The 144179-nt window shown below is 35.5% G+C and overlaps 1 protein-coding gene across 1 annotated transcript; it reads left to right on the forward strand.

The window, feature by feature from the left end:
* Positions 1–19724: 19724 nt before the first annotated feature.
* CSNK2A2IP (casein kinase 2 subunit alpha' interacting protein) lies at positions 19725–86324 on the forward strand. The gene is given in 4 exon segments (XM_030861087.2): positions 19725–19769; positions 84174–84501; positions 84504–84930; positions 84932–86324. Coding segments are annotated over 4 exon segments (2193 nt in total).
* The last annotated feature ends 57855 nt before the right edge of the window (positions 86325–144179 follow it).

Raw genomic sequence — 144179 nt, forward strand, 5'->3', positions numbered from 1 at the left:
TCATCATAAAGATATTTCATACTTTAAGGTCATGTTGGCAGAAAGTATAAGATAAAAGATGATTCCAGATAGTTTCCTGATGCCAGCCAATAATTTCATGTGGTCACAGGAAGAAGAGCCAGCCAAAAAGACTGAAAAAGCAGGACTGGTGAGGCAGGAGGAAACCTTGGAGTGTGTAGTGATATAGAAGCCAAGAGAAGAGAGGTACTCAAGAAGGAGGGGTGAGATCTTTAATGCCACTGAGCCATTATGTAAGAATAGAATGGAGAGATTCAAGTGAATTTTGGGAATGTATAGCTCTCTGGTGACCTTGCAAGGCAAAATCCCCATCATTTTGGGTAGCTAGAAACCACAGTGAAGGAAGTTGAATTGGAATTGGAATATGAGGATCTGGAGATGGCAGCTGTAAACAACTCATTAAATAAGTTAAAAAAATTTTACTTACTATTTATTTAAATGAGCTGAAAAATAGATGGTACCTGGAAGAGAATGTGGGGTCAAGAAAGTTTGCTTTTTTTTTTTTAAATTAATTAATTAATTTACTTTTTTTTATTTTTACAAGAGATAAATAAACTGACACCAAGCATTGTAAATAGATGACCACAACAAAAGCAACAATGATTACTATTACCAAACATGAAACACACTCATACTATGTCATAATATTGACATTCAGTCCAGTAATCCTCCACTGTAACAGCTCCTTTACTTTGCAGTGAAAATTGATTTGTGTATTTTTTGCCTCTGAGTCTTTGTGGGATATTTTTTTTTTATTCAAACAGAAAGTCACAAAAATTATAATCATCCTCATCAGTTCACTCAGTCCCATGTATTTAATTTTTTTTTATCTTGATCTTTTGTTAGCACTTTTATGAATTCATCAGTTTTCCATTAGAGTTCTGAAAATGCTTATTCATTCAGTTGAGCAGTATAGTCAATTACCAGAAACCTGTACTTGTCAGAGTCTTTTCCATGAATTCCTTGAAGATGAAACCCTTTTATAGGAACATTTTTGCAAAAGCATCAGAGTACACCCAGAGCTGTCTGTAAATGACAAAAGACTTAAAAATGACCACGGTTAAAGATTTGATGAAAATTCATAATAATGCAATTGACAAGGAAATTTAGTTATTTCTGAGATATACATTTTAAAGTAATAACTAGAATTATGACATAACATTATACCAGAAAATATAAGATTTTTAGAAATTTCATGTGATGTCTGAAACATTTATATTAACATATTTCCATACAAATAACCCAAAGAAAGTTTAGTATTAGTTGTTTTGTTTGTTTGTTTGTTTGTTTATACTGCAGGTTCTTATTAGTCATCAATTTTATACACAACAGTGTATACATGTCAATCCCAATCGCCAATTCAGCACACCACCAAGAAAGTTTGCTTTTTAAATATGAGTGCTACTGGAACATATTTTTAGGCTAATTAGGAATAATTAAAAAGAAAGAGAGAAATTGGTACAGCAGGCAAAGGGAAACCCCTTGAGAAGATGAGAGCAGTTGGAATCTGTAGCACAAGCTGACAGATGAGGTCATGCCACCTATTCCATTCTAACAGGAAGAATAAAAGATACAGAAGATGGTCATGTAAGGAGGTGATTTTTGTAGATTTGAAGGTGGGAGAATGAAGGAGTTATCTTTCATGGCTTCTATTTTCTCAATAAAGTATGCAATCATTTACAAAAAATGTAAGAGGGGTAGGTATGGGTTTGTTCAAGGACATTGGAAAAGATGTGGAATATGAGCTGGAGCATAGGAAGGTGGATTTACTTGGGAAATGTAGTAAGACTGAGAGTAATATGGAGAATTCAATTCAAGTTGAAATTTATGAATGGAAAATAAAATATGCTGTCCATTTGTGAAATAGTTTTATAGCAATATTCAATTTCTTATACGGAAAGTAGAGAGAAAGCAAATAATTTGATTAAACCTGGTCTGAGGTTTGGCAAGGCATGGATGACAGAGAGAGGAAAAAAGATTTGAGGCTATTTTCAGGGAGTGATTATAATGACCAAACATGTATTCTAAACTGGATTAAGAAGGTGTAAGATGTAAAGTGGGGGAGAATAGAATACCAGAATCAAGAAAAATTGGTGGGGTTATTAATCATATAGTGTGGGTAAAGTTGTAAGTGAAATGGAAGAAAAGCATATGGTGGTTAGCAAATGGAATGCTAAAATGGAGATTTCTAATGTAGAGTAGTTACTGATGTTGAAAAGTCCAGAGTGTGACAATATGAGTGGGTGGCTGAGGTTGGGGAAAAGAAAATGATAGTTAAAGATGAGGAAGTCAAGGAACTGAGACTAGAGTTGTTAGGTGGGTCATTCACATATATAATGATGTCACTCAGGATAAAACCAGGTGAGACTGAAGGAAGATGTGGGATGGAAATGCAATGAAACAAAAGCTAAAATCTTCAACCAGTAAATAGAAGGTTAGAAGGTACCTGGAGATAAAAGTGAGCAAGAAACCCTATTCTCTATCTAGTCATTTTATAATTCTGTTTTTGATTTCAACATTACAATAGCCAAAATCCTTGAAATATAATTGGCTGCAAACACAGGCTTTTACTAAACTATACCATTATATTTATGTATCCGACTGTAGAGACTAGATATAGCCACCATAATTCCCATTATATACATATATATATATATATATAAACATCTTTATTGGAATATAATTGCTTTACATTGGTATGTTAGTTTCTGCTTTGTAGCCAAGTGAGTCAGCTATACATATACATATATCCTCATATCCCCTCCCTCTTGCCTCTCCCTCCCACACTCCATATCCTACCCCTCTAGGTGGTCAAAAAGCACCAAGCTGATCTCCCTGTGCTATGCAGCTGCTTCCCACTAGCTATCTATTTTACATTTGATAGTGTATATATGTCCATGCCACTCTCTCACTTCGTCCCAGCTTACCCTTCCCCCTACCCATGTCCTCAAGTCCATTCTGTATGTCTGCGTCTTTATTCCTGTCCTGCCACTAGACTCTTCATAACACTTTTTTTCTTTAGATTCCATATATATGTGTTAGCATACAGTATTTGTTTTTCTCTTTCTGAATTACTTCAGTCTGTATGACAGACTCTAGGTCCAACCACCTCACTACAAATAACTCAATTTCATTTCTTTTCATGGCTGAGTAATACTCCATTGTTTATATGTGCCACATCTTCTTTATCCACTCATCTGTCGATGGACACTTGGGTTGCTTCCATGTCCTGCCTACTGTAAATAGAGCTGCAGTGAACATTGTGGTACATGCCTCTTTTTGAATTATGGTTTTCTCACGGTATATGCCCAGTAGTGGGATTGCTGGGTCGAATGATAGCTCTTTCTTAGTTTTTTAAGGAACCTCTACACAGTTCTCCATAGTGGCTGTATCAATTTACATTCCCAGAAACAGCACAAGAGGGTTCCCTTTTCTCCACACCCTCACCAGCATTTATTGTTGGTACATTTTGTGATGATGGTCATTCTGACTGGTGTGAGGTGATACCTCATTGTAGTTTTGGTTTGCACTTCTCTAATGATTAGTGATGTTGAGCATCCTTTCATGTGTTTGATGGTAATCTGAATATCTTCTTTGGAGAAATGTCTAAGTCTTCTGACCATTTTGGATTGGGTTGTTTCTTTTTTAGATATTGAGCTGCATGAGCTGCTTGTAAATTTTGGAGAATCTTTTGTCAGTTGCTTCCATTGCAAATATTTTCTCCCATTCTGAGGATTGTCTTTTTGTCTTGTTTATGGTTTCCTTTGCTGTGCAAAAGCTTTTAAGTTTCATTAGGTCCCATTTGTTTATTTTTGTTTTTATTTCCATTTCTCTAGGAGGTGGGTCAAAAAGGATCTTGCTGTGATTTATATTTTTGTTTTTATTTCCACTTCTCTAGGAGGGTCAAAAAGGATCTTGCTGTGATTTATGTCATAGAGTGTTCTGCCTGTTTTCCTCTAAGAGTTTTATAGTATCTGGCCTTACATTTAGGTCTTTAATCCATTTTGAGTTTATTTTTGTGTATGGTGTTGGGAAGTGTTCTAATTTCATTCTTTTACATGTAGCTGTCCAGTTTTCCCAGCACCATTTATTGAAGAGGCTGTCTTTTCTCCATTGTATATCCTTGCCTCCTTTATCAAAAATAAGGTGACCAGGGCTTCCCTGGTGGCGCAGTGTTTGAGAGTCCTCCTGCCGATGCAGGGGACACGGGTTCGTGCCCCAGTCCAGGAAGATCCCACATGCTGCGGAGTGGCTGGGCCCGTGAGCCATGGCCGCTGGGCCTGCGCGTCCGGAGCCTGTGCTCCACAACGGGAGAGGCCACAGCAGTGAGAGGCCCACGTACCGCAAAAACAAAAACAAAAATACGGTGACCATATGTGTGTGGGTTTATCTCTGGGCTTTCTATCCTTTTCCATTGATCTATTTTTCTGTTTTTGTGCCAGTACCATACTGTCTTGATTATTGTAGCTTTGTAGTATAGTCTGAAGTCAGGGAGCCTGATTCCTCCACCTCGTTTTTCTTTCTCAAAATTGCTTTGGCTATTCGGGGTGTTTTGTGTTTCCACACAAATTGTGAAATTTTTTGTTCTAGTTCTGTGAAAAATGCCATTGGTAGATTGATAGGGATTGCACTGAATCAGTAGATTGCTTTGGGTAGTATAGTCATTTTCACAGTGTTGATTCTTCTAATCCAAGAACATGGTATACCTCTCCATCTGTTTGCATCATCTTTAATTTTTTCATCAGTGTCTTATAGTTTTCTACATACAGGTCTTTTGTCTCCTTAGGTAGGTATCAGTTAGGTTTATGCCAGGAATGCAAGGATTCTTCAATATATGCAAATCAATTAATGGATAAACCATATTAACAAACTGAAGGAGAAAAACCATCTGATCATTTCAATAGATACAGAAAAAGCTTTCAACAAAATTCAACACCCATTTATGATAAAAACCCTCATTTTCAGCAGATTTTTAACCAACCAAAAATTAGTGATGAAGATAACTTGGCTAATGAGAAAATGTTTATGTGTATGCAGGAACAAGAAGGTTTTCCAGAACAACAAAGGAAAATAAATAAGATGCCAATGAACTGGACAGCCAGTCTTATATCTGATTACTATTAAAAAAACAACTTTTTCCACTTCCTGATTTGGGCGCCTTTATATTCTGTATCCTAATACTCAATTACAGACTTGCATTTAATTAGATAATAAATTCTATACATTTACAGTTCCTGTAAAATAAGGGACCATTATCTTGACGTGTTTGACTTAATCTGCCAAGATTCTGACCAAAGCCTGTAACATTTTGACATTACATTTTGCAAAAAGCTTTTATATATCGAACCTTCATCAAATTGAATAATATATGTGCAGAGACTGGAAATACGTACTTTGCTCAGTATACTGTTATTAACATAACTGGCCTAGCACCAAAAATGATGAGAAGAGTTACATTTTAAAACACATAGGTATTTAACAGACCACTCTTTCATCTGTCACTAATAGTTTATATGTTTTTCTGTGTATGTGATTCAATCAGGAATTTATATGGGAAAAACTAATCAGTAAAGAAGTAAATGGGAATTGTCGCTGCCTAAAATAGGATTGGTAAAAGAGGAAGTCTAATAATATAACTGCTTTCAGAAAAAAAAAAAAAAGGATAAGTACTATGCTAAAATAAGTAGGAAAGAGTTAATTAAGAAGCCAAACTTGGAAGAACACTATGGGAAAGGAGGATTATGATAAGGCTTATCTCAAGGCAGTACTACAAGTGGGAGAAAATAAAAAGAAATAAAATTCACATACCAATATCATCCTATAGACTAAGTGACAGCCTACACACAAAATTACAATGCACTCCCATGAAAAAATTTAAAATATAATGCGTATTTTATTCTTTTTGTTGCAATGGTAAATGGGAGTGCTTCCTTAATTTCTCTTTCAGATTTTTCATCATTAGTGTATAGGAATGCAAGAGATATCTGTGCATTAATTTTGTATCCTGCTACTTCACCACATTCATTGATTAGCTCTAGTAGTTTTCTGGTAGCATCTTTAGGATACTCTATATACAGTATCATTTCATCTGCAAACAGTGACAGCTTTACTTCTTCTTTTCCAATTTGGATTCTTTTTATTTCTTTTTCTTCTCTGATTGTTGTGTCTAAAACTTCCAAAACTATGTTGAATAATAGTGATGAGAGTGGACAACCTTGTCTTGTTGCTGATCTTACTGGAAATGGTTTCAGTTTTTCACCATTGAGAACAATGTTAGCTGTGAGTTTGTCATATACGCCCTTTATTATGTTGAGGTAAGTTCCCTCTCATGGACAGTGAGGGGCCCGTGTACCGAAAAAAAAAAAAAATCTGCTGAATTTACTATCATGTTTAGCTATGGAAGGAGTCTTCCATGGAGGAGATATATATATATATATATATATATATATATATACACACACACACACACACACACACACACACATACTCTCTTTATAGGATTATTTCTCCCCTCTGCTCAGTTTAAGACCAAATAGTAACGTTTGTTGTTTCATCCGTGTAACAAATGTATAGTCTCTTTTGCACTGTTCTAGGAAATGAGCAGATATCAGTGAACCAAATAAACAGAAACAAAGTAAAAAACCCTGCGCTCATCAGCTTACATTCTAGTTGGGGGAGATAGATAATAAAATAAATAAGTTATATGGGTATATTAGATGGCAATTAGTGTTCCACAGAAAGAAAACACCAAATAGGATTGGGAATATTAGGGTAAGGTAAAATTTAAAATAGGGTGCTCAGGAAGGCCTCACTGAGAAAAGAACATTTGATTAAAAACTATTAATACATGGACATGAGAAAATGAGGACTGTGTATATCGGGAGGAAGATTGTTCCAGGAAGTGGGAATAGCAAGTGCAAAGGTCTTGAGTTGGAACTCATCTGGCTGTGGAACAGCTCAAAAGCCAGTGTGGCTAGAGGGGTGTAGGGGAGGATGAGAGTGGAAGGAAATGTTAGATCATGGAGGGCCTCCCAAAGCAGTGTAAGAACTTTGACTTTTCCTCTGATTGAGATTGGAAATTAGTGAGCAGAGAAATGAAATCATCTGACATAAGTTTTAAAACAGTCACTCTGTGTTGAGAATAGACAGTACGGAGAGCATGGGTAAAAGCAGGTAGAATAGTTACCATATATTGAAATAATCTAGGTGGGAGATTATAGTGGTTTATAACAGGTTGCTGGGGGCAAAGATGGTGAGGAGTAGTTGCATTTTAGATGCACTTTAAAGACAGAATGGGGACTTCCCTGGTGGTCCAGTGGTTAAGACTCTGAGCTTCCACTGCAGGGGGCACGGGTTCAATCCATGTTCTGGGAGCTAAGATCCTGCACGCTGTGAGGTCAAAAAAAAAAAAAAGACAAAACCAACAGTAGAAACCTACTACAAAAGTATGCACTGGGGTGCATGACAGTGAAAGGAGACAGAAAAACCTGTATTTTTTCCTTTATTAAGCTGAAGAAGCGCTGGTTTTTCTAAACTGGGGAAGTGTTCTATAACAGTGCTAACGGGTTTCTCTCCATTGGAAAGAATCTATGCTTGTATAATTCCTTTCTTCTGAGAAAATCACCAGAATAGCTTGTGTCAATATGCAAATATAAAATAAGTACCCCCTCAGTGTTCTGGAGAAAGAGTAAAAACAATCTGTCTGAATCAGAGAACAGGCTCATCTCTGAATATAGATGGGATTTTAAAGTCTTTCCCTCTCCTGCATGAATATAAGAAGAATAAATAGCTTAAATTTGGGGGGGAGGAAATTTATGTGCATGTGGAGGATGGAGTTGTACATTTGGATAAGTATAAGTTCAAAATTATTACAGCACATCTGATGTATTTGGCTGAAGCCAAATGAGGCTGGCAAACAGGAATGAGGAAAAAAAGGCTCTCTTAGAGCAAGCTTACTTTTACATGTAGCATATTTGGACCAGTGATGAGGAGTAAACATCAGGACATGAGATTTTGAAGGTAAAAGTTTTACCCAAGCCCAGGAAGTGAGTAGTGCTAGAACATTCCATGGTGCAGTAGCACTAACCTGGCACTGTGGCATGTACTGGAAGAAAATGATTACCCCCTCCCCCCTGAATAAGGAATAAAAGAGCTGGTCATGAAGCACTGCAACACTTCATTAGGCTGTGGACCAAGTGTCACACCCATTGAGTGGTCTTCTCAGAGGGACATACCATCTACGAATATTTGTTGAAATAAAAATATAACTAAAGAATAAACAACTAAATTAAGCAGACATTTCTTAATGTCACTTCACTTCTCTGGTTAAAAGTTGCATATTTTAAAGGTACATTAATTCTATTAAGATGTGGAAGTACTGCTTATTTCATGAAGTATTAATTAAGGAGTTCTTGAAAAACCTAAAATAATTAGTACAGCAATATATGTGTCTTTTTTTTAAACCACGGATTATTTTAAGGTCTAGGAAAATCTAGGTTTCTGCATCTGTATTTTAATAGATTTACATAAGATAGTATACTGAGAAAATCTATTAATGCTCTAACAACAGCATTAATAACATTATTTTGTTATTTTATAGCCTCTTCCTAAAATGTAAGACTTAAAGAAAACTTCATCAGTGCTTATTTAAGAGAAAGTCTTGCATGATGATTAAGAATTTGGGTTCTGGAATCAGACTGCTCTGTGTTCATTTCCAGCTATCATTTTCCAGCTTTGTGATTGGGCCATATTATTTAAACTTTGTATGCCTAGTTGTCTCATAAGCAAAATGAGGATAATAGTACTCAGTAGGCATCTGTAAGGACCAATCTATATTTCTATCTATGTATCTAGATCTATCTATAGATATAGAGATAAGGTAAAAATATATAACTATCCTAATATTAGTGCCTACTGCATAATAAGAACTAAAAAACTTAGTTATTATTATCTTGGGAATAATTTTTCCAATTATGATTTTTAGATTTTAGCACTGTTGAATTATACTGTTCACTCACTTATGTATACAACAAATATTGAGAACCTACTATGTGTCATACAATGTGCTAGGCACTGGGGATATATCTGTGATCCAAAAGGATATAATACTTACACTCATAGATGTTACAGTTGTAGGGGAGCAGAATAGGCCACACCGAAATGTGCCACTTTGGCATGTGAATTATTTGGAGCTGAAGACAATCAAGGTCCAGAAAACCCAGGAAGAAATTTTTTACTTCCCCCTTAACTGCCATAAAGAATTTAGAAAAAGCGTCTGGTTGAGGAAGAGAGCTATCACCAGAGATAACTACAAAGAGTGTAGGCTAGGTGTGGTAAGCTGTGGGGAGCTCAGCAGGGTTTGTTTATTCAAATTACTCTCTGTGTCCCATTGTCTCTGCATGGCATGACAAACATTTGCTTAGCAAACATTTGTTCTTCCCATCTTCCTGCGAATTGTCTTCTTTCCCTTTGAAGCCACAGAGCTCTACCCCTTCTTCTCAGCTCAGGGTGGCATTTAAGCCTCAATGTTCTGACTCACTTGAAGTGTTTCACGTATATGTAAGGCTCCTGTATGTATGAAATTAAATTTTTCTACTGTTAATCTGTCTTATGTCAATTAAATTATTAGGCCAGCCAAAAGAACCTAGAAAGGTAGAGGAAAAAAATTCCTCCCTTAAAGTGTACAGGGCATAACATATTTAAAATACTGAAAAAGCAAATGCAATCTTGAAAAGTAAAATAAACAGGTTTTAAACGTTCAAATAACAGGTCAAATCTAAGCTAGAATAATTTTTTTGTTCTTAAAATTATATTTAAGATAAAAAAGATAAGGCAATCCATAGATTCAATGCACTCCTTATCAAAATACCCATGTTATTTTTCACAGAACTAGAACAAATAATTCTAAAATTTATATAGAAACACAAAAGACCCTGAATAGCCAAAGCAACCTTGAGAAAAAAGGAGAAAGCTGGAGATATCACACTCCCTGATTTCAAACTATAATACAAAGCTAATGTAATCAAAACAGTATGGTACTGGCACAAAAACAGACACATAGATCACTGGAATAGAATAGACAGCCCGGGAATGAACCCACACTTACATGAGCAATTAATCTACAACAATCAAGGCAAGAATATGCAATGGGGAAAAGACAGCCTCTTCAATAAGTGGTGTTGGAAAAACTGGACAGCTACATGTAAAAGAATAAAACTGAACTACTTTCTCACACCATACATGAAAATAAATTCAAAACAGATTAAAGCCTTAAATGTAAGACCTGAAACCATAAAAGTTCTAGAAGAAAACAAACAGTACACTCTTTGACATCAGTCTTAGTAATATTTTTAGGGGGATATGTCTCTTCAGGCAAGAGAAACAAAAGCAAAAATAAACAAATGGGACTACATCAAACTAAAAAGCTTTTGCACAGTGAAGGAAGCCATCAACAAAACAAAAAGGCTGTCTACTGAATGGGAGAAGATATTTACAAACTATGTATCCAATAAGGGGTTAATATCCCAAATACACAAAGAAGTCATACAACTCAGCATCAAAAAAAACAAACAGCCTGATTTAAAAATGGACAGAGGGGGCTTCCCTGGTGGCGCAGTGGTTGACAATCTGCCTGCTAATGCAGGGGACATGGGTTTGAGCCCTGGTCTGGGAAGATCCCACATGCCATGGAGCAACTAGGCCCATGAGCCACAGCTACTGAGCCTGTGCGTCTGGAGCCTGTGCTCCGCAACAAGAGAGGTCACGATAGTGAGAGGCCCATACACCGCCATGAAGAGTGACCCCTGCCTGCCGCAACTAGAGAAAGCCCTCACACAGAAACGAAGACCCAACACTGCCAAAAATAAATAAATAAATAAATAAATTTAAAAAAATGGGCAGAGGATCTGAATAGGCATTTTTTCAAAGAAGACATACAGATGACCCACAGACACATGAAAAGATGCTCAACATTACTAATAATCAGGGAAATGCAAACCAAAACCACAGAAATGTCACCTCACACATGTCAGAATGGTTATCATAAAAAAAAAACCCAAAACAAAAACAACAACGAAAACAAATAAGAAGCGTTGGCAAGGGAGTGGAGAAAAGGGAACACTTGTGCACTGTTGGCAGGAATGTAAATTAGTGCAGCCGCTATGGAAAATAGTATGGAGATTCCTCAAACAATTAAAAATAGAACTATCATACAATCCAGCAATTCTACTCCTGGGTATTTATCCAAAGAAAGCACTAATTCAAAAAGATGTATGCAACCCTTTATTCATTGCAGCATTATTTACAATAGCCAAAATATTGAAGTAACCTAAGTGCCCATCAATAAATGAATGGATAAAGAAGATGTTTTATATATATATATATATATGTATACACACACACACACACACACAATGGAATATGTCTCAGTCATAAAAAAAGAATGAAATCTTGCCATTTTGTGACCACATGGATGGACCTATAGGGTATTATGCTAAGTAAGGGAAATTTTACTTACTTACTTACTTATGAAGTAAGCAGGTAGAAAAAGACAAGTAATGTATGATTTCACTTATATGTGGAATCTAAAAAACAAGACAAATGAACAAACATAACAAAACAGGAGCAGAGTCATAGCAGAGAACAAACAGGTGGTTGCCAGAGGGGAGGAATGTGGTGGGGGGAGGAGAGAAATAGGTGAGGATATTAAAAGGTGCAAACTTCCAGTTGCAAAATAAGTGAGTCAAAGGTACAAAGTGTACAGTGTGGGGAATATAGTAATTATGTAATATCCTTGTATGGTAACAGATTGTAACTAGACTTATCATGGTGATCATTTTGAAATATATAGAAATATCAAGTCACTATGTTGTGTAAAAGGAACTAACATAGTGTTGTAGATCAATTATACTTAAAAAAAAAAAAAAACAAGCAAAGAAAATCATAGAAAAAGAGATCAGATTTGTGGTTACCAGAGTCAGGGGTTGGCGGGAGGGGAAATTAGATGAAGACAGTCAAAAAGTACAAACTTCCACTTATAAGATGAATAAGTACTGGGGATGTAATGTACAACATCATAAGTATAATTAACATTGCAGTATGTTATATATGAAAGTTGTCAAGACAATAAATCCTAAGAATTCTCATCACAGGAAAAAAATTTCTTTTTCTATTTCTTTAATTTTGTATCTATGTGGATGATAAATTTTCACTAAACTCATCGTGGCAATTATTTCATGACATTGGTGAGTCAAATCATTATGCTGTATATCTTAAACTTAAACAGTGTTGTACATCAATTATATCTCAATAAAACTGAAAGAAAAAGAAAGATAAGATTGTGTAGTTTTGTGGAAATATCCAGGTGAAGAATAAGGAAAGAGTATTCTAGGCTGAGGGAATAGCAGGGGCCAAGAACCAGAGCCAAGATTTGTTCAAGAAACTAATAAATCCATCATCACTGGAAGTAAAGGGAGAATTCTATTGATGAGGTTGTAGTAAAAAAGAATGAGATTGTGTAAAGTCTGGTAAGCCATGCTAGAGAGCTACAGCTTCACCCTAGGAGCTGTGGGAAGTCATTTTATATGATTAATGGCAAGAGTAATATGATCATATATGCATTTTAAAAAAAATTACTCTGAAATTAAATAATGAGACTAACGGAAGCAACTGAGAGTGGTTGCATTGGGAACAGTGAGGAGACTTGAAGCCATTCATTCAAGAGTGATGGTGGCTTGATGATAGTTTGAATGAGGAAAATGGATGGAAGAAAAAAATATTTTAGGATATAAAACCAAAAAATATTGTAATTATTTGGATATTAGAAAGAGTAACAGAGAGAGAATAGCCAAGAACAACCCCCAGATTGCTGGGTGGATCACCTGAAAAGATTGGGGTGCCATTTATAGAAATAGGAAATATAGAAATGGTTGGGGGGAGCAGGGCAGGCCAGAGCAATAGAAGATAATACTTACTGCTTCAAACTGTGAATTGTGAATGTATTAATGCCAAGTAGGTAGTTGGATAAGTGGTTACGAATTCAGGAGAAAATTTGAGACTGAAGATAGCTGTTTTTGTTATACTTCAAAATAGTAACTAAAGCCCAGTGGGAGGAATGAGATATCTCCAGGGCTAGACTGGGAAAGAGAAGGAGGCTTAGGATAGATCTTGAGGAATTCATTGGAAGAAAAGAAAGAAGAAACAAAAATAAGGAGGAATAGTCAGAGAAATAGTGAAAAAAATAGCAGAACGTGGGGACATGAAATGTTAGGAAAAAGAGAGTTCTACAACGGAGGAAGCAACCAGCAGTTCAAATTCTTCCAAAGTTAGGCAAGGTTAGAACAAACACATATCAGTTGAATTTTGGAGAAGGTAAGATATTATGACTTTTCTAAAAGTAGTATTAGTGGATCTGTGGAAATTGAAACGAGATTGGGATGGGCTGGAAACCGAAAATGGTGTGAAGAAATGGAGAAAAGTGCTGTCAAAAAATTGCATCTGTTTGGATGGAGAGATAAGAGATAAAATACTAGCTGGATTAGTGGGTCAAAGAAATATGCTTTTGTTTTAGTTTTATTTATTTTTTAAAGATAGGGCACTATAAGCATTCTTTTTTTTTTTTTTGCCGTGCCTCAGGGCATGTGGGATTTTAGTTCCCCTTCCAGGGATTGAATCTGCATGCCTCCAGCAGTGGAAGTGCGGAATCTCAACCCCTGGATCACCAGGCAAGTCCTTATAAGCATTCTTAAAAGCAGATAAGATTGAGGTTAAAAACACAGTTGAGATACCGTTGAGAGGTAGATAATTAACAGTACAAGGTCAGAGATGAGAAAAAGACTGCAGTCTACAGAGTAATGAGAGGACTAGCCTTGGAAAGGATAAAGGGCATTCTTTCCTTTGTATTAGAGAAAAGGAGAAATGAATTTAGCTGTACATTGGATTATGTCTTTGGTGGTAAGAGTTGGAAGAAAACTCTCACATATCTGCAGAAGATATGAGGGAAGATGGAGGGTTTTAGTTTCAAGCAGACTGGAGAAGGTTCAAAGTAGTTATGGGAAATGGAGAAGAAAGCAGCTTAGGTAAACTTAATAAGTTAGAGAAAAATTTCAAAGCCCAGTTGAAGAATATTAATTTTTTATATTAATCTGTAAAAGATATTCCTCCACCTGGATTATAAGCATGGAGAATGTACATAGTAGATTCACCTGGCATTAGGGATTTGGCATTTATATGTGGACAAAGGACTTTTAGAAATGGAAAGAATGTAGTGCATAACATGGATCATAATCAAAAGAGATGGGAGGGATACAAGTAGAGATATTGATAGACAAATGGATATAGACAGGAGAGATAGATACAATGATAGAAAAGGAAATGGTTTGATGGACTCAGCAATATTTTTAAAAAGCATAATTGCAGTAGCAGATGATATGTCCAGAATTTTAGGAGATTGTGGTCAGACAGTGAGATTTCTGAAGTAGTTTAATGTGATTGTCTGATTTATTCTGTGGTTATAAAAATGTGTGGTTAAAATGGAATGGAGAAAAATACCATTGAAGATGCAGAATTTGAGATGCAATATATACAATGTAGACTTTAAAAATAATAGTACAGTTTGGCCAGAGAAGAGCAATGTGAGCTGGGTGCCAAGGTTACTAATGAATAAGGAAAAATGACCAAGAGATTGGTAGATGGTATGGAGGGTTAGAGAAATGAAATGACATAAGCCACAAATGAGCAAGGGTAATTGTCTGAAAGTAGTATTAGGGAACAAGGAAAACACTGAGACAACTCTATCATTTTACATGGTGTGTGGCGCAATATATGGCCCTGAAGTAGAGAAGAAAACCAGGGATATGGTGTTCTCAGAGAATAACAAGTTTCTCAAGAGAATAACGTATCAGGTCAGTAGATGTAGGGAGTGCTCAGTGAAAACTTTTAACAGTGTACAGGAGATTGTTAAGAAATATATGAGCTGAACTACTCTTGAAGTTTTGAATGGGGTAGTGGTCAAAATAGTTTTAGGTGGGGAAGAAGTATACAGGTGCAACAAGGAAAGAGAGATAATGGAACACCATGGGGGCTTAATTTTTGGCATTTCCCAAAGAAAATAGGGACATAAAATGATTACTGCAAATTCTCTCAGTTCCTTGAGTAAGGTGTGTCTATTATCCCCTCACTTTGAAATAAGGTATGGTCTCAGTTGTGTTGGCTGAGGGTTTTTATTGTCTTGTAGTCTTCACTTATTTTTCAACCCATAGTATTTAAAAATTAAATTAGTTTTTTCATTTACTTAATTTTGTTGAAGTATAATTTACATGCAATAAAATTCACCCACTTTTATGTATAGTTTGATGAGTTTGACAAATGTGTCCGTCCATGAAACCACCACTACAATTAAGTTATTGAACTTGTCCATCACCCAGAAAATTTCCCTGTGTCCATATGCCATCAATGTGACCACTCACTTCCCTAGTCCTAATCAACTACTAATCTGGTTTTGTTACTATAGATAACTTTTGCCTTTTCATATAAATGGAATCCTAGAATATGTGCTCTGTATCTGGATTCTTTTGCTCTGTATAACATTTTTGAAATTTATCCTTGTGTTTTCATGTCTTAGCTCATTCCTTTTTATGGATGAGTAGTATGGATATACCAAAATTTGTTTACCTATTCACCCATTGATGCAAATTTTGGTGGTGTTTGGTTTGAAACTATTATGAATAAAGGTGTTTTCTTATTGAGTTGTAATTGTCCTTCATATATTCTAGATACAAGTCCTTTGTTATATACACACATATATTCACACACATACATACACATACACACACACATAAAATCTTCAAGTTGTCTTTTCATTTTCTTAATCGTGTCTTCTGAAGAATAGAAATTTTACATTTTGTGAATTCCACTTTATCAATTATTAATGGTTTATCCTTTTGGTTTCTTTTCTACTCTGTCTCAGAAATTTTTTTCTAGTTTTAAGTGTAGAAGTCTTTTACTGATTTTGCTTTAAGTGTTTCATATTCTTATGTAATTTAAATTGCATTATTTAAAATATTTATTTCATAATTGTTTATTGCAGTTAATTACTTTTAACTGGTGTTCATATTAAACTAAAATTTTTGAGCGTCTACCATATGTACTCACTTGCTCTATCATGGAGTTACATGATGAGTAAAGTCATAAGCCCTCTCTGCTTTTTTAGAGTTTATAGTCTATTGGAGGAGACAGACATTGATAAACAGGTCACACAATAAGTGCAATAAAAGAGGAGGACCTTGTTCTGTAGTATAGAATCAGGCAATTTGACTTTGCCAAGAGGGTCTTTCCTGTGAAAGCACTAGGGAGTTGAAGTCTAAAGGATGAATAAGAATTGACTAGGCAAAGGAGGGAGAGGAGAACTGTTTACTTGAAAGAAAGAACATGAACAAAGACCCTGGGGTGGGATGAAGCACAGTGAGGAGGTGGCACTGAGAGATGATCATGGTAGTTAGGAGAGGGCAAGGAGAAGTTAGATTTGGCTCGAGAGATGTCTTAAGTGACCAGATCATGTTCTCGAAGCCACGGTTGTCTTTATCCTGAAAGGTTGTAGGCAGGAGTATAACATTATTGTGGTTACATTTTAAAAAGGTCAGTGTGGCAGCCATGTGGGTGATGGTTCGGAGGAAAGCAATAGTAGAATTAGAATAGTTAGGTGGATATTACAATAGTCCAAGATGGTAACTTGGAATAGGGTGGTGAATTGGAAATGGAGAGAAGTAAATACGTTCAGGAGATAATTCAGAGAAAACAACCAATATGAGTTAATGGTGTATTGTATTGAATATGGCAGGTAAGGAAGAGGGGAGGGTCAAGGGTGGTATCAATGTACCAGATATATGGCAGTAACATATTTAAGACAAACTAGAGGAGATGAGGCTGATAAGTGTATTCAGAGCTCAGAAAAGATGTCTAGGGAGTAATAGAGATTTATTGCCCAAAGGATTATAGCTGTCAATTGAAGTCTTAGGTGAAGATAAATTTACCTAGGTAAGGATTATAGAATGAAAAGAGAAGAGGTCCACGTTCAATTTCTGTTCTCCCTCTCTCTAATTCAAATACATTTTAGCTATGTGTGTCAAGATTATCCTATTATCTTGTTCTTTTTTCCCTTGAAATTTCCAAGTTGTCAGTTTTTCTCCTTTGATTTCTTATCTTTTGTCTTATATTTGTGATGGTTTACTTATGATGTTACACTTGTACTGTTATTAATCTTTTGTTAGTTTTATCAAATTCTATAGAATAATAAGACAAATGACAAAGGATAACTTGTCAAAACATAAATTCCTCATGTGACACTACAAAACTGACAAATAATGAGGGTTTGCTGAGCAAACCTTTGGGTGGGCATATTTACTTTGTAGGTGATCACTAGAAAGATAAAATGTGAATAGGCTGAGGAAGAAAAATTGAGAATGAAGTAGAAGAGATGTGTTATAGTATCTATATTCATAAAATATTAAAATTATCAGTGAATATGAGTATTGTGGAAAATCTGCTTTATTATTATTATTATTATTGGAATATCTAGTTATTTTTTTGCCTATTTCTTTCTTGCAAAATGCCAGCATAATATGAGGCATCTCAATTCCAAATAGTAACTATTTTACTACTAAATGTGAAATGTAAGAAGTAGACTGAAAATATATAAATTGTCCATTCCCCTTTTAGATACCATCTATTATTTTACTTATTCATAAAGCAATTCTTAATCTGGGAACTGAGCCAGTAAATTGATTTCATTTTCATGACTTATAACAGCTTTTGGATAAGAACCATTGTTATAATTTAGTAAAATTGGGTAACTGTTTCCTGATAACCTATAGAAAAAAATATGATTTCCTATAATAAAACACCGAACTACATCCAGTTCAGAGAAATATACAGAATTCATAAACAGAAAAATAAATCCTCTAATGCAAAATGAATATAGATATTATAGCCACTGGAATTGTTCTTAGATGTGAGCAGCTATTACTTATGCAAAGTGTCCAAGGAAGATGAATAGCCCATTGTTGAAGCCATTGAACAAAAAGCTTTGATTTCCAACAGTGATTTTAATCAGGACTCATTATATGACTTAGAATAAGATACTTAAAAATTTTATGCTCCTATTTCATCATCAGTGAACTAGGAAGAAAAATATACTTTCTCTGTCCTTGAACTCTTAAAGTTGTAAAATGTATAATGCTAGAGTATCCTACTAATATAAATGCAAAAACTTCATTACTTAAAAATTATTTAAATCCAAGCACCACTTAGATAACTTAATCCTAAAATAAATTAGGAGTATATAGGACTTAAATATTTTAAAATGCTATATATATACCAAAATATATGTTCCATCTTTCCCAATGCAACATTTTCCACCCAGGTTGTCTTTTAGAGGAGAACAGCATTTTGAATGTGAAGAGAAATCATAGACATCAGATCCAGACACCAGGAACCTTTATTTAATGATTACAAGTTGAAAGCTAATCTGGCCATGAAGTCTTGAGATACTAGAGAGGACATCTTGATTTATCTATAACTGGGAGCCTTGTATATGGAGACAGAAAATTTCTTTATTTGGAATAGTTTTTCATTCTTATTCCATGATGGCAGGTTATGTGTGCGGCTCTCACAGTCCCTTGTACATGTTAATGCTCAATAAATATCTGAGGAAGGCATGATACCAAGTGAGATATGCACTTACTCATTTAATTAATATTTTTAAAAAGAAATAGAAACTGTCTTAGGTTCTAAGGATACAAATACACACCAAGGAGTTTAAGATCTGTCAAAGAAGGATGTACAAAAAAGTATAATAAAATACTAACTTGATAGGACATTAATGTTGACATATGTAGTATTTTTGAATAAAGTCATTTTAGGGTGCTGCATAAGAGGGATCCAAAAATAGTGTAAGACTGAAAATATTTTGAAATACTTTTAGAATAATTTTGTTACTATGAATTCTGTTACAGAAGATTTTGCTTCACTCTTGGGTCAAAATAGCTGTCTTGGGCTTTTTCATTAATGTTTTTAGAAGACAATTTATTGACTTTCAACACTTGAAAACAATCACATTTACATCCAAAAAAATATATTATCACGAATGCAAGGGACTTTCAGGAATGAGTATCCAGGGTGGGTTGAGAAAAGTAAAGTAGACCTACCCACTCTGCTCCTGCATCCAAAGCTTGGACACACTAACATGGACCAATAGGAGTCTAATTTTTATGTCAATATTTCATTTATCCTTTCATTCATTCATTTGACAAATGTTTATTTAAAGTGCCTACTATGTGCAGGCAATGCACTGAACATTGAGCTTGGCTGTGATTAAAAAAAACTGATTCTTCCTGGTAGAGAGAATAATATGACAGGAGCATAGGCCTGAGACTGAAGTGGGACTTTCTACTTCCTAACTTAAACACAGCTGGGCCCAGGGTGCTGATTCAACCTGCGTTGCCACCCTAACTGCAGTCAGAAATGCTGGAAAAGAAGACAGAATGGAAAAATCTGCTCTGTGCAAGGTCTCCTGCTCCAATGTGCTTTTTGGTGAGGGGAATTTACAAAGGTGAGCTCAGAAAGAAAAATGAACTGGGAGAGCAGGTCTTGCCTTTAGGCTTAGAACCAACCCAGACCAATAAAATATAACAGGGGTCCCCTTCTCCCGGGCCATGGACCGCTACCGGCCTGTTAGGAAGCTGGCCGCACAGCAGGAGGTGAGTGGCAGGTGAGCGAGTGAAGCTTCATCTGCCACTCCCCTTCTCTCCCCATCACTTGCATTACCTCCTGAAACATCCCCCCCCACCAACCACCTGTCCGTTGAAAAATTGTCTTCCATGAAACTGGTCCCTGGTGCCAAAAAGTTGGGGACCGCTGTAATATAGCACATAAAATATGGAGAACGTACAATGAAATGAATGATTGAAAAGTGAAATAAAGGGAAAAGTATAAACTATTATGCACTAGACACATCATAAAATGAAACATATAATAAATATAATATCTGAGAGTAGAAAAGTAATATTTGTCCTCATATAAAATAAGTGATAGATTATAATTTAGTGGTCAGATGATAAACGTTAGAGAAATTTTGGGTGAGAAATCTACTTAAACTAGAATAATTGAGGCCTCAAGGAAATGTTATTATCTGAGCTGGGCCTAGAAAAACAAGTTATTTCATTCAGGATTTAACAAATATTTACTAAAAATCTACTATCTGGCAGCAATGAGACTCTTGGACTCACTTGTAGATGGGAGGTTGAATTGAATGACATTTGTGCATCTGAACCACTCACTACATGCTCCAATTCTATGAGTAAAGAGGTAAACCTTGTTAGGTGGCAGGAATAGAAGAAAGCTGTGGTGGGCAGAATAATGTGTCCCCCAAGAGGTCCACGTGCTAATCTCTGGAACCTGAGAATATATTATCATACGTGGCAAAATGGATTTTGCAGATGTGCTTAAGTTAAGGACCTTGTCATGAGGAGATGAGCTGGATTATTCAGGTGAACGCAATCTGATTACACGGTCCTTAAAATTGAAGAAGCTACCTTAATGTTGTAAGAGAGAGGGAGCTATGACTATAGAAGAATAATTAGAAAATTGTAACATGGTTGGCTTTGGAGATGGTAGAAGGCCACAAACCAAGGAATATGGGGACCTGTAGAAGCGGCAAGAGGAACGCAGCCCTGATGACACCTTGATTTTAGCCCAGTGAGACTACAGAACTGTAAGCTGAGAGATTTGTGTTTTCTAAGCCACTACATTTGTGATAATTTGTTGTATCAGAAATAGGAAACTAATGTAAAAGTGTTCATGTAAAGGTTACAGTAGGTCCGTGTTGCAGACGGAGAAAAATATGAAGTGTTGTTAATGAACAGAGGTAAGAAATTGGTAAGAAATTTGGCTGAAGTGTAGAGTACGTGTAGAGACATAATAGATGACTCAGTACACATGGCTCGGTTTAGGTTACTGAGGGCCTTGAAATTTAGGCAAAAAAGTTTTACTTATTTTATTATTTTTTGTATGATGAAAAATAATGTTATCAAAAGTTGTTGAGCAGTATATGAGTTGATTCAGGAGAAGAAAGCCAAAGTAGTTAATACTATTGCTCTTTGCTTTTCAAGAAATCAATAAAACATAAATCATAAAAGTCAAATATAAAGTCATAAAACTAGTAATATAGTATGCATATTTAAAGAACTATATTCTGATTGTTTCACAAGAGCTTAAATCCTCTTTATAGTTTTTAAAATATGATTGACACTAGCAAACTGTCATTATTTTTTTATTTTTTATTTTTTTTGCGGTACGCAGGCCTCTCACTGCTGTGGCCTCTCCTGTTGCGGAGCACAGGCTCCGACGCGCAGGCTCAGCGGCCATGGCTCATGGGTCCAGCCGCTCCGCGGCACGTGGGATCTTCCCGGACCGGGGCACGAACCCGTGTCCCCTGCATCAGCAGGCAGACTCTCAACCACTGTGCCACCAGGGAAGCCCGCCAGTTCTAGTTATTTAAATAAATATGACTGTATGCATACATAACCTACATGATACCTTGAATTTCAACAATACAATGAAACAGAAACCCATTAGTTAATAGTCCTTAGTTTATAGGACTTAGTTTATAAGTATGGCAACTTATAGATGTTTTCATTTAATTTAAAAAAAAATATCTTTTAGGGACTAACTTGAGAAACAACGATACTTTTTGCAGAACATTTTATTCAGAACAGGTTTTGACATTGCTATAATGGAAATACAAATGACTGGATAAAGTCAGCCTTTTAGGAGAAAGATGGGTTTCTTAGGATTGTCAAACTCTAAATGAAGAGTTAATGAAATGCTTAAATCCTGCTGCTGTATTAGTGAAAAGACTCAAATGCAAAGTCTCTGTGGAAAGTTGTAGTCTCTGTCACTTTCAAGAAGGGGCTAACCAGTCCAACTTCACAACTGAGTAGTATATTTAAATGGGTTTTATATGAAAAAAAAATAAGTCAAAGGGGGGAAAAGGAAAAGGAGGCACTGGGGGACAGGGAAGAGAGGAATGGGAAGAAAACAGAGGGTTTCTAAGGATGCTAATATTTACAAAAGTATAAATTAGCTAAAAAAGTTCTGATTCGTAGGTAAGTGATCTCTTGCTAAGGATCGAGCTAATTTTGGGCTTGAGAAAAATGGTTGAGAGCAGCTGTCTGCCTCTGTTTTGGAAAGAAAGGGAATCTGCTATGTTTCACTCATCATTCTTTGGGCAACTCACTGTAATATCACACAGAGTAACATTACAAATTGGTACAAAATGGGTTAAATGGAAATTTAGTAAACTGCTTCAAGTCCAAATCCAGTAATTTACTGCTTAAAAGACATGCATTTGAAAATTTGTTTTAATTTCACTTAAAAAAAATCTAACAATGTTATTCAATCTCATATTCACCAGAAAAATAAACATTAAAAGTATTCTGATACTATCATGTGCAGGTTAGGATATGGAATAAAGGGAACTCTTATATGTTGGTAGTGGTTGCATAAATTGATGCAGCAAGTTTTAAGAACAATTTGGCAATATCGTTAGGTTGATCAGGATCCAACATTCCACTCCTAAGTGCTGTATTTACTTCAGAAAAACTCTTGCATATGTGCACAAGAAAATATGCACAAGGGTATTCAATGTGACATTGCTGTTTATAGAAAATAAACACTAAAAACAACCTAAATATCCATTATTATAAGGGAATAAAATTATATACAGCAGGCACAATGAATAATAAAAATAATAGAAAAATGTTGAAAGAAAAAGCAAACTCTTGGGCTTCCCTGGTGGCGCAGTGGTTGAGAGTCCGCCTGCCGATGCAGGGGACACGGGTTTGTGCCCCAGTCCGGGAAGATCCCACATGCTGCGGAGCGGCTAGGCCCGTGAGCCATGGCCGCTGAGCCTGCGCGTCCGGAGCCTGTGCTCCACAATGGGAGAGGCCACAGCAGTGAGAGGCCCACGTACTGCAAAAAAAAAGCAGCAAACACTTAAGAATTCCTACAACATTATATGTGTTATTTAAAAATTTGAAACTTAAAAATAATATGTTATATGTAGACATACACGTATATATTATATATTTGTATGTAAAAATATGAAAACATGGATGGAAAGGATACATTTCAGTTTCAGAATGGTGATTATTTCCAGGATGCAAGGGGGATGGATGGCATGGAAGAGAATAAATTAGGCTGCACAAAAAGGACTTTGATCAAAATTTTACTATTTTATGTCTTTTCACAAGTATCCAAAGAAAATGTGATAATATGTTTTATTAAGTCTGAGAGGTGGGTACCATGTGTTTGCTAGATTACTGTTTTGTACTTTTCTGTATTTTCAAATATAACCCAATTAAAAAAAGACCACATTTAATTATTTTATCATATGTACTAATTATCTCATACATAATCTGGTATGGTTTTAATTTGGGTTGTTTTGTGTGGTTCTGTTAATCCTGTTGCAGCCTCAGACCATAGTTTTCACTTCAGTTAACTGGCCTATATTCCTCCCTAGATTGTGTGTTTATAGCACAGAGGTTTCTTCCAATACTATCATGCATTTGATGATCCATTTGCAAAGTTATTTGATGATCCATTTGCAAAGTTATTTCTTGAAGATATTCAGAATATCTATGGAGCTGTACTCTGCAATATTTCTATTAGTTTTTTTTTTTTTTTTTTTAAGATTCAGTTGAATGCCCCAAATATGTTTTATTAAGCACAACCTCTGGAAAAATAAGGTCACCATTAAAAAAGGTAACTTTACTCTGCGCTGGCTAATCTGATTGATGGAGATAAATATGTGTTATTTCTGAGAAAAAGACTAGCTTGTCATTAGCAATATCTTGCTCATTGATACCAAGGGATAATAATGGAGGTGTCATTGTTCTTTCATCTTCATCCTTTGGAGAACAGCCTTGACCCTTAGTTGCTTCGTTACCGTCTTTTGCAGTAAATCATCAGCCCATCCTGGACAGCCATTTAGAGAGCAATAATAATAGTAGTTAACATTTAAAAAGCTTTTATTATTTGCAGCGCTGTGATCAGCACTTTACATGGATTATCTCACATCATTTTAACAACCTGTGAGGAAGAAGCTATTATTATTTACCTTTTATAGTTGCAGGAACTGAGGCTTAGAGGGGCCAATGAAATCTCAAAGAAAACAAAAACTCTAGGCAAATGACAGCACAGTCCTAAATTAAATTGTAAACAAAAATATTTCATTCTGAGTTTGGTAAATGTCTTAGCAAAGGAAGTCTATATTTTGATCGGCCAAAAAAAAAAAAATCTGGAAAGAAGTTGGAAATGCTTTGCTGGTAGCAGAAAAAGGATATGTGGGAGAGGCAGAGAAACACATGGAGACTTCCAGCAAAAAGAAGCAGGTTCTATTTCTTTCCTGATAATATTGGGAGAGAAGCCCCACAGATATGATTTATTTCTCTTCTTTGTTTTCTATGTAGCTTGAGGGTTCCTGTGGAAGAAATCAAATTCTAAATAACCAGAAGCAAGACCGAGCAATAACAGAAGGCAAATGGTGAACCAGGGAGAGGTTTAGGAAGTGAATGACCTCCGTAAGGGGTAGTCTTGAGGAAGATGCACTTAGATGGCTGTTCAGGAAGCAGGTGGGGTTGGTAGTAGATGTAAGCAGCACAGGCGTACAGCGGAATCCTAGGAAAGTTAGGTAACTGACTTAAACAATATTCATCGTTTAATGTTGCAGAAGTATTAGAGCAGTGTGGCCCAGTAGAATTTTATCTCTACACAGGCCCAGTTGGAACAGGTTTACATGAAAAAGGGATTTTTTTTTCTGTAAACTTTGATCTGTTTATACCCATTGCACTCTCAACTTTCTCTTTCTTTGTCGCAACTTTCCCTCCTTTCCATTTCTTCTTCTTTTTCTCTCTTTCCAGAAATTTGACTTTGCAATCTATAATCTAACACAATTTCCTCATTCTACCTGGTCTGCCCCTTGTACTGAGTTAGTACTTTTATGCTCCTAATTTTAAAATTGATGTCTTTTCCTCATTTAGCTCTTTCCCTGTTTTTCCTTTGTTCACACTTCACCTGCATTTCATCTTTCATTTCATGCTTTCATCTACTCTTTTCTATCTGCACTTTGCCCTTCCCACTCTGCTCCGTGTCTTGTGAGACTGACCTATGTGGACAATATATCAAGAGGTCCCCTTTCCCTCTAGCGATCACCTCCTGTTGGCTCTGCCTCTTGACCACAGTTTAGAGCTCCTGTCGAAGTAGCTCTTCTTCCAGGATCCTCTCTTTTCTTCCAGGAGCCACATACTCTTTCTCAGGTTAGCCTTAGGAATATTAATAGCTCAAGCTTTTTCTAGCCTTGGACTCTGGTGATATCTCCTGTGATTTCTTTATTCTCTGCCCACACCTTGGTAAACGATTCATTAATTAGACCCTCTTCCAATCATCTGAATTTGAGTGTGTCATCTGTTCCTTGTTGGGATTTTTCTTTATTTTACACTATCCTGATTTAGTTGATCCTAGGCACTCCTTTATCTATCTTGTATTTATTAACCCTGTTTTAATCTATATTTCATGTGATCATAAGCAGATCATTTATTTCCTCTGAACCTCAGTTTTTCTTTTTCATCTAGAAAATGAGGAGGGTTATATTAGATGATTTCTAAGATTATCTTCTGGCTTCAAGATTCTGCAATTTCATGAAATAAGCAATATATAATATTTATAAAGTATATAGTATTTTAATCTCAGTGATTGCTCAGAATTAGTCTCTGCTTTATTCTGACTTTGTATGAGGACTATTTCTTTATGAAAAAATCAGTACCTTTTATATGTAAAAATTTTAAATATAAGAAAATAAACCTGAATGAGTTTAAGATACAAAAATGCTAATATACATATGAAAACACAAAATAAATGGCTATCATGATTAAGTAGCTTTGAATTTGAAAACTAAACAGTAAAATTCTATTCAAAACTAGAAGCAGAAGAAGAAAGTTAAGTGCATGTAGTTATTTAATGCACATTGCTTGTATGTACTTTGAACATTTAGATTCAATGAATACAATTTACTTATATTTTTAGTCATGGGATATGGAAAGAGCAGTTGCTTTAAATGTTATCTATAAAAGGTTTAGCTGTCAGTTGAACTTTTCCATTTCATTTTCCTCTTATCACTTTAGAAGTGAGGAGGTAATTTTTTGAAATATATAATGTTCTAAATGGGGGGAAAGAGACACTCTACATTGAATGGTCAAATCTCAGGGAATATTCTGTCTATATTTTAGCTGAAGGATATAAGATTGAATAATTTTAAGATGGGCTTTTTTGGCCATTGTTTCATTGGACTTGATATTAAAATACCAAACCATAATGTGATACTAATATTCCAAATAACATTGTGCATTTTTCTTTAGCTGGAAGGTGTTTTCTTTCAAAGAAGTCAAGCAGATACACCTGTGCTATTAAAATTCTTTATTTTTGAGAGCCCCTGAAAAGAAAAAAATGTACATAGCATTTAATATTTAAATTCTGTACTTGAGGCAGACCCATGCTGCCAGGCAACTGGCCACAGAATTCAGTTCTGTCACGGAATTCTCCCCATGGAGATCACCAGGCAGCTCCACTCTCAAGTGGCTGACAGAGAGGCGAGGGAGAGTATTGCATTTGCTTTGCTTTGGCTCTGACTTAGGAAAATTGCTCAAGCAATTGCTCTTTGTAGCATGTAATGCTGTTAGCTCCTATCCCACTGCTAACAGCCTTCTACCTCCAAATAGACCACAGAGCTGATGGAAGGAAGAAAAACTACCACTTCTACTAACCCTATTGGGCCATGTATAAATAGAGAGCAGTAGCTTTCCAATCCTACCGCCTCAGACTCTGTATGGGCTTGAGGACGCCAGCATGGAATCATTTACTCAATGTCGAGCCAGGTATTACCCAGCACTGTGCCAACATTCTTTTTCTAATTCAAATAGATTATATAAGTTTCAGAAAGAAAGTGAAAACGTCAGAAAAGGTAGAAGAAGAAGGGGAGATTCTGAATGCATATTTACACATTTCTTGTAACGTTTATTATGCTAAATGTGTGAATACACACATTTTACATTTTTAAGGATTGATACCAAACAAGATTTTGCTTCTAGATTCAAGCCAGCAATACAAGGAGCTGATGTTGAAATCTGATCAGCTGCTTGGTAGCATATATAGTGTTGACAATAATCTCTTTCTATTTTTGTTATCCTAGTCACTGCATCTGATAGAGGTCAGTGTGTCACGTCCACCCATAGTGCAGGTGGTGACACAGGTGGCCATGCAGGCTGAGAACTTACACTTTAGGCTTAGGGCTACTTTCATAAGCAAAGCTTTATTTACTGTAAAGGTGATATCCTTTGGGAGAGATTCAGGGAAATACCATGGAATGGATTTATTTTTATATGTAATGGATTAACTTTCACATATACATTAAAGCAGTACATTCAGTAGAGCAGAAAGAGAAAGCACGTCATTCCCAGTACTAAATTCACTCCTCAATGGGCAAATCGCTAACAGATAAATAGAAAAAAGAAAGGGAACACTCAGTCTTCAGACGTCATGCCTTCTTTTATAGTTTTCACATGGGCAATAGTATGAGAGAGGTATGAGTTTTTCCTTAAGGAAATGTAGACAATAAGTGGAGGTTTGCTTATTTCTATTGTTCACCACAAGTCTGACAACGTTCATTTAGCTTCTAATGGTTTGTTCTCTTGAACTCAATAATGAAGTTCAGTTTTCTTGTCTGTCAGACCAGACTTGACCTTATGGAAATACAAATCCCTCATGACTTTGTGAGGATGGAACAAAAAAGAAGAGTAAACACTTTCTCACTAAATCAGCTGAATAATCTTAGGGGAATAGTATAGCAAATAAAATTTAAATTTATCCTGATAATTTAGAACCAAGCCCTCAAAAGTGTTATTAACATAGAGAAAAGCACCCTGTTACTTTATTTTACATGGAATAAAGCATTCACAGGGGAGACCATTAAAATTCTCATCTTCCAAAATGTATATGTTCAAGGCTGGCCATTGTAAGAGGGGTTACTGTGATCTGAGAGCTGCTTCTCTCCTACACCAGATATCTGTATTCCATTTTGAAACTGTGCCAAACTATTTATCTCAAAGATCAGAGCACCTAACAAGTTAACTGGAGGGACTCCCTTTTGTTTTAATGTTTTGGTGGATTCATTATCAGAACCAGTTTTCTTTAGCAAACATATAAATTTATCATAACTTCAGACCCCTGAAAGTGATGCAAAATCAATCAGCCATGACCATTACTGCCAACTGAGACCATTGGAAGGGGGCCCTGGAATAGTGTAATTAGTTGCCATTACGTGGCTGCAAGCCTGCAATTTTCCTACTGACTCTGACCCACTGCCTTGCTTAAGTAAGTATTTGCACTCAAACTCATGATAATCGATCCCCTTCTGTGTCAAGTGTCTTCATAACTTTAAAAATTAAAGATGCAGAGTGTCTCAAGTGGTTTGGGTAGGCAATTTTATTCCAGTTTTATTATCACAATGGGTCCATAATATGCATGGAGTGTCCTTTCTGATTAGCCATGCCTCAGCAGTCATCCACTCTATTTCCATATTTGCCTGTCTTTCCCTCCTCTGTTCCTCCTTTGCTTCCAGTCTAGGCTTCCCTTCATTTTCTGAGAAAATGGAAGAGGCTGCTTGCAGCAATTAACTAGCTATTCCAATTAGCTGTCCAGAATCAAGATTGGCTAAGGCAAGATGATGTTCCCTGGTAAAGAGCTGCCTCTGATACACATGAAAATGATTTCTTTTTATCACTTCTGAGACTGAACAAGTGGGGCTGGGGGAGAAATGCCTCAGTGGCCAGGTCCAAATGAAAATTTTGCTCTAATCATTGGAATGTATTTTAAAATTCTCTCAGTACCAAATTATGGAAAGCGAGTGTTTTATGTTCATCTAGCCTATCGATGGTGCTGCTATCGCCTAGGAATGCCTGGGGCGCTCACCAGGGCTTGCACTCTTTGTGGTGAGTTCCCCCATAGACAGTTCTCTGTCCAAAGCCAGTGCTGTGGCTGGACTGCACCTTGTAATTCTTATTATGATTGTCAGACATGCCTCAGCAACAACCATCGAGGAACTTTGAAAAAACAAGCTTATTAATTCACACACGTGTCCTGGTGGGTACATGGCCACCCAGAGACAGAGCTTGCAGATCTGGGGCTCTGCCTTTATTGGAGCCAAGGGTAGGGTTCCTGAGATTTCTTCCGTTCACTCTTCTTTGATGAATTTAAAACAGAAGGAATTAAAGTGCTGGAAGAGAAAAGCAGGGTCCTCAAGTGGTCAGTTATCTGGGTCACCTGAGGTTTTGTAAAAGGGGAACTTCATGGGTGGGGCCGCCTGGCCCTTTATCTCCTTGTGTAGCTGGGAATATGTCTGAGGTGGAGTTCTTTGAGGTAGATGCATTGACAATCAAAAGCTTAATGTCAGGCACTTACATTACAATCAAAAAGGCTAATTGCCAGGCACTTACACTACAGTGAGGCAAAGAGAAAAAAAAATTAGCTTATTTAGCAGACTGTGAAGTGACAAAAATTATTTTAAAACAAATTGTAGCACGCATGAATAATATTATAAACAAGTTGAATGTAAGTAATTAGGGAGCAAGTTAGTTAATGACAAGATCAATTTGGTTTTTTTTCTTCAGATTCTTTTATCATATTTCTATTTTTGTTTCATTTCCTAGTAAAGTTGGCAATCGTGTCTTTAACTGTGTATGAGGAAGTATATTATTCATTTTATTGGTCACTTATAAGATGAAACAATAAAAACTCAAATCATCCTTTACTACAGGAGCAGTTATAAAAGCAATGATAATATCCAACTTCCGTAACAAATACATCAGGGCAAAGTATTTTTAGCTGCCCTAGGGCCATTGTCTGAACCTGAATTAGGACACTTGTGTGTCACAAGAGGCCTTTTATCCAACAGTAATTGAGAAATACTGGGCTAAGTCAATAAATCAAACTCCAAAGTCTTCAATAGAAAGACTCCAAATTTTGTCACAAAATGACTAAAAACATTTGGGCATTCATTTTATTTTGCAGGCAATGTGGTTCCCTGATATAAATAAAATCATGAAAACTGCACTGGGGCAGTAACTTTAATCAAATTCCAAAGTTTAGAATATCCTGAAGATGACCCACCCCTATGTATTTCCAAAATTGAGAGGGTTTTCTTTTAAATAGAGATTTATTCGTATAACTATAAATGGAAAGGGTCTGTTCCTTTGTAGCACATGCAGAAATCAATGGAGGCAGGTGAAAATCAGACCCATACTTGAGATCATTTGGAGTCCGACATTTACAAAGATCTCTAGTTACAGAAGCTCATGCTTTCCTTGATTTGTTGCAGTGTGAACCACTGGTCCATTCTGGAAGCTCTCTTGCCACTAAAGTCCTTTACAGGGACTTCTCTTTTGTGACTATCTGATTGACAACTGTTCAATAAATTTTCAAAATGAGTTGTTCATGGGATTACAGACATTGGTTATTACCTCTAAAACTTAATTTTCAAATCAAATATAAATTATTTCCAAGTTTAGTCATTATATTCTTATTTCTAGTTCCCCATACCCATTATTGTCAGATGTTAAATCTAAATATGAATTTAATTATTGTAAAATGCTGCCATTTGATCACTTCCTGGCTCTAAGGACAAGAAGTCAACTTCACAATGAGTTCTTAACATAGTGGTGACTTATTGTATGAATTTTGGTGATAAATACTTGACTTCAGTGCCCACAATTACTCATCTATAAAATACTTTTGTTATGCTCACAGAGATGGAGCAAAACAAATAGCAAGAGAATAAAATGCTCATGTTGTCTTCAAAAATAAATCTATTTCCCATTTTAACTGGTGATTAGGCAAGATATATTTAATGTTTAAAATTGCAAATGTTTGTGGTATAGTATTGGAAAATAAGTTTTTATTACCTTAAATTATTTACTGTAAATTTCCTTACACAGACAATTGAATCTTATATTTATTACTCATTTTTAAATAAATGAGAAAGATAACTTTTTATTATAATTAAGATGAAAGTTTTCTCTTTACAAACACTAATGAGGAAAACATCAAAGGATGAGGTACGATTAAAAATGTGTTTTAGGGGCTTCCCTGGTGGTCCAGTGGCTAAAATTCTGTGCTCCCAATGCAGAGGGCCTGGGTTTGATCCCTGGTCAGGGAACTAGATCCCACATCCCGCAGCTAAGAATTCGCGTGCTGCAATTAAAGATACCACGTGCCGCAACTGAGACCCGGCACGGCCAAATAAATAAATTTTAAAAATGCGTTTTAAAGGTATAGATTTTTGTGGGGCTCAGACAAATCTCAATTTTCTCCTAGTTTGGAAGCAAACTTAAGCCATGTTGCTTGTTTTTAAATTTCAGATATTCTATAAGGTCTACAAGTGACATGAAATTTACCACACATTTTAGTCTCTATCTATCTATCTATGTATCTATCTACCTATCGTCTATCATCATCATTTCTGCCTTGTCTTCTGGAAATGATTAGGTTCTTAAAAAGACTGGACTACGAGTTTCATTAAGTATATACTAAAGTACTATATAATGAGATTCCCTAAATTGAATCTCTGATTAGCCGTTAAGCAGATATGGATTCTCTAGACTGCCCTGTCTGATATTGTAGCAACTAATCCTATGTAACGATTGAGAACTTGAAATGTGGCTTGTGTGACTGAAAAACTGAATTTTAAATTTCATTTAATTTTAATTAACTTAATTTTAAAACTGATACTTTATTGGAAAGTTTTTAAGTTTGGAAAACTTGGGTATGTGAATGTATTCTTTCAATTATAGACTTATTAAATCTCAATACATACTAAGTATTGCTGATGAGTATTTAGTGTCTGAAATGAGATGTTTTGTAAATGTAACATACACTCCAGATTTCAAAGACTTAGAGCTGTTAAAAGAAAATTTCAGATCTAGTTGGCTTTTATTCAGCAATTTATGAATCGGGAATCATCCCAGAGAGGAGCTTCAAAACGTTGCACAAAGTGAGAGGGTTTTATAGACCAAGGTGAGCAGGAACCAGGAAGTTACAGGAATTTGCTGATTGGTTAAAGAAGGGTTACTTTCCTTGTATGGAGCGAAAGGAAGACTTGGAGCTGGTCGTGTAACTTGTGCTGAGCAGACAAGTGCTGGTTGGTTGACCTAGACCTTCTTTTTCTGGGAGAGCTGAGCATAGAAACAGTTAAGTTCTGGTTTGCTGAGGTGAGGCTAAGCATGAGGGACTCCACGTTGATCCTAGTCTGGACACTTTAACAGTATGAAAAACAAATGGAAAATATTTCATTAATAATTTATCTAATATTGGGTAAATGTTGGAATGACAATATTTGGAAAGATTACATTAAGTAAAATATATTATTAAAATCAGGGCTTCCCTGGTGGCGCAGTGGTTGAGAGTCTGCCTGCCGATGCAGGGGACATGGGTTCGTGCCCCAGTCCGGGAAGATCCCACATGCCACGGAGCGGCTGGGCCCGTGAGCCATGGCCGCTGAGCCTGCGCGTCCGGAGCCTGTGCTCTACAACGGGAGAGGCCACAACAGTGAGGGGCCCGCGTACCGCAAAAAAAAAAAAAAAAAAAATCAGTTTCACATGTTTTTCTTTAATTTATTTAATGTGGTGACTAGAAAAGTTGAACTTACATACTTGGTTTGCATATACTTTTATCAGACAGCACTGCTAGAAGAATACCCTAAGAGAAAGGCTACTATTAAATGCTCTGTATATAAAAATAAATTTCAAATGAATTAAAGAGTGCTGTGAAAATAAGTCATAAACAACTGGATGATATTCCTTTTATTTTTGTCTGAGTAATGGTTTTATCAGAATAAAGAAAAAGGAAGAAATCATAAATAATATATTGATTGCTTTGACTATATAAAATTAATGACCTGTGTGTTTCTGTGTGTGTGTATTTTAAGAATCCATCATGAAGAAAACTAAAAAGCAACAGTTTACTATCTTGTGGAGGCAGTTCTTCCTATCTTCTACAGTGGGAGAAGGTCTCCTGCTCATTCCCCAGAAGTGGATAGCACTGGATCATCCTTTTGGACCCTTCCCCTAGAGAAGGAGTGAATCACCTCATTCTTATAACTGTTTTAAAGATCATTGTTCTTCTTATGAATTGGCCTTTTTCTTTCCTCAGAAGAACACATTGTCTTTCTTCATTTCTGTTTTGTGAAAAGTTTCAGTTCTTAGAAAATATTTAAGTATGCTTGGAACAACTTGTGCACACAGATCTGCTCTTTCAACTGTAAATTTATGAAATTGTAAATTTCTATTGTAAATCTATATGGATGCGAGTGGGTATGGGGGTATATGGTTTGTCAATTTTTCAGCCACTGATGGCAGGATGGATGGATTAAATTGTTACATTTCAATGGGTAGAAGTAGGTGTCCCTGTTTTGGCTTTTGGGCCAAGTTATATTCTTTTTTAAAAATTAACTAATTAAGGTATAATTAACACATAACATTGTATAAGTTTAAAGTGTACAATATGTTGATTTGATGTACTTATATATTGCAGTATGATTATAATCATACTGTTAGATAACACCTCCATCACATCACATAATTATCGGTTCTTTTTTGTGATGAGAACATTTAAGATCTAGTCTCTTAGCAACTTTCAAGTATATATTCTTTAGTATTCCTGGGGAATGTTTTGGTTAATGAAGTTGATAGTGTTTTAACTCCAATTTGCCTTGTGTGACTCTAATTTACTTTAATTTAACGAGCACTAACTCATGATGTAAGGCATTGGGAAGTATGTCTAATATTCTATGTAGACTCTTGTCAGCTATGTTTGACGTAAATCTAATGATGAGAAAACAGTCAGATACATCTAGAAAGTGAGATGGTCTACTGGTTGATTGACCTGGATCCTTTGAGGAGTCAGTATCATGAATGACCAAGAAAGGGAGGTATAGCTTGTCTAGATTGAGAGAACTAAAGACATATAATATTCAAATGATATAAACCATGGATCCTGAAAAGATATTTTGAGGGTAATTGAGAAAATTTGTGTAAGGATATTGGATAATACTGTTGTTGATTTTCTTAGGTGTGGTAATGATGTTGAGGTTTCATAGGAAATAATGTTCCACTTCTTGGGAGATGCAGGCTGAAGTAGTTAGGGGTGAAATGCTATATCTGCAGCCTACTTTGGAAGGTGTGACAAAAGGCGTGTGTGTGTGTGTGTGTGTGTGTGTGTGTGTATGGATAGATAGCAGGTATGGATAGATAACAGGTGTGGAAGAATGTTAACAGTTGATGAATCATGATGGTTTCTCTGTGCTACTTTTTCAAACTTTCAGTGGATTTAACAATTTTCAAAATAAAGATGTGTACATAGGCATTTTTTTATATGTGGCATAGGGAATAAGAAATGTGATTAATAAATAATAATTAATAATTCCATAACCCCAACATAGAAGTGAGAAATATATGAGCATATATAATGAATGATTAATAAAACTAGTATGGAAGAAAATTTTAAGATCAATAAGAAAAAGAAAATTGGTCAAATAACATGAATAGGTTATGAACAGAGGAATAAAGACAAATGGCCAATAGACATACCAAAATGTTTATCATTGATAATCAAAGGCAGGAACTTAGATACAATACTGAGTTGTAAAAACTCAGTTTTCCACCTGTGTTTCTCTCTTATTCTCACGCAGAGCAGTTCACTTTTGTCACCCAATGTTGGAGACTTTCCCACACCAAGCAATTCTCTGTGACACGATCTGGATGTCCTACAATTGAACTCAATTCTAACAGTGAAGATAGTGTCGGATTCCACAGGCTAAGGGCTTTTTCCCACAAGACAGCTCTCACCTTATTTCACATGCCAATTGCAGGAAGTAGGTCCCCAGATTACCCACAACTTCTGTCTGATTTGGCTACAAATCAGAGGTTCCCATGAACCCCTCCTCATTTTCGACTAATTTGCTAGAGTGGCTCACAGAACTCAGGGAAACACTGACTAATGTTTGCCAGTTTATTAAAAGATATGATAAAGGATACAAACAAACAACCAGATGAAGAGATCCATAGTGCGAGAGTTGAGAGGATCCTGATTGCAGGAGCCTTCTGTCCCTGTGGAGTTGGGGTGCATCATCCTCTCAGCACATGGACGTGTTCCCAACCTGGAAGTTTTCTGAACCCTCTACTCTTGGGATTTTACTGAGGCTTCATCATGTAGGCATGACCAATTATTAACTCCATTTCCAATCCCTCTTCTCTGTCTGAAGGATGAGGGGTAGGGCTGAAAATTCCAAGCTTTTAATCATGGCTTGGTCTTTCTGGTGACCAGCCGCCATCCAGGAGCCATCCAGAAGGCCACTCAGAGTCACCTCAATAGAACAAAAGATCTAGCCCCGGGTGCGCTAGTGGCTAGGATTCCTGGTTTTCATCCAGGCTACCCAGGTTCAATTCCTAGGCAGGGAACTAAGATCTCTGTTCAGGGCTGCTCATTGCTGTCTCTCCGAGATCAGTACCAACTGTATTCATGTTGTTAACTCCACATCTTCTTCTCCAATAAAACTAGCCAGTCAGGCATGGTTATAAAAAAAAGAGAGAAAAGAAAAAAGAAACACCCCCAGTGATTCAGATATTGGAATCATCAGACACAGATTAAAAAATAACCATGCTGGGCTTCCCTGGTGGTGCAGTGGTTGAGAGTCTGCCTGCCGATGCAGGAGACGCGGGTTCGTTCCCCGGTCTGGGAAGATCCCACATGCCGTGGAGCGGCTGGGCCCGTGAGCCATGGCCGCTGAGCCTGCGCATCCGGAGCCTGTGCTCCGCAACGGGAGAGGCCACAACAGTGAGAGGCCCGCGTACCGCAAAAAACCCCCAAAAAACAAAAAACATGCTTACTATGTTCAAGGAGATAAAAGACTGAGAAAAATTAAAAAAAAAAAAAGAACAAAAGATGCTCCTAGTGTTTTCATCATTTAGGCAATTACAAAGGCTTTAGGAATGCTGTGTCAGGAACAAGGGACAGAGACCTGTACATGTATTTTCTATTATCTCACAAATACCAAGGTAGAAAATTTGCCTCTCATTTTGTGTGTGTGTGTGTGTGTGGTACGCGGGCCTCTCACTGTTGTGGCTTCTCCCGTTGCGGAGCACAGGCTCCGGACGACAGGCTCAGCGGCCATGGCTCACGGGCCCAGCCGGTCCGCGGCATGTGGGATCTTCCCGGACCGGGGCATGAACCCGTGTCCCCTGCATCGGTAGGCGGACTCTCAACCACTGCGCCACCAGGGAAGCCTTTGCCTCTCATTTAATAAAACATTTTAAAACTATAAACAATATGACAGTCCAAGGAAAAAGATCCTCTCAAACTGCTGGTAAAAGTATAATATCTTGAGAAAACTATTTGTAAATTTGTATTGCATAACATATCCTAAGAGAATCAGAAATATCAGCAAAAATGTACTTATGAAGTTTTTTTTAAAAGGAGATTTTTTTTAAAGGCAGAGTATTACGGATTCTGGCTTCTGTTTCCTCACATTCAGAATAGAAAACATTTAAAACGCCTGCCTCTTAGTGGAGTTGCAAAGTTCACCTGGCTTCAAGAGCCACGTTAATGTCCAGAGCCTGCTTTACAAGTCCTAAAGGCCGACCCGGGAGGTATATTTCCTTTGTCCCTACAGCATGAAGTGAAGCGCCTCAGCAGGTGTGACAAGCTGAGGATGTAACATTTTCCCATTAGACTTTAAGTTCCATTGAGATGTTCTCCCATGAATCTATGCCAGGATTCAGAAACACAGAAGCCAAGGTTAGCCTCACACTCTAGAAGGCTTAGATGAAATAGGGTGATAGAGGCTTCAGCCAGCCGCAGAGGAATGGAAGTCAGAGGGATTCAAGAAAATGGCATTTGCATTTGCACTGTGTTTATAGCTTCCACATCTTCCTGGTGAATCAAATTGCTCCCTAAAGAGGCACAGGCCTGAGTGCAGCACATAGCGGAGATAAGGAGACCCAGTAGCATTTTCAAACCTCAGATAAGCAGATCAAGATAGCATTAAAATTAAGAGACAGAGAGATCAGTGATACATTGTTATAGCTTTGAGATTGGGTGGAAATTATTATACTTCTACAGCGTCTTTGCTTCTGAGACACTTGCTATACCGTATCACTGAATCATAGACATCTGTCACCCTTAATACATTTACTCCTTGTCAGCAGCTCTGGGCATAGGGAAAACGGTGCTCAGTTTACGACAGCATAACTATAAATCCTAATCCATTAATTTACTTTTTCTCAAGATAAGTTCTTGCAATTCAAATTACGTGATTAAAAAGCTGCTATTTTATCAGTCAAAATAAAAGCAGCTTTTCTTGTTTGCTTAATTTCCAAATTGTAGTATTTCTCCTTTTTAATTGCCCATGCTAATAGATTTAAGTGTATGGGCACATATGCAATAGTACGGCATGAAAATAACTTAGATCACCATGTTGTTCTGAATTCTTCCCAGTTTACTGCATTATTAAACATTACATAAATTATTCAATGTCCTTTATATCAAACATATATTTTTTCCTGCAAAAAGGATCAAAACTAAGTGGCATTACTTAGGATTACTAGACACAGATTATATAGTATCTTTTCTTCTTTTCCAACTAAGAAAAAACGTGCCTTTAATTTATATATTTCACTGTTTGAAACACAGGGGAAATTGTAATGACAGAAAAATGGGGAGGCAATTTAGTCTATTTACACAATAAATAGCCACATTTGTTGGTATGTAACGTTTGCTGTTTTAACTGCCTCTGTGCCCTGAGATAAAGATTTGAGCGTGCACTTTCTTCTTGGTTATCTGGTCCCAACAGAATGTTGCCTGGGAGCTGGAAGGGTAGACATTTAAAAACCCAAGTATTTAATTATGTCTGCTGGCCTGGTTAAGAAGGCAGAGAATGTCCTTTAGAGAAACAAGAGTGCTTCTGCTTGGGCTGGTTCTTGGTTGTGTCTGAGAATGAATGTTTGGCACTCCTTCCATGGGATGGGGGTAGGCTGAGAGCGTATCAGCTTTATATTACTGCCTATTTGTAGCTCTAATATTTTCCAGGTTGGTGAATTCCCAAATTGGACATACTGAGAACCAACTACAAGTAATAGGCATGCTAAACAAGGTGGCCCCTTTTTTAAGTCAGATCTGATTGTTCATTTTATTTATATTGATCTCAAATTTGCTTCCATGTAACTGACACCCATTGGTCCTGATTCTTCTTCCTGAAGCAAAATAAAAGAACGCTTTTTCTTTTCTATGCCATAGCTCTGGTCTATTTGACATTTTCTATGATCCATGGAGGCCCATGTTAGACTATGCAATATTTTGAAGTGTTTTCCCTGAAATAATTATGTATCAGTATTTATACATCTATATTAGAATATATAAAATTATTTCTTAAAGATCAAAGACTAGCCCTTCTTGAGACCTAAAAGAAAACATGTAAACTATTTTCAAATTAATAATATTAAATCACAGCATCTTTGTGTCACCATAAAAAATTTGGGAATTAATGAATATGTGATTACATATTAAAGAAATATGAGAAATTGAGACTAATAGATTTTGTAGTTGTAGTTATAAAGAAATCGCTTGACCTAAATGAATAATAAAATATATCTTCAGGGCATTGTACTTCTTATGAAATCAGAATTTATTGATAATTCCTTTGGACTGTGTGAGAGGGTGCATGGCACTGGGGTGATGAGAGGTGTTTTGATGAAAGCCAGTGGAATATTTCCTAAGAATTTAATTTTAAAAGAAAAGAAAAAGACCATAGTGCAGTTAACATATTGCATGCCCATTGGTATCTTACTCTAAAAGTTCTCTCCACACAAGAGTAATTTTAATAATTAAGACTATCATTATGCTACTGCTGACAACTTTCTAATGTCTGTAGGGAACTAAAGATCAGTGTGTGTGTGTGTGTGTGTGTGTGTGTGTGTACATCCATTTGGGTACATTTATCCTCTATTCCTCAGCAGCATTTAGTCTGGCATAAAATCAGATTTCACTAGTTAAGAATAGCCTTAGTCAATGAGGGCAGGTGAGGGGAAAAGGAAGTAAAATTCTAAGATTAATGTTATTTGAAATTAGGCATTTAGTTCATTATTATTGTTTCTTTGTGCTTTAAATCTTTTTCTCTTGAATATGGAGAAAACAACAAAGATAACTTTTATAAATCCCTGTAATAAAATAAACACCAACAAAAAATCTCTTGCTTTAAGTGTCAATTCAGACCCTTTAAAGTCTTGTTTGAGATTCCTTTTAGAGGAGTTGGAAGGCCGTTCTGAGGTCCAGAAGCCTCTACAGTGGTTACGCACGATCAAGGCAGAGGGAAAAACCGAGACATTCTCATTCCCATTCCATCTGCATCAGAATCACCTGGAAGATATTTTTAAAATACTGATCATGCCCAAAGAAGCTCTGATGTTATTAGTCCGAGATGGGACTTGTGCATTGGTATTTTTTAATATCTTCTTAGGTGATGCTAACCTTGTAGCCAAGGACTGGAACAACTAGTCTGCTTTAGACGATCACAGACGTAAAACTTTTTCTTGGCAGACTCCCCACTTGTTTTAGGCACTTCATGGAGATACATGTCACTGTCTTTAACTAGCTGTGATGCTTTATTCAGTTCCAAAAATATGGTTGTTGGTTAATAAATGGTTAGCTTAATACTATAGCCATTTATCTTATGCCTGGTTACCACTTATCAATAAGGCTAAGTGGCTAATCTGCCTTGCCTCAACTGCCATTCTGCCCTTCCCACACCCAAGGCAGGCATTTCTAATAATCCCCTATCAATTAGCCTAAATAAAGCATCATGATCTTTCCAAATGCAGCATTTAAGGCAGCCATGACTAAAGGGTCAGAGTTTTCATGTGATATGTAATCTTTATAATCTGCACAAAAGTTAAAGCTCTGGGCATTTCCTCAGACATTTGAAATGAGATTTGTATAAGTTATGTGTTCACTGACTACAGTATATATAATAATAAGCTAGTTTTTTTTCATTATTTATTATAAAATGAATGGGAATACACACTCATAAAATTGTACAGCAAAAATGTTTAATCAGGACCCACTTATGCGGGTTACATAAGATAATTTAGAGGGAGAGTGAAATGCAGAATTGTGGAAAAGCAAGAGCAATATTTAAGTTATATTCAGTTATATTTAAGTTATATGCTATGCTCTTGGGAATATTTCTTTCTGTATTTGAGCACATGTCTTTGTATATATGTTTCTTTTCTCTGCATGGTTCTCTATGGGTTAATTTTTGAAATATTTATAAGGATCTTTATGTCCATCTATTTGTATCTGTATCTTTGGCCTTCTGGGTCCTGCAATGGGCAGAGCACTCATTTCTCTCTTTATCTTTCTATATATTCGTCTATTTGACATTCTTTCATTCCCCTTTTTTCATTATCATTTTTCTTTCTTCCTGTGTATCTTTTTTTGTCTAATTGAAAAATATTTTAATTTCTGTTCTTAAACCTGAGCAAGGAAGGATATTTTGGTTAGTTATCTTTCTCTTAAAAACAAACAAACAAGCAACAAATACCAGCCATTTTTCTACTCCTCTCCTACAAGACAATGTCAATTTAGTGACCCTTTTCTTTTGTGGCTTTAGTGAGATTTTTCTCACCGACAGAGAGAAAATAAAGATTCTCTCACATCTGTGACCTAGAAACAGTCCTACAAAAACAAAACCAAACAAACCAAAACAAAAACACGAATATAGCCTTGGAATTAACATTTAAAAATATTAGCTTAACTGCTATGTCAGAAAGAACAAAGTATATATCTTTCCAGAAAAAGCAATTGTTAATCTGATGTAGGTGAATTTTAGATTAAATTTTTATTTATATATCTAAGAAACAACGAATATTTGGTCCATTGTTCCTCCCTTATTTTCATCTTCTGTTACTGAATGAATGGAGGCACGAAAGTTACCCTATAGGCTAACAGCCCCTGGAGAGTCTTCCAGGTCACACGTCTGAAAAGTTAACATTTCCGACCTATGTTCCTTTCAAAGTACAGGCTTTGACAAACAACTTTTATTAGGCATATTTTCCACAAATAACATTTATAATGACTTGTATCCATTTGAAAGTAAATTTAAAAACAAAACAATAAATAAAAAACCAATACAACTGAAGTTCCATTTATCTTTGAACCTCTAGGACAGAAATGCAAATTTTGGGGTTTAGTTTTAAATAGTAGAAGTGGATGATTGTTTAGGCAGTAAACACCAGGAGAGCAGGGGATTGTGTCTGCCTGGTTTACTGCTTATTTTCTGATATGTAGCACTTATTGTCTTGAACTCAATTGAGCAGGTGATTAATAATTATTTGTTGAACAAATTCAAACATTTGAAAAGCAATTTTCTCGTTGATCTTCAAGATATCAACCATAGAAGAATCTTGAAATGGAGTAATTACCTCAAGTCTAATACTTGTGGTTCAAAATAATTGTGGGTAGTATTTAGTTTTCTATTTGGAGACCTTATATATTTTATTACAAAAATGATAATGGATAAGAGGAGGCACATGTAACTATCCATAACCTCACCTTTTCTCACAGAATAGTCTCATCGTTAATTTGAAAAATTCTCAAATATATTTATTTTCATTCTCCTAACAGGAAAACAAAGTGCTTTAACAAATTTCAAGATACCCTGGTGAGCAATGGTTCTTTAGCTCACCTCCATACGTTTCTCTTTTACAGAGACAAATTCTATTGCTTTTAAAAACATTTACTTTTTTCTTATAGTATTTTCATTTTATGATCATATTTTCTCTCTTGATTTCTTTTACACTAGAAATAAGAATGAGATTTCACACTAATGTTTATTATTTTACTTTTCTGAAAAAAAAGAATATTAAATGAGAGAATATTTAATTTGAGGTAATCCACTTAACTTCTCATCCTTCCAACATGTGAAGAGGTTTGATGAGTATCTGTGATATTCTCTAGCATTGGATACATGAGGTGTACAACTCACAGTGCTCCAGTTTTTAGGGTTTTCTTGTTGTGTATGTCTAGATTTCTGGATTCCTGTCCCAAGCTGAGCAATCCTAAGAAAACTGTTGATATATCGGTTGATAGATGAACACCTTTATTCATGTATTTTTTTCATTCTTTGTCCCTAGGTAGTAGATATTGTAATATTCACAGAAAGCATAAACATGATTTATGTTTTTACAGGCAAAATATAGAAAGCATTTCTCTACATTGAGGATCAAGAGGAACAGAGATTGATGGGTACCCTTTTGTCTCCTCCCTGTTGTTTTGGCCTCTTTCTTACAAGTTGTAGTAACATTACAAGACATCAGAAGTTTCCTTTGCCTCACTGCACAGACTTGGGAGGCTATGTGGCAGATCAGGGGACTGTGTTCAGCAGCAAGGAGGAGATGAAAAGGACGCCAGCAGCAGAACAGTTTCTTATAGCAGAGGAGAATCCCGTTTTATAGATAAGAACCTGAGGCACCTATGATATGAAGAAAATCTGACCAGGTCTCCATGTACTTTTTTTTGTGCCTGGCACTCTTTGTTTTCTCTCCCCCAAATATGGTATGCTTTTCATGCCACCCTTTGAAAGAGGAAAATGTTTACATTTTTTTCCCCCCAGAATGTAGAAGGATACTGTCACATTTAACTTCTCACTGGGATATTTCTCTCAAGTGAGTTTTAACCTTACCAGCATTTTGGTGAAGCTGTAATCGAGATTGTTTTTAATTTTTCTGTCCTTTTTTCCCCCCCTCCTTATTCCTGTCCCTTGCTCTTTCTCCTGGAAAACTTTAAACTGCTCTTATTATTGTCTGACTGGTCATGGTGCTATACTTGTGGATTTTGATGGATAACCAGTACTGGAAATACTGTCTTGTCTTGGGAAATCATAGTGTGTAAGGGATGTATGAGCTGGTATAGTAAAAATGTATTATTATTCTAGAGTATTTATGTTGTCTCAGTTTTGCATTCTTGAAGCTAGGACTAAAATAATTTTACATGTCCATCTGACCCCATATACTCTGGACGTGTCAAATGAGAAAAATTTTCGTTAGAATAATCCATCTTTGAGGTGACGGCACAGCTGTGTCAGCTGTAGCTGCTGAAAGAGGAGCCAGGAAGTTACCAGGCAGTGAGAGAGCCCTCTCACCAGAACTGAGAAGAAAAAAACATGGAGGCAAAAAGCTCTTTTTACAAATTTTGGCTTTAGTTTTTCAATAGGAAATAAAGAAGAGGTAACAGGAACTGCATTGGACTTGTAGATCAATTGGAGGGAATTGTCATCATGAAAATAAATATTGAGTCTTTCAATCTGTGAACATGAAATGTGTCTCTATTTATTTTGATCTTTAACTTTCCTATTAATGTTTTGTACTTCTCAGTGTACAATTCTTACCCATTTCCTGTCAAGTTGATTTCTACACATTTTATTCTTTTTGATACTATTGCTAATGAAATTGTTTCTTATTTTCATTTTCTGATTGTTCATTGCTGGAATATAGAAATAGAATTGATTTTATAATGATCTTGCATCCTATGTTCTTTCTAAACTTGTCTATTAGTTCTAATAGTTTATTGTGGATTTCTTGGGATTTTCTGTATAAAGAATCATGTGCCTGGTGAACAGAGACTGTTTTCCTTCTTCCCTTGCAATCTGGATTTCTTCGTTCATTTACAACGTTGGCTTGAGCCTCCAGATAATGTTGAAGATTTATTTTTGTCTATTCTTATTTCTCTGTCACAATAAAGAATCAAATTAATTCTGGAAGGTATTTCATATTCTCAAAATTTGAGGTTGGGTTCGGACTCAAAATTCAGTTGGGTAATCACACCACTTACGATCCATATATACATACCATAAATTCTCATTTCCCTGTGGAACATCCCGTGAACTTTTGAAGGGTTCTCTTTGTCATAGTCACCTCTGGCTTTTATTTCCCACCTCCACTAAATGCTTGTTCTTTGCTATTATCTTGGAAATTTTACTTTATGGCTTATATTCTACCTATCCACTGTTCCTTTGACCAAATCACTACAAAAATGAATCTTGGCATGTACTAGAACTTTATGCATTATATAGAACTTGTATTTCTTTTCAGGGAAAGGGATTATACACATAGTTCTCCAGCAAAAAACAAACAAACTTAAAATTACATGCTAGAATCTTTGTTGTTAACATCATTTTGGCTCCTTGATATAGGTGACTTCTCACTGGCTTTATTAATATATACAGGCCTGGCTACTCTTACCATCTTGATGGCCCTTCTCTCCCCATTTCAACTCTGCTATATTCGTCTAACTCTTCCTTCAAAGTCTTACTCCTGTTATGCAGAGAATTTCAGCCCTTACTTGTCCTTACTTCCAAACTTAGTTCCAGGCCTAACTTTTCCTATTGAATGAACTTAACATTGTTTAATTGAATGAATGTCTGTTTGCTGAGTTCATAATCCTTGAAAAAGATTATGCTCTGGAATATTTTTCTCTGTGTTAAATTGTCATCGCATTAATTGGACTACATGTTCATGTGGCGCATACCATAGAAATAACCCTGATGAGCTTTTTGTACACTGTTGATGAGCCTGAGTCACATCTGTTGTAAAATGGAGGTGACTTCACTGTCTAGTATAATAAGAATTGTACTAAATTAATATTTTACTTCTCCTCAAGGGATCTGAGGGCAACTCAAAAGGGAAGTTATACTTGGGGGAGGCAGTTTTTAAAAAGTGCTAAAAATTATAATGTTAACTGGTGACACGTGCTTTAGAGAATAAAAATATAACAGTGCATCACAACATCAGTGGGAGAACTTCCATCATTTCCTTAATGTCATTTTCCAAAAGTATGCAAAGTTCTGTCATTGGCTTCTTCGTGGACAGATCACTACAGATATTAAGTGTTGATATCTATATTTTAATGCTTATCAATGAAAGAAGGTAAATTCAGGAACATATAATTATTGGAACATAGCTTCTCTGATTTAATGTATGAAAAAGTAATATTTAGTGTTTATTAGTTATGCCTTTAATGAATTATTTACTTCCAACCACAACCTTTAACAAAACATTTTTCTGCATGTGAAAATCCTGTAACATAAACTTAGGGAAGAATAGTGATGTAATATTTTAAAGAAAAGATTATATAAGAAATTGAAAAATGTTTCCAGCTTAAGGAATGACCCTAAAGAGGTAGACAACGCAGATTTGGGAGTGTCAAATTTGTGTTGTATTTTTAATTTTCTCTTAGAATAAATCCAAAGATACAAAAAGAAACTTCTTATGAAAATTTATATACACAGAGGCACATCACTAATGTTTCATTTCAGAGAAGCTACTCTAGTTAGTTCCAAAATGATTCTCCTAAATAGTTTTACATATTATGTAATTAATTAAGAAAATTATATACCATACAATCATATTCAGAAAATTCACATTTTCTGGAGATTAAAACATACATGATAGAGTTGATTTACATTTGAGAATACTTATAAATGCTGTTTAAATCAGATGTAATTAGCTCTCCATGACATTTAGTATTCCGAATAATCCAGTCTTTCTCTTTTTTGCATCAAGATAGACTAAAGGCAAAGTAAGATACCATCTTCTTTCCTTCCAAATGTTAAGACTGCCAAACTGAAATAAGTAATAAAAATAAATAGTTGTAGTTAAAACGTTATACTTTAATTCTTTAAATTCTAATTTTAGATATTTATATCACCCATATTATATCCTAAATATAAATTGAGATTAATTTTATCCAGTCAACTGTTTTCTTATTCATTCTATAATAATATACAAACTTGACTGTAGAAAATATCTTTTCTCTACAATAATGTTACCTGTGTTAAGTGGTCTAAGTCAGGGGTCCCTAACCCCCGGGGACCCCTGACTTAGACCACTGACCCCCTGTTAGGAACTGGGCCGCACAGCAGGAGGTGAGCGGTGAGCAAACCGGCGAAGCTTCATCTTCCCCATCGCTCGCATTACTGCCTGAACCATCCCCCCGCCCCCATCCGTGGAAAAACTGTCTTCCACGAAACCGGTCCCTGGTGCCAAAAAGGTTGGGGACTGCTGTTCTAAGTGACCAAACATAATTAAAGTCGTTTTATTGCTACGAAATGTCACTAATACTAGTACCAGTAGTGGTACTACTAGTGGGAGTAGTGGTAGTAGTAATGTAATGAACATTTGTATAACACTTTTAGTTTTACAACATATTGACATATTCCTTATCTAATTTAATATTCAAAACATTATTATCTGTATTTTACAGATGCCTGTTTGGAGACAGAATTTGCTTTTCCACCAAGATTAATTGGTAGAACTCCAAGCTAAGCTCCTGTCCTCCAGATTTGCATTCCTTTTGTTATGCTACATGTTGTTATAGGGTGGTAGCAAGATTTAAGAACCTTGATTTTACCCAATGAAGAAGCTGAAATCTTGTGAAGTTAAGCAATGCATTCACTGAGCATTCATTTATTCTGTACACACGCTACGTGGGAAATTTGCTAGTTGTTGTAAAGGAACCAAGAATATATGAGCCAAAGTTTTGTAATAAATGTTCTAAATATTTTCGCATAACAGACACCTACTTTTAAGTGAAAATTGTCTTTTCCTCAAGAAAAAAGAATAAAAGAAAACAACACAAAGGAATTTCTAAAATGTTGTTTCTTGAAATTTATGCAAAACTTTAAAACCAGGAATATTTGAAAACTTTCTTATGCTGTTTTGAATTAAGATCACTGTATATTTGTTAGACATTATAAATGTAGTAAAAGTTACCCTAGTGGCCAGAGTTAAAAGAACTTTTTAAGTGTCTATATCAAGTGTCTAAGCATTGATCCTAGGAAGACTGAATACTCTATAGCTTTCCTACTTAACATGTGATCCAGGGACCAACAGCATCAACAGCAACTGAGAGCTAGAAAAACACGCAGATGCTGTGGTCCTGCTCCAGACTTACCGAATCAGAATCTGTGTTGGGACAAGATCACAAAGTCATTCCTATGCTTCATTTTTCAGTGAAGGATAGAGGGACTCCTAACTGCTCAGCGCTGCACCTTCTAACTAGTATTAACTATTCCCATGAGGAGTTTGAGAAGATATTATATCTACAGAGCAAGGAAAAGCTGCCATATATATGTATATACTCATATATATGTATTTGTCTCTCATATAACGAGACAATGCTCCCAAAAATTATAATGGCAATTCCTGAAATTATTGGAAGACTAAAACCCTGCTAAGGTTTTCTGTGTTGCCAAAGAAATCTCAAGTCCGACGGATGATAGCCTCAGAAGTTCAATCCCTAAGGCAAATTCTGTCACCAACTCCACTTACAAGGAAAAGCACTCTTGGAATTCTTGTGTCCCATCTCAGATGTAGTCTTAGAGGCATCAGGGCCCATGGAAGTTAATGAGTAGGGGGTTTCACATGAGAAATCAGAATTCCAAGCATGTTCTACTTTTTGCCTACAGTATCCATTCCATCCTACTTCCCACTTCCTAAATGAATACTGTTGAATATTCCCAATATCATTGAAATATCCATCCCTCCTCTGTCCAGCCGAGTGCTGCAATTGATTTTATCCTCAGCATCAGGGGCTGGCAGTTAAATAGATAATCCTGTTTTGGTAATCCCAGCTCTCCGGACAAAAATTTATATGTAGGAGTGGGCAAGCAATCTAACTCTGGCCAGTAGGATGTGAGTAAATTCATTGGTGGGCGTCTGGGAAGAATTTAATGATTTTTAAGAAAGAGACACAAGAGGAAAATAGTCTCTTAACTGTCTCTGAATGTTTCCAAGTGTGTCTGGATGAGATGCTAAAAATATATAACATAAAATCATCTGACTACCAAACTGAGGGTAAACCAATACTGGGAGGAAGGCAAAGCCAAATCAGAGGTTTACGTAGAAGTGGATTCAGAGGTTACACCTTCACTTGGAATCCACTACCCTCTGTATTTAATGCTATACGAAATATTTCCTCATTGTTAACCAGGCAAGTAGGGTTTTCCATTACTTGCAATCCTTAAAAATATCCTAACTGAACATTCTCAAGGCACATACAGTATTATATAGACAGTCGAAATTTCATCATCACATGGTAGGGATTTGTAGTAACTTAATGTGGATATTCTCTTCACCAAATGGCTAAATGAGAAAACCTGGTTCTTATACATTGTAGGTCTAAATCAGCAGAACATCTTGAAACTTATATACATAACTTATATACTTAGTGTGCAATTATGTATATATCAGGGAAAGTGTGAAAGAGAGAAAAAATAAATGGAGAAGTGAATATAAGACAAGAGAAAGGAAGGAAATACAAAAGAAAAGAAGGCAGTCATATTTACTGCAAAATATTCCTTAAAATCTTAATTACTTTATCCAAATTAGCAAGGTAGAACATATTATATTTAAACCTTGTAAACACTTTATTTAATATGCATTACCAGATGCCAGATAGTTTGTGAATTTTAAGCAGTAACATTTGTTGTTGTTTTCTTTTTTTTTGAATTTTATTTAATTTATTTTTTTATACAGCAGGTTCTTATTAGTCATCAATTTTAGCCACATCAGTGTATACATGTCAATCCCAATTACCCAATTCAGCACACCGCCACCACCACCCTGCTGCTTAAGTGGTAACATTTGAAAGAATTAAAGGGTAACCAGGTTTTCTGCACTGAAACACTGGATTAAATTTAAAACGTCAAGACCATTAAGGGAGATTCCCAAATAGAGAAGTCTAGTGATATACTACCCAGATAATTTTAGGATTTAGTGAAGCTGATATGAATTGAAAAAGGGTATAAATGAGCTTTTTTTCTTAAAAAACATCTTTGATCCTAAAAGGCATGTCTGGCCACAGTTCATAGTCAAACTGATGGTTGAGTTATATCATGCTAACAGGATGGCTTTCTCATTAAACATAATCCTTTCATGAAATTTAAACAAAATCTAAATTTAATTATAAAATACAAAAGTGTACAAACTTTTAAAAGAAAAGAAATACTACATAAGTTCATAATTAAACTAATTAAAACAACATTGGGTGTTTGAAGCTGATGAGCTAGTTCTCCTGAAAATGCTATCTGATTATTCAGGAAGAATGAAAATCCTCATATGGTCCTGATAGCACATGGAATTTTATTGGGTCAATTAGCTTTCTGGATAGTTACCAATTGCATTACAACAAGAAAAAGAAAAGCAACTAGAATTCGTGGTATACTATTGTTATACTGCAAAACTTTAATTTCATAAAATGGTCAGTACTTAAAATTTTGGGACGAATCTGTTTGTATGTGTGTTTATACAAATCTGTTTGTATGTGTGTTTATGTGTGTGTGTGTGTACAGCATTTTTAACAGAAAAGTGTGAGTAACACTGTCTTCCAGTCAAAATCCTTAGTGTTCATGATCAGGAAAAATTTACCTTGGGTTGGAATGAAGTCCCATATGCTTGAAAGTAAAATTTGAACTGGTCTTTCTTTATTTGAAATCTATTTCTTAATTCAATAAATGTACTATTAATTAGAGCAAAAAATGATCAGTGCCTTTTCATTATCAGGCCATAACTCTTCTCTTTCAAAATTTTAAGTAAATGCCAAGTTTAGTTTTTTCACACTCATTTAATTTTCCATTTTTCCATTTGGTGTCTAAGTAATATAATGCTAATGCTGTCTAACTCTTCCAAGATCACAGCCTACTTTGAGGAAAACTAAGAATTTATCTTGTTGGAGGGCCATTAACAGAGAACAAATTCAAATCTCATTAAAGGTCCTGCTCAATTAGTGGCATATGTTTCAGAATTCATGGCACACTGCCCTCAGTTAAATGGAAGCTAGTATATTTCAAGTCTGACTGGACTTTAGCAGGAGCTAGAAAATTGTGCAATGCCTTCATGATTATGGGCCAAAAAGGGACTCTTTAATTATAAAATCATAATATTATTACAAAACTATTCTTAAACACCTTCAATCTGATCTCATATTGTATACATGTATATATTATATTAGAAAAAATTATAAGTTAACAATTTTTTTAAACATATTTATTGGAGTATAATTGCATTACAATGTTGTGTTAGTTTCTACTATATAACAAAGTGAATCAGCTATATGTATACATATATACCCATATCCCCCCCTCTTGCGTCTCCCTCACACCCTCCCTATCCCACCCCTCTAGGTGGTCACGAAGCATGGAGCTGATCTCCCTGTGCTATGCAGCTGCTTCCCACTAGCTATCTTTTTACATTTGGTAGTGTATATATATCGATACTCTCTCTCTTCATCCCAACTTACTATTCGCCCTCCCCGTGTCCTCAAGTCCGTACTCTACATCTGCATCTTTATTCCTGTCCTGCCCCTAGTTTCATCAGAACCATTTTTTTTTTTAGATTCCATATATATGTGCTAGCATACGGTATTTGTTTTTCTCTTTCTAACTTACTTCACTCTGTATGACAGACTCCAGGTCCATCCACCTCACTACAAATAACTCAATTTCGTTTCTTTTTATGGCTGAGTAATATTCCATTGTATATATGTGCCACATCTTCTTTATCCATTCATCTGTTGATGGACACCTAGGTTGTTTCCATGTTCTGGTTAATGTAAATAGTGCTGCAATGAACACTGGTATATGCCTCTTTTTGAATTCTGGTTTTCTCAGGGTATACGCCCAGTAGTGGGATTGCTGGGTCATATGGTAGTTTTATTTGTAGTTTTTTAAGGAACCTCCATACTTTTCTCCATAGTAGCTGTATCAATTTTCATTCCCACCAACAGTGCAAGAGGGTTCCCTTTTCTCCACACCCTCTCTAGCATTTATTGTTTGTAGATTTTTTGATGATGGCCATCCTGAGTGGTCTGAGGTGATACCTCATTGTAGTTTTGATTTGCATTTCTCTAATGATTAGTGATGTTGAGCATCCTTCCATGTGTTGTCTTGCTAGTTGTCTTGCTAGTTGATTGGCATGGGGCGTCTAGCACTGAAGCTTGCTGGCCGTTGGGTGGAGCTGGGTCTTAGGGTTGAGACAGAGATCTCTGGGAGAGCTCTCGCCGATTGATATTATATGTGCCCGGGAGGTCTCTGGTGGTTCAATGTCCTGAACTCGGCTCTCCCACCTCAGAGGCTCAGGCCTGACACGAGGCTGGAGCACAAAGACCCTGTCAGCCACACGGCTCAGAAGAAAAGGGAGAAAAAAATATATTAAAATAATAATAATTAAAAAGAAGAAGAGAGCAACCAAACCAATAAACAAATCCACCAATGATAACAAGCACTAAAAACTAAATTAAACATAAAAATTAGAAACAAATCAGTCACAGGCAGCAAACCCCAAGTCTACAGTTGCTCCCAAAGTCTACCACCTCAATTTTGAGATGATTCGTTGTCTATTCAGGTATTCCACAGATGCAGAGTACATCAAGTTGATTGTGGAGATTTAATCTGCTGCTCCTGAGGCTGCTGGGAGAAATTTCCCTTTCTCTTCTTTGTTCACACAGCTCCTGCGGTTCAGCTTTGGTTTTGGCCCCGCCTCTGCTTGTAGGTTGCCCTCAGGCATCTGTTCCTACCCAGACAGGACAGGGTTAAAGCAGCAGCTAATTAGGGGGCTCTGGCTCACTGGGGGGGGGGGGGGGGGGGGAGGGGGAGGGGTATGTTGTTATAATTGGAATGCTGGGCAAGCCTGCTGAGTCAGAGGCCTACGTGATGTTGCAACAGCCTGGGGCACACCGTGTGTTCTCCTGGGGAACTTGTCCCTGGATCACGGGACCCTGGCAGTGGCAGCTGCACAGGCTTCCAAGGGGGTGTGGATAGTGACCTGTGCTTCCACACAGGCTTCTTGGTGGCTGCAACAGCAGCATTAGCATTTCATGCCCGTCTCTGGTGTCCTAGCTGATAGCCTCGGCTCGCGCCAGTCTCTGGAGCTCCTTTAAGCAGTGCTTTTAATCCTCTCTCCTCTCCACCAGGAAACAAAGAGGGAAGAAAAAGTCTCTTGCCTCTTTGGCAGGTCCAGACATTTTCCCGGACTCCCTCCCGGCTAGCTGTGGCGCACTAGCCCCCTTCAGGCTGTGTTCACGCCGCCAACCCCAGTCCTCTCCCTGGGATCCCACGCAAGCCCAAGCCTCAGCTCCCAGCCCCCGCCCGTCCCAGCAGGTGAGCAGACAAGCCTCTCGGGCTGGTGAGTGCTGCTCTGCACCGATCCTTTGTGCGGGAATCTCTCCGCTTTGCCCTCCGCAACCCTGTTGCTGCGCTCTCCGTGTCTTCGAAGCTTCCCCCCTCCGTCACCCGCAGTCTCCGCCCGCGAAGGGGCTTCTAGTATGTGGAAACCTTTCCTCCTTCACAGCTCCTTCCCACTGGTGCAGGTCCCATTCCTATTCTTTGTCTCTGTTTTTTTCTTTTTTCTTTTGCCCTACCCAGGTACGTGGGGAGTTTCTTGCCTTCTGGGAGGTCTGAGGTCTTCTGCCAGCGTTCAGTAGGTGTTCTGTAGGAGTTGTTCCACAGGTAGATGTATTTTTGAAGTACTTGTGGGGAGGAAGGTGATACCCACGTCTGCCATCTTGAAGGTCCCCCAAGTTAACAATTTTTGGTAAGGCAAAATAATTTCCCAACATCAGAAATACTAAAATGTTTTAAGAATCCTGGCATAAAAATAAAATCAAGTTCAATTACTGTTATCAAGGACTGCTTTATTATACATCTATCTCAGATTAGTCTTAAAAATGGGCTACCACTCACTATTACTTCTTTAACAACATCAATTTCACTAACGTTTAACACTGAATCCTTACTATTTTCTTTTTTTTAATTTTATTTATTTTTTATTGGAGTATAGCTGCTTTACAATATTGTGTTAGTTTATACTGTACAGCAAAATGAATCAGCTATACATATACATATATCCCCTCTTTTTTTTGGATTTCCTTCTCATTTAGGTCACCACAGAGCATTGAGTATAGTTCCCTGTGCTATACAGTAGGTTCCCATTAGTTATCTATTTTATACATAGTATCAATAGTGTATATATGTCAATTCCAGTCTCCTAGTTCATCCCATCCCCCCTCCCCCTTGGTATCCATAAGTTTGTTCACTACGTCTGTGTTTCTATTTCTGCTTTGTAAATAATATCTTCTATACCTATTTTTCAGTTTCCACATATACGTGTTAATATACCATATTTGTTTTTCTCTTTCTGACTTATTTCACTCTGTATGACAGTCTCTAGGTCCATCCATGTCTCTACAAATGGGTACATATATACAATGGAATATTAGCCATAAAAAGGAACAAAATTGTATCCTTAGTATTTTCTATGTCCTGAGATAAATATGTTTTTCCATTTCACTTATCCTCCAAACAAAACTGAGTTTCCTATTAACCCTTCCTAGATTACAAAGGTAATATCTGGAAAAAAATTTACAAAGGCTAAGAAAACTGTTCAAAACACTCAATAAATGGCAGAGACTATTTCAAACCCAGATGTGACTAATTTCCTAATCCATGTTCTTATTGATTCTGGCTTAGTATTTTACCCTCTACTTCACAGCTAGATGTTTGCAACAACTTTCTAAAATAAATTCTACTGAAAATCTACAAACTGCTATCAGATTATCCCAAAAGTGTGTTTGTTGTCAGCTTCTCTGGAATTTTTTACCAGATCCCCACTGGCTACTGGATTACATAAAATGATCGTCTGTACATTCACATTCCTCTCTCTATTGTCCCCACACTCCCATCTCACCACTCCCACAGCCTCATCTCTTCTTCAACCTGCCTCAACTACTTCAAATTCCCTGAACATGGTCATGATTTTCTCTCTTCTCTTATTCTCTCTCCAGCATTCTGACTTTTGAAATCGGGTGTGTTAAAGGCCTTTCCCAAATATGGCATCTTTCCCATGAAATCTTTTCTAACATCTTTCTACCCTCTATCTTTCAACCTCCCCCAATTTCTGAAACCTTACATGTCCCACGTTTCTTTGCCATTCACTGCCTTGTTGATAGCAGTATTACCGCATATGTGTTATTCGAATAATGTGACGTCTTGCCCATACATTGAATACAGACACGTCAGAACTGTGCCCCTATGTTTTGTTGACTGGAAAAAGAAAAAAGCACAACGTGAGAGTTGTAGGTTAAGTTTTACTTGGGGCAAAATGAGGACTATAGCCTGGGAGGTAGCATCTCAGATAGCTCTGAGGAACTGCTCTGAAGAGCTGGGGGTAGGAGGAGAGGAGTCAGTATACTGTGATTTTGGTGAAGGGGGAGATGTGCAGTCAAGCACACATGTTGGCAGAGGCTTGCTGCCAGTAACGAGGAGGTTGCTGCTAGTCATAGGAACAGATGTCTCCATTAATGATTTTAGTGCTTTCCTAGATATGAGAAGATGCAAGAAATTGGGCTCATAAAACCTTCCCCTGAAAATATCTAACTATCTGAAGGCCTGTTCTGCCAGGTTTTCCCAGAGCACAGAGTGTCTCATTCCTGATCTCCACCCTGAACTACTTTCAGGTGTTGTAGGTCAGCAATTGCAGTAACTAGTGACTCAATCCTTGTAGAGACAGATGGCAAGTGACAATTTTTATTTGGCAGTTTCTAGGCTAATTTCTTTCTTATAGAACTTACTTTGAGGTCTGTATTTATAAAGAAATGCAGAGTCTAATAGAATGAAAAAAGATAATTTGATAAGACACATTCCTCTGTGATAGTTATTACATTTTTTGTAGGTTTGTTTGATTTTAGTTTAGTTACTTTGAAAAATCAGGGAAAAGTTGGCACTACCAGTTTGCCTAGGGACTAGGATTCAGTGCTTTAAAAAATTTGTTTTGAGGGAGATGCCCAGCTTCTAGTTTACACTTGAGTAGTTACATTAACTAAGGGGACCTTATGATTTATTTTTTAAACTGGGACAGCTTTAAGAGGTAACAGGGTATAATTCAACCAGGACAGTCTTGGGAAATTCTGGTTCCATTAACTAGCTGGATGATCGTAGGCACGTTTTTTTTGTTTTTTGTTTTTTTTTACATCTTTATCAGAGTATAATTGCTTTACAATGGTGTGTTAGTTTCTGCTTTATAACAAAGTAAATCAGTTATACATATACATATGTTCCCATATCTCTACCCTCTTCGTAGGCAAGTTGTTTAATCTCTTTGGGACTCAGTTTCCTCATCCATAGATGATAACTTTGAATTAAATGTTTGAGATTTCTTGTGGCTCTAAAATTTCTGAAATTACAGTGGTATTGCAAATTTGTTATAGTTCCTTGGTAATACTTTGTATTTTTCATTTTGGATTCTGAATTCAGGGATATGTGAATGCAGGAAATGGTAGTAGCAAAGAACTCTTTCAAAAAATGATAAACTTAGAAAACTCTTAGTTGGAGTTAAGGATTAACTTTTTAGACTAACTGGGAAAGAGTTCAGTAGCAATTAAAATTGACTAGTTGGTAACACACAATAGCCTATTAGAGATGAATACAGATAGTGAATGTAATACAGATATTGAATATAATCTTCAGGTTTTAAAAAGGAGTTGTGTGGGAGAAGCTTTGGAAATGTCTAGAAGAATTCTGGTAGATAAGAAATGAAAACTGCTCCAGAGAATATGCTTATGCAAGTGGGTATGAGAAAAGTTTATATGACTGTTTGGGGAAGGGTAAATTGTATTAAATGTTTTAGATCTTTCTGGATAATGAGTTCTAAGGCTGGTAAAAATGTATATTTTTAAATATGTTTCATCCAAATTAAATATTAGTGTTAACTTAATTTTTATTTTGTTTTCATGTAGAAACACAAGTTTGTCGTTTCCTCCCTCTTCCCCTGCCTCTCATGCCCTGCCGCTTAAAGTGGCTTTAGAGGTGTGTGGTCTGTTTTCATACTGTATACTTTAATGTCTAGTAGCTGCCTACGTTTCCGAAGTCACCTAGAGATTACCTCAGCATCTTCATGTAGCATTTTTATGCAGTCATCCTGTTACCTCATCCCAAATGCCAGGAAATAGCCTGACCAGATGCAGATAAAAATATTACACTCTGTTTTAATGCCATTATTTGAATTTCAAAAAAGAGGAAATGATCCTTAATTGTAGATTCAATTGTTATTTGCAGGTGCAAAAGGGAACTTTGGCTGTCTCATTTAATAACCTGTTCCAAGAGTTCAAAGGTGAATTAAAAGGATAGTGAAATTTAATAAATGCCTGATTTAACTAGGTGTTGCCTAGACAAGTTTATGAGTCCTTCAGGGAAGGAACAGTACATTATACAGCAAAAAGAACTTCTATTAGCTAATCACACAACATCAGAAAGGTATAAACCTGTTTTTCTTTTTTAAGACATCATGCTTAATTTTTTATCTCTTGCCAAGAAAATGATTACAGTTTGTTGTTATTCATGGTCTAGGTTTGGAAGACATAAGTGTGTCTGAAACTTGCCTACTCCACATTTCTACTCAAATAATTCAGCTTCTGCAGAGAGGGATATTTTATTACTGTGGGAAGAAAAATAAACATAGGGATTAAATGGAATATGTTTCTTGGTTTCCTACATTAACTGATTTTGAGGTTATTTCTTCCTTCAGCTGTTGTATGAACAATAAAGCAATAAAGAAGTGCATTTCCATGATCGATTATATGCTGGGATATAACCAGTAGAGTTTTTTTTTTTTTTTTTTATCAGACTCTTCAGTTTCAATAGCCTGATATTTTGCTGAACATTCCTATACACTTAAAATATCTGACATGTATTGGAATATAATCTTTTACATGGAGAACACAATTTTTCTCTTTAGTTAAATAGGATTTCCTTAAACTTATTGTGAAATTATCTTGCTGCATCTAGATACAATAGTTCTGATTTCAATGTAAGGTCCTCCTTTTTCATTCATTGTGAACTGATTCTCCATACGTGGACTTTATATTTTTATCCAAATGCATGCTTCAAGTACAACAATCAGAATGAAATACCAGTGTGTGGCTATGTTTTTACAGGAGTTTTCTACATCCAAAGTTTAGCTTCTTGTTATCATCTTTATAAAATTTAGTAGAAATCTCAGTAAAACAAAACAAACAAACAAAAAGACTGTCTTAAAACAGAAACATGGCTTAGGCAAGTTAAAAAAAAGAGTAATTTGTGAGATTTTTAAATAATTACATAATTCTTGGGAAAATCTGAAAATTAAATAGCTAGGCAGTAAAGTCAACAACAGATTGGGAAGGCCAAGATCCACATATCTCTTGTATACATGCCATGCTAGGTTAGGATATACGTGTCTCCTATATATAGGATACATATATGTGCGTGCACACACACACACACACACACACACACACATATACACATCAATTAGGTCCTGTTAATTTCTATTTGGTCTCTGAAATCTTTACTGAGTATTCACATATATATCTCAATATTTCATTCCTTATAATTACATAACTAAGGGAAACCATTATAGGTTCCCATAGACATGAACATCCAAATACAAATTGACTGTAAAGAGTTATGAGAGGTATTTACATAATTTGAGTTTCTACTGTATAATGGGTAATTATTTTATAATAATAAAAATAACAATTTATTGATTATATATGCTTTATTAGGCATCATACCAAGTACTTTAACTACATTTCACATTTATTCTTCATAGCAAAGATATGAGATATGCACTGCTATTGTCTTTATTTTACAGACGAAGAAACAGGTTTACAGAATTTAAATAATTTGTCTAAGATCATAGGGCTAGAAAACAGAAGAGTTGGGGCTGTACTATTGGTTTACCTAAACTAAATTTTTTTAACATACCGTATTAAAAGTATAAAAAATTTTAACCCTCTTGCATAATTTTCTTCCTGATCGTAATGAGTTCTTTTAGAGTCCTATTATGTTTCTTAATACAAAGAAACCTGGGTACAATCAATGATCATATATTATGATTAATTAATTAGAAAATAGAGATATTTTCAGTGTAATTTTTCACAATATAAATAAACTATATTCTAGTTTAATTGCTTTCATAACTGACCTTTCAATTGGTTTAAAAAATAGAAATAATATATGTTTGCTTCTTAACAATAAAACTAAAGTACAAATTCCACACTCAGGTATATCCAGCTGAAGTTGTGAAAATAATATAGAAAAATGATTTTTCAAACTTAATGATTTTAATGCTTTTTATTTCTTACACATGTTCAATACTCCGTCTAGTTATATGAGTTAAAAAATATTCTACCCAGTACCTGAGGGTTTGTAAACATATTGTTTATATTAAATGTCTGGTGTTTGGCACTGCTGTTCAATACAAACATCTGGATTTTACCTCAAATACTTAAAATTGTTGACATAGCAATCTTTGATAGTTTTGTAAGTGAGGTGCATATAAAAACAATGAGCTTGATATAAACTAGCAGAAGGGTTTAGGAATAGGAGTTAGGAAAAATGAGTGCAAGTTGAGAAAAGAGGTGCATAGATTTGGGTCAGAGAGAAAAGGTCAGAAAGATGAAGAGAAAAGTCTTGGAAGGTATGTAGGGGATGACTGAAAACAGATGCTGGCAGCGGTCAGCCAAGAGGAGATGATGATTCTGAAAGTTATTTATCCTTTAAAGATAGAAAACCAGAAATAGCCTTCTGTATCCAAAGGGAAAGACTGAGAAGAATATTTATTATCCACCTTTGAAGAGAAAAATCATGAAGTCAAACCCATCATGTCCATACCACAGGGCTGGATCATTGTTCTTGCAAAAATGGAGTTAATATGAATATCTACTGAAAAGGGTTGTTGTAGAGCATTTAAAAAATTAATACATAAGCAAAGACTAAGGATGTAAATGCTGTCAATTATTATTATAATTATAATTATTTCAATATTACTTCATTTGCCATTCCCCAGTTTTCTATGACTAGAAATATTTGGGAAGTAGAGGCATAGGAAAAAAGCAAAGGGGTAATGGAATCATCCTGATTTGTGATATCAAAGGTCTAAATAGAGTTTTCATTTTTTGTTTATACTTTCAGTGTAATGTTTTAGGAAAAAAATATAACAAAATTCCTATTGTAGTATCAGATAATGTTTTCAAGAGAAAATATTGAAGAATTGTTTCTTATAGGAAGATTTTTAAGTTTATACATTTAAAATGACAATATTAACTAGGTAAATAAGATAACCAAAAATTGATTTATCTTTGTTTATAATTTGTTTTTCTCAAGATTATTTGAAGGAATTTCAGGAAAAACACTGGAGGGCAGATAAATATCTTTTAATTATAAAATCAAGGGCATAGAAGATTTAGATTTATCTTTTAAATGGAAAACCTTTTAAAAAATGATATAAACTAGTGAAAAAATTTAGGTGAAGACATTAATAGTAGTTTATTTCAAGAAGGCCTGTAAGTTTATTTTCCAAATGAGCAAAAGGTTATGCAGTACTTAAATGTAGTAAATTACAGGGTACTAAAATGTTACCTGTCATTATGACAATATTTTAGTTTGTTATCATGGTGAGAAAATTAATTTGCATTTGGAAAAGAAAACTAATATTGCTAGCTGCTTGCCAAATATGATATTTTAAAATATCCTATTTCATTCTTATCTTAAAATGGTAAACATTATGCAATTTTCAAATACACAAAGATATAGAAATGTTATGTATATGTGTTAACTATTTTAATGCATTTGGAACAAAATCTGCAGTACTGAAATCTAATCATTTTATATTCAGACTGCAAGTGGTGTTCGGTCAAGTGAAAAACATGAATCAAGCAGTATGAAGGCAATGTGTAACCTACCAAATTATCCATTTGAGGCTATATTCTTGATTTCGTATAAGCAAAATTTCTTGAAATAGACATGAAATATAATCAACAGATCTCTTAATGTGTCATGGTTTTCCATAAGGTTCTTCCCTTTGTTTGCACAGCTGCTTTCTAGAGACCTGTATATCACATTTCCCTTACATTATTGTCAATGCTGTTTTAAACCTAGTGACCATTTCCAGGAAGAAAGTTGCTTGCACATATGCTTGATCTTATGAAAACTTAATCCACTGTTTCATAACCATTGAAAACCTCAATTTTTGTGCAGTCAAGATGTTTGGATTGTTCAATATATTGTTAAACTGTGATTTCATTAAAAAGGGAGAAATATTTATGAAAATTTAGCTGGAGAATATAGTATAGCATATTCCAAAATGTATTGCATTCAGTCATTAGAAATATTATGTTATTGGGCAATTGATTTATAGATTGATTTATTGGCTTTGAAGAAATATAGCTCAATCTTGAAATAATATTTGGCTCTAAAATAAAACTGATAGATAGGCCAATAGTGATGTGAACTTGATGCTGAATTACATTATTGAGTTTTGAGCACATACACTTCTTTTTTTAAAATTGAAGCATGGCTAATTTACAATGTGGTGTCAGTTTCAGGTGTACAGCAAAGTGATTCAGTTATATATATATATATATATATATATATATATATATATATATTCTTTTTCAGATTCTTTTCCGTTATAGATAATTACAAGATATTGAATATAGTTCCCTATGCTGTAGAGCAGGTCCTTGTTTACCTATTTCATATATAGCAGAGTGTATATGTTAATCCCAAACTCCTAATTTATCTCCCCCCAGCCACTGGCTATCCCCTTTGGTAAGCATAAATTCGTTTTCTATGTCTGTGAGTTGTAAATAATTCATTTATATAATGTTTTTAGATTCCACATATAAGTGATATCATATGTATTTGTTTTTCGCCGTCTGACTTATTTCACTTAATATGATAATCTCTAGGTCCACCCATGTTGCTGCAAATGGCATTATTTCATTCTTTTTTTATGGATGAGTAATAATCCATTGTTTATATATACCACACCTTCTTTATCCATTCATCTGTTGATGGACACTTAGGTTGCTTCCATGTCTTGGCTATTGTAAATAGTGCTGCTATGGACACTGGGCTGCATGTATCTTTTCTCTGGATATATGCCCAGGAGTGGAATGGCAAGATCATGTGGTAACTCTGTTTTGAGTTCATTTTTGTATATGGTGTTAAAGAATGTTCTAATTTAATTCTTTTACATGTAGCCATTCAGTTTTCCTAGCATCACTTATTGAAGAGACTGTCTTTTCTCCATTGTATATTTTTGCCACCTTTGTCATAGATTAATTGACCATAAGTGTGTGGGTTTATTTCTGGGCTTTCTATCCTGTTCCATTGATCTATATGTCTGCTTTTGTGCCAGTACCATACTGTTTTGATTACTGTAGCTTTCTAGTATTGTCTTAAGTCAGGGAGCATGATTCTTCCAGCTCCATTCTTCTTTCTCAAGATTGCTTTTGCTATTTGTGGTCTTTTGTGTTTCCATACAAATTAAAAAATTTTTTGTTCCAGTTCACTGAAAAATGCTATTGTTAATTTGATAGGGATTTCATTGAATTTGTAGATTGCCTTGGGTAGTATAGTCATTTTAACAATATTGATTCTTCCAGTCCAAGAATGTGGTATATCTTTCCATCTGTTTGTGTTGTCTTTATCTGCTGACAGCTTCATTTTTGCAAGGCTCCATTACCTGCAACATTGGACACCTCCTCTTTCAGTGTCCAGTGTTACTGCTACAGTGAATTTCTCACTGTCTGTCAATGTTTTAGGTTCTTTCATACTTTTGTGCCTTTCAATAGGATGACATTCCCCTGATTCTTCAATGGTAAAATGATCCTTCAAAAACCCAGTTCATATGTCACTTCCTCTTTGAAGCTCTTATACTCAATAACAAATATGAACACACTTACTGAAGCATGGATAAATAAAATGATTAAGGACTTAACACATAGAGAAATATAGGTAGCCAAAATTCAGTTGATATTCAAGATATGAATATTAAAACAAGTAGTCATGAGGTGGAGACCAGCAAAAAGATAAATATTTAAAATATTCTATAGCCAGAGTTTGCAAGGTAGCTAAATGTCACTTGTCTCTTACTGATGGGAATGTAATTTTTTTTTTAAATGAATTTGCTGGAGGAAAAATTAGCAATCTATTTAAAAAAATCTTAAAATATAAAATTTATCCTATGATTCTAATTCTAGAAAGTAATCTAAAAGAAGCAGAGATGTACAAAAATATTGGCTAAGATAAAGATCTTCAAAACCTTACTTTTAAATAATGGTATTTGGAAAAAGAATGATGGACTACAGACACCAATTAAAATTTTATTTGAAAAGAATATGTTGTAACATGAAAATATCCATGTTACTACATGAAACAAAAAAGAGAATTATGAGTATCTTATATTTGTATAAAAATGCAGATACATAGAAACACTAGAAAGATATCCATACACAGTAACTCAGATGGGATTATGGGTGGTTTTTATTTTCTTGATCATAGTTTTTTATTTTTTTCTAAGTTTTCTACAACAAATATATATTACATTTATCATCAGAATGTTTAAATGATTAATCATCCAGGTGTTTTAGTTAGTCCTGTCTTTGCTAGGACAAAAACAAATAAAATTTTATTTTGAGGAGTTACATTACCATAGAGATATATTAGAAGTTATTTTCTTGACTTAAATGACCCAAAATATTACATAATTCATTTGCTTTCTAAAAATTAAATTTCAAACATACAGAAGAAAAATGATATTTGAAATAATCTCCATACCTGAAATATTGTCTGGGGTCAATTTACATATTTTCTGCATTTTCAGTATTTGCTAGTGTCTCTGGAAAGTACGTGGTGAAGGAGATTGGGAGATTGTTGGGATTGGATAGGAAGGTTATTAGTTGGGTAGGATAGCACTGTCTTCTTTGTTTTGTATTTTTTAAATGTAGAGCAGTTCTGTCATAACATTGCTTATTTATTTATTTATTTATTTATTTATTTATTTATTTTTGGCTGCATTGGGTCTTCGTTGCTGTGCGTGGGCTTTCTCTAGTTGCAGCAAGTGGGGGATACTCTTCATTGTGGTGTGTGGGCTTCTCATTGCAGTTGCTTCTTTTGTTGCGGAGAATGGGCTGTAAGCGTGCGGGCTTTAGTAGTTGTGGCTTGCGGGCTCCGTAGTCATGGCTCGCAGGCTCTAGAGCGCAGGCTCAGTAGTTGTGGCGCATCGGCTTAGTTGCTCCGTGGCATGTGGGATCTTCCCAGACCAGGGCTCGAACCCATGTCCTCTGCCTTGGCAGGTGGATTGTTAACTACTGCACCACTAAAGAAGCCCAGCACTGTCTTCTTAAGCATCACAGAACTTGGACATTTTTTCATATTTGTAATCTTGAGATCCTGGGTCATGCATATACCTCAAGAAACCCTGGATTCCTACACAAAACAGAACAAAGAGGTTTTGTTTGAAGATACTCTTACAACAGGTTATCTATATCTGTACATCTTTGTCTATATCTAAGCCAATTAATGTTTATTTTAGGTAATCCATAGATCCTAGTTGACCTTTTGCTGCCCTATTAAGAGTCAAAACTGGAAGACAAATCTCGTGGTTTCTCCCAAAGTATATAGAGGATCCCTTCTGTTTATGACATTAGGCCAAGATGTGTACTGCTATAGCACAGATTTGCAGGATGGCCTACTGTTTTTGTGTAACATTATTAAGGTTCTCTATTCCCCAGACTCTCATCATACAAAGATACATTAAACTCCAGCTTTTGCCAATCTGAGGTGTTCTTCTATGCACAGGGAACCTGCAGTGTATACATAAATTTAGAAGTTTTCAGCAGACTTGGGATTTTGCCTGGCAAACCGAAAGATGTGAAATATTTTCTGATGTATGAAGTACCACTCACTACTTTATAGGTCAGGGGGAATTGAGCTGGATGTATGACTATAAGTGATTTGTTTATGATTTTGACAAAAGTATATGTAATTTTGTTTATGCATGTTTCTTTAACAGTGGCTTCTCTGCTCCTTTGACTGGCGGAAAGTGTTCAGACATTGACAAAACAATATATTTCCTAAAAGTCCCCCCACAAAAGAATTTTCTTTTGGACTTAACCTCTTCCTTCCTTCCTTCATCATTTTTAGTATATGTAATAGATCAGATAAAAAGGAAGTATTTTCTTCTTTTTTTTTTGAGAACTTCTTTTTCTTAACCTGAATTATTATTCTCCTTCAAAAAATGGACATTGAAAGTTTTCCACTGCCCAGCTAATCCTCCTGTCTCTGGTATATGACGTGCCATCACTTTTCCCCTGTGGTTCTTCTTTTTATCCTATCTACCAATATAGCTGAGTGTTTCTCTATTTTAACAACATCAACCAGACTTCCCTTAAAGATAACCTTTTCCAACTGTACTTAACTCTTCACAGTCGAGTTCCTTAAAGTCAGCCTGACTGTAATGGCTCCACTTCACACACATTACTCTTTGGAAATGTGCTCTCAAACAAGTGATTTGTGAACTCAAGGATTTGTTTTCAGTCACCACTCTTGAAATCCTTTTATAATTTGATTCTATTTAATGCCATTTATTTAAGTGGCAAAAATTATTTCTTGGACTTTTAAAAAATTTCCCTTCACATTTATTTCTCTCATCACTACTGTACGGTATCCTTTGTGGGTCCTCCACTTCTTCTCCTCTTCCTCAGCTTCCTCCCTCTTCCTTCCAAATGTAAGTCCCTCAGAGGTTCTTATATATTAAGCTCTGCCATCTTTCCTTTTTCTTCTTTTTTGCCACTTTCTGTTTCAATTCCTAACATCATCTTTATTCTTCAATTTCCAGAACATTTTCTTCATTTTGCTGTGTGTTGTCTGATTTGTTTTAAATCCATACCTGGCTTACTCCCTCTTCTTTAAGTTTAGACTGCATATGCCCTAATAATCTCTATATTTTTACACCTATCATAATTGGCTTTAAAGTGTTTCATGGAATTAAATTCCCTTTTCTTTCTTCTGCGCTTTTAATATTTCAGGAAAACTATGTTTTGTGTGTGTCCCCAAAGTGCCTTTCTGAATGGACTCAACAGGGATATTTTCTAAAAGTGGATGAAAACATGAACACTGTGGGTGGGAAGGGATGAATCCTAGCAAACTGTCTTGATTCACACCGTGCCAAGGAGCCACCACTCTTTGCCGCTACTCCTTAGTCTCTCTCATTTTTGGATTTGGTTTAGATTCGTTGCACCCTACGCACTTGTCATGGGGGAAGAGGGTAGGTATGACATTATTATTCTGTTAAGATATGGAAAGTGGATGTTTTAACATTGTTTCTGAGGAAATTTTTCTGAAATTAAAACCAAAAATAAAAATACAGAAGCCTGAAAATTAATGGATTTTTACAGAGCATATTATTCTGTGGCCTTGTTGAACATATCCAGTGTATCTAGTGTGGCCAAACTAGACTGACTTAGCTCTTTACTCACCAAACCCATGGTTCTTGAATTTGTCTGAGAGATGAAAACAGAGAGGATAGACAGTGTCGAGTCCAGCTGCGTGGCAGTGATATTTGGCTTCTGGATGGATTCCTGCAGAGCTCATGGGTAGACTCCACTAACAGGTCCCTATGTTTGGGTGACAACTTGATTGAAGGTGAAAAATGGCAGAATTTGCTCACAGTTTTTATGGAATAGAGAACTGTAGAAACAGTAGCCATTATATTTAGGTATATTTCTTTTTCTGTGCATTAGAACATAGTCTTCTCTGGATTGCTTTTCTTCACAGGGAATGAAAGCAGCATATAGTCTACAAGATTGCCTGGCGTGAGAGTAGCTCTGTTTCTAAGAATCATTGAAACAGCCAGATTTTTAGTTTTCATGAAACTTCTCTTAGTAAGAGGCAATTTTACAATCAAAAATATGTAGATTAGTGAGCATGAATGATAAAAAGAGTTCAGAGAAGGTAGCCTTGAAGTATAAATCTGAGAGATACTCTCTTGGGTGTGTATATGGAAGAAGATGAAAGCTGAAATGTCTGAGTTCAAGGTAGAAATGTCAGGTACTTATGACAGGCTAGAGATAAACCTCGGATTACAGAGGTTTCTTCTGAAGTCTTCTGTACATCTAAGCCAGAGCCGCTTATGCAGTTGGTTCCCAAAAGAGGATTATCCTCTTTGAGTGATCAGTCCTCACTCTGAGTTTGGTGCATTAAGATTTCCAAGAAATTCTCTAAATTCAAATCTCTTGAATTGTAAAAATCTTAATATAGGCCTGAGAGTTTGGCAGGCAGGAGTCAATTTGGCTTAAACAAATCAAACAATTGAGCAGATTAAAACACAATGCTAGGTTACTTCAGCCCAAAATAAAAACAGATTTATATATTACGTGTTCTGAGTATTAACTCAAGTAGAAATTGTTAGAAAATTAATCTATACATACAACAAGAATACTGAATATTTTAAATCCTAAACCAATCTTCACCAGTTTTTAAGGCATTGATGCATTATTTATGTTTTTATTGCATGGGTTTCCTGGTGCATGCGTTTATTTCTCTTTTGATGGTTTATTGAGAACACAAAGCATTTGTCTCATTGTACTCTTTTTGTTTTAGAAGGGCTTACATTTGAAAGAGGTTGGCTTGTGGGTCTATTTTTGTTTTATATCAGTTCTTTTTTCTATCATTTTGTGAACGTCTTGTTCCCAAACACTCATCTGCAGATAAGATTCCTGAGACTGGTAGTAGTAGTATACTGATAAATGGATTTACTGCAATTTGTTAATCCATTCACTTGCCGATGACCATTGGGTTATTTCCAGTTTGGACTATTAAACTAATGCTTCAGTGAGTATACTTCTATAAGCCTTCTTATATAGGGTATGATTCCTTTTCTCTCAGGTAAATACTAGGAGTAGACTGGATTATATGATACATGCATACTTCGCTTTTGAAAAAATGGTCAACTGTTTCCAAACTTCTTGTGTTATTATATATTTCAACCAGCAGTGTATGAGAGTTCCATTTTCTCTACATCCTTGTCAATGCTTAGTATGGCCAACTTTTAAAATGTTAACTGTTCTAATAGGTATTTAGTTGTCTCTCATGTGGTTTCAATTTGCATTTCCTAATGAATAATGATGTTGAAATCTTTTCTTTCTGTGTTTCTTTTTTTTTATATACAGCAGGTTCTTATTAGTTATCTATTTTATACATATTAGTGTATATATGTCAAGCCCAATCTCCCAATTCATCACACACACACACACACACACACCCCACACTCCATTTTTCCCCCTTGGTGTCCATATATTTGTTCTCTACATCTGTGTCTCTATTTCTGCCTTGATGAAATCTTTTCCTGTACTTATTTCCCATTCACATATCATCTTTGGAAAGCTGTCCAAATATTTTGCTCATTTTTTATTGGATTGTTTGCTTTCTTAAGTTCTGTCTATAAACTGTTAATAACAAGTCCTTTATCAGATATATGCTTTGCAAATATTTTCCCTACGTTTATGGCTTTTTCTTTTCACTTTCTTAACAGTGTCTTATGAATAGCAGAAGTTTTTAATTTTGGTGAAATTCAATTTATTCATGTTCTTTTATTGATTGTGCTTTTCGTGTCACATTTAAAAATCTATGCCAAAATGCAAAATCACAAAGCTTTTCTCCTATGTTTTCTATAGTTTTATGTTAGATGTATGATCCCATTATGAATTGATTTTTGTGTGTAATGTGTGGTATGTATCAAAGTTTACTTTTTGCAGCTGTATATATCTAATTATTACAATGTCATTTGAAAGGATTATTCTCCACTGAATTACCTTCACACTGTTTTCAAAAATCAGCTATCTACATATGTGTGGCTCTATTTCTGAACTTCTTATTCTGTTCTATTGATCAATTTGTCTACCTTTATGCCAATACCAGACAGTTTTGACTATTGTTGCTTTTTAATGTCTTGAAATCAGGTAATGTTGGTCTTCCAACTTTCTTCTTTTTCAGTTTTTTGTGTGTTTTAGCTCCTTTGCATTTAGACCCTTTACCCAGGTTTTCATAATGTTAATATCTTACATAACCATGGCATATTTATCAAAACAAAGAAATTAACATTGGCACAATACTATTAACGGAACTACAGATTTTAATAGAATTTCACCAGATTTTTCTTTAATATCTTCTTGCTGACCCAGGATCCAGTGCAGGATACCATGTTGCCTTTAGTCATTATGTTTACATTTCTCCAGTGTGTGACAGTTTCTCTGTCTTTCCTTGTTTTTCATGACTTTGGCACATTTGAAGAGTACTGGTGAAATATTTTGTAGAATTTTCCTCGGTTTGGGCTTGGCTGGTATCTTATGATAAGATTGGGTTCATGGATTTTGAAGAAGTGTATTATCTTTTTTATATATTTTGAGATTTGACTTGCTAAAATTTTGTTTGGAATTTTTGCATCTATATGAAGAATATTGGTCTATAGTTTTTTTATAATCTAATAATGTTTTTGTTTGAATTTGGTATCAGGGTAATGATTGATTCATAGAATGAGTTAGGAAGAAATTGTTCCATTTTAATTTTCTGGAAGAACATTTGCAGAACTGGTATTCTTTCTTTCTTAAATGTTTTGTGGAATGCACCAGGGAAGCAATCAGGGTCTTGTGTTTTCTTTGTGGGAAAGTTTTCTTGCGGTACGCGGGCCTCTCACTGTTGTGGCCTCTCCCGTTGTGGAGCACAGGCTCCGGACACGCAGGCTTAGCGGTCATGGCTTACGGCCCCAGCAGCTCCGCGGCATGTGGGATCTTCCCAGACCGGGGCACGAACCCGCGTCCCCTGCATCGGCAGGCGGACTCTCAACCACTGCGCCACTAGGGAAGCCCTATGGGAAAGTTTTAAACTTCAATTTATTTAGTAAATTTGGGACCTTCAGATTTTCTATTTATTCTTGAATGAGTTTTGGCAATTTTTATCTTTCAAGAAATCTGCCCTTTTCCTCTGAGTTGTCTAATATATTGGCATAATATTATTCACAGAATTACCTTATTATCTTCTTAAATATCTGTAGAGTCCATAGTAATGCCAACTCTCTCATTCCTGATATTTGTAATTTATGTCTTCATTTCCCTTGATATATCTGGATAAATATTTTCGATTTCATTGATCTCAAAGAACCAGCTTTTTGTATCCTGCTTTTCTTACTTCTAACTTATTTAGCTTCCAATCTCTATTATTTTCTTTCTTCTACTTAATTTTAATTTAATGTGCTCTTCTTTTCCTAGTTGTTTAAGGAGAAAGTTAATATCATTATTTGAAAACTTCTTTTCTTATAGAGTCATTTAATGCTACAAATATCAAAAGTTGATTTCAAATGTTGATATTTAAGAAATTTCTTGATCCATGTATATTGACTTAGTAAAGAGTGACTTCCTTGAACTTTCTGAATTTTAATATATATTGATTCTGTTAGGTTTTCTATATTCTAAATTGGGTTTTCAACCATATGCTATGCAGAAAGATTATTTAATTTCTTCCTTTTCAATAGTTATGTATCTTTCTGTTTCCTTCTTTACTGCATTGGCCAGATCTTAAACAACATTAAATTGTAGTAGTGATAGTGGATATGCTTGTCTATTACCAATCCCTAATGGGACTAGCTCATATTTCAATGCCAACTGAATGATTTGATTTTGTTTTCAAATTGATGTTTGCTTTCATTAAATAATCCGTTTTTTCTTAGTAGTTTACTGACTGAGTTTTATGAGAAATGGAGGTTGGATTATATAAAATTACTTTTTTGAATACCTATTAAGATTTATTTGTGAATTATGAACATGACAATTTAAATGTTTCCTAATAATAAATCATCATTACATTGTTTGAATGAGATCAAGTTGGTGACAGTCAATTATTATTTTATTGTAATGTTAAATTAACTGTTTTATTTTATTTAGGAATTTTGCTTGTGGTATGTGTTATCACTTTATTATTTTCATTTTAGTTTTGAACTACTACTTTTGTTATGTTTTAATATCAGAATTATATACAACAGTTTCACAGAACAAATTTAGAATATTTTTATGTTCATAATATTCTGAAAAAGTTTGTATAACATTTATAAATATATCTTCATTGAAAGTTTGAAAGGACTCAACTGCAAAAAGAATTCGGGCACAGAGATTATTTGTGAATTAAGTCTTTCATAAGTCATATTCATTTTCTTCCCATAGTTATAGCTTCAGTCAAATCTCCACCACTTCTTGCATTGTATTTAACATTTATATGCTGTAGCAAAACATTCTTTGAAATGGGAATGTTATTTGTCTGAAAGTGGAAAAAAATTCAAGAATGTTATTTTTCTCTGCTTTTTTCTTTATCTTATATTCTTATTAGTTCCATTTGTTTTGAATTTGTTTATTCCCCTCCATATGATAGCAGGATTTCTACACTGCATTCTTCTCCTCGTCCCCCTTTTTTCTAAGTTTTCATTGCATCTGTGTGCCAGAACTTGGTTCATCCTTTAATGTTTCAATTTTCAGTGAAAATTTGTGGCAGATGTGTCTTTTCAAATTAGCATCAAGTTATGCAATTTTAAAATTTTTATTGAAATTAAGAAACACAGAAAAATACACATAGCGTAACTATGTTAGAGCTCAATTATCACAAAGTGAATTCACCCACACAATCAGCATCCAGGTCAAGAAACAGACCATTATCAACACCCCAGAAGCTTTGTGTTCCCTCCAAATCTCCACTTCCGTAAATGTATTATTATCTTGACTACTAACACCATAGTTAGTATGAACTCATTTTGTACTTTCACACATAAAATTATGAATTATTTTTTGTGCATATAATACTTTTCATTCAACATTTTGTATGTGATATTCATCCATGTAGTTGCATGAAGCTAGATTTTCTGTTAATTTTCATTGTTGTTTGGTATTTTATTGAATGAATATATCACAATTTATTTATATATTCTATTAATGATGGACAGTTAATTCCAGTTTGAAGCTATTAGGAATAATGTTCCAATGAATATCCTAGTATATGTATTTTGGTACAATATTTATGCATTGCATGCCTCTTGGAATGTACCTGAGAGTGGAATATAATATACACATGTGTGTGTATATATAAAATATACTATTAAGCTACATAATCACCAATTATTGGCTTTGTCAGTTTTCATATTATTTTAGTCACATTCTAATAATGTGCAGTAGGATCTCTCTGTAGTTTAAATATGCACTTCACTGATTTCTATGGAGGCTGAGTGTTTTTTTCAAATGTGCATTAGCATTTGGATATCTTCCTTGTGAAGTGCTTACTCACATGTATTGCTTATCATTCTAATTGCATTGCCTGTCTTTTCTTAGCAACTTGCAAAAGTTGTAATGGATATGAGTCTTTTTTTAAGTATTGTAAATATTTATTTCCATTCTTTGATTTGCCTTTAACTCTTTCTAAATATGGTATTTTTTGATGATTGGGAATTCTTGATTTTAACTTATCAATTTTTAATGGTTATAGCTTTCTATGTTCTTTTTTAAAACATCTTTATTGGAGTATAACTGCTTTACAATGGTGTGTTAGTTTCTGCTTTATAACAAAGTGAATCAGTTATACATATACATATATCCCCATATTTCTTCCCTCATCTGTCTCACTCCCTCCTACTCGCCCTGTCCCAGCCCTCTAGGTGGTCACAAAGCACTGAGCTGATCTCCCTGTGCTATGCGGCTGCTTCCCACTAGCTAGCTATTTTACATTTGGTAGTGTATATATGTCCATGCCACTCTCTCACTTTGTCCCAGCTTACCCTTCCCCCTCCCCATATCCTCAAGTCCATTCTCTAGTAGGTCTGCATCTTTATTCTCATCTTGCCCCTAGGTTCTTCATGACATTTCTTTTTCCCTTAGATTCCATATATATGTGTTAGCATACGGTATTTGTTTTTCTCTTTCTGACATACTTCACTCTGTATGACAGACTCTAGGTCCATCCACCTCACTACAAATAACTCAATTTCGTTTTTTTATGGCTGAGTAATATTCCATAGTATATATGTACCACATCTTCTTTATCCATTCATCTGCTGATGGACACTTAGGTTGCTTCCATGTCCTGGCTACTGTAAATAGAGCTGCGATTAACATTTTGGTACATGATTCTTTTTGAATTATGGTTTTTCAGGGTATATGCCCAATACGGGGATTGCTGGGTCGTATGGTAGTTCTATTTTTAGTTTTTTAAGGAACCTCCAAACTGTTCTCCATAGTGGCTGTGTCAATTTACATTCCCACCAACAGTGCAAGAGTGTTCCCTTTTCTCCACACCCTCTCCAGCATTTATTGTTTCTAGATTTTTTGATGATGGCCATTCTGACTGGTGTGAGATGATATCTCATTGCAGTTTTGATTTGCATTTCTCTAATGATTAATGATATTGAGTATTCTTTCATGTGTTTGTTGGCAATCTGTATATCTTCTTTGGAGAGCTGTCTATTTAGGTATTCTGCCCATTTTTGGATTGGGTTGTTTGTTTTTTTGACATTGAACTGCATGAGCTGCTTGTAAATTTTGGAGATTAATCCTTTGTCAGTTGCTTCATTTGTAAATATTTTCTCCCATTCTGAGGGTTGTCTTTTCGTGTTGTTTATGGTTTCCTTTGCTGTGCAAAAGCTTTTAAGTTTCATTAGGTCCCATTTGTTTATTTTTGTTTTATTACCATTTCTCTAGGAGGTAGGTCAAAAAGGATCTTGCTGTGATATATGTCATGGAGCGTTCTGCCTATGTTTTCCTCCAAGAGTTTAAAAGTGTCTGGCCTTACATTTAGGTCTTTAATCCATTTTGAGTTTATTTTTGTGTATGGTGTTACAGAGTGTTCTTATTTCATTCTTTGACATGTAGCTGTCCAGTTTTCCCAGCACCACTTATTGAAGAAGCTGTCTTTTCTCCACTGTATATTCTTGCCTCCTTTATCAAAGAAAAGGTGACCATATGTGCGGGGGTTTATCTCTGGGCTTTCTATCCTGTTCCATTGAGCTATATTTCTGTTTTTGTTCCAGTACCATACTGTCTTGATGACCGTAGCTTTGTAGTATAGTCTGAAGTCAGTGAGCCAGATTCCTCCAGCTCCGTTTGTCTTTCTCAAGATTGTGTTGGCAATTCGGGATCTGTTGTGTTGCCATAAGATTGTGAGATTTTTTGTTCTACTTCTGTGAAAAATGCCAGTCATAGTTTAATGGGGATTGCATTGAATCTGTAGATTGCTTTAGGTAGTACAGTTATTTCCACAATGTTGATTCTTCCAATCCGAGGAAATGGTATATGTCTCCATCTATTTGTATCATCTTTAATTTCTTTCATCAGTATCTTATAATTTTCTGCATACAGGTCTTTTGTCTCCTTAGGTAGGTTTATTCCTAGATATTTTATTCTTTTTGTTGCAGTGGTAAATGGGAGTGTTTTCTTAATTTCACTTTCAGATTTTTCATCATTAGTGTATAGGAATGCAAGAGATTTCTGTGCATTAATTTTTTATCCTGCTACTTTACCAAATTCATTGATTAGCTCTAGTAGTCTTCTGGTGGCATCTTTAGGGTTCTCTATGTATAGTATCATGTCATCTGCAAACAGTGACAGCTTTATTTCTGCTTTTCCATTTTGGATTCCTTTTATTTCTTTTTCTTCTCTGATTGCTGTGGCTAAAATTTCCAAAACTATGATGAATAATAGTGGTGAGAGTGGGCAACCTTGTCTTGTTCCTGATCTTCGTGGAAATGGTTTCAGGTTTTCACCATTGAGGACAATGTTGGCTGTGGGTTTGTCATATATGGGCTTTATTATGTTGAGGTAAGTTCCCTCTATGCCTACTTTTTGGAGGGTTTTTATCATAAATGGTTGAATTTTGTCAAAAGCTTTTTCTGCATCTATTGAGATGATCATATGGTTTTTCTCCTTCAGTTTGTTAATATGGTATATCACATTGATTGATTTGTGTATATTGAAGAATCCTTGCATTCCTGGGATCAACCCCACTTGACCATGGTGTATGATCCTTTTAATGTGCTGTTGGATTTTGTTTGCCAGTATTTTGCTGAGGATTTTTGCATCTATGTTCATCAGTGATATTGGCCTGTAGTTTTCTTTCTTTGTGACATCTTTGTCTGGTTTTGGTATCAAGGTGATGGTGGCCTCGTAGAATGAGTTTGGGAGTGTTCCTCCCTCTGCTATATTTTGGAAGAGTTTGAGAAGGATAGGTGTTAGCTCTTCTCTAAATGTTTGATAGAATTAGCCTGTGAAGCCCTGTGGTCCCGGGCTTTTGTTTTTTGGAACATTTTTAATCACAGTTTCAATTTCAGTGCTTGTGATTGGTCTGTTCATATTTTCTATTTCTTCTGTTTCAGTCTTAGAAGGTTGTGCATTTCTAACAGTTCGTTCATTTCTTCCAGGTTGTCCATTTTATTGGCATATAGTTGCTTGTAGTAATTTCTCATGATTCTTTGTATTTCTGCAGTGTCAGTTGTTACTTCTCCTTTTCCATTTCTAATTCTATTGATCTGAGTCTTCTCTCTTTTTTTCTTGATGAGTCAGGCTAGTGGTTTATCCATTTTGTTTATCTTCTCAAAGAACCAGCTTTTAGTTTTATTGATCTTTGCTATCATTTCCTTCATTTATTTTTCATTTGTTTCTGATCTGATTTTATGATTTCTTTCCTTCTACAAACATTGTAGTTTTTTGTTCTTCTTTTTCTTATTGCTTTAGGTGTAAGGTTAGATTTTTTATTTGAGGTGTTTTTTGTTTCTTGAGGTAGGATTGTATTTTTATAAACTTCCCTCTTGGGACTGCTTTTGCTGCATCCCATAGGTTTTGGGTCATCGTGTTTTCATTGTCATTTGTTTCTAGGTATTTTTTGATTTCCTCTTTGATTTCTTCAGTGATCTCTTGGTTATTTAGTAGTGTATTGTTTAGCCTCCATGTGCTTGTATTTTTACAGATTTTTTCCTGTAATTGATATCTAGTCTCATAGAGTTGTTTTCAGAAAAGATACTTGATACGATTTCAATTTTCTTAAATTTACCAAGGCTTGATTTGTGACCCAAGACATGACCTATCCTGGAGAATCTTCCATGAGCACTTAAGAAGAAAGTGTATTCTGGTTTTTTGGATGGACTGTCCTATAAATATCAATTAAGTCCTTCTTTTTTTTTTTTTCCTTTCTTTTTCTTTATTTGTAACTATTTAAAGCTTTCATATAACTATCTGCAGTATGAGCTGATACTAAATAAAATATCAATTAGGTGATGAAACTAACATCCAACAAGCAAATATAATCATTAAACTTTCTGCTGTACCCATTTTTTAAAATCTTGGTTCTGGTAAAATAATATCACAGTGATTTTTTTCTCCTGTCAGAGAATGGCTATACTTGCTTTTCAATGATTGTGTTTTGTTCAAACGTATATATTCTCTGTATTCAAAAACTGTGATAACAAAAGAACTATTTTATAAGAAATTTAACATAATAGCCTCTACCCTTGGGTAGAGTACATTAGAATGTTTGTACAGTTATTTCGTAGGTAGTTTGATGAAACAGTATTTCATTAGAGGAAAATCTGTACTTATCAGAAGAGGATGATTCAGTGGATATGCAAATGAGGTGGCTAGTCTTCCTTATATTTTTCTCACCTTCAGAATAGCCAGAAAGGAGTGAGAATTCTAGGGCTACAATCTTTAATTTTTTTTTTTTGTTGTTGTTGTTGTACGCAGGCCTCTCACTGTTGTGGTCTCTCCTGTTGTGGAGCACAGGCTCCGGACACGCAGGCTCAGCGGCCATGGCTCACAGGCCCAGCTGCTCCACAGCATGTGGTATCTTTCCAGACCGGGGCACGAACCCGTGTCCCCTGCATTAGCAGGTGGACTCTTAACCACTGCGCCACTGGGGAAGCCCTACAATCTTTAACTTTATAAAGGCAGTTAGCATCTTTCTTTGATGGAAATATTAGAACATAGCATAAGATTTTTTCCTCTTTTGAGAAGACCAAAGCTCTGAAAATGTACTTGGATTATTAACACCTAAGTCACAGCAGTTCAAAAGTTCAAGGATAAATATGGATCTGGAGATAATCCCTGAAAGAATTCCACCTTAGTAGACAAAGAAAATGGCTGAGATCACATCAACAGGACTCCCTTTAATAGGTGCAAAAATAAGGTCACGTAAGAAGAGAAGAAACTCTTGTCAGCTCCTCTGGAGGGAGGATATGAATAGCAAAAGAAACTAGTAGAAGGAGTGGGAAAAACGTTGAAGAGACAAGCAGTTAAAGACCAAGTTAAGATCAGAAGTAGCTAAGAAACTTTTTCTTGCAATGACAATGGAAGCAAAGAGGCATACAGCCACATGGTAATTCCTCTCTCTCTGCTCATTCTGAGTCGTGTCTGTTCTCTGTGTTCTAATAATGCTATGTTGATATACTTATCACTTCACATTGTATTATTGGCTTACCTCCCTCTCTAGTCACATTAGGAGTAGACTGAAAGCAACATGAAGTCTCTTATTTCTTTATCCTCAGTGCCTAGCACAAGATCTGGAATATACTGTTTATCAACTGTCTGTCAAATGAATGAGCCAGGTTCAACACTATATGATCTTGAGAGAGACAAAGTAGTCAAGTAAACATCCAAAACCAAAATAAGTATTACTTTAGAGTAATCTCTGAGATAATATGGAAGTACACATAATCGATATAATTCCAATTAAACGCAAAGACATTTGACACTACTTAGCCTATATGTAAATGATCCTTTATAGACCAATGATAATTTTGCATTAGGTATTTTGAAATATTGAAAATAGTTCATTAATGCTTCTAGGTAACTTTATTGATTCCTAGTTGGACGCTAGTGAGCTAGAACTCAAGAAATCCATGAGATCCAAGGTCTGGAGTGTTCCTGGACCTGGGCTATACCTGAGTTTATAGGTGAGTGTCAGATGATGCTACTCTCAGGATAGGAAAGCTGCCAACATTGGGAAACAAAGACACAGCCTGATATCTCACATCACAGTTCTTTAGAGTTAATTGATTCATTACTGACAGTTCTGTTTACTGCGGTTCTGAACATTGTTGCCAGGGAAAGTGCTAAGGAGAGTTGCTGAACATCGAACCTGCACATCAGCGCTTGCCCCAAGGTGAATCCAGACATTTAAAAGAGACTTATATTGGGCTTCCCTCGTGGCACAGTGGTTGAGATTCTGCCTGCCGATGCAGGGGACATGGGTTCGTGCCCTGGTCCAGGAAGATCCACATGCCGCGGAGCAGCTGGGTCCGTGAGCCATGGCTGCTGAGCCTGTGCGTCCGGAGCCCGTGCCACACAACGGGAGAGGCCACAACAGTGAGAGGCCCGCGTACCGCAAAAAAAAAAAAAAAAAAGAATTATATTGAAGGTCCTTCTTTTTTAATGTATCATTCAAAGCTTGTGTTTCCTTATTTATTTTTATTTTGGATGATCTGTCCATTGGTGAAAGTGGGGTGTTAAAATCCCCTACTATGATTGTGTTACTGTCATTTTCCCCTTTTATGGCTGCTAGCATTTGCCTTATGTATTGAGGTCCTCCTATTTGTGGTGCATAAATAGTTAAAATTGTTATATCTTCTTCTTGGATTGATCCCTTGATCATTATGTAGTGTCCTTCTTTGTCTCTTGTAATAGTCTTTGTTTTAAAGTCTATTTTGTCAGATATGAGAATTGCTACTCCAGTTTTCTTTTGATTTCCATTTGCATGGAATATCTTTTTCCATCCACTCATTTTCAGTCTGTATATGTCCCTAGGTCTGAAGTGGGTCTCTTGTAGACAGCATATATACGGGTCTTGTTTTTGTATCCATTCAGCCAATCTATGTATTTTGGTTGGAGCATTTAATCCATTTACATTTAAGGTAATTATCGATATGTATGTTCCTATTCCCATTTTCTTAATTGTTTTGGGTTTGTTATTGTAGGTCTTTTCCTTCTCTTGTGTTTCCTGCCTAGAGAAGTTCCTTTAGCATTTGTTGTAAAGCTGGTTTGGTGGTGCTGAATTCTCTTAGCTTTTGCTTGTCTGTAAAGCTTTTAATTTCTCTGTCAAATCTGAATGAGATCCTTGCTAGGTAAAGTAATCTTGGTTGTAGGTTTTTCCCCTTCATCAGTTTAAATATGTCCTGCCACTCCCTTCTGGCTTGGAGAGTTTCTACTGAAAGATCAGCTGTTAACCTTATGGGGATTCCCATGTATGTTATTTGTTGTTTTTCCCTTGTTGCTTTTAATATTTTTTCTTTGTATTTAATTTTTTTTTTTTCTGTACACGGGCCTCTCACTGTTGTGGCCTCCCCCGTTGCAGAGCACAGGCTCTGGACGCACAGGCTCAGCGGCCATGGCTCACAGGCCCAGCTGCTCTGCGGCATGTGGGATCTTCCCAGACTGGGGCACAAACCCATGTCTCCTGCATCGGCAGGCGGTCTCTCAACAACTGCACCACCAGAGAAGCCCTGTATTTAATTTTTGACAGTTTGATTAATATGTGTCTTGGTGTGTTTCTCCTTGGATTTATCCTGTATGGGACTCTCTGTGCTTCCTGGACTTGACTATTTCCTTTCCCATATTTGGGAAGTTTTCAACTATAATCTCTTCAAATATTTTCTCACTCCCTTTCTTTTTCTCTTCTTCTTCTGGGACCCCTATCATTTGAATGTTGGTATGTTTAATGTTGTCCCAGAGGTCTCTGAGACTGTCCTCAATTCTTTTCATTCTTTTTTCTTTATTCTGCTCTGAGGTAGTTATTTCCACTATTTTATCTTCCAGGTCACTTATCCGTTCTTCTGCCTCAGTTGTTCTGCTATTGACCCCTTCTAGAGAATTTTTGATTTCATTTATTGTGTTATTCATCACTGTTTGTTTGCTCTTTAGTTCTTCTAGGTCCTTGTTAAACGTTTCTTGTATTTTCTCCATTCTATTTCCAAGATAGATAATTCCTGTTCATGCACACAGGCTTCTTGGTGGCTTCAGCAGCAGCCTTAGCATCTCATGCCTGTCTCTGGGGTTTGCACTGATAGCCGCAGCTCACGCCCATCTCTGGAGCTCCTTTAAGTGGCACTCTTAATCCCCTCTCCTCATGCACCAGGAAACAAAGAGGCAAGAAAAGTTCTTGTAGGTCCTTGTTAAACATTTCTTATATTTTCTCCATTCTATTTCCAAGATTTTGGATCATCTTTACTATCATTATTCTGAATTCTTTTTCAGGTAGACTGCCTATTTCCTCTTCTTTCATTAGTTCTGGTGGGTTTTTACCTTGCTCCTTCATCTGCTGTGTGTTTCTCTGTCTTCTCATTTTGCTTAACTTACTGTGTTTGGGGTCTCGTTTTTGCAGGCTGCAGGTTCGTAATTCCCATCGTTTTTGGTGTCTGCCCTCAGTGGCTAAGGTTGGTTCAGTGGGTTTTGTTGGCTTCCTGGTGGAGGGGACTAGTGCCTGTGTTCTGGTGGATGAGGCTGGATCTTCTTTCTGGTGTCACGTCTGATGGTGTGTTTCGGGGTGTCTGTGGCCTTATTATGATTTTAGGCAGCCTCTCTACTAATGGGTGGGGTTGTGTTCCTGTCTTGCTAGTTGTTTGTCATAGGGTGTCCAGCACTGGAGCCTGCTGGTCGTTGAGTGGAGCTGGGTGCTGGTGTTGAGATGGAGATCTCTGGGAGATTTTCTCCATTTGATATTACATGGAGCTGGGAGGTCTCTAGTAGAACAATGCCCTGAACTTGGCTCTCCCACCTCAGAGGCACAGCCCTGACGCCTGGCTGGAGCACCAAGAGCCTGTCCTCCACATGGCTCAGAATAAAAGGGAGAAAGAACGAAAGAAAGAACGAAAGAATGAAAGAAAGAAAGAAAGAAAGAAATTGATAAAATAAAATAAAATAATTAAAATAAATATTAAAAAAATTTTTTAAAGTAATAAAAAAAAAGAAAGAAAGAAGAGAACAACCAAACCAAAGAACAAATCCACCAATGATAACAAACGCTAAAAACTATACTAAAAAAACAAAACAAAACAAAAAACCGGACAGACAGAACCCTAGGACAAATGGTAAAAGCAAAGCTATACAGACAAAATTACACACAGAAGCATACACATACACACTCACAAAAAAAGAAAAAGGGAAAAAAATATATGTATTGTTGCTCCCAAAGTCCACCTCCTCAATTTGGGATGATTCGTTGTCTATTCAGATATTCCACAGATGCAGGGTACATGAAGTTGATTGTGGAGATTTAATCTGCTGCTCCTGAGGCTGCTGGGAGGGATTTCCCTTTCTATTCTTTGTTTACACAGCTCCCAGGGTTCAGCTTTGGATTTGGCCCCGCTTCTGCGTGTAGGTTACCTGAGGGCGGTTCTTCTTTGCTCAGACAGGAGGGGGTTAAAAGAGCAGCTGATTCGGGGGCTCTGGCTCACTCAGGCCGGGGGAGGGAGGGGTACGGATGTGGGGCGAGGCTGCGGCAGCAGAGGCCAGCTTGACGTTGCACCAGCCTGAGGCGTGCCATGCGTTCTCCCGGGGAAGTTGTCCCTGGATCACGGGTCCCTGGCAGTGGCGGGCTGCACAGGCTCCTGGGAGGGGAGGTGTGGAGAGTGACCTGTGTTCACACACAGGCTTCTTGGTGGCAGCAGCAGCAGACTTAGCATCTTATGCCCGTCTCTGGGGTCTGCACTGATAGCCGCGGCTCGCGCCCGTCTCTGGAGCTCCTTTAAGCAGCGCTCTTAAACCCTTCTCCTCGCGCACCAGGAAACAAAGAGGGAAGAAAAAGTCTCTTGCCTGTTCGGCAGCTGCAGACCTTTTCCCCGGATTCCCTCCCGGCTAGCCGTGGCGCACTAACCCCTTCAGGCTGTGTTCACGCCGCCAGTCCTCTCCCTGCGCTCCAACTGAAGCCCGAGCCTCAGCTCCCAGCCCCCGCCCGCCCTGGTGGGGGAGCAGACAAGCCTCTCGGGCTGGTGAGTGCTGGTTGGCACTGATCCTCTGTGCGGGAATCTCCCCGCTTTGCCCTCCGCACCCCTGTTGCTGTGCTCTCCTCCGCGACTCCGAAGCTTCCCCCTTCCGCCATGCTCATCTTCGCCAGTGAAAGGGCTTCCTAGTGTGTGGAAACCTTTCCTCCTTCACAGCTCCCTCCCACTGGTGCAGGTCCCGTCCCTATTCTTTTGTCTCTGTTTTTTCTTTTTCTTTAGCCCTGTGCAGGTATGTGGGGATTTTCTTGCCTTTTGGGAGGTCTGAGGTCTTCTGCCAGTGTTCAGTAGGTGTTCTGTAGGAGTTGTTCCACATGTAGATGTATTTCTGATGTATTTTTGGGGAGGAAGGTGATCTTCACGTCTTACTCTTCTGCCATCTTGAAGCCTTTTTATGTTCTTTTAAGAAATCTTTCCTTACATCAAGATCATGGAGTTACTCTATTATTAGTATCTAGAAGTTTGTTAGAGTGCCACACATATATAGGAGGATGTGCCATTCCCCCTCCTTTTTTTTTTTTTTTTTTTGCGGTACGCGGGCCTCTCACCGCCGCGGCCTCTCCCGTCGCGGAGCACAGGCTCCGGACGCGCAGGCTCAGCGGCCATGGCTCACGGGCCCAGCCGCTCCGCGACACGTGGGATCCTCCCGGACCGGGGCACGAACCCGCGTCCCCTGCATCAGCAGGCGGACTCCCAACCACTGCGCCACCAGGGAAGCCCCCCCCTCCTTTTAAAGTATTGGATGTCAAAACACACCACACAAAGCCAGCAAGTAACTTCAGTCGTTATTATTCATGCCGGCAGAAGCAAAATGAAGAAAATCTTTGGGTGAGGAGTAACTATGTCTCACCAGCAAGAGTTTGCTTTGGATGTGTGACAGAGGAGAGGGAAGAGAGTGAGTGAGGTTATGGGGGAAAGATATGTAGAGGTTAATATAATAATACATTAGTTTACCTGAGATATGCCTATGGTATAAACTGAAATAGTGGAATTGGATAGAAAAAAGATGAATTAAAGTATGAAAGAGATAAAACCAACAGGTCCTGGTTTCTAAATCATTTTAGAAAGTGAAGCTGTCCAGGGTGTTTTCAAAGATTTTGAATTAGATGACTAGGTTTTAAGAACCGAGAGAGAAGATATACAAAAAGATGATTTCTTTATAAGGAGAAATAACTTACTGATTTTTATGTTTTGTGCCTGAATTGTTTTGGGGAATTTTGGATAGAGAAGTCTGATGATTAATTGGAAATAGAATTTCAAAGCTAAAGAGAAAACCAGGACTAGATACAAAAAAATTAGGAAGTCATTGGTGTGTAAATAATATTGTTGATACTTGGAGAATTCCACTAAGAATGACTCAACACTTGAAAACAAGTGAATTAAGATACTAATAAGATATATTTTTAAATAAATGTAAATAAGATTAAATATGTGGAAAGACACCTTAACATAAGGGAAAAAATTCTAGCAGTAGTAGAATTGATAGTAAATAAGTGGATAAGTTGGCATATATGAGGAATAAAGTTGTCCATCAGAAATTGGATTAGTAAGTTACTGAAGCATAGAAATAACCATGAAACCAAATTCTGATAGCTCTCATTCTTCAAGGGCCTTAAAGTCAGTGTTCTAATTGGCTAATCCCTGCATCAGTTGGAATTACTCTTGGGTTTTTTGTCGTATAGTGTGTTTTAGCCTTAAAACCTGAAGAACAGACCCTTGACCATGAAAAATGCACTGAAATAGTGTCATGTTAAACCATGTGTTGCTTTTTTTTTTTTTTTTGTGGTACGCGGGCCTCTCACTGTTGTGGCTTTTCCCGTTGCGGAGCACAGGCTCTGGACGCACAGGCTCAGCGGCCATGGCTCACAGGCCCAGCTGCTCTGCGGCATATGGGATCTTCCCGGACTGGGGCACGAACCCGTGTCCCCTGCATCGGCAGGTGGACTCTCAACCACTGCGTCAGCAGGGAAACCCATGTGCTGCTTTTTAAGAAGCACCATAGCTGTGTTTCCTGAGTAGTAAATGCTTGTATTGCTTTTGACCAGATAGAAGGTTCTGTTTTTTATAAACTTTCTATAGTTCATTTTTAAATCCTAAATGTAACTAATGTGATTCCTTAGGAATAAAGTGAAAATAGGACAGAACTGGCGATGTAAGTCTGAGAACTACTCTGAGGTGAGAACAAAAGAAAAGAATTCAGTGAAGATCTATAGAGAAATAAGAGAATGAATGAGAGAATCAGAGTAGAGAGAAATAATGGACATGAATGAAGAACATTGTTTGAAAAGGTAGTGATCAACAGTTTCAAAAGCTGCAATAGTGACAAATAAGACTAAGACTGAAAGTATGCAATAGACATTCAACTAGAATTATGGTCTTTTGGAAGTAAGCTAAAAGGTGGTAATGATGGGTAATTGAATCTAAATTGAAAACTAACATATCAGAACTTCCATTTCACTTTCTTTAAGATTCTCTTATTTCATGCAATAAACTTATCACAGACTTTTTTTTTTTTTTTACACTAAAGCAATCATTGAAAGAGTACCGAAAATAGCTATTACCTTTTATTGAGCATCTCTTATATCTTGGGCACTGTTACACATTTTAGATATATTATTTAGTCTTTAGCCCAATAAATTAAACATTATGTTTACCTATTTTACAGATGGGCAATTGAGAATTTAGAAAGTTTAATTCAAAAGTTACACACAGAGTAGTTCTCTAGTCACTACAAATTGTTTGAGAAAATTAATATCCCTATCAGGATCTCTTCTGAACCTTCTTCACTCTTTTGTTAACAGGCATTATTTCCTCAAGAGGAAAAAACTCTAAAGAGAAGACAGAGAAGAATCTCAACTGGTGACACTTTTTTCAACCTCATTTACACCTCAATTTTGAAACGCTCTATAATATTTAGGAATTAACAAAAAGATTACATGATAGATGATAGAAACTACCTAAGTTTTTTATTTAAAAGTATTTGTTGTCCATGGAATCCAGCTAAAAGACTCTATCAGTTACTAAAACATCCCTGCAAGACAACTGCTTTCAGAAAGACCTCTAGACTAGCACAAGTTGGTGCCACTAGCATACTATGATCAACAGTTTGTGCCATTAGAACGCTCTTACCAACTGGCCACAAGCAGCTCATTAACACCTCAACACACAGATGAAAAACAAAAGCAACCCAATAACCAATCTGTGGTCAGAGTAGAATCCCATAGTAATAACCCTGCAGTGCATCCCCTAGACTCTAACCAGAAGGTACAGAGATGCTCAATATCGCCCTCTGCCAAGTGTCAGGACACAATTTCACGGGACCTCTATAACAGGGTTCTGAAATCACCATTATCTCACTCCAAATATCAGGCCACACCTTCACTACACCTCCACCAGAGAACTCCCTGTGGCCTAATAAGAGAGGCTTGAGCTCACCGTTGTCCCACGCCAAACCTCAGATCACATCTTCACTTGACCTCACCAAGACATCATTGCCAGAGCCCAATCAGACAGCCTGGAGCTCACAATTACCCTTTCCCAATCCTCAGAATACATCTTCCCTAGACCTTTGCTGGATATCACCTTCACCGAAGTCTAATCGAAGGGTGTCAAGTTCATCATTATATGCCCTCTAACATCAAGAAACTCCTTCCCCAGACTACCTATGGACATTGTCATCTTTGGGACCTAATCAAAGAGCCTTTAGCTCAGCGTTACCCGAGTCCAAGCCTCAGAAAGCGTCTTCATTGGATAGCCTTTGACACTCTTTGTTAGAGCGCAATCAAAGATGTTTGACCTCACCATCATTCAACTCTACACCTCAAACACGACTTGGTTCAGACATCACCTTCTTTGGAGCCCAGTCAGATGACTCTGAGCTAATCGTTACCTGATTCCAGACCTCAGACAACACCTGTATTGAGCTCTAACTCCAGTGTTCTGAGATTAACGTTGTCCAACTCAAAAGAAAGGAAATCACCTTTACCACATTCTATGCATCAGTCAAAGAGTTTGCCATTGTTCCAGCCCAAAACACTTGATCGTAACTTCAGGACCCTGGGTTCACCAGTGTGTCACTCAAAATTTCAGAACACCACTTCACTAAGTGACAAACACAAGGCCACAGATCTTCCCTCACCCCATCCCAAACCAAATATCTCAGGTCCATCATTATTAAGCTCCAAACACTGCATCAGGAACATAGCTGCTTTAACATTGGGCTCCAGGCTCCAGAGTAAAAGCAGTTTTGGTCTTTATGAAAAGACAGAACCAAATAAGGAAATTCAATGGACTTTAGGTTATATTCATCCCTGCATTATCAAAGGTGGAACGGTCCCTGATGATGTTGTAAATAAAATTGTCAATTCTCTCTCCAAGACCAGAATCCAGAGGGATCTCTGTAGGCAGATTCTCTTTCGAAGGATGAGGGGAAGGGCAAATCCTCATCCTGGACCCCGCCTTTCATCAAGTTATATGGTTTGTTTAGCTTGTGCCTCCTGCATAAAATCTCAGTGTAACCATCTTACAGGAAGGAAAGACCCTCGTGCTGCAACACTATTTGTCAGCCCAGCACCTGAGGCCACTCCTGAGGGAGAAATAGAGGTGAAACTAGTTTTTATCCTCTCCCTACCAGAGACTTCTTTTTCATTCCCTGTGAAAGAAAATCAGCCTGATGAAGTCCCTGAAGAACACTTTGGAGGAATTGGGAAGATATCAAAATTTTTCCCTACATCTGAACCTGATATCACCAAGGAGGCTAATGTGAAGAAAACATGGCCGACAGTAGCCCCTGAAAACCAAGCTATAAGCCAACAGCCCCAGGCTATAGACTGGCTGCTCTATGTTAAGGAAAGTAGTAACCCTCAGTCGCAGTTCCTACTCCCCTCATCTTCTTCCTCATCGTCCTCTTCTTCCTCTTCCTCTTCCACTACACCCCCTTTACCTCCTCATCCTCTGAAAGAGTCTACCACATCTACCGTCTCAGGCTGTGTGTCCACTAAGGTACTTAGTTACCACCGGCTGCCTCCAGGGGTCTCCTGGCTTGAGTTTATATGTAGTAAAAATCACCAGCCACTTCCTGGAAAACCATGTCCAAGCCAATCACCATCTCCCCAAACAAGGCCTATGAGGAATAGCACCACAGTAAAAAGGAGAAAGGGGCCAAAGATACTGTTCAAAATGTTCCAGACAAAGGTTCAAAATGAGAGAAATCTTGATTAAATTAACTTTTTTGTTTCTTTGAAGGCAATTGACCTCTTAGTTCTTTGACATTAGAGATTGATTTCCTATCGTGCTTATTAAAATTCTTAGTATTAACTAAGCGTGCCTCTGTAATTCAGCTGATGAAGCAGCTAGTTGAGGGGAACTATTACTCTTAAATCTATTTTCTACTTAAATAATAGACTATGATCTCCTAGAAGCCAAATTGAATCCTATATTTTTAACCAAATGCCTGGCTTACAGTAACCACTATAAAATAATTGTTAAGTGAATTAATAATAATTGGCCATAGACCAGAAACACCTCATTTGTCTTGCCCTGAACAGTATCTAACTCATTGTTATTCTCCTTCCTCATAAGATATAATAATGACAGAATCCTTAAACCAGTGTATGCTAATCCGTTTCCCTACCTCTAAAGAAAATTCACATCATGTTCAACAGGTAAGAATATATATAGAAAGGAATCTTTTCAGTTATGTGTTCCTAGGGAAAATTCTTCTATGCTAAGATCCCACACTCCAAAATGCAATGATTTACTCAACCTTAGTTAGCAAATCTCAGGAAAGAATAACTGACTGATGCAGACAATCCTACCTTATGCTGACTGTGCCAACATTTAAATTACGGGCTCTAAAGTCACTTGTTCATCACTTCTACCTATACAACATAAACGGGTTAATAAAAATGTTTAAAAATGTTTTTGTTTCACTGGGTCCACTAGTAGTGGGAAAAGGAGGGAATTGTCTTACCTATTACCTTAAGTGATTATCTCTAACCCCAAGGGCTAGAATTAGCTTCTCTTGCATGCACTGATGGCTCACACTTCTGCCTCTCCGCTCCACATCTTTCTGAACACCAGCTTGCATATGGGGCTTTTCCAGTGGAACATTGCACAGGCACCTCAAACTCAATATGGTCAAAACAGAATTTATCATCTTTACGTTTACAACTTGCATCTTTACATTATAGTCCTTTGCCCTCTGTGTTCCCTATTTCAGTGGATGTACCACCATCTGTCATGGAGTTTGACTGTTTTTCTCATTGCCTGCCCCTCTCCAGGCCCATGTGTTCCATGGCCTTATTGTCTCCAGAATCCAGCTTTTTCCTTCAACCTCACTGCCACTATTCTAGTTGTGGTCACAGCATTTGTCAGCTAGATTACTCCTAAACATGTATTTTAACTTTTGAATGCATTTCTGAGACAAAATTTAATAAGGCCATTTCACTGTTTGTAACACTTTTATCATTGCCCACTGTTTTCTGGGAAAAGTCTAAATTCCTTTTATGATTGAAACATGATAATTTTTCAAAATTATTTTCCAAAAATTTTTCAGAAATCTTTTCAAAAAAGATTTCTTATTCTTCTCCAGTTTCAGCCACATTAATTTCTTTACAGTGTGACGCAATCATCCTACACTTCTAAAACAACAATTCTGCTGTCCAGAAAGATCCATCCTTCTATACATTTTTGCTCTACAGGGCTCTATTTTGTCTTAACATCTTCTGGGAAGCCTTTTCCTGATCCACTTACAAAGAAAGAGTTTAGCTGGCCTTCTTATTACCATGAAACTCTGTTTTTACTCTTTATACTGCTTTTAACCATATTATAAAGCAATTATTTCTTGTCTGTCTTCACTCACTAGACTGAAAACTTCTTATTCACCATTTTATTTCTAGTTTTTATCTAGTCCTTGAAATAGAGTATATTTCCTGAAATATGTATTGATATTGAATTAATGCTACTGAAGCTCTTCATCTGTTTAAAATTCTCTGAAATAAGTAATGTTTCATCTGTTTGCTTCTTTCCCATATTAGTATTGAATTGCTTTTTGTACTTTTTGTCTTGGTGAGAACATGCATAAAAATGTTACTGATGACAGTAGTCATCCTTGTCTTATATCTTATGTTAAAAGTGTTCCTTTCTAGTATTTCAGTATTTAATGTGATGTAGGCTTATGCATAGCTGATCAGTGATGATGAAGAAGAACTTAGGTGTGTCATAATGTGTTCAAGGCTTTCTCTAACCTCTTTAGAAAACCCTTGACGTGTGCTTAATTCACCCTGAATATCTCTGTTGATGACACACATCATCTGTATAATTACTTCTTTAATATGTTTTCTACTAGACTAAACTTCATAAGGGGAGGTCTTGTGTCTGACTTGTTTACCACTAACTTCTCAGGACCTAGTGATACCTGGCACATACTAAGTATTCAATAAATATTTATTGAATAAAATTAAACCAAGGAGTTCAACTGATTTTTATTTGTTGTTGTAATTTACATGTTTAATTTTCCATTGTTTAGCTTATTTTCTAAACTTTATGCCTCATTTTAAAATTTTTCTTTATTTATTGGACTACGATTTAATTATTTTTAACTTCTCCATTGTACTGGCAGTTATTTATTTTGTTCTTAATTAGAACAGGTCTACTTCCAGAAAAAAATTTTTAAGAATTCGTTAACCATTATTTCCTAGTTTTTAAATTTGGAAATAAAATCGCATGAAACTTAATGGGAAAAATACACGGCAATGGCAAATATCCGACTCACTCTTCCAGCTTCTATTGATATACCAAGAGATTTCAAAACAGGGAACAATATGTGTTGTGCCAGAAAGGTCAAGAAATTTCTGTCAGATCTTATACAGATGAGAGCAGATTTCAGAAGGGCAGAAGGACTCAAAATTTACTGTATTTAAATAAAGAGATCAACTGAAAAGTAATAAAAAAAGATTTAATTGTGTCTCATTAGTGCCTTTTCCCTTAAATGGAAAGGCCTGGACATGAAAACAGGCTACATAGGAATTGGGAAGTAGGAAGTAGATTCTCTAAATTGTCACATTTTTATCAAAGCAATTGATATAAAATGGTATGACATATCTGGATGATAATTTGATAATAATATCAAAACCTTAATAATATACATAATCATTTTCCTTAGGATCATCTTCATTGGAATTTATTTTAAAGAAATTGTCATGACTATGTAGAATCATATAAACAAGTAGGCATTGTGTTTCTTTATAATAGTGAGGGATTGGAAAAAATCTTGTTCATTAACAGAAAAGTGTTTAAATACACCATGATCCATACATGTGATGCTTTTCCTAGTGAAAAAAAAATGTTATTTCTAACATTGCACCTACATTTATGTTAGGAATAGAAATACTTTCTTTAGGAAAATATCTTGAGAACCCTTGAGCATGGCTAGTGATCCTGAGCATGTTGAAAGAAGAAAGTGAAACAAAGAGGAGATAGATAAACTAATGCATTTAAGTTTCAAAAAGGAACTGTTCGATCAGAGACAGTGAAGAGAGAGAATTTATCATTTATGATTTAAGTGAAAACATACTCAGATTATAAGACATCACATGCAGTTTATATATGATTCCACCTTGAAAAACATTGAAATTTTGCATATATGTATCTGTGTGTACTTGTGTAAAATCTCTTTCATATGTATGAGAAAGATGGAGTGACTGGAAGTAAACACCAAAATGTTGAATAAATGTGGTTATTATGGGACAATAATTATAATGGAGTGTTTAGGAAATGGGTAGATTTTTTTCATTTTCTTTTCTATATTTTCCAAATCTTCAATGAATATGAATTCCTTTTATAATCAACTTAAATGTTATGAAAATGAAAAAATGAAACATGTCATCTCGTCTATTTTAGATAAAATATGTAGCATACAATTTTGCTGTTCTAATCCTTTCTACTTATTGGTATCATTTGTGGCTTTGCTAATAATACATATAGAAAATACATATTTCTATGAGATATCTTCAAAAGAAATGCATTTCTATTGTTTTAAAGTCTTAAAATATTTTTTAAAAATTTCACATTCTCTACTTCAGTATTCATTGCCAGACTTATACCATTCTTTTATTTATTCATGCTTTTGTTTATTTTTATTATGAATTATTTTAACCCATAGGGAATAATAGTCGGGCTTCCCTGGTGGCGCAGTGGTTGAGTCCGCCTGCCGATGCAGGGGACACGGGTTCATGCCCTGGTCCGGGAAGATCCCACATGCCGCAGAGCGGCTGGGCCCGTGAGCCATGGCCGCTGAGCCTGCGCGTCCAGAGCCTGTGCTCAGCAACGGGAGAGGCCACAACAGTGAGAGGCCCGCGTACCGCAAAAAAAAAAAAAAAAAAAAAAAAGTCAATATATTTATGAAAGTCTTTTCACTACTACCCAGCTTTATCTAATCTTATTCTTTGGTTACATTTACTTCATGTGTTAAAGAAATAAAACATTATTGATACAAGTGCTAACACTTGTGTATATAATCATCCAGGATCCCGATCCTATCCTGCATTCTCTAGAAGTAAACACTGTCAAGGATTTGCTGTAGGTCATATTTATCTATTTTTTTTAAGAAATTTACTAAATATTTACGGAGCCATAGAAATCAATCCTTTTTGGATGTTTTAAAGTTTTGTACATATTTTATTATAATGTATTTTAACATTTTAAAATGTGTGTTTTGTTTGTTTGTTGGTTTGCGGTACACGGGCCTCTCACTGCTGTGGCCTCTCCCGCTGTGGAGCACAGGCTCTGGACGTGCAGGCTCAGCGGCCATGGCTCACGGGCCCAGCCGCTCTGCAGCATGTGGGATCTTCCCGGACCGGGGCACGAACCCGTGTCCCCTGCATTGGCAGGCGGACTCTCAACCACTACGCCACCAGGGAAGCCCTAAAATGTGTGTTTTTTGATCTGGAGTATGTTTCTGAAATTTATCCTTGTTATAAGATACAGATTTTCATTTCCATTTATATACATATATATATACACATGTATATATGTGTATATTGTCTATATACACATACACACATATACATACATGTATATTATATAACTGCATAGTGTGGAGTTATTACAGTTTTTGGTTAATTTACATTTTTATCATTGCATACAGTGTTGCACTGACGTTCTTTAAAAACTTTTTTTTTTATTGAGGTATAATTGACCTACAACATTATATCAGTTTCAGGTGTAGAACATAATGATTTGATATTTAGCTATACTGCAAAATGATAACCACAGTAAGTCTAGTTAACTCCATCCTCATACATAGTTACAAATTTTTGGTGTGAGTGTGTGATGAGAACTTTTAAGACCTAGTCTCTTAGCAACTTTCAAATATGAAATACAGTATTGTTAACTATAGTCACCATACACATTCTTTTTCATGTCCTATTTTGCGTCTGTGTGGGAAGTTCTCTAGAGTCATGCTGTGTAACATTTTATCCATGGGTTAGCAGCATCCGTATCACCTAGGATCTTGTTAGAAAGATCACCTCATCTCAAATATACTGAATCATAATTTGAACTTTATAAGATCCTTAGGTAAGTTTTATGCACTTTAAGCATTTGAGAAACTTTGTGTTAGAGTACATAACCTAGAGTAGAATTGATGATTGCAACAGTGCTGTCCAATAAGAATATAACATGTCATAAATAATTTAAAAATTTCTTGTAGCCATATTAGAAAGCAAAAAGAAACAGGTAAAATTATTTTAATAATATATTTTAATACCATATATCTAAAAGTTTCCCATTTCATAATGTAATTAAGACTTGTTCTCAACCAGGGTTGAGTTTGCTCCTAGGGATATGTGGCAATGTCTGCAGACATTTTTTTTTTTTTTTTTTGGCTGCTTTGGGTCTTCGTTGCTACTTGCAGGCTTTCTCTGGTTGCAGCAAGCGGGGGCTACTCTTCATTGCAGTGCGCGGGCTTCTCATTGTGGTGACTTCCCTTGTTGCAGAGCACAGGGTCTAGGCACACAGCCTTCAGTAGTTGTGGCACGTGGGCTCAGTAGTTGTGGCTTGCAGACTCTAGAGCGCAGGCTCAGCCCATGCGGTGCATGGGCTTAGTTGCTCTGCGGCATGTGGGATTTTCCCAGACCAGGGTTCAAATCCGTGTCCCCTACACTGACAGATGGATTCTTAACCACTGCACATTCAGGGAAGTCCTGCAGACATTTTTGATTGTCATCACTGGAAAGATGTTTTAGATGTTCTAGATCATGATTAGGTAGAGGCCAGGGAAGCTGCTAAATATACAATGCAAAGAATAGCCTCCAACGAAGAATTATCCAGTCTAAAATGCTAATAGTGTTAAGTTTGAGAAACTTTAAATTAATATACCAAATATTAGTGATATATATATATTTATATATATGTATATATGTTATATATATATATATATATATATATATTTGCTCTTCAAAATCTGTTGACTTTAACACTTAGAGCACATTACAATTCAGACTAGCCACATTTCAACAACTCAGTAGCCCCAATGAGGAGTATAGGATTATATCATGAAAGTATTTTAAAATTTGTTGGATATTGCCAAATTACTACTCAAAGTATTTATACCAATATACATGCACACAAATAATGTATGAAGCTCCTACTGCATTGTAGCCCCATCAGCATTAAATAATTTTCAGACTTTTTGATTTCTGGCTTACACTAATAATATGGTTCATACAAATAAAATGATCTCCTTTTACTATGCTTTAAATTTTTACCTCTCTTATTGCTAGTTACCTTAAACATCTTTCCATGTTTATTGACCTCCTAGCTTTCCTCTTTTGTGTCTTGCCTTCAAAAGCTTTGCTCACCATTCTATTGAGTGCTTTATTTTTTATTAATTTGTAGAAATTTTTATATGTGTATTCCAAACATACACTCTTTGGCCTGGCTTGATATTAACCCATCCTTATGCTCTCTCCATATATGTTACTTGGTCATCATGTGTTATTATCATACCCTGCTGAATTCAGTTTTCTAAATCTGATTTATAATTATACATCTGTGTTCAAAAGTATCGTAGAAATAAACAAAGACTAACCAAATGAAAACAAGCAAAGTCTATCTATTAAGAGCTTGCTATTGCAAAGGAGTCAGCCACCATTACTTGCATTTGGCAAAAACTCACAGGCAGGCAGAGGAGTGGAAAAGCTTTATAGTAGGAAAAAAGGGAAGGCTTCAGGTATGCCTTGATTGGAAGCTGTTGGCATGGGGGAGCTGTAGGCAAGCTAACTAGAGGAAGGACATCATATGTGATTGGTTAGGAGAACATATTTTTCTCTCTCTGATTGGTCCTAAGTTGGAAATGGGGACAAAAATTAGGGAAACTATCAGTTATTAATCATGTCCTGGCCATTTGGGGCCAATTGTCACAGGGGTTATTGTTTAGTTTCCTGGATTGTTAATAGAGAGAGTGATCATAGACAGCAGGCTCGCTTCCTGGGCCAGTTACTGCAGATAAAGGGCTGGTTTCCTGAGCTACTTCTTTCAGGTTGTAAGCCAGAGTTCTGTCTTATATGTGGTCTGGCCATTGTCTGTTTTTATATTCAACCTCACAGATTTGCTTTGTCTTTATTTGAATCAGCTACCACTTTTCTTATAGGCAAAATCTCCAACTGAGGTTAACAAAATTCACAGTGCACCTCCTGTCAAGATTCAAATAGCTCCCTCAAAATCTCTCCCCAGAATTAATCAACACCCTATACACACAAAAAAATCCCTGCAAAGTATAAAGCCCATAGTAGAGTACAAGTTCAAGGACTCATTATCCCTTGTACTGGTCTCTGTAATACTCCTGTTTTGCTGGTGGGAAAAAAACCCCAAGGGCTGAGGGTGAAGGTTTGTCCAGGACCTTCAAGCAATAAACATTGTTATCCCTTGATACTGTCTTTTTCCTAAGCCTCATATGTCACTAACATCCATTCTGACAGGCAGTAAATACTGTAATTGATTTATGCAGCACACTCTTTACTACTGTATTTCAGTTGGTGAAGCTAGTCAGTATCTACAATTCACCTGAACAGTAATGCCTCAGTATTTTACTGAGCGTCCTCTTATTTTTCACAAATCCTGAAGCCTTATCTGGATGTTAAAATTTTCCCTAGCGGTTCTACTTGGTTGCAATATGTGGATGATTTATTTCTTTGCTCTCTTCTTCTCAAGTCTCCTCACAGAAAGACAGCATCCATTTGCTAAAGCTTTTATCCTTAAAGGGACATAAAGTCACCAAGGAAAAATTACACTCTGATCAAACCCAGTTTTGATATTTAGGGCATCTGATATCAGAACAAGGACTACATCTAGATCCAGATTGAATTCATGCTGTCGTAAGTTTTCCAAAACCCAAAATTAAGTACCAACTGCAAGGTTTTCTCGACTAGTTGGTTATTGCTGAAATTAGATTCCAAATTTCTCTCTTTGGGGCAAACCTTGGTACATTTCACTAAACGATAACAACCCTGACCCAATTTTTATGTGAAGACCTGGACGACATAGCTTCCAAGGCCTTAAGGAGAGTCTGATTAACCCACCCGCCATTGGTCATCCCAATGATCAGGTTCCCATTTTCCTTTCCATATATGGAAAGGAAGGGAATACCTTTGGGAGACTCACTCAAAAACATGAGACCATCAGTAACCCAGGGGGTATTCTAACCAGCAACTGGGCCTTGTGGCACAAGCATGCCATCCTTGCCTTAGAGCCATTATGGCCACTGCCTTTTTGGTTAAGGTCACTGGGAATGGTTGTGAGAGCCCCTTTAGCCATTTTTGTACCTCAGGCAGTAGAAACCCTCCTGAATTCTCACCACATGCAACATTTCTCAGTCAGCCACCTTACCTCCTATGAAGTCCTTTTGTTAACTGCTCCTCACATAACTCTTTTCCTCTCTAATAACCTTAACCCTGCTAATCTTCTCCCCTCTGTCACCAATGAAGTCCTTCACAACTGCTTACTGCTGATGGATTACTTCCTGATTCCTCATGATGACCTGCAGGAAATTTCTTTGGGCAACGCTGACTTCTCATCGTTCACTGATGGCTTTAACTTAAAAGGTGACAATGGCAAATATTGTGCTGCATATGCTATTGCAACTCCTTTTGATGTCATTGAGGCAGCGTCTTTACATATGGCTACTTCTGCCCAAAACTCTGAATTATACACTTTTACACAGGCTTGCACTTTAGCCAAGGGCAAAGATGCCAATATTTATGCTGATAGTAGACATGCTTTCAGAGAAACTGATGACCTCAGAATATTGTGGAAGCAACGTAGCTTCCTTACTTCCAGTGGAAATAAAACTAAAAATGCTCCTATGTCCAGGAGTTACTGGATGCAATACTTTTACTTGCTGTGTTAGCTATTATTAAGATTCTGGGGCATTCTAAACTTGACTCTGGAAGCTAAGGAAAATCACCTTGCTGACATTTCCATAAGGAATGTTGTCCCTAAAGGAACCAACAACAGCCAAAACTCTGTCATAGTACAAAGGGATATTTCCCCAAATGATAATTTAATAAAAATGGGCTAGAGAAGCCCAACAATTGGCCTCAGAAAAGGAAAAACAAGATTGGAAATTCAACAATTGTTGGTTTGATAAAAAAGAAAGTTCTGGTTTGGACGAAATAATGATCCAGTCCTACTGGAGACTCTAAAATTCCCACTTCTCACCACTGTACATGCATTAAACCATTGGTTTACTGACAAAATGATGGCCTTCATAAATCAATATTGGTGGGAAACATTAATAAGGCCACAAAAAGTGCCTATCTCACTGTCCCACTGTCTGAAATACAAACCAGGAAAGTCTGTTAGTATTGCTCCCAGACATTTTAAAATGCCTAATGGACCATTCAAATTCTGTCAAATAGATTTCATACAACTTTCTCTATCTCATGGAGGATATAAATGTGCTTCAGTCATGGTATGCATGTTTTCACATTGGACTGAAGCCTTCCCTTGCAGACAGGCTACTGCCTCTTCTGTGGTTAAAGTCCTTTTTGGAAAAGATTATCTCTACCTGAGGAACTCCACTCAAACTTCATAATAATTGAGGAACCCATTTTATTTGTCAGATACTTTGACAAGTCTGTGCCGTTGGCTGGTTTTACAGCACTTTCACTGTGCTTACCCCTGTGAATCCTCTGGTTTGGTCAAACACACTAGCACTAATGACATTATTAAGACTCCATTTGTCTCTGAAGTAAAGACAGGCTACATCATAAAGAAAATACTTGATATAGATTCCTCCCTCCGTTTACAATATGAGCAGTAGTAATAGTTGTTCAACCTTAGCTTCAAGTATTCAGTTTTACCTTATAGTTTAAAGAAAACTTGAAAGGATGAACCAGTGGAGGTTAAACATTTTTTCTTAATTGTGCTACATTTAAACTTATAAATGGTTTTAAAATTTGTTTCGTTAACTTTATTTTTTTTTTACACGGTACGCGGGCCTCTCACTGTTGTGGCCTCTCCCGTTGTGGAGCACAGGCTCCAGACGCACAGGCTCAGCGGCCATGGCTCACGGGCCCAGCCGCTCTGCAGCATGTGGGATCTTCCCAGCCTGGGGCACGAACCTGTGTCTCCTGCATTGGCAGGCAGACTCCCAACCACTGCGCCACCAGGGAAGCCCTGTTTCATTAACTTTTAACATAATATTTTGCCTTATTTTAGCTACTATAGATGAAGGAAATGAATCACTAAAGGTAAAGATGGGAAGTTGGGCGTACGGAGGTTCAGGAAAGAAACCAGGGGAGCATTTCATGAGAGTGGAAATTGAGAGAGGCTGGTGGACAAGATTCTCTGTGTCGCTCTCCCTTATTAGCGTTCTCGATTAAGTTTTGCTTTTGTGCCAGCTGGATTTTTCTTCAAAACCAATTTTCAGGTTACTGAATTTTATTGCAATAAAGTGTTATTTCCCCCTTTTTCTTCTTTTCTCTCTCCTCCTATATCTCTTCTTCCTCATCTTCCTCTTTTTTCTTTTTCTCCTAATCTGGAACAATCTATATAAATTATTTGTCAAATAGAAACTTGAGGGAAAATAAAACCCTCAGCTTTAAACTTCTTTCATTGGCTTCTTCCTTCCTCTAGGAAACTCATCAATCTGTCTTCTGTTATAATTCAATGTCAAATATCATTTACTTTTCCAGTCCTTCCTCAGCAACCACAGCCTCGTCCCCTGCCTGTCCCCCCAACACACACAAAAAGAACCAGTGAATTGGTAAATTTCCTAAACAAGACACTGGACTTGTTTTCACACTAACAAACTATAAGATCCTTGGCAAGAAAGTTAGCCTCTAATAATCTTAGTTTATACATCTTTGAAGCAAAAGAGTTAAAGTGTATGTTTCCTAGAATTCTTGTATATTTTGACATATAATGTCCTTAAATCACAAATTAGAGGTAAATCTGATCATCCCCACTTAATCACATGGTATGTGACTTCCTTTCTTCATGCTTTTGTTCCAAAGTATTCTAAACACTTGTCATAATTATATAGTTACTAACATCATATTAACTGATCCTGCATACTTTTAATAAGAGCCATGTAAACCACTGTTTATTTTTGCATTATTTAGAATCATCAAAAATGCGAGGTGCTTCAAAAAACAAAAACATGAAGTTGGAACTAGAGTCATTTCTTGATTCATTCACTTATATAACATCAAGTGTACATTTTACCCAAGTTACTTTCCAAGGAAACTGCAGTCTCTGGAACATCATCTAAACTCCCTGTGCCTTAAACTCATTCCAGAAAAAAAATGGAACTGGATTATATATCTCTCAGGTCTAAATATTTGTTTCTCTTCCAGGTTGAAAAATAAAAGTTCACTTTAACGTTCAGGGGTAGTGATCACGTGTTCTACACTCCTGGGCTCACTCTCAGGCTCTGTCACTAGCTGCACAGCTTTACAAGTCATTTAATCACTGTGAAAACCTGTTCCCTCAACTAAGAGAGATGATATAAGGGGAGCATCTGTCACACCGCAATCCTGAAATAAATAGTATCACAACTACCTTTATGACTACTTTGTTGAAATGCTTCTTTTTTTTCTTTTACATTATAGATCTACTTTATGCTTTAACAGTTATAGTTTAGCAACATAACTTAAACATTTTTTGATGTTTTAGGATAATAATGACCTAAGGTCCTTATTCAAACATCAGTTACAGAGTCTGTAACTGATGTTTAGCAGTCTTCCTTCTGTGTGTTAAATCTGTATTCCATTTTGACCATGGCCATGCCGGTCAAGGCTGCTTATTGCTCATTGACAAAAGTCCAGACTTTTCAGCCTGCTATAAAGGTCCTCCATAATTTTGTCTGTATCAAATCTCTTTCACCATCTACTATTCTCAAAACATACTATGTCTATAATGCACTTTAACTCCATGTAATCTTTGCCTCTTGCAATTTCTCAAATATGCCCAGGATTTTTCTGCCTCTCAGACCTTGCTTATGCTGCTTGGCCCCATTTAGAACACACAACATCCACATCCAACTACATCAATATCCTATCCGTCACCTGAGTTCAGCTCTGTTAACAATCTATCAACACCCCTGCTTGCACCTTAGACCAAGTGATTCTTTTTCTTTTGCATTCCTATGCATCTGGCCTGGGTTTCTTTGATTATATTTACACATAGATTCCTCCAAGTAATTAATTTACTTTTCCATTTCACCAACGAGGTTGTAAATACCCTAACGTCTAAACCTTTTCAACATATTTCCTTCACTCTTTACATTGTACTGTATAGTGCCTAGCCATCAGTAAATGACTTGCTAATAAATATTTAAATGAATATTTGGTGCTAGATAGAAATTATGGGGGATGTACCGAGATTGACTTCTGTTACTTATAGAAAATAACTTTCCTAAAGCTTGTATTAACTCCTACAGTGAGAAAAATGGTGTGTCAGAATTACATTCTGGGATTTGTGCCAGGCTTACACTACAAAAGTGAGAAGTGTTTGAAAAGGTAATACTGAAGTGTTAAAATTTTTCACTAAGAAGTGTTAATTGCAGTACTTTAGAATATGAAAATGAGTTGAAATATAACTACACACTTCTCAGTCAACCAAAAAGTATAAGATGTAATATACATATAATAAATTGGAAATGGTTATTTTAAAGGTTGAGACCATACCATATTATTCATACTAGAAAGAAAGTACTGAGATCCATAATATGAAGTATATTGTATTTGATACTCTTATTCATGGCTAAACTTTAAATTAGGCTTCATCTCTTTGAGCAGTTTGCAATTATCTTGAATGTTCATTAGAGGAAAAACATTTTATTTATTTACTCTTCATTTTCAATAATTATAATAAGTCCAAAACCACTTGTTTTGGGAAAAAAATTTTCCCTTCACTGGGGATTATATTTTATACTTTCAAAATTGATCCTTTTTCTAATACTTAAATATATTTACTATAAATCTGTAATTCTGAGCAGCTCATAGCACTATCTCGAGTATGAAAAATTATCTGAAGAATTTCTAAAAGGTTGTTTAGAGATTTTAAAAGATAAACATTATTATTAACACCCCCAATGTGCCATCTCCCCTAGACCTGCATAATATTTTTACAAAATTTGAAGAGTATTATGATCTCAATTGCACTGAAGAAGAAATGGAGATCCAGAGCAGGGCTTATTAGTCTAATAATATGGTTTACACAACTGTCAAGGAACTATTTTATGTTTTTTTTTAACATCTTTATTGGGGTATAATTGCTTTACAATGGTGTGTTAATTTCTGCTTTGTAACAAAGTGAATCAGCTATACATATACATATATCCCCAAATCTCTTCCCTCTGGTGTCTCTCTCCCTTCCACCCTCCCTATCCCACCCCTCTAGGTGGTCACGAAGCACCGAGCTGATCTCCCTGTATTATGTGGCTGCTTCCCACTAGCTATCGGTTTTACATTTGGTAGTGTATATATGTCCATGCCACTCTCTCACTTCGTCTCAGCTTACCCTTCCCCTGCGTCCTCAAGTCTGTTCTCTAGTAGGTCTGTCTTTATTCCTGTCCTGCCCCTAGGTTCTTCATGACCTTTTGTTTTTTTAGATTCCATATATATGTGTTAGCATACAGTATTTGTTTTTCTCTTTCTGACTTACTTCACTCTGTATGACGGACTCTAAGTCCATCCACCTCACTACAAATAACTCAATTTCATTTCTTTTTATGGCTGAGTAAGCAAAGAGATCTACAAACAATAAATGCTGGAGAGAGTGTGGAGAAAAGGGAATCTTCTTGCACTGTTGGTGGGAATGTAAATTGATACAGCCACTATGGAGAACAGTATGGAGGTTCCTTAAAAAACTAAAAATAGAACTACCATACGACCCAGCAATCCCACTACTGGGCATATACCCTGAGAAAACCATAATTCAAAAAGAGTCATGTACCACAATGTTCATTGCAGCTCTACTTACAATAGCCAGGACATGGAAGGAACTGTTTTTTAAATGTCTAGAACTGTGCTTTCCAATACAAGTGGCCATTAGCTACACGTGGCTATGGAGCACTTGGAATGTGGTTAGTGCCACATTTTAAAATTTAAAAACTAAAGGAATGTAAAATGTTTTTCCAATAAATACAATATTAAAGTTTTGGTAAGACTACACTTTCTTTACCTATTGCATCACTTTAAGATATTATTGTTTTACTTTAATGTGCGTGTTGGGGCATGTGCCTCATTTCCAGTATCGCACGTAACTGTGTCACAAATCTAGATGATAACATATTGGCTCAACTCAAATGACTTTTTTTACACAGTGAAGTAATATTGTAATGTGTGTATTTGAATATTTTATGTGAACAGCACAAGTTACAGTAACATTTATGTAAATTGTAATTGGTAATTAAATGGAAATAATATGAGAGTTTTAATTATAATTAAAATATTTTTAGTTTACAAATAAGTATGCATGCACTGTAAATTTAGAATGAAAACATATAACTGTGCAGAATAAAATGGAGATGAGGAAGCTGGTACTATGACTAAAGGAACAGAAAAAAAAGTGGAAGAAGTTTTTTCAAAAATTTGTAATGAATGTCAGTTGCAATCTGCTGCATCAGAGCAATACGAAAAAGCTTATCTATTCACTGTGTTAAAATTAAGATAATATAGTGAATAACATTAGGAAACATTTTCAGCAAATAAGTTTTCTATCAACAGTCAATGTGTCAACATTATTAGTTGCCTGAAATCAGAATTACATGTCTAACAAAACATTTTACAATTATTTTTAACAGAATTTTTTTCTGAATCAGTATTGACATTATTAAAAAACAAACAAAAGTATTCTAAAGATTACTTTGGGATGTATAAATATAATGTAGATTTAAACTGCTGGCAATTAATAATGGCCAGCAGTTTAAATCAAACTAAACCAAAAAGTGGAATTCATAAACCTTAAAACATTTTAACATTCTTATAATTTTAAAAAGGAAAGCAACTATATTGTGCTGTGTATCCTCTGAGATATTATGTGTGACAAAGTTTTATGGACTACTGTTTTAAGGATAGAATTGAGGATATTTCTTTCTAAATAATTGAAAAGGAAAAATGAGACTAAGAAAAATTTGTCCAATCAAAGGCAGTATGATAGGATTTTTTAAAGTAGTTTTTAAAATGCAAATTAGTGAAAAAACATAAAATAGGATGGTGGATCTAAATTAAACATATCAGTCATTGAAAAACAAGATACATTTAATAAATAAATTTTCCAATTCTAAATACGTGCAAATTAGAATTTAACAACCTAGCTAAATGCTGTTTTCCAGTAATTTGCCTAAAAAGTAAAGGTAACCATAATGAATGGGACAGAATCAATATTTTAGAATTTTTATTTATTAATTTAGTTTTTAAACATGATTTGAATTTGTAATTTTGGCAGGCTCTAAAGTGGCTTGGATTCTTGCACAATAAATGATTTTTATATTGAGGAATGGAAAAATTATTACAGTTATGGAAACTTTGTTACAAAATTATGAGGAAAGACTAGAAATGGCATATTCCTAAAGTAAAATATCTTCAATTAAGCCACCATACAATGACTCTCAGAATACAAACCCTTTCTATAAAAAAAAAAAATCAAATTAATTTAAAATTGGAAAAATTGCAAACCCTTTTCTTTAGTTTTAGGTAAGTCATGCATTATATGAGACACTATCCAATCAGTATTTTGGGAGCATTTTTCCTCTGAGGACATGCAAGTTAACAAAGACATGTTATTTAGAAACATAAAAATAGAGATTGTAGCTTAGATATTTTTGAATCTTTCCCATCTGCTAAAGATGAATTTCAGTTAGATTATGGAAAAATTTTCTATCCTTATGTATAGTCCTTCAGCTAGTTATTCTGGGTCAAAATTCTAGATTCATTGGAATTTAAACTGATGTTTCCTTTATTGTTTCATTCCACTCTGTAATATATACTAAAAATATTTGCACTCAGATTTCTGAAGCAATTATATAAAAAGTATAATGTATACAGTTGTTAAAATTATTCAGTGTATGTATGCAAGTGCTATGAATCACTGCCAGTTTATGAAAACCATTGAAAGAGAGAAGAGAGAATAAATTTAATGATCTTGTGTTCTTCGCCAGTTGTTGTTGGTTGTGTTATGGGTGAATGCTATAAAGATTTACTGTACTGTTAATTTAAAATTTTCTTGAAACAAAAAAGATTCTTGCCAAATGTTCAATAATCTAAGACAAAAAATTGTAATTTACATAATTTATCGATATGACATTGCATATGAGCAAGCAGAATTTGTAGCAGCAAAGAAAGAAGAAGCTTATTTGTGACCTAGCAAGACATGTACAAAAAAAAAAGAATTTATGTTGGAATGACAGCTCTTCATAATACAAATCAATGATAGTATCTATACATTTTCCAATATGAATCAATGTGCAGATTTTAATTGTAATTTACAGGATTATGTAAATTGTCCTCAAAATGTAAAAAAAAATTTGAAGAACACTAGTACTGAGTTGACACAAAAGTTAATAAACATCCTTAACTTGGACAGACATAGTTTTGAAACCAAAATGCTTTTGATGCAAAATGATAAAAAATTCTTCTGTAAAATTAGTTTCCTTAATTTGGATACTAATTATAAAATTAGTTTGTCTTAATTTCTATAAAATTAGTTTTCTTCTATAAAATTAGTTTTCGTAATTTTGGTAATGCATTTAGTTATTTGAAACCTTTGAAATATGCTTAGGACAACTTGTGTATATAAGTGTACTTTTAAAGACTGTATGTTTATCAACTTTAAATGCAAATCAAATATATCTGATGAAAATTTAGTGTCCAAATTAAGATGTGTTATAAGTGTAATATACACACCAGATTTCAAAGAAAATGGCACAAAAATTGTTAAATATCTCATTAATAATATTTAAGTTGATTACATGTAGAAACAATAATATTTTTGATATATGAATTTAAGTAAAATATATTATTAATGTTAATTTTAACAGTTTCATTTTACTATTTTGGTAAGGCTGCTAGAAAATTTAAAATTACATATGTGGCTCACTTATGTCTCTATTGGACAGTGCTCATATGGAATATAAATAAGGCAAGGTTGCTGAATGTCTTGAAAACTACCATTTCCCAGGCCTAAGGGAAATATACTTGGCATATGGTTGGTAGTTAACAAATATGTCTGGGTGAAAAAAAAGTCTACAGTGTGTTTATATCTGAGAGAAATTTTACAGTATGTGTAAGCAGAACTATTTTCTTCCTCTATTTCTCTGTCTGGCTCTACTTTTTTCTCACTAGATGTGATTATAATTAAAACTTCAAAAGTTACAAAGTTTAATATCTGCCTTGTGATGCCACTCTGGAGAAATTATTTGGTATGTCATTTTGACCGGGTCACAGCTATCATTCTTTTTTTTTTAACATCTTTATTGGAGTAAAATTGCTTTACAATGGTGTGTTAGTTTCTGCTTTATAACAAAGTGAATCAGCTATACATATACATATGTTCCCATATCTCTTCCCTCTTGCGTATCCCTCCCTCCCACCCCTCTAGGTGGTCACAAACCACTGAGCTGATCTCCCTGTGCTATGCAGCTGCTTCCCACTAGCTATCTATTTTACGTTTGGTAGTGTATATATGTCCATGCCACTCTCTCACTTTGTACAGCTATCATTCTGTTTCCCCACATTTTAAAAACATAACAGGCATTATTATATACACACTTTGATGTTACCTGCTCATATTAGAGTTTTACGAATTTTGATTGTGCAAGTAGTGCATGATTTAAAAATTCAGACAATAGACAAATATATACTATTGAAATCGAACATTATATTTCCCTCTTAAAAAGTAATTTTTAGAAGATTTTAATATATTGTTCCATATTTTGTTTATGCAAATGCAAACATGTATTTGTTTTTTAAAAACTGGTGGAATCATACTATACACATATAATGGGTGTATCTTTTCCTTGTTACCTGCCTTGATACCGGAAGGATTAATCTCATTTTTTCTTTCAGTCTGTCACTGAGAAAAATCTATTACTCTAGTCATCATCGCTTTTGGCCAGCACTCTCATCCCATTATGGCATTGCTATTTTTAGCCCTCCTTCTTACTCCTGCCCAAATACCAAAATCCCTTCCTCTGAATCTTATGGTATAACCAGTCTTCAGCAGGATTTCCTGTACCACATGCTCACCTCTTTTCTGATCATTCCCTTCCCAGTGGGCTAATTGGGTGAAATTTGGGCCTTTCCTGAGGACACTCCATCTCTCAGGTTTTTTCTACATGGCATATACCACTCTTTTTGAAATGGGGGGAGTTTCACTCCTTAATTCTCATTGATGTTTCCAAGCCATTTTCTCTCTGTAATCTCTAACTCCCTCCTTGAGGTTTCAATGTTATGTCATCAGATGTTTCCTCAGCTATCTCACATTTTTTCCCCTGTCATTATTTTCTGAACCTAGTGTCTGGTGTCAGTCTTATTTGTACTCTGGCTTACTTTCCTTCTCTTTATTACTATGCCTATTAAAACTCTTATAAACCTTCTAATATTCTGAGTTCTCATTTCCTGGATTTCTTCATCCTATCTGACCCTCTCTCTCTCAAAACCATGGTCATAATCTTGATCTTTTCATTATCAAATACTCTAAAATTTCAGTTTCAGGTATCCCGCTCATTTCCTCTAGTGCTCTCACTCCCACAGTATTTTGACCCTACCAGGGATCACAGTCCACTGATCTTACAAACATTTGAACGTCTTTTGCCTCCTTGATGGCTTCCTAAGCTAGCTTAAATTTCAAGTCCATTAATATAAAATCTATTGCATATACCCTCAAATCTCCTGCCATATCCTCATTTTGTAATTTTTCTGGCAAACTTCCAATCCTAGTTAAATTCTATCCTCTATCTACTTCCACCTTCCATCCCTGCAGGTGAATATGGCTAGAGAGAAGTTACCTGCTGACATGTCTCACTTTAAATCTCAGATGAATCTTTAATGCTGTCCTAAATCATAGCATCATCTTTTCTACTCTCCTAGGTAACTACTTCATATCTTTTCCTCTCCTCAAAATTTCAAGACCCCCTTGAATATTCTCAGTCTCAACAATGTGCTGCTTTCTGTTTGAGTTTTCAGTGTCATGACCTAAAGCCTTTCCCTTTGTACACTTTACCTCATCTTCTCTTAGCTACAAAAGGGTAATTATCTACCAATCATCCTCTGTATGATCAATTCTCTCTTTTCCCAATTTATTTCTATTAGCAAGTAAAAATGAATGTATTTTCTATCATTCTAAAAAAGGAAACTCTTTTTTCTCCAGTTCCAGCTACTGCCCGTTTTGCTCACTTGTTTACCCATTCAGAAAACTTGCTGTTATGCTTGCTGTATTGTAGTCTTGTGAGATATATATATATATATATATATATATATATATATATATATAAATTCTTTCATACACCCACTCCAATCAGGGTTTCAGTAACACTGTACCAAACTCACTGTCAAGGTCACTATCACCCTTTGTGTTGCTAAATACAATTCTCAATCCTCAATCTTCAGTCTAGTTGAATTTTCAGTAGGATTTCATTATTAAATTTATTATTCCATTCTCCCTGAAATATATTCTTACTTGGAAACATAGTACCACATGCTCCTGGTTTTTCTTTTTTCCCTTCTCAGTCTCATTGGTTACTTTCTTCCTCATTATCCTAATGTCTGAATACTATAGTGTCCCAAGATTCAGTCCTTGGACCTCTTTTTTATCTATACTCCTTTCCACAGAGTGGCTTTCAATACTACCTCTTAGCTGATAATTCCTGAATTTGTACCTTCAGTCCAGCTATTACAACTCCAAACTGCCTACTCAATATCTCCAATGGTAGTAGTCATTTCAAACTTAACATGTTACAAACCAAACTCCTCATATCTGTTTTTACATCCCTGAACCAATCCCACACTTGTTTCTTCTGAAGAGTTCCCCATCTCAACAAAGAGTAACTCTATTCTTCCAGATTAATTTGTGGAGGATGGCAACTTAAAAATTTTACATTTAAATCATGAAGTATAGGTTCTTTTAAAGATTATTTCTAGTATTTTTTATAATTGTTAGAGGTAATACTCGACATTAAAAAAATTACTAAAGGCTAATTTTGTATGCTGACAATTTAGAAGCACTTTTGCTGAGTATATTAAGTGAATAAGATTTCTTAGAAAAACTGTCCAATAAGAAAACCAATCTCTTGTTTGTCCTTAAGTATATCTTTTTTAAAGAAAAAGATCAGGAATTTAAATTATCTTATTACACTGTGGGTTGCTTCAAAAAATTAAAGATGATGCTAAACATTTCCTTCCTCTTAACTTTCTCAGTATCAAATCAATTAGAGGCCACAAGGAAACTCTAAGGGACATCTATTAAAATATTTCAAACTCAAAGGGAAAGTCACGAAATAATTTCCAGGTCTCTTGGGAATTTTTAAAAATACCTTGAAAATACATCTCCCAGAATTGCTAAGGCTAGTATAAAATAGTTTTGAGAATAAGAAAGGCAATTGTATTTTATGTTTAGATATGAAAATAATTAGGATGCAATCATATTTATTAAGGTATTCATTTCCTAAATTGTGGTTTGTGAACTAGTTGAAAGGGAAGTAAGGGAAAGGGCATTTGCCACTTTTCCAAAGTGTCTACACTGGTCACCAGAAAACATAATAAGGAATCAGGAATAAGCATGTCTATTTTGAAAAAGTTCTAAATATAATTCTGAAAGGATTCTCATGAATTTTGAGAATAAATAGGAATGTATTTTAGGGAAAGGCACACTCTTAGAAGACTTGAAATATGTCAGCAATAGGAGAGGTGGAGTTTAACTTGGACTTGAACAGAACTTAGAATTGGAATCAGAGGCAAAAAGAAGAAATAATATTTCAGGAAAACACAGATATGCTGTCAAATATATCGAAGTTAAAAAGGAAAGAACTGACAATTGCAAATGTGGTGAAGAGTACAAAACCTATGAGTTTAGACACAAATCATTCAATTTACCTGGAAATGCTATTTTCATCCTAGGATAAATATTTAGCAAACTTGGTGAGTTAGGGAGTAAATTTAAAAACATTAAATGGAGAAAGTAGGGTGAATGATTAATTTTTTTCTTGATTATGTATCCAAGTTTCTATTATGCATTAAGGACTTTAGGTTCATTATCTCATTTAATTCTCAAAAGTCTGTGAGGTAGGCACTCGTATTTATCCTTCCTGATAGTTCAGGAGACTGAAGCAGAGAGGTTATATAACTTGCTCAAGGTCATAAAACCAGTGAATAGCGGACCAAAGTCCAAACTCAATGCTGTATCACTACACATCCATTGATATTGCTAAAACTAAAAACAACAGCAAAACAAAAACTGGCAATACTACTTGCTGGTTAGGGAGTGAAGCACCTGGGCTTTCCATACAATGCTAGAGGGAAAGCTAATGACATAGCTATTTTGGAAAAACAGCTTGGCAGTTTCTTATATACTTAAACCTATATTTATCACATATCCAGCAATCCCACCCCTAGGTATCTGCATAAGAGAGATGAAAAGTTAGGTTTACACAGAAGCCTGCATATGAATATTTATAATATCTTTATTTACATCCTCCAGTTGAGACCAGCCCAGATGCCATATTGAAATACTACTCAGAATATGAAGGAATAAACTATTGATTATTACAACAATATGGATAAATTTTAAATGCATTTTGCCAGACCCAACGGGCTACTATTTTATGATTTCATTTAGCTGACACTCTGGAAAAGGCCAAAATTATAGAGATGGAAAATAGACCAAGGGTTGCCAGGGGATAAGAGTTGGGGCAGTGGTTTCCTACAAAGGGAAAGAATTGTAGGGGCATTGGAACTGCTCTGTATGAAACTGTGGTTTTGGATACTTAATTCTATGCCGTTGTTAAGACTCTATAGAACTTTACGTCTTAAGGAGTGAATTGTACTGAATAAATTTCAAAAGAAACAAACAAACAGCCATGACATGAGGGTGGTGGTGGAATACTGATTATGACAAATAAATCTAACTATATTACAAGTGAATCACATAATCACACTGAAGGGCATGAGGAATAAGGAAGCTGACTTAAGTAACTGTGGAATTATTTTGAATGGATACACTAAGTGTACTGGGCACTGCACACAAATATTGTATTCTGGTAAATGCATTTCTTACAGGAATATGTGTTGGGAATTTTGAAAGGACTTTATACTAAGATTAAACCAATAAGTAGATAATGAGAGCCAGGTTTTTCATGGTCTGAGAAGGAAGTTACAAACAGGAAAGGGAGAAGGCTAGAATAAACTCTGTGGTGCTGGATTGGAATAAGAGCTATTAATATGGACCCTTTAAAAAAGTTATGTATACAGATAGATATGGAGATAGGAGATAACTACAGATGTGTGCCTGTGTGTGAGTGTGTGCGTACATGGGTACAGATATATGTTTTCTAGCTTTGTCCACTAAGAGGCAATAAAAGCAGTGATATACACCCAAGTAAAAATCACAATACCTAGCACCCAGAACTGGTTTCTAAATAATCTTTCTTCAGTGAAAGTACACAAGACTTTTTGGATAGCTAGAAGGACTCCAGAGCTGAGGCAGGAAAAGTAAAAAATGAAACTGGAGCATTTTTTAGTTTCAGAAAGCAAGAAAGTGCTAAAAAAAGAAAAAGAAAAGAGAATATGGGGCACAGGATCCCATATGGAACAGCTTGCAATGGCTACAAGCAAAACAACTTGTGTGGCATAAGAAATAACTCTGGTCTTGTGTTATACCTCAAATTAAACAAGAAGAATCAATACATATTTAAGTAAATGAATAAACACCTAGGGAGTAGGGGCAGCTCTTCCTGACAGAAAAATTCCAATTAATAAATGTAGGTAGAATAAGGGAAATAGGAAATCACCAGTACCATAGTAATAATTGCTGCAGGCAAGACCCATTTATAGATGTTAAAATGAGGGAACAAGAGTTAAAGAGAAACAGGTTCTTTGCATAATTTCAAAGTATCTCTCCCCAAATATTCAGTAATTGCTAAAAGGGAGATAGTTACTTTACAGTGTAGAATCCTGGCAGACACCACTTTAACCATGGGAATAAAGTTAACATGACCAGTATAATATACATGGACATTGTGTGCCTTGAATGGTGCACCAAGGAGAGCACATCGCCTCTGTGGTCTTCTTCCTAATAACATAGGACTCCAATCTAAAAGTGAAAAAATACCAGACAAACCCAGTTAGAGAGCCATCCTACAAAATAACTGACAAGTATCCTTGTCAAAGACAAGGAAAGACAGAAGAACTGTTCAAGTTTGGAGGCGACTCAGGAGATATGACAATGTAATGTGGGATCCTGAAGTGAATCCTGGAACAGAGAAAAAGTCATTAGTGAGAAAAAGGTGAACTCTAAGCAAATTGTGTAGTTTAATGGTATTGCTTCAAAGTTAATTTCTTATTTATGACAATTGCTCTATGGTTATATATGATAGTAGCATAAGAGAAAGCTGGATAAAGAGTATACTCGTTTTGAAAGTGTTATGTAAGATGAAATTATCTCAAAATAAAAATGATGTGTGCTTCTAGTCAAGATAATACTATAAGGACATGTTTCAATAACCCCTCTCATCACTCTAAATCCATTAAAATAATACATAAAATGTAAAAGATAAAATTATAAATGATAGTGCCATGTCCCCCCAATATAAAAATCTCCTCGCAGAAAAGATCAGTGGTAAAGAGAGCTGAGGTCACAAGCCTACTGAGCTCTGTGTATAGAAATAGGCCTAGATGGCTAAAATAGAGTAGTCGGAAACAACAATGCTTCAGGTGTGGTAAGGCAATGAATCCAGTCTTAGTGAAACAAGGAATCAGAGAGAAGAGAGAATGACATTATAAACTGGATTCTTAAACAGCCACTCCAAAACTTTCCTCCATAGTTTTCTTTACTATTACGAGTTACATATTTAAACATATTTGAATTCTCAGCCTTCTTTAAAGTTAGATTAGGACACTTTCTAGTCATTGAGATGAAAGTGTTAGTTTTGGGTGAGGGTTTCTTGGTCCAAACATAATTTTATTTGAAGAAAATCCTTGGGCCATTCCTGTTATTTCTGCCTGAAAAAATAACATGATATCTGGAGTTGCAGCTGTTGTATTAAAACTGTAAGAATGAAACCACACATTATGGATGACAGAGCATGAAGACAGAACCAGCTTTCTTGATGTCATCTTGGGCTTTATAACAGCCATGGTTTCTTGCCTCTCTACATCTTGTTATGTGAGAAAAACAATCCTTCATTTGTTTGGGCTACTGTTTTTACTCAGCAAAATGTGATTTTAACTAGGACAGAGAAAAGCTAAACTCATGCTTCTTGAGATGAACATGCCAACATAATTCTAAACATGAGTAAATCTTAGAGAAGAACAAATAAAAACCAATCATAAAAACATGAATTCATTCTAGAAGGGATGAAAAAAAATTGAGCATCTGAAAAAGCCTCCAGAATAAGTATGTTTAGAATTTAAAATGGTAACTGAGGAAATAACATCTATAAAATAGAACAAAAATTCATGAAATAAAAGCACATAACTAAAACAAAAGCCAGTAGGTTCAAAAAAATTTTTGAAATCATGGAAAAATTTTTATTATATAAACCCTTAGCAAAGTAAGAATAGAGGGGGGCTTCCCTGGTGGCGCAGTGGTTGAGAGTCCGCCTGCCGATGCAGGGGACACGGGTTCGTGCCCCGGTCAGGGAAGATCCCACATGCCGCAGAGCGGTTGGGCCCGTGAGCCATGGCCGCTGAGCCTGTGCTTCCGGAGCCTGTGCTCCGCAACAGGAGAGGCCACAACAGTGAGAGGCCCGCGTACCACAAAAAAAAAAAAAAAAAAAAAAAAGAATAGAGGGGATTTTCTTAATTTCATAAAAGATATCTAAGAAAAGCCTACAGAAAACATCACACTAAATGATGCAACATTAGAAGCATTTTATTAAAAATGTGTTAATAACAAAATCATAAATGAGTCAATATCATGGGTCTTATTGGTTGATCAGAAGAAAAAGATATCTAGCTTTGGTAAAAGGAATTGATAAAAGTCTACATTTACTTGCTACTAATCAAATCCCAGCAGAAATAATGAGTATGGTCACAAAAATGAGTATATGTTTGGTTAATAAATTCAAATATTTAGACAGTTCTTAATTAGGTTATCAAAAAGGACTGTCCAACTAAATATCACACTAGAGTATCACCATGGAAGGCACAGATTAGTCTTGTGTCCCTCATCATGTACCATTCACCACTTTTTATGTGCTAACTCAGTTACTCTGCAGAGGTAACCTCAACTCTCTAGGTTAGGTAAGTAGAATTGTAACTATAAGAAAAAAATAAGAGGAAGAATAAAAACAGAGAAAATAAAATTAATTTAATCTCATGGTATTAGCAGTTTTGTATCTTTTTGTTTATAAGCATTATATAGTGTATGATGATTTTATCTGCATTTTAAAGTGTTCAAGGCATTTAAGAAAATTATATATATATGAGGGTTATAAGGAGTGTAATTAAGCTTGTAATCATTGTTCAAATGTTTGGAGTTAAATAATTAACTAAATTTATAAATTTGTGACCTATTAATTGAGTCATCCTGTGTAATATTTTGAGAAATGTTGTTTGAAAATTAATAGACATTAAGCAAAGTGCAAATGGACATGAAAAGAACTGTCAAAAAGAGAAGAAATATTTATATAATTGACTATACTACAATTAAAATGTATGTATGTATGCCATAAAGGTAATGAAATTCAACCCATCTTCTAAAATATATTTTTAAAATATCTTTTTAAAATATTTTAAAAGAAGGTAAAAGGAAACTATATGAATCAACTGAAAAACTGATAATAAGAGAATATCATAAGTTTTTGAATACAAAGTTAATTTATACAAATCAATTACCTTATATACAAACAAGAAACACTTAACATATAATAGAATAAATGGTCTCACAACAGCAAAAGAGAATAATAAAAAGTAAAAATAAACTTAAGAAAAGTGCAAAATGAAAAAAGGTTAAGGTAATATGGAGAGGTGAAAACTTTATGGAACAGCGTACTTTATTCTTGCATAATAAGTTTTAAAGTTACAGTGATATTAATTATACCTAATTTAATCAATACATTTAAATATATCCAAATAAAATATCAACAAGATATTTTTGGACATAGCCAAGTTATTTAAGTTCAAAATTGCAAATATAGTTGGAAAAAACTATAAACAAGTATAATGGGAGGGGACCAACTCCATGAAAAATTAAAAAATACTATATGGTAATCACAGTATATATAAAATCAGATAAATAGAGAGTCCAGATATTGAACTTAATTATTTCATAATTCCACATTGGTTAGAAGAGAAGTATTATTTAATAAGTAGAACTGGGATTATTAGCTAGCCATATCAGGGTAAAAAAAAAACCTTGTATTTTAACATCATTTCTTACAGGGAGATAAATTTCAGATAACTCACAATTATTATATAAAAATGAAGCCATAAAAGAAATAACGGAAAACATTTGATACTGTTTTATGGTCTTGAAATGGAATAGCCTCTCTAAACACAAAAATAAACTGAACAGTCATAAAGAAAAACAGTAATAGTTCTGAGTGTGCAAAAATTAAAATTGTATAGAAAAAGACTAAAATCTAGTCAAAAGAAAACACATGAGCTATTCTATTTACTTTCATAATAATGAGTGTCCATAAATCAATGACCTCCTGGAAAAATTATGGGTCAAGGACAATTCAGCAATAGAAAATACACTGAGTTTTTAAATGTTTTAAAATATGCTCAAACTCAATCATGATAAGAAAAGTAAAAATTAAAACAACACTATTTTACCCACACTGTATTGATGAGAATCTTTGAAAACACTCCTTCTCATACATTGTTGTAGATAATTTAAATTGGAGCAATCTCTTGAGAGAATAATTTGGCAAAATATATTAACATAAAAATACATATATCTTCGATTCAGCAGTTCTACTCTAGGAATTTATCCAACAGTTATATTATCACATGCGAACTAAAAAATTATATGTAAATATATGTCAGTATATTCTGCAGTATTGTTTGCCTCAGCAAAATAATATAAACAACCTAGTTGTCTATTATTAGGTAACTAGTAAGTTAAACTATGGTACATTCATACAAAGAAATGCCATGTAGTCAAGTAAAAGTATTTTCTATGGGACTGAAAGATGTTTGAGATATATTAAGTGAGGAGAACAAGGAAGAAAAGCATCAAGCCTTATTTTACAGTAGGCAGTGCTCTAGGTACTGGGATTTAAATGGTGAAAAAAATAGAGTTCCTGCCCTCAAGTAACATTTTGGTTATGTTAAGTACAACACAATGCCTATTAGACATATATTCATATACATTTGCATAAAAGTATGTTGCTGCTCACATTTATTAAGATATAGATTCTATATCTCTATTCATATTGATTCATTTATATTTTCACAGATTATTTGGAAAGATAAGTAATTGGTAATAGTGGTTATTTCTGGGAAAATAAAGAACTACAATGTGAGAAACAAATTTTCCTTGTATTCCCACTTGTAATGTTTGTATTTTTTGAAATCACATTGCATATATTATCTATTGAAATAAATATATAAGTACATATTTATTTAAAATCCAATGTGACCTCAGTTCTTACATGGTGGTGGTGGTTGGATATAATTTTAAGATAGCAGGTTTAACAAGGTAAAAATAAAATATCTCTACTTTCATGTAATATTTTTAGGTATAGGTAAAATGCCTTTCTGAAAAATCCATAGATGCAGTATTTCACACACAAAAAATTTGCAGTAAAACATTATTTTGGGAGTAATCTTATTTGGATGTGGAAATGTATGTGAATAGCAGAAAAATTGAAATTATATCTAAATTTAGAAATCACGGGATGTATATTCTTTGTCCATTTTTTATTTATTTAGTGAGTTTAATGAGATAGATGAATGAGCACTAACAAGACTGTAACAGAGAGGAGGGATTATGCTTCACATACATCCCTTCAAATCTGTGGGTGATACTACAGTATTAGGGGAGCCTCTAGGAACTCTGCTGAAGGATTTGTTGATGGAAGGTTCATAGAGCTAGTGATAAAGAAGAGTGATTTTCTTTCCTCCAAAACTTGTGTCATACTTTAAAGCATTTCAGTCATAATCTTTCAGCATACAAAATTATGTTATTACCCTTGTAATGCACCTATTAGGGCCTCAATATATAATACTTACTTTATTATCCACATAATTTTAAAATACAAATGTATAAGTTTAATTCTGCAAAGAGCTTAATGTGTAGATTGCTTGTTTCTTCTCAATAAAGGTTTTATACTTTTGCAGGGTCTGAGGTATAAAGAAAAGCACATGGTATAAATTCTAGGTTTTTAAAAATATAATTACTGTTTCAAGAGGGAGCAGAAAATGAGATAAATTCATTCCTTATACTATTTTTCTTGGGTGAAACTTTAGCAGACTGGTGAAAATGTCTATTAGAGAATTTATTGGCACATAAACAATTTGCCATAGAAATCTTCCTTCTCAAATTCACCATGAAGTTCTGTTTCAATTTCAGATATTTCACTACTAAAATATGCTCTTAGGATAACTTATTTTGAAGTTGGAAGTCAAGTGAAACTTTTAAATGAATCTAGTAATAAGACTAAAATTATTTTATAAGTAAAAAATATTCTGATATAATTAGTGATCACTAGCAAGAGTTTATAAATTAAGGCTATTCAGATGCCAAAATATTTTATATTCTCTGCTGTAAGGTGTGGCACCTGTCTCTCTTTAATTGTTATGTTTATGTTTGTTATGCTAAATTGATTTTATAACATCACACATAAATAAAAATCCACACCATTTAAAAAAATGCCTCTCTCTCTCTCTCTATTTTCCCCATAACAAAAAGAAAAAACACAGGATTTTAATGTGGAAAGCAGGTCAGACATGTTCTAACTTACTTCTCCATTAATACAAAGCAAAACCAATAAACACTGACTTTTTCAGACCCTCTGCTCTGTCCAGTTGCCACTCCATCTCTATACTTCCCTTTAGAGACAAGCTTCCAATACGTTATATGGTAGTCCCGCCCTTATCCACAGATTCACTTTCCACAGTTTCAGTTACCTGTGGTCAGCTTTGGTCTGAACATACTGAATGAAAAATTCCAGAAATAAACGATTCACACTTTTTAAATTGCATGCTGTTCTGAGTAGTGTGATGAAATCTCCTTTGTCCAGCTCCATTCTGCCTGGGAGATGAATCATATTTGCCCAGCATATCCAGCCCCTTAGTCACTCAGTAGCCTCTAGGTTATCAGATCAACTGTCGTGATATTGCAGTGCTTGCCTTCAGTTAACCCTTAGAAAAGAAAAACAAAATTTTCTGAGGTTGCTAAGATCGGTGGTAAGAACAAATCTATCTGTGAAATTGTGAGGAAGGAAAAAGAAATTCCACATTCACGAAACTTTTATTACAGTATATCGTTACAATTGTTTTATTTTTTAATTAGTTACTGTGCCTAATTTATAAATTAGACTTTATTATAGATATGCATATATAGGAAAAAACATAGTATGATTAGGGTTCAGTACTATCCACGACTTCAGGCATCCACTGGGTGTTTTGAGAGGGTTAAATAAGTTACTATTTATGATACACTTAGAACATTACCATGGCACATAGTACATGCTCTATCATTGATACTGATGCTGTTGATAGTATTTGAATTCACCATTAACAATGCAACTCAGAACGTGAATCTGAATTCTGGGTCTAACAGTGAACATACTAGCAGGAGGAAAATATGGCACCTGTGTTCAACATCACTTCAGCCAAAAGAGACATGCCCACCAATTTCTAGCCTTAGTGTCCACTCTCCTTCAAGCAACTTTTTAGATGAAACTAATATATTTTTCACATCTCTGTTTCCATCAGTCAGCAAAATGTGTAAGCGTCTCATCATGGATTTTCTAAAACAACATCACGTAAATTATTGTACCCGACCCAACCTCCACCCCCAACCTTTTGCCCTACTGACAAATCCTTCCACTGTGCCACTAGAATCACAGCTTCATAACTAGCCAACTCCCCTCGATTTTCACACACTTCTTTTAGTATTTTCCTATTGTCCTTGCATTAAGTCAAACTCCCTCTCTCATTGAGAAAATTCACCTGGCAGAATGTTTTCAAGAGGTGATTTTTTCAAGCCTCAAGGACATGAGTGAGGTGAGATTGGTGTCATTGCTGCTTCTTGTAGCTCCATCTGTCCATCCAGATCATTATCATTCAGTCTTTTGTAAAACTAAAAACAAAAACCTGGTGAAGTCCTTCATATGTATTACCTAATCCTTTTTCGTTGCTGTCATTTGATGCCTTCCAGAAAATTCTCTCTAATCTTGCAAAGATTTTGACATATATTTTATAGACATTCTTTTTTTTTGTTTGTTTGTTTGAGGTATGCGGGCCTCTCACTGTTGTGGCCTCTCCCGTTGAGGAGCACAGGCTCCGGACGCGCAGGCTCAGCAGCCATGGCTCACGGGCCCAGCCACTCCGCGGCATGTGGGATCTTCCCGGACCGGGGCACGAACCCGTGTCCCCTGCATTGGCAGGCGGACTCTCAGCCACTGCGCCACCAGGGAAGCCCTATTTTATAGACATTCTTAAGAACAGAAGTGCTGCCATCTCCCTGGGTCACTTCAACACTTAAGTGGTTTATCTATCTTCATGTGTAGTTCTTGACCTTCTTACCTCCAGAGTCATCCATATGTATTTCCTTTCAACTTCTTATTCCATCTATCCTCTCTAGTATCTTCAACATCTCACTTGGCCACAAACTTCTCTCATACTTTATTTAAATACTCCTACTATGATCATTTTACATTGCAATCAGGCTCTAGTCTGTTGACCTTTCTTTTTATCTTCACACCAGAGCCTTCTCCTTTTTTCAATTCCTTGTTATTCAGCTTAGATTAATTAGTTACTATTCTCTTTTCAACACTACAAACGTCCTTGACTTTCTCTCTTTCAGTCACACTCATTTTGCAAAATTTCAGTCCTGGAAGAAACCAATCACCCAATTTCTTCGCACTTGAACCCTAGTAATCAAGCACTATGGCAAGAAATTACCCAATTGGATTTCCTGGTTTTACTATAAATTAATAGCCACTTACCTTAAATGGGCACTTCAACATTGCTCAGAAATCTTGCTATATGTCTTTGAAAAACTGTTCGTAATTCTCTTATTTAAACAATGCCCTTTTCAGACCTTTTCCACTCTGCCAAAATTTCCAATCTTCCCATCTTCCCTTCTCAGTTTCAGTAATAATTCCCCTTATGATTCACTGAAAAAGACAAGCTGTCAGAGGGGACCTCCCTCAGCCTCATGATATAAAACTGACTTAAATTGTCCACAATTTATGCTTCTCCCTGCAACTGAAGAGGCAATATCTTCTTTTTATGTAAAGGTGACGCTTCCACTGGTGTTTAGCATCTCAACTTCATTGCAGGAAATTCACACAAAAAATTACAGTTTCTTTCCCCTTATATATTAAACTCTCATTCTAATGAATCTTTCCCTTTGCTTTTTGTTCAGGACTCTCCTATAAAAAAAAACAAGCAAGCAAACACACAAACAAACAAGTTAACAAATATTCTCACTGAACTTTTCACTTCTGCCCTTTCTCCCTAATTTCTTAAATATTTTAACATCTAAAAAGATTTGTCTCTGTATACATTTCTTCATTTCCAAACCACTCCTTGACCCACTCTATCCTGACTCCTTGCTGCTGCTCTCCTCCACTAGATTAGTTCATGATTAGGTCACATGTGTCTTCTCTTTCTTAACCCAAAAAGCACTTTTAGTCTATTTACCTTTCTGGTGGTTACTTCTTCATTTCCTTTCTCGTCTTCACCTCTATCCAATTTTAAATGTTTAACATTTTTCGAGGCTTGTTTCTTAGGGCTTTCCTTAATTTATACTATTTCCCTGGTAATCTTATTTAAATCCATCTCTTCAATTACCATATTGTCAAATCAATCTCACAAATATATATTTTTAAATAGATTTCTAGACATCGATGCCTTTGAGTTTTAGGGCTTTGCCTCCAACTTTCTATTAGATAACATCTCTTAAATAGTTTAAAGCAATCTGAAACTTAATATGTGCAAAACCAAACTCATGATCACTTCTTATGTTAGTCAGCTTGGGCTGTTATAAGAAAATACCATAGACTGGGTAGATTAAACAGAATTTAATTTCTGGAGGCTGGGAAGTCCAAGATCAAGATGCCATCCTGGTAGGTTTCATCCTGAGATGGGTTTCTTTTGGCTTGTAGGCATCTATTATCTTGCTGTGTACTCACATGGCCTTTCCTCAGTGTGTGCTTATGAAGAGAAAGAAAAAGTGGGATATGTGTGTATATATATATATATATATAGAGAGAGAGAGAGAGAGAGAGAGAGAGAGAGAGATAAGGAGGTTTATTTCTCTTCCTATTGAATTAGGGCTCTACCCTTATGACTTCATTTAACTTTAGTTGCCTCCTTATATAAGGTGTTATATTACTAATATCTATGAGTGCAAAGATTATTAGTTGTTTTTCTAATCAAGACAATTCTAAGCATGTTAATCTGATTGTTAAACTGAAATATAATGTAGGTTAAGAATTTTAAAAATTACTTACGACTCCATTTTATGATCTTACCACTGGACCTTATATTTTGAAATTACTTCTCCTTACATTGAAAAAAAAATTGAATGAATTAACTTTCTCCTTCTACATCAATTAAAACATTAAAACCAACTTTGCAAAATGTTCAGAAATAGTACACCAGGAATTTGTTGTTGGAGTTAGTCCATAAAGCCATATTATTGGAAAATATAACAGGTTTTTTAAAATATACGTTTAAAAAGCTGGTAGACTTCCATGAGTAAAGCCATGGACCTTAAAACTGGCATCCCATTTGGGGAAACAGTTATTTTACCATTTAGATAATGTTGTGGTTTCTTGATTCAATGTTGGCTAATTCCAATACTTTGTCTCTTTACATTAACCTTATTTAATGTACAAGAATACTGGAAAAAATAGAAACAATTTTCTACCTATTAAATTCATAACTCATCAGACTTCATAATTAAACCATGAACTCTGTCCTGGCAGGCCAGAAATTTCACTAAAGTTAGACCTATATAGAGAAAATTAACAGCTTCTTTGCAAGGATGACAATTTATTGATAAACTATTCCTTATTCTTCATTTTCTCTGAACCCCTAACTCTGGGTAAGAAGCTCTTTCTATATGTTCTCTTAGGAAGTGTATTTCCTCTACTGTAGCACTTATCAAACCATATTACAATGGTTAATTTACTTTATTATAATTTTCTTATTATATTTCAATTTCCATACAGGGACAGAGTGCATTCATTTTGCTCAACATTGTATTTACAGCAAATTACAGCAAATGAGCACAGATTTTGGCACATGCTAGATTCTCATTTACACATAAATAGATGAATGAATAAAGACATGAAAAGAGACATGTCCTAAGAGAATAATGGAAAATATTAAATAAAAAATGAATATACTTTTTAGGGAATATTTTTTAAAAATTCACTTTTATAATCAAATCCTTATCATTATTATAAACATGAGTAAATATAGAAATTAATTGGGAAGCTAAGTTAGAGTGAATGCATATGACAGAAGGAAGAGTTTGTAACGTAGTAATTTAAATAAAACCAGCAATAGATTTTGGCATGACTGTGGACTTGAGAACAGATGTACGTATTTGAACTCTGTGTTTCTCATATTTTTCTTATTTAATTAATGTAGTTAAATCATCATGCTTGTTTTAGTGAATATTCAAGTAAACACTTTAAATATTGTTAACATTTTTGAAATAAAATAGTAAAGTTGAACTTTACTTTGTTCATTACTTTGATATACTAACATTCCAAAAGCCAACATTTTATTAAATTGTAGATATTTTAAGTTGATATAAGTTGAACTTTAAAAGTCAAATGTTAAAAGCAATTAGGAAATTAATGATCAGGATGATAAGGCTATTATAATTCAAAATATTGGGTTTATTAACATATAATACTTTCTGATAAAATAAGATGTTAGATACTCCTAAAATAAAAATAATAAAATTAAATAATAAACGTGTATTCAAATGTGTAGAAGTAAAAAATTTTAATTCAATTTTTGTCTTCTAAAGCTCATAAGAACCAACAGATAACAAACAAAACTAACAGAGGGAAAAATATGGTCTACAGTGAAACAAAGAAATATCCATAACTACAGATCCTAAATTATGAAGAATATGTGCCAACACTTAAAATTGGGGCCAATGAGGAAAAATATCCTGAATGAACAGATTTCTCTTTGGATCTTTGGCTAAATCTTTTTTGTAAGTGTGATAGTCCTGAAGGATTTCCACATACCATTTCTCCATTCTTCTCCATGAGTATGCCCTGAAGTGAGCCTGGGATGCATTAGAAGAATTTTCTGTTAACTCAATCACACATCCCTTCTGTCTTTCATAGTATGAGCATCTTGGTCTACTGAATGCAGTTATGATTCTAGTATTTAAATGTACTTATTTTTCATACAACACGGTCTCTAAATATAAGCCAATATTTCATCTGGTACCCAAAGACACAGAAATCTTTTCCCATGCTTGAGGAAAAATTGGCTGTCTTGGATTTCCTGAGAAAAGGAACGTTGGGCTTCAAATGAAATATTCCCAAAGGATTTTTCCTATTCTAAATTTTCCTATTCTAGATTTTTAACTCATGAGATCACAAATGAGGAGATTCTAGTGTAGATAAAATGCTTCCTAATCTAATGAAAAATGGGAGAAAGCCAAAATGTACAAAATTATAGTTTAGAATGGGTAAATTGATCAAGACAGAGGGATTTGAAGAATTTTTCTCAATCTGGTAAACACTTTTAATAAGCTTTTTAATATTTATATATATATATTTTAAAATAAGCAAATCTATCCAGTGCAAATTATAAAAAAATCAATAGAGAAATAATTACAAAAACAAAATAAATTCTTCAGATAGTTAAATATGTGAAAAATACTACACAGGCCCAGATGGGTTCACAGATGATCTCTTTCACAATTCCAAGGAATAATCAGAATATAATTTAAATTCTTATATTTAAAGAATTTTCAAAAAAGGAACTCTTCCAAAATACTTTATGCAAAGCTAGAATAGCAGTGCTACCAAAACTTGAGAAAGATCACACACACCCATCACACAACTAAAGTGACTTCATGTTTAATTACTGATGCAGAAATCTTAAATGAACAATCAAAAAAACCCATAATACACCAAAAGTTTTTATTCATGGATCATAAGAATTTTACTCCTGAAATGCAAGGATGGTTCAGTAAAAGAGCATCCATTTATAAATTTACCATATTAATACATCAAAGGAGAATACATGTAATCTTAATAGAAACAAGATCATTTGAATACTATGATATTCTTTTCTAATAACTCTTAAGAATTTTCTATAACGTGATTAAAGGAAAAACATTTCTTTAACCCCAAACAAAAACATCAACCTGCTAAATGCTGAATTACACAAACTTCTATTGAAGTGAGAAATAAAGCAAGGATATACCCTTTGTTGGATTAAAGATGGCCACAAATTGTTTCACTCCACCACTAAGAGGTAAAGCTTATTTCTTTTTTCCTGGGCTGGCCTATGACTGTTTAGTCAATAGGAGACAGTGGAGTGACACTGTGTCAGTTCCAATATAAGTCTTAAAAAAAGACCTGACAACTTTTGCTTTGCACGTTCTGGGCTACAGAGAGCAGTCATGTGAGAAATAGGGCTACCTTGCTGAAGAAACCACATAAAGAAATCAAGGGGAAAAACATGGAGGAGAGGCTTTTGAGACTATGTGGAACAACCATCCCAGAATCCCAGTCCAGCCTCCAAATGACTCCAGGCCCACTCTTGCCATCTGACTGACATTGCAAGAGAGACCCTAAGCAAGACAAGCAGATGAACTGCCAGTTTTATCCAAGGCAATCCACAGATCTGTAAGATATAGAAAATGATCCATGTTTTCAGCCTCTAAGGTTTGAAATCGATTGTTAAAATCTACTTCTACTATTTTTAGTGAAAAATGGCTGAAAAAGAATTGGTACTTAGAAGTTGCTCCTGTAATAAAAACTAATACATGTCTTACTGATGTGGGGACTTGGTTGTGACCAGAGGTCAAAAGAGTCTCAAGGAGACTGTTAGTAAAGGCTGGAAGGACAGAGAGACAGTTGTCATTGGAGGCTGGAAAAAGGCAATCTGTGCTGAGTGCTAGAAAGTTTGGCATTGGGTTCACCCAAGGTATGTGAAAAATTAGACATATATTTTTATATATAACATATAAGCAACATGGCACTTTTGTAGTCACATAAACCTGCCCAGAGCAGTGAAAAATTTCAGTCACCCAATACGTTCCATCCCAGTTGAGATTAAACAAGGTAATGTTTTTTGCTCTCCTACCATAAACAAGTATCCTTTTTGTTGCCTATTTAGTACCACTATGTTGGTGATTTCACTGTCTAAAAATGGTCCCAAGTATAGTATTGACATGCTGTCTAGTGTTTCTAAGTGCAAGAAGTCTGCAATATGCCTTATGGAGAAAATGTGCATTACATAAGCTTAGTTCAGGCATAAGTTATAGGACTATTGGCTATGAGTTCAATGCTAATGCATCAACAACATATATTAAAGTGTTCTTAAACAGAAGCATACAGAAAACAGAGTTATGTACTGAGTGGCTAATGAAAATATTGTGACCAGAGGCTCACAGGAACCTGACCCTGTATTTCCTCTATGGGCAATGATTCAGTATTTGCTAATTCAGTGTTTATGTGGACTTGACTGACCATAACTACCACAAATAATGAAAACTGAACTATATATACATACATATCTATGGACATGGATAAGGAAATTTCCATACATAATGTCAGTAGTGACAATTTATTTTGTTATCTGAGTATGATAAAGTAGAAGAGTTTTCAAGCAGAACCTAGAAGAAATACTTTGAATTTAGGGTTTTCTCTTTGGAAGATAAAACTGTTTCTTATTCCCAGATTTTCTAATTCCCTAGGCACTAAAAGACTCTCAATGTGAGAAACAGTTTCAGGATAAAGATCAAATCCATGGCACTGAAAAAAAATCTATCATCTCTCTCTTCAGAATCTAGATATGGAGCTTGTAGCTGCCAGACTTCTTTAAGACATCAAAATGATATAAGATGTCACCTTTTAGACTCTTTCACTAGATTGTAGGGTTCTAAGATTCTTAAGGGTGTTGTTCCATAGTATTTTGATTCTCAGACTAAGGTAGAGAAGAGACAGTCTTAAAAAGATATGTGGGTGTGACTTTGGCCTACTGGAGTAGATCTTAACTGATATACAGGAAACTTATTAAGGGAATTATAATAACATGCTCTGAAATGACAGAAATAAAAGAGGTCTTTGGACCTCAAATTTCCTACAGACAGGAAGCAGACTGAAAAACTAAACTATGCAGTTGCTTACATCACCCGTTTCTTGTAGGAAAAAAGAGAATAACTCACAGCATGAAGCCAAGAGCCCAGAAAGTGGACCTATGAGTGACAGAGAATCAATCACTCCCAGGGAGTAAGATTAGGTTCTAATCAAGAGGTTTGTTACAAGTATTGACACTTAGATTTCAGGATTACCATGGACCAGTGACTACTCTGTGCCTTTGTTTTGCCCCACATTTTGAGTGGAAGTATATGTTCAGGTTCTCTTGTCTTCTCATTGTATGCTGGGTATGTAGGATACGTAGGGATGAAAACTTGTCGCTTAATTCTAAGATTTTTAGTTTGAAAGTAATTATGCCTAAGGAGGCTGAACCACATTTGGACCTGATTTAGATGATGAGTTCTTGAACTTAGAACTTACTATGAAATTTTTGGGGGTCCTGGAAGGGGAAAAGTGTACTTTACATGGGTGGGGAGTATAAATAATTTGTGGGCCAAAGGTAGACTCTGAGAAAATAAGATGACGGTATATTCTCCATTTAGAGGTAAAATTTATTTCCCTGTTCCTTGAATCTGGGTTGGCCCTGTGACTGCTCAACCAACAGCAGGTGGCAGAAGTAATTCTGAGCTAGTTACAGGTTTAAGACTTAAGAAAATCTTGGTTTCTTTCACTTTTGCACTTTTGGAGACCTCTGAGCTTCCATTTAAGGAGTCTAATTACACTGCAGGAGCAAATATATTGACAATCCACGAACAGTAGAAAGGGCCTGAGAATACATTGAGACAGGAGAAACCCAGCTGTTGTATTACCCCAGTTTTCTGGATGATTCTAGCTCCAACTGCAATTTGAGGGCAACTGAATGAGCAACTTCAATAAAGGCCAGTGTAAGAACTTTCCAGTTAAGTCAAATAAACCCACAGAGCTGTGAGAGAAAAAATGGTGGTGGTTTTAAACCACTAAGGTTTGGGTGGCTTATTACATGGCAGTAAATAACTAGAACCATAACCATTATTATTTAACATTATTTTTAAAATTCTTGCCAATGCAAATTGTCAAGAGAAAGATATAATAAATATCAAATGATTGAAAAATTCAAGAGAAGTGATAAATATTGGTGAGTTGTTTTCAAAATTAATATACAAAAATCATTAGCTTTTTTATTTTAAAACAACCATTTAGAAATACAATAGAAGAACAATGCCATTTACTGAAGTAATTAAAATGTAAAATATATAGAAATCAGCTTAATGAGAAATTCAAAATTTTTCTATGAGGAAATTTTAGTACTGTTTCAAAATATGTTTGAAGACAATATGTTTAATGTATGCCTTGTTCTTGTATAAAATACACAATATTTTTAGAGTTTCAATTCTTCATATAGTAATCAATAAGTGGAATGCGGTACATATAAAAATACTAGCACAATTTTTCTCAAGTCTGATAAAACTAGACTATATTCATCTGGAAGAGCAACCATGAGAAAATATCAAGGGAAGGACTCAAAGTAATATTTATGAGGGGAACTAGAGCTATCATATATAAAAACACAGCATACACCTATAGTATTAAGTTTTGTGTTGTCAAGGGAAAGGGTAAACAATGAAAGACTGAAATTTATAAAAAGATATGGTTTATAGTAAATGTGGGAAATGTTGATTTTTTTAGTACCCATCACTGGGGCAACTGGCTAACGCAGAAAATCTATGTTTCCTTCTTCTCTCCTTAAGCTAAAATAAATTCCAGGTGGTTCAGATTTAAATATAAATAAGAAACCATAAATGTGTCAAAGAAATAGAAGTTTTGTTCAAAAATTTCAAATGAAAAATTTCAATTTCAAATGAAATAGACAGCTGAGGCAAGAGTTTGGTAAAATCTTCTAAAATTAAAATTCACATAATCTTCAATTCAGCAATTCAGTGTTTAGGCATTTATTCTACAATAATAGTCATATAAGTAGGCAAAGTATCATTAAGTTTTATATATTGCAAAAATATTATAGAATATTCATTATACCACTGTTTTCAATAGGAACAAGCTCAAAATAATTTAAATATCCACCATTAGGGGGTTTATTAAATACATTTTTTTCATCTATATACTGGACTACTACAATATGGCTCCTTAAAATGGCATAATTTTCTGTAGTCAGATGAAGCTGTCCATGATATGTTAAAAAAAAAGCACAGGAAATTATATAAAAAACACATATAATGTACTAGGACATGATTAATATATTTCAGGAAGGATTAATGAGCAACAGTTTAGCTTGTGGCACACTATTAGTCCGTGCATTACCCTTTTTGTGTTTTTATTTTGTTTTATTTTGAACTCTTTTATTTTTCTCTCCCTGATATGGCTACCTTGCTGAACTTCATATTAACTTCATATTATAGTAGAATTATAATAAGTGTTCCTTTGCTGAGTGCTTTTGTGAAATAGTCTTTACAGACTAAAAGATTACTTGCATCATTTTTATGTTCTAAAAATGTTATCATACATTAAGTATGGATATCAATGAAGTCTCTGTTATCTTACATTTAGTTTCTATGTAGAAATTTTCTTCTTTCTTTCAAAATAGGATAAATTTTATTAATTGATGTTTATAATGTTAAACAATCCTTACATTTATGAAATAAAATTTATTTGATGTGATTAATTTTAATACATTGAAAGGTTTGGTTGACTAATTATATTAAGAATTTTTAAAAACTATTTTTAGTTGAAGTATAGTTGATTTACAATATTATACAAATTTTTAAAAATTTTTGTAGTTGAAGTATAGTTGATTTACAATATTATACAAATTTCAGGTGTGCAACAGTGATTCACAATTTTTAAAGATTGTACTCCATGTTTAGTTATTACAAAATATTGGTTATATTCCATGTGTTGTACAATATATCCTTGTGACTCTATTTCATACATAGTATTTTGTACCTCTTAATCTCTTACTCCTATCGTGCCGCTCCCCCTTCCCCTCTCCCCAGTGGTAACCACTAGTTTGTTCTCTATATCCATGAGGCTGATTCTTTGCAATTTTTGAAAACTTGTTTTTAAGAAAAAATGTTTTTCATTTATTTAACTATTTTTTATCAAACTTTGGTATCAAGGCTATACCAGCCTCTCATAAAAGAACTCTGTTTTCTGCAAAAAATTATATATATATGAAAAATTACTTGTGTTTTGAAAGTTTAGTAAAACTTTCTTACAAAATTTTCTTGTTCTTATTTTGTTTGTCAAGCAGTTGGTATGATGTGGGCACATGCTCTTTAGCACTTCAGTATCTTTACATGTTACTTATCTATTCCAATTTTTAATATTCTAGCTGTGTCAATATGTAGAAATATTAATCTTTATTCTCACTTTCAAACTTTTAGAGTATTTTTCATTATATTCCCAAAACATCTATTTTTCTATCTCTGTGTCTCTCTATCTCTCTGCCTACCTGTTCATTCATCCATCCAAACACACACCTTTTATTATTTTCTTTAATCAACATCTTTTTTGTTTTTTGAAAACATCAAAAGCATAATTTGAATTATCACATGAAATTATAATATTTTTATTTTTTATTATAAGTACATTTTTACTTTACTTAAAAATGTATGTTATGCTTCATACAAAGGGTATGCTCCATATAAGGTGCTTTAAAGTGCTTTGGACATCGACTATTTTCTAATGGTTTCTTCATATGTTTGTAGGTGCACTTTCATGGGAAAAGTTGTGACTTAAGAATTTGACATACATTACAATAAACATTATTCCTTCATCCATATGCAGTTGATGCATATTCATTTTCCTTCATACTTGCATAAGAGTATTAGTCAAGTTGGTAATTCATATGACCTTGAACATTGAATTAAAAATATGCATATGTCAAAATACACTACACTGTTAATCTCCATGCCGTTATTTAGTTCTCATTGGCCTCATTGGACACAAACTGAGTGACTCATATGGGGAATTTTCAATTAGTCAGAGCTAAGGCACGATAAGCAATGGCCATTTTGACATCAGAAGGGTTACTTTTTAAAAGATTCTTTGAAAATATTTGTAATGCAAGTTTCTAATCAATTCTTAATAAATAAGAAAAAAATTATTATATTCATAGTTTTTAAGTGAAAAAATAAGTACTAATTGATCTGAGAAAACACTGGGCTTCTCATTGATACAAAAGATGACAGGTATTAAAGCTATACAGATATGTTAATAAATCACTGCCTTAAATAGTTATATGCAAAAATATAATTATACACTAAATAATTTGTTCAAAGAAAAATTTATGTAAAAAAGGAATATATAATACTAGGAGACAAATATGGAAATACTTACATACTTTGAAAATCAGTTTAAAATACTCACTGGATTGAGCAATAAAATAAAATAAAATACTTTCTTTTATTGGAAGTTCATTTTGATTAGTACTGTTATTATTTTTGCAACAAACCATTTTAATATTCCCTTCACAGACAGCAGTGACTTCTCTTTGGCTTTGAAAAGACTTAAGATGTTTTCACCTATCCAAGCCCTTCTCTTGTTTTCAGGAGTTCAGTCTTTGGCTAGTGATTGACTGAATTATGACTGATTGTCTGACAAAAAGTAAATAAATAAAATAATGTAATATTAACCAGGCACCAGCAGAAGAAATAAGATTTGTCAAGTGAGGTATAATTTTTATTCCTTTTGGATATAACTGAGCCAGCGCAGTTGGATAAGTAGATATTTTAACTTATCTACTCAGACCATAAAATATTTATATAATGGCAAAGATCTGAACTGATAACTTGATTCATGCATTTCCATAAATATTCTAACATGGGAGATGAAATAGACTCAATAGGAGACTCGGTTTTAATTTAATTGGAAATTTAATTTTTAAATTGAAAAACTCAAGGGAAAGTTTGTTATATTAAAAGAGAGTAATTCTTCGATAAAGTACTGTACTTTGGAGACTCAAACCTTATATCAGCTTGCTTTCAAGGATCTTATGTGATACTCATGAATCTATACTATTCTATGAAATTGCTCACAGCAAGTAAACCTTAAGAGAAGGCAAACATATGGAAAAATATATTAGAAAATATTTGAATGATTTACTTTCTTAAAATGCTGTTAGGTGAATACAGCCATACAAAAGTAGCAACTGGCAATAGCAGTTCCATTTTTCAAAGTTTGTGGAGTCTACTATTAATAATTGTACATTACATCTGGTGGCAAATTAAGTAGCCCTTTTAAAGTACTTTTGGAGATCCCCTTTGTACTAGCCTGCTGTAAAATTGTCTTATTTCATTCCTTTCTTTACTGAATGGTTTAAAAAAATGTGTTTTTTCTATCCACAAAGCTAACTGAATCTGCCATAAGATCCTATGCATGATAACCTTTAAGAAATCCTGGCCATGTCTAAAAATAAAAAGAATGACAGAATCGCTTTTCAGTTATATTGCCATTTAAATAACATTGATGCTTTGATATATTTCTTTCTCTATCCAAAAATAACTGGACACAAACTCACTCTTACCAGCACATCTCTAGTCTTTGAAAATTAGGAGCAGTGGTCCACTAGATCCCGGTTTCCAAATAGAAAAGTAACAGTTTTATTCAAGTAACATAGTCTAAAATTAGCACAACTAATAATTATTACATGGCATAACTTCATAAGAGAGATATTTGTAAGCATGTTTTAACACAACAGCCCTTGATGGTTTTAGAAGTGCTAACATCTCTAAAATACATGTTAAAATTGATTTGGTTTGTACAAATGCTCATTTTACACCACCTGGAAAATCTTCCATGTTATGAACTGGGCCAGGAAAATATGCTGTAACTATTGATATCATTAGACATGTAGATACAATTCAGAATTAATCTCTTTGATATTCTCACAAAGATAAATATTAATGGCAATAATAAATTCATAAATTGATGTCATTTTTAATCTTTCATAGCTCACTAAACACTTAAATCTGCAAATTGAAATCAGCTAAATAAATGAATAAATGCCCATTTCTTCAAGCTTTCCAGAGGAGGTCCAGATTAACTATTTATGGATGCTTGACAGTTTTCAATGCTGAATGCTTTTCTTCATATTGTCCTATAACAAAAAAAAGAAAAGAAAAAGTAAAGAAAGAAATTCTATGTAAAAGAGAATGTGTGAGATTTTATTAGTGTTTAACTGTTCCTGAGATGAACTGTGTGATGGTTAAATTTATGTGTCAGCTTGGCTGGGCCACAGTGGTCAGGTATGCAGTCAAACATTCTGGATGTTTCTGTGAGGATGTTTTCAGATGAGATTAACATTTAAATCAGTGGACTCTGAGTAAAGCAGATTCTACTCCATAATGTGGGTAGATCTCATCCAAACAGCTGAAGGCCTAAATAAAACAAAGATTGACCTACCCTGAACAAGAGGGAATTCTCCTAGAAGCCAGCCTTCAGATTTGAACTGAAGAAGGCATATAGTGAAAAGCTGATCTGTCTAGTTCCTTCTCTCCTTCCCATAAATATCATTCTTTTTAGGTCTATGTATTGTATGAAAAATTTTTTTGAATTTATTGACAAATGTAAATATGGATTCTTGTATATTTTTATTTATTAATTTTTTACAATATCATACTAGTTAACAATGAATATGTACTTTATAGAGATTTTCTTAATACCACATACAGTGTACCTTCCTTCTTTTCCTACAGCTGCCTTATGTTATATGGTTGTAATATACATTGTATATTCTTTCTCTTATTGATGTATGTTTAGTATGTCTCCACGTCTGCTATCACAAATAAAGCTAGAATTCTGCAGTATCTATAGCATAAAAAATTCTGATTTCTGTTTCAAAGAGTATTTTCATTTAAAATTTTTGTGGATATCGTCAAGTTGGCCTCCATAGGGATGATGGTGACTTACCCTCAGTATCAGATGAGGGTGCCTGTTTTCCCACACACTCACCAACAGAGTATGTTATCACATTTTTGGATTGTTGCCATGTGATGCCCCACTGAGTCTTTTATAGATAGTAGGTGCTCAATAGTGCTTTTTGTACTAAATTGAGATATATCTGTTAAGATTTTCTGGACAGGCTCCTATTGGATTATTAACTTTAAGTTTCTTATATATACTTCAATAAGTGAAGAGTAACAGGGAGTGAAGATAATAACAAAATGTGGGGATTAATGGGGAAGACAGATTATTTCAATTCCAGATTGTTCTGATAATAGAAATACCCTAAATAGACTCGCTCATTTTTTATTATCTAAATTTAAAGAAAGCAAAATCAGGAATGGCTTTAATCCATTTTATTCTGACCAATAGCAGCAATGGAAATATTATAGATGTGGGAACAGAAAGACCTGGCTTTGTTTCTGAGCGAACTAATTTACCAAATAATAACAATTAATATTTGTAAATGTGTATTAAGTTCTTTACAATTTTTATCTTATGTATCTTTACAATAACCATATAAGGTAAGTGATATTATTAAATCCATTTTGCAGATGTAGAAACTGACTCTTAGAGTAATTTAGTCACTTAGCTTTCACAAATACTAAAACTATATTTCTGTTTCCTTCCTATTTCAGAAAAGCTAAAACATTCAACCTCTCATAATTTATTATCTAGCTATTACAGTTGTTGCATTTTTTTCTTCCTATGACACATGATATTTTACAAGATTTTGATTGAATGCCAGCCTTATTTGATAGCATATATGCCCAACAGTTGCCTAGTTTCCATTTGGTAAATCTAAAGAGAAATGCAGTTATGGAGCTAAACCCACCTTCATTTATATTACTTCAACAGGTAGAATAAATCATGTGTTTTAAATTTCCTCTTTTTTAAAAAGGAAAAATGATCTGGCAGGTGATATGGATTTTCATTTCTTTTGAGTATGTGTGTGTTCACTGGGAGATAATTATATTTTCATCTGATCCTTTTCAATATAACTGTTCTTACCCTATAATATACTATGCTTGTCTCTTATTTATTTTGTGGTAATTTAATATAAGTTGTTAATAGGTCGTAGTCTGGGAAGATTCCCAAAACTTCAGGTTTCATATCTAGCAACGGCACTGACTTAATATGTAACTCACTCATTTTTTTATGCTCTCGAGTTTTTCTATTCAAAAGATACAATATTGATCAAACAGGAATTGTAAGAACTAAACACTTCCACCGCACTTTTAGAAATATTTATAGAACTGTTTATTTTGAAAAATATGTCCTTTTGTGATAATTTGTTACATGTATAGAGGTCATATAAAAGAAAATACATTGATTAGTTTGTTCTGTGAACAATCTCTTTATATCATTAGCTCATAGATTTAACATATAAAAATAATAATTTTGAGGTAGTTGACAAAGTCTACCTGAATTTTGCAAATAATAGAAACCAAAGTAATATTGAATGTAACAGGAATACACAGAGAAAAATATATTAAGAATAGGAGTTTGGTTTAAAATATTACATTTCACGAAAGTTCCTCTCAATCTTTTAAGAATTTTCTACCCACTTGCATTTGGGAGTATGAGATACAATCCACACTTTTAAAAGAATGGGAGGATTGCCTTCTATTTGTATGCTGTTACAACTGTGATTAAAGCCACTTCTGAAAAGCTATAAGTTCTGGTATAAATCACACTCTTTCCCCCGATCCTTATTATTATTATACTAGTAAAATAAGTTTTTTTTTTTTTTTTTTTAAAGTCCAGTGTAGTCTTGAAGGAAAAAGAAAAGGAAGAGTTTTCATCAAGGCAGCCTTCCCCCTGAGAGGTCTTTAAGAAAGATGGCGGGAGTCAGGACTCTTCTTCTGATCCCCTGCAGCGTGGAGAAGCCCTCCTCCAAAGGTGTCTGTTTTCACTTGCTATTCCCAAAGAGTAGTTCCAACTGCCTTGGCACTTCCAGTTTATCTTCATGTTACCTGCTGTAAATAATAAGAAGCCACTGATATTTTGGTAAGCCTATGAGAGACTTTTATGAATATTTATAAGACAATGGGACAAAACATTCTATAAAATTGTAGGTGGATGGACCTAGAGTCCGTCATACAGAGTGAAGTAAGTCAGAAAGACAAAAACAAATACCGTATGCTAACACATATATATGGAATCTAAGAAAAAAAAAAAAAAAGGTCGTGAAGAACCTAGGGGTAAGACAGGAATAAAGACACAGACCTACTAGAGAATGGACTTGAGGATATGGGGAGGGGGAAGGGTAAGCTGTGACAAAGTGAGAGAGTGGCATGGACATATATACACTACCAAACGTAAGGTAGATAGCTAGTGGGAAGCAGTGGCATAGCACAGGGAGATCAGCTCGGTGCTTTGTGACCGCCTAGAGGAGTGGGATAGGGATGGTGGGAGGGAGGGAGATACAAGAGGGAGGAGATATGGGAACATATGTATAACTGATTCACTTTGTTATAAAGCAGAAACTAATACACCATTGTAAAGCAATTATACTCCAATAAAGATGTTAAAAAAATTGTATGTCAGTTTTAAAAATCATTTTGCAAAATTATTGTAGGTCCTGAGATTCCATAAGACTTTCAGATTCTGTAGGAATTTCAAATAGCAAGATTGATTTTCCATAAATTCATTTGTAGTAAATTAAATCTGTTTTCATGGATGTAGTTAATATCATTCTTCAACAGAAGTCAAAACATCCTCATGCTCTCATCATATGTGCTCCCATTAATACTGATGCTGCTGGCATTCTGGATCTTTAGAGAAATCCTCTATCCATTTCTTCATAGAAAAGGAAGAATCTTTGTATAAATTCAGGGTGTCTGGTTATGTCTTACATATTGATTTTTTTTAACTTAACCTATGTAGGAAGAGACGTAGTGCATTGTAAGAAAGGGGTCATATGAATCAAAAAACGAATGCTCATATAGTAAAAGTAATATAAAAAAAGCTAAGCTAAATAAAAGCAAAACTACATTTTAATATCCCCAAAGGGACACTACAAGCTTCTCAAATGTACATTAAAATTATCTACTAAACATAATTGCATTAAGGAATTTCTGACTGAATCTCTTTCTTTTGTTCTGTCTTTTTTCCTTTCTTTGTTTTGTTTTTGTTTTACATAAGAATGTGCTTTCAGGTCAGATTCAGTTTTGTGAGGCCTAGGCTGATGAAGTTTTGTGCGGTGGGCATTATTAATGGGTAAAAATATAAAATACCTCTCTTGCAAATTTCCAAACCCATGTGACCATGTGAATACCTTGCTAGGACTCTCCCAATCTAGGAAGGGGCTCAGGACAGTGGGAGGCTGTGAAGTTTCAACAACTTTAGCTTCTCTGTAAATCTGTGTTTGTGTGTTGTTAGAAGACCCTTAGGAAGGGTCTAACTGGCCACTAGAAGAAAACACCAAGCCACACACCCACTGGCAGAGGATATCAGGACTCATTTCCTTAGATTTGCCAACCTGCTTATACTCACAGCTTTAAATCTTTAATAATTTGGTAGTTGAAAAGGAATATCTCATTGCCTAACTGGTACCATATTGGGGCTTAGTTGGTTACTGCTGGTAGAGATTAGGCACTGAGCTTAGTGCCAGCCAGGTCAGTTTTGGTAAGGGAAGTCCATGTTTTGACCTCATGGTCCCATAGCCACTTTTCTTCGTGTGTTAATTGAGCAAATGCTGGGATGGCTGAGGAAAGAGGCTGGCAGACATCCATGGAGCTTGTCATTTTTCTACCTGATTACTAAAAACCTTCCTCTGAGGTAGATGCCATTTACAACATAGACACAAATATATTCATAGTTTTTGTCCATTGAGAGTTCCATCCACCTATACTTTCCCCAGACTTTTTTGTCACCAAAATTCTAATACTGTTTCTTTCAAGTCTTAGATCATCCAGCCAAACAGTTAATAACTACTAACGAATCAATGTAGAACTCTACTTCTGACCATCTCTAACCTCAGACAAAATGATCAACAAAATGTTATCAACAAAACACTTGTTGGAACCAGGGAGAGTGACTGGTAATAAAACTGGCTGAAGAGTGAGAATCACTGGGATTCTGGTCTACATATTGCTGGCAGCTATGACACAGGGGCAAGAAAAGACGAGGTGCACCAGATGCAAAAAGAGAAGACCCTTCCTCCTTCAGTGACCCTCCACTTCCTTCTAGTGGAGCACTGGATCAGATTGCAAAGGAGAAATGTTTCCAGAGTTCGGTTCAAGCTTCACACAGCAGAAAAATGAACTGTATGTGTAGAGCTGAGTAACAATTAATTGATACCTGGCACATGTACATAATCTCATTTAATCCTCAAAACCTAACTGAATACTTGTCAATATTATTTTATTTATTTATTTATCTTTTTGCGGTATGCGGGCCTCTCACTGTTGTGGCCTCTCCCGTTGTGGAGCGCAGGCTCCGGACGCGCAGGCTCAGCGGCCATGGCTCACGGGCCCAGCCGCTCCGCGGCATGTGGGATCTTCCCGGACCGGGTCACGAACCTGTGTCCCCTGCATCGGCAGGCGGACTCTCAACCACTGCGCCACCAGGGAAGCCCTCAATATTATTTTTTGAAGTCTAAATTGACTTCCTATGGTAACTGAAAAATGATAGAAGTATTCACAAAGTAAAGATATTAGTTGATTCTATAAAAACATAAAAACCTGTATATTGAAAAAAAGAATGAAAACAAAGACAGTAGATGTGGAACACGGATCAGGTGCAATCACTGCAAAGGAGAGGTTAAATTTATGTATCAAATAAAATATTTTATTCATTTAGAAAATAAATTAATGCCTCAATATGTAAATGAGCATAATTCATAACTAGAAAATTGACAATCGGAAATAAAATTTATAAGATGGCATAGCTGAAAATATTAACTTAAACAATAGTAAAGTACCATATTTTGCCTGTGTAACTGGACTAACTGGTCATCTGTCCCTTCACTGCCCCATCCCTCCACCACACATTGTCAAACTGGAAACTATCACCAACACAAAAAGTTGAGAGTCCTTACTAGGATTTGCAAAGTAGAGTCTTTCTCGTAAAAAAAGAGCAAATTTTGAAAGGTTATAGAGTACTTTTATTTTTTTCTAGTGGGCCTCAAAAAGTAGCAGAAATCCAAAAACATTCTGGCATAAGAATAGGACTCACTGATGACACTAGAAAGGAATGCATCTTGCTAATTACAAAACAGTTAAAAGTAGTATTTATTTCTTGGTATGAGATTAGTCTTTAAATTTACTTGAATTGATATCTACAGTTTATGTATGCAGATATATTTAATCCAATAGGTACAATACTTACAGAGACAGTGTTGTATGCAGTTCTTAAAGGCAGGATTATTGCAGAAGAAATCAGTCTGACCTAGAATATTCCACCATTCTCCCTAAAACTTGGAGACTTGGGGTGCCAGAATGTTTCCATCTCCTTGCTGAGTCTTCCTCAGCACAAATTTCCAAGAGTTTGATAGAATTTATATGTCAGTGTTTATTGTCTAATAGCTTCATTCTCCTCTACTGGCTTTCACATTCTTAAAAAACAATATTAACTAGTGGGTTTAGACATTAAGATTGAGAAGCCCCTGAGCAGGTGAGACCTAAAAGATGGGAATGGGGAGTCCAGAAGACTGAGTGTTAAAGGGGAAAGAGAAAGCAGAGGTTTGCTGGATGGAGGCTGAGAACAGAGACTAATGGATTTTTTAAAAAAGAATAATTTGGGGTTTTGTTGGTAAATTCCCTTTTCCAGCTCCCTTATAGAATGCGAGGTAACACTCTATCAACTGTGACTGTTCTTACAAAGTGAAGCTTTGTTTGGGAGGAGCCGGAACATTAAGGACACTACCTGTGTATGGGTTACACCAAATAAAAGATTTTTAATTTTTATAAACAGAAAATCAATTGCTCCCAAGTCCCATACCGAAGTGTTGGGAAAATATATACAGTTCATCTGTTTTCAGATGCTCTAAAATTTTAAGTTTGCTTGGGTGTTCCTTTGGCTTGATCTACTGCTCCTGGCCCTGAGGCCCTGGGGGAAGGTGAAAGAGAAGAAAAGAAAAAAGAAAAAGAGAAAGAAGCAAGGACAAGGAGAGGAGAGAAAGAAAGGAAATGAATGAATGAGATCAAAAGTCCAACATTCATGTTGAGAAAAAGTATAAAAAAGAGAGAAGTAAGAACCAAAATAATTCATTGTTTATAATGTCAGTATGAGACATTTATTTTTAAATGTGGATTAACCTTTTAAGTCAGGCATCGCTCTCAATACGTATCCATGGGCATGCATGCCTGTTATTGGAAGGATATGGTCCTGATAATTTGCAAAAGGTGAGTGTGAAGGTTATGCCTTTGAGTGACAGTTGCAAATTGGTTTGTCTAAGTAATACCATCTCTGAGTAAAAGGCAGCTAGCAGCTGTCCTTCCCCACTCTGCCTGTTCCATTAGTGTCACTGGCCTCCCCAGGGTTTTATAACCTCTTACCTTGTGTGTTTATGGATACAATTTTATTTCTTCTGTTACATTTTTAGAACCAACTGTTCATGTTTTTTTAGTTGCTTTTCTCTTCCTCCTGAAAATTCTCAGAAAGCTTTGATATTAAATCCATAGTAAGGAATACAGCTATATAATTACTAGATTTGATTAATTAAATATCAAGAGCATTCAGATAGTGACCTAAAAGGGAAAACATTCATTTAACTCTACATGGCCTAATTTTCACTAAATTTAAAACTAGTTTAGGTATTTACAAACCACATTATTAATAATTTGAAATAATATATTTATCTTCAAATTATTTTTCAAGCCTTTTACAAGTAACAACAAATCTTTTTTGGAATCTTTTTTAAAAAAAGGAATAAATTAATTACTGAGTTATGTACTATTTAATATAAGTAAAAATATCAACTTATTTAAATTGTGTTGAGATACAAAATGCTAACTCAAACATTACATATATTTAAAGAAACGTCCAGTTTTCATAGGTGAACTCTATTATTTTTTACATAATCTGCATAATTCTTGGGGGGTCAACATAACACACAGTAGAAAAAAGCCTTGGGCTTCCCTGGTGGCGCAGTGTTTGAGAGTCTGCCTGCCGATGCAGGGAACACGGGTTCGTGCCCCGGTCCGGGAAGATCCCACATGCCGCGGAGCGGCTGGGCCGGTAACCATGGCCGCTGGGACTGTGCGTCCGGAGTCTGTGCTCTGCAACGGCAGAGGCCACAAGAGTGAGAGGCCCGCGTACCACAAAAAAAAAAAAAAAAAAAAAAAAAAAAAAAAGCCTGCTTGGCTTCTGTAGACCTGAATGTGGTGCTGCCTATGATTTCCAACTTAAGTCAAGTTACTTTACTCATTTTGGTCTTTGCAGCTTTACCTGCAAACTGGTGATAATGGCACACGTTTCACAGTGTTATTAAGAAAATTAAGTAAGGGGATAAAAAACCCTAGCATAACTTTAGGCACTTATTAAGTACTAAATTTTTTAAAAAGTTGAATATGACTTTTAAAATTATTATTTAACAAATAATGTGAGAAAATTTTAGCATAGTGGAATTTTCACTCCTTTAAGAAAATCTAGAAGTATTTTAACCACTGAGATGTTAGAGTTAATAGACTGTGACATTAAATAAGTCACTTAATCATTCTATATCTTAATTTCCTCACTGGTAAAGTGAAGGAAAAAATAGTCTCTCCCTCATAGGTTATAAGGAGAAAGGAGGTTTCTAACCATAAAATATATGGAGCAGGGCCTGACACGTGCTTTATATAATTATATAAGATTTACATAAGGACTATGGTACATATACGCATTGTATAATTACATACACATTATATAAGGATTTGTTAAATGAATGAATGAATTAAATACAGTAGAGGTTACACTACTCTTTTAGTAAATCTATGGTATAAAGAAACTGTTCATCGATGTAAGCTTTTATGTTTTGTGTTTCTCGATTAAGAACTACTCTGCAAAACACACATCTCAATTACATACATTTATGATCTGACAGATAATGTTTATCTAGAGGAAGTGCAGTTTCTATACTAGAACCTCTATTTAAAGTATGATCCCATTGACATTATACAAATGATCAGGACCCACCTCTGCACAACTGAATCAGAATTTACATTTCAACAGGTTTCCAGGCGTTTTGAATGTACTGCTTTCAAGTATACTACATCACTGATAGTCCACATTCGTAAAAAAAGAATAAAAGAATACAAGATTAGTGGGAATTCTTTAGCTGTCTAGTGGTTAGGGCTCTGCACTTCCACTGTAGGGGGCCTGGCTTCCATCCCTGGTAATTCATAAGAGAGGGCCATCTATTTTCACTTGGAAGAAAATTTTTATTTAAACAGATAAAGCATACACACATTAAAATCTTGTAATTTATAAGTAATTTCTTTTGACAAAAACATGATTTTTTTCAGTTTTTTTTTTTTTTTCTCTGATTAGTGTAACAAAATCAATGTCTTTTATTATGACTGGTAGCCATTTTTAAAGTCTTTTTTCTTTGGATTGTTTTGTGTTCTATTTTGTTTTAGTGAAGAAGCATTAGGGAAAACATCTTTGGGATGGATCAACTTACTTTCATGTCTATGAGGTCATATATAATTGTAGGAATTGTAAGATTGAAGACCACTGGTAGAAAGAGCTGTCCAAAGGTGACTGAGTATTCTTTACAACAAAGTTTCTCGAAAGGAAAAAAATGATGGCAATATGTTAATAGGTTTGACAGCACTCTTGCCAATATTAACCCAGAGGTCACTGGTCCTCCTAGTGATGGAGTCTCTTACTTGAGATTTGAAAGGAAGAAGTGTTCATGTTATTTGTCCATGGGAATCACATTATCCTTTGGAATGCTTGTATTCTGAGCCTGTCAAAGCCTAGATATGTGGAGTCAGCCTAGCACTAGCACTTGACTATTCGAAAACATGTGGCATAATATTATGACAAATACCACCCACGTGCACACATGTAACCTATACTCCTCAGCAGCCATTGTAATGCAGGTCCTGTGCAATTTTGTGTTGTGCTGCTGAGGGTTCCATGAAGACATCTGTAACAAGTCTTGCTGATAACCTGACAGCTCCCTTGGATTTGAACATATCTCAGATACTTTGTGTTTTTACTTTCTCTTTTGAGAATTTGATTTTAGGGACAATTCATATTTCAGGAGAAATTTTGGTATAGTACACTTTGTCTATTTAAAACCATGCCAGGCACCTTTAAATAATCAATTGTTACTTCTAGATGTTTGCAGCATGGTAACGTGCTTTCAGGTTAAAGTTTTCAGAGAAGCTTTCAGGTCTCAACTTGAACTCCTGTATAATATAGATAGGCTATGGGGAGAGGGTCATAGGGACTGAGGAAAAGACTAGCAATGAACTACTCTGTACGCTCGCATAGAGTTAGCGTAGATTCTTCTGCACCCTCTCCCATCTCACCTTATTGCAAATGGTCACATGCAGCCAAGAAAATACACAGACTCACACACACACATACACACAAAACAAAACACTCAGGAAAATCAGGGGAGAGGTAGCAGAGAGTCTCAATGCTCCTAAATTATCTAGTAATAATAATAATGATATATGTCTCATGTTATATGTATATGTGTATGTTACATGTATGTGTACTATGTATAATTTTCTAATGTTATAAAGATGAGAAAAGGCATTGGACTCACATAAGCCTGCATTTGAATTTTAACCCTCATACGATACAACTATGAACACATGATTTACAGTTTTCTTAGCCTCAGTTTCATTATCTTTCAAATGGTAATTCTACTAGATCTACGTCATGAGTCTAAAGAATGAAAAAATTGGATAATGCACACTTAAGTGAGATTTGAGATGCAGGTGCATTTGCTTAGATGATACTCTTTTTCTAAAGCACAAACCTCTTTAGCACAGACAAAGCCTTCCTTTTTTTCTCATGATTTATATGGTGGCTCAGAATACCTTCATGCTTGTCAAGGAACAAAAATGGTCTTCTTTTTCAGGGTTGATTAAGATATACATACAATGTTTGGTGAACTGGTGTGTGGCTAAGAAGTTGGTAAAGAAATAAGTTTTTATATAATATGAAACACCCCCAACCTTCACAGCCACCAGAAATAATTCTCTCATAATGAGCTAGACTCAGCTAGAAGGCCAGTAGGTCAGAAGGATGTAAATGTTCCCATTGCAGTTAAAAGGCTCACATTTGGGTCTGGTCTGACCCATCCTGGTGTCACTATATGTCATCTGGTTTGACAGGGACTCTGGGTAAACCAGAAATTTCTCAGGTCAAGACTTCTTGCATAAGAGGCTTCTTTTCTTTAAATCTTGTGTACTATGAGGATCAAGTGTATTACTGGTCAGGGCTTTCCAGCCCATTGGCACTGGCAAATCTGTAGCTTGAATTACAGTTATGGTTGTGGATTTCCAGAAGTGTAGAACTTCTACTCAGCAGAATTTTAGCTCAGTAGAGAGGGCAATGACTTTCCCATGTTAATGTCAGGGCTAATTTATAAACACAACACACCTTGGCTATTGCCAAAATATCTGTTGGGAACTTGGGAACTTGAAGGAGCATTTTTCACGCAGCTTGAGTTTCTGCGTGACAATGAACTTGTGGCATTAGATTTAATGGTTACTATGGCATTAATTGTATGGTCGTAAGCTAGTAAGAATTGAGAATATTTATATTTCTTGTATAATGTACCAAACATAATGCCTAGCATAGTAGTATTTAGTAAACTTGTTTATCATCAATGTTGATACTTTATCTTTCTAATATAATTAAGAGTAAAAACCTTCTTCAATTAAAAATAATTATACTAAATAATGTTCAATAATAATAAGCTATAGTATTAGAATTTAATAACTGCTGTGTTGTAAATACTAGTTGCAAAGAAAGGAATAGTGTGATGGTCATAAAAATGCGAAATAATATATTTTTTCTCCTTGTTTATAGTTGATAAAGTGCTTTTACATACATAATGTTTCAATATTTTCAACAACCTTGAGTTAAGTATTACTTTCTACATTTTATACGTGAGACTCAGAATCATAGATAAGAAAATAGAGAAAAGATATTTAAAATAGTATATTAATCATACAGCAGGAAATATATGCATTTATGTACTTTCAAAATAAGTGAGGGTAAAAAGCATTACATCGAAAATTAAAAATATAAATTCATCTGATTTTTATTTCAATGTGGTCAACTTTTGTTTCTAAAAAACTGTCAGGTGTATAACATGATTTCACAGTGTTTTACACTGTTTCACTGGTATTTCAAATTAATTGCACAGAAGCTGCTAAATGGTTGAAAAATTAGCTGAATTGTAACAACAGGTGAATATATATTCATAATTATCTAGCAGATTTTCATTGGGATCAAAGTTAAGTCTGGGGGGACCTTCAAGATGGCAGAGGAGTAAAATGCAGAGATCACCTTCCTCCCCACAAATACATCAAAAATACATCTACATGTGGAACAACTCCTACAGAACACCTACTGAATGCTGGAAGACTTCAGACTTCCCAAAAGGCAAGAAACTCCCCACATACCTGGGTAGGGCAAAAGAAAATAGAAAAAACAGAGACAAAAGGATAGGGACGGGACCTGCACCAGTGGGAGGGAGCTGTGAAGGAGGAAAGGTTTCCACACACTAGGAAGCCCCTTTGTGGGCAGAAACTGCGGGTGGCAGAGTGGGGGAGAAGCTTCAGAGCCATGGAGGAGAGCGCAGCAACAGGGGTGCAGGGGACAAAGTGGAGAGATTCCTACACAGAGGATCGGTGCCGACCAGCACTCACCAGCCCGAGAGGCTTGTCTGCTCACCTGCTGGGACGGGCGGGGACTGGGAGCTGAGGCTCGGGCTTCGGAGGTCAGATCCCAGGGAGAGGACTGGGGCTGGCAGTGTGAACACAGCCTGAGGGGGTTAGTGCACCACGGCTAGCCAGGAGGGAGTCTGGGGAAAAGTCTGCACCTGCCGAAGAGGCAAGAGACCATTGTTTTGGCATGCGCGAGCAGAGGGGATTCAGAACACCGCCTAAACAAGCTCCAGAGACAGGCGGGAGCCGACTATCAGCGTGGACACCACAGATGGTCATGAAACTCTAAGGCTGCTGCTGCAGCCACCAAGAAGCCTGTGTGCGAGCACAGGTCACTATCCACACCTTCCCCCCGGGAGCCTGTGCAGCCCGCCACTGCCAGGGTCCCGGGATCCAGGGACAACTTCCCCGGGAGAATACAGGCGCGCCTCAGGCTGTTGCAACATCACGCCAGCCTCTGCTGCCACAGGCTCACCCCGCATCCATACCCCTCCCTCCCACCGGCCTGAGTGAGCCAGAGCCCCCAAATCAGCTGCTCCTCTAACCCTGTCCTGTCCGAGCGAAGAACAGATGCCCTCAGGCGACCTACACGTAGAGGCAAGGCCAAAACCAAAGCTGAACCCCGGGAGCTGTGCAAGAAAAGAAAGGGAAATCTCTCCCAGCAGCCTCAGGAGAGGTGGATTAAATATCCACAATCAACTTGATGTACCCTGCCTCTGTGGAATACCTGAATAGACAACGAATCATCCCAAAATAGAGGCAGTGGACTTTGCGAGCAACTGTAGACTTGGGTTTTGCTTTCTGCAACTAATTTGTTTCTGGTTTTATGTTTATCTTAGTGTAGTATTTAGAGCTTATTTTTATTGGTAGATTTGTTTACTGATTTGGTTGCTCTCTTCGTTTTTCTTTTATATATATATATTTTTTTTCCCTTTTTCTCTTTTTGTGAGAATGTATGTGTATGCTTCTTTGTGTGATTTTGTCTGAACAGTTTGCTTTTACGATTTGTCCTAGGGTTCTATCTTTCAGTTTGTTTTTTTTTCAGTATACTTTTTAGCACTTGTTACCAATGGTGATTTT

Source organism: Globicephala melas, chromosome 4 (assembly GCF_963455315.2).
Source record: "Globicephala melas chromosome 4, mGloMel1.2, whole genome shotgun sequence".
NCBI lineage: Eukaryota > Metazoa > Chordata > Mammalia > Artiodactyla > Delphinidae > Globicephala > Globicephala melas.